The following is a 144,179-nucleotide window of genomic DNA, read 5'->3' on the forward strand; positions in this document are numbered from 1 at the left end:
GCTTTGGGACACTCATCCTGTACTAAGCCCCTCCAAGGGTTCCGTGTATTGGAGATTTAGCACTAATCTGGCCTATTGTTGGCTTATAGGGTTGTTAATAATGGAACTAAATATTTTTTAAGGTGTGTTTTCTATGCTCACCTATAAAATATATACTTTTATTAGTGTTACTCCAGGTGTGCTCATCTATTATGTGTTGTCTTTCTTCTTCTCCCTTGAAGATTGTGAGTTACTTTACTTGGTGTAGCACCCTTAAAATTATTTAGATTAGTCATTGACTGACTGGTGCTCCATTTCCTACATATATATCCAATCCTGTGTAAACAGGACTCGCACTGCAGAGAACTATGGAAGCATATGCATACTGAATGAACTAGTATAGATCCCAAAGTGTGCATCATTTACTTTGGTCTGCCTGTTTAACCAGGCATTTAAACAATTGCTGATCTGTAAACAGATCTATATACATGGACTTTAAAGGCCCCTTTACACACTGAGACTTTCTAGCGATCCCACCAGCGATCCCGACCTGGCCGGAATTGCTGGAAAGTCTCTGGTGAGCTATCAAACAGGCAAACCTGACCAACGACGCAGCAGCGATACGGGCCTGCAGAACAACCTAGCTGGTCGTTGGGGACGTGTCAAAGCAGCTATTTGAATGGGAAGTCGCTAATGAAGTCGTTGTAACGGTGTCAAACAACGAGCTTGCTGCGCAGCGGGAATCAAAGGACCAAAAAATGTTCCTGAGAGATGTGTAGCGATCAGCAACTTCACAGCAGGGGCCAGGTCGCTGATGCGTGTCACACACTGCAATATCGCTGGGGAGGTCGCTTTACGTCACAAAACTGGTGACGTTACAGCGATATCGCTAGCGATGTTGCAGTGTGTAAAGGGGCCTTTAGTCTGTTTGGTTACTAATCTTCACCTAAATGTCAACTTGACACTGCAAAGAGAGTAGAGTTTGGTCACAAAGGTCTGGCAGTACTTAAGGAATGCATGTATCTATATTTTATGCCGCATTAATCAGATTTATGCATATAATTATGTTAAAAAACACTTAGTATATAAAAGGCAACCTTTCACCTGCTTGGTTTGGGCAGCATGCGCCTGGGCCTGATTGTAAGATTGCAGTCAGATACATTTTTCTCTGAAATTCTCCAGTATAATTTAAAGATCCTTTTCCCAGCGCTGCGGAAGGTGATTGACAGGTCTCTCCCATAGCGAGAGGCCTGTCAATAACCTCTAGAAAAGCTGGAAGAAGCTGACTGGCAAAACTTTTAAAGAAAAGAAAAATATATCTGTGTGCAATCAGACTGTTTCATGCTACCCGCAGTGTGGGCAGCATGAGCCCTGTGACAGTTTCCCTTTGAAGATTTTACCCACGATTAGAAGACTATAGGTTGAAATTCCACAAATAGTGCCCCTTTCATTCATGGACTATGTCTGACATTGAAACTTAGTGAGTTTAGATGAGCTGAAATACCAAACACAACCCATTTACAGGAGTGGCACTATTTCTGGAAAAAAAGGTACATGCATATTTATAGTCACAAAAGAAGAAAATATAGTTCAGCTCAACCTGTCAGATGTAACAGTAGCCACAGTGTCTGTGAGACGGAAAACGGAGGCAGGGCAGTGAAGTTGGACCCGTTGAACAATATAGATAGAAAGACTGTTCCAGTTCTCGTTAGACGATCTACATAAAAACATTTATTTATTCCAAAAAACCATCAGTGAGTATTTGGATAATTAAAACAAAAAAAAATACATTTTTGGATGGAGAATTAGGCCTCATTCAGACGCAGAGTTTTTGATTTGAGTCTCATCAGTATTTGGTCAGTCTGTAATTGTTAGGCCGGAGTCACACTTGCTGGTAACTCGCGCGAGTCTCGCATCGCATCACCCGGCACGGCCGCACACTCTCCGGAGGGGAGCATCTCAGCTGCATAGAGATACATGCAACCGACCCGCTCCTGTCAGGAGAATGTGTGGCCATGCCGGGTGATGCGATGCGAGACTCGCGCGAGTTACTAGCAAGTGTGACTCTGGCCTTACCATCAGTTTTTCATCAGATTTCATGAATAAAAAAATTAATAAACAAAGTTCTAAGCTTCTTCTATACACACTGGTGGCATCCATGTGCTGTCCGTGATTTTTACAGACCTAAAGACTTGTATGAGTAATTTTAAGCTGTGACGCGGATCAAAAACAGACATGTTTTTTGCGGACACGTGAAAAATGACTGTAAATGAATAGTGCTTTATCTGTGAAAAACACAGGTAGACCTTGTACATGAAAAACGGACTCCTCAATGAGGTCTTACATGTTTCACAATCCAACTCTTGGGTTTTTAATCATCTCAGAAAGGTTTTTTTTTTTCAATTTTATGCCCTGATGAATTACTTTTAACATTTGTATGTGAATCTTCTGACAAATGCTGGATCACTTTTCATTACATATTTATATCTCAGATAACCCTTATACAATGCTATCATTCTCATACATCCATCTTTGAGGGACTTGTCTTGCTGACCTCCAAGGTTTTTTAGCTCATATATACTGAACCTTCTATTGTTTTCCTGACAGTCTCTGGGACTATTGCTCATCGGCGTATTATCAGGAATGCTAAACTATCAACCTAACAGCTTCTAGATTAAATGAGGTTCACTGTGTTTCCATACTACTAGAAATAGGTCAGAAAGAGGACAGGCTGGTATGAGAAATATGTTTAATGTCAGTCACCAACCTCCAAAGTAAAATAAGGCGTTTCTGGTTTCCTCTCCAGCTGGTGTTTGTAATGGTAATTCCCTTTGACCCACTCCACAGACTCTGCGCTTCCTTGGGGCAACTTCCCACCAAGTTACCAGTAAATGCAGAGAACAAGATATTTCTAAGGCACCAGAGTTGTCGTTTATTTCCTTTATTATCCAAAATGCATCATCATTTAGTAACGTTTCGGCTATCAGGAGGGCCTTTTTCAAGCATAAGCAAATGTCAAATAAAATTCTATTTGCCAATGGTTGAAAAAAGCCCTCCTGATAGCCGAAACGTTACTAAATGATGATGCATTTTGGATAATAAGGGAAATAAACTACAACTCTGGTGCCTTGGAGGTACTTTGTTTTCCTCTCCACAGCTGGTTTTCAGTCATCACAGCCAGTAGCAGAATACAGAGGATGGCAGCTCTCCTGGTATACGTATACAACAGTAGTATCCATCTGCCTTATGTTTGCTACATGTTGGTCTATAACTGTATTTTTTTTAAAAAAAAAAAGCCATCAAATTAACCCTTAAGAATTAGCCACATTCCTACTGTGGTTTACATTGTTATCACACACATCATTTCATACCATTTAGTCCAATATCCACAAATAATGATCAGTTTTTGCATATTTTACATGGGCTAGACAAGAATAAAATAATATTTACAATATACAGGGTGGTCCAAAAGTAGGTGGACAAAAAATAATAACATGGTGTAAAGTGAAACTGACTCAGTTGCCCTTAACAACCAATCAGATTCCACCTTTCATTTTCCAAAGAGTCTGTGAAGAATGAAAAGTGGAATCTGTTTGGTTGCTAAGAGCAACTGAGTCAGTTTCACTTTACACCATGTTACTATTTTCTGTCCACCTACTTTTGGACCACCCTGTATAGATGGCGACCACAGACTCCTTATACATATAAAAGACCACAAGGAGATTGGGTAAGGAAGCTGCACGGTCCAAGTTGTGAGATTAGCTACTCACAGACATTAATAAAAAATATAAGGCTTGTTGACTATATTGCCATGATAAAAAAGGCACTTCTTGTGCCAGAGAAAATGCCCAAGGTCAGGAGAAGTATATATTGCCACTTATTAGTTTTCAGTTTCACATAGGGCAATGCTATTCTGTGAGTGGAAGCATTCTTCAAAGAAATACAGCTGTTAAGACACTAAGGGCACCGCGTTAAGTCATTAAGATTAGCGTTTTGCAATCCAGTCTTAATGGAGTTAGATGCACCAAATTCATGAAAAAGAGCACACGTCTTAAAGAGTTAAGGCCCCTTTACACACTGAGACTTCTAGCGATCCCACCAGCGATCCCAACCTGGCCGGGATCGCTACAAAGTCTCTGGTGAGTCGCTGGTGAGCTGTCAAACAGGCAGACCTGGCCAACGACGCAACAGCGATACGGACCTGCAGAACGACCTAGCTAGTCATTGGGGACGTTGTAAAGCAGCTTTTTGAAAGGGACGTCGCTAACGAAGTCGCTGTAAAGTCCCCTTTACACACTGAGACTTTCTAGCGATCATGCTGCACAGCGGGAAACAAAGGACCAAAGAATGGTCCTGAACGATTTGTAGCGATCAGCAACTTCACAGCAGGGGCCAGGTCGCTGAAGTGTTTCACACACTGCAATGTCGCTGGGGAGGTCGCTATTACGTCACAAAACCGGTGACGTTACAGCGATGTCGTTTGCGATGTTGCAGTGTGTAAAGCCACCTTTAGGCTCATCTTACAACTGGTGTACTCCTCTTCCAGAACGGATACTACATCCAGGGACTTTAGTACATTTCTCTAGAAATTTACACCAGTAAAGTGGCATACATTTTGATTCAATATACAGCCGGCTTCGCAACGGTCTATCCTGGCCGAGCTGCCCTCATTTTGGCAAAGATGGCTGGGACTAGCAAAAAAACGCCAAAAGTCTCTATATTTTTGAACAATGTTGGGTTCAGCAAAGTTTATGTGCTATTTGAAGGTGTTTTGCGCTAGAAAACACCTTCATGATTTGGGCCCTAAGTGGCTACCATTACTGTGTATAGATAGCAGAAGCACTTTAAATACAGCTTTGACATTTCTCATACTGAAGAATGCGGATTTATGTCAGTGATGATTTTTTCAGGAGTGCATGGGTTCATATGCACCAGCAGAAGCTTCTCTTACCCCATAGACTTGTAAATCAGGGCCGCGCCGGCCAGCTTCCTTAGGGGTCGCTGACATGATAAATAGTGCAGACATTCTCTGGTTGTCAGCAGCCCATGACACCCGCTATGTAAACACTTCCTTCAAGTTACATTCCAAGTAGCTCTTAACCTCCAGGAAGGAGCAGAGAGCCTGTGTCTGATGGCACTAATCCTGCGTGTATCTGAGTGAATGGAAGATGTATATTATTATTCCTAATTTCATACAATCTACACAAGGTTAGAAACCTGAGAGTTCAGACTGTATTGTACTTTTTTGTACTTTGGTTGATATTGATTATTATGATGTGTACTGTCTTTTTATGGATTCCGACTGAAGTACGTTGTCGGACTCCAGAGAGGAGAAAACGGTTTATTTGTGAAGTAATAAAAGTCTTTGATTCCATATAGAAGTCTGTGTCCTTGTGTAATAATGGATATAATATTCTGGTATTTGCATATGGGATTACACTGCAAGTTGTGATTGAAGATGTCACCTGATGTCTTAATTTCATGTCAGGTGAAGTCTTCTTCTTAAGATACATGCTCAAGGTCTTCATTACTAAGATTCGTTGGTGGATCCCTCCAAAACGAAAAGTCACTAAACTCCTGACAGAGCAAAGCTGAGATGGACTGAGATGATGGAGGAGGGAACATGACATTCACCAAGTCCCTGAGGGCTGCATACCTGGAATGAAAGGAGATTATGACAAGCAAAGCAGTGAAGGAATGAAAACAAAGACCTCTTGGATGTCATATCCAGGTGCATAAGGTCTATAGCAAAAATCTAAACCAGTTAACCCTTCCCCACTAAACATTTGTTGGAGTGTATCTTACTTGCGTTCCACAACAGAATTTGTTGCCAACAGGCCATAGCTGCTGTACATACACACTGATCATATCTAAAAGGGTAGAGCTTAATCATATTATCCATTCTTTTTTAGATTTCTTGTTCAATGTTTCCATGATCTGACCCTACACTGTAAGATTAAGATGAATGAGCATTTCTAGAAACACTCGTTTCAAGGTAACCTTGCAGTCCAAACAGGCTGGTGCTCATCTGGTGAAAGAGCAAAAAGCTTGTTTGTTAAGTGAAACAACCTTTGGTGCTGCACAAAAGATCATCATTCTTGGCAGTGCATCAACCTATGGGCAGTAAATGATCTACTGATCGTTCAGAGTGCATTATTAAGAGCGGTCTGCCAGTGTAAACAAGGTTTTAAACTACCGCTGATCGGCATACAAGTTGCAGATCGGAGGTCGCAACCAGTCAGTTTGCTACATGAACCTTAAAGGGAATCTGTCAGTGGGATCCACCTCCTAAGCTGTCTATATGGGCATGTAGGTCATAGAGAGTTGAATTAAAAGATATCTTGATATTTGCAATCCAATGTCTTGTTCCAGAAAAACCCACATTTTTTCTTAATATGTAAATGAGATATTAAGCTCTATGGGCAGGACATAGATCTCCCTGGCAATCTTCTCCATAGCTTATTTTAATTAAAAGCGGGAGTTACCAGTATGACACATGTAATGACTGACATTCTGCTCTCCTGATCTACATGTCTCATACTGGTAACGCATGCTTTCATTTAAATTAAGTTCTGGACATTGGGTCGCAGGTATCAAGGTATCATTTTATTCAACCTTCTGTGACCTACATGCTCATATAGATGGCTTAGGAGGGTTGATCTTAATGGGAGATGCTCTTTAACTCCTTTCTTCATGCACACAGATCAACTATGCATAATAAGAGAAAATTATAAAAATAGTGAAAGATCACAAATGGGCATAATATCAGTGCATAACACAACCAGCATCATGCTAACATCTCATAGACTCACGAGGATTTAATGCTTGAGTTCAGCTCCTGAGTCAATTCTCCCCTTGGATTTACAGTAAAGATCCGTGATTCTGGAACCCCCACTTCCCTGTAGGCTCGGACATCCTGCGATGAGTGGGTGATTGGCACAAGTACAGAAGAGCGAGTAGAAGGGTGGGGGTAATTGGAGACAAACAAGGAAATGGAGAAAGGGGAAACAGGAGAAGAGAGCGTTACTTGTTTTTCTGCTTTATTCTCATACATACATCTACATACAATTCGCATACCTCCTCTCTCATCGTATAGAGTTTCAGCATCCCCCGCACTAATTGAGACCCGGATTTCCAGCCTTAAGTTAATGATTCTGTCCTGTTTGTCTTTCACTATTCCTACATTATATGCATCTATGGACGTGGTATTATGCTTATTACAGAAAACTACTTTAACTATTAATTCTAGAATTTATTTAGGTATAGGTGAAAAATTACTCCACATGGAAAGGTAAATTTTGGTTTGGATATCGCATACACCACTTGTAAGTGCTTTGTATCTGCCATCCCTTGTTATCCTAATGCCAGAGCATTATTAGGGAATTCTGTGTTACTAGCAGGTGCTATGTCCAGGACCCTCATCTAAAATCCAGAACTGGTAACAAAGAGCCTCTCTTGTTTTGGAGGACCTATCCTGTTCTGTATTACACTACACCCAATAAACCCATTTGTGATCTATGTATTGTCAAAGGTCATATCAAGAGATTGTCCAAAGCGGAAAATCTTAGAATTTCAACATTTGATGCCAATTTCCAATTTAATCATGTCCTTTCGACAATCCTCATTGTTAAAAGGGTTCCTGGACAATACACAGGTGACAGGGGTTCCCACTTTTTGGACTCAAAGCGAACAGCAAATTGTTGAGTTCCTAGTAGTTGTACCATAACAAAAATATGGCATTGCATAGTGGCCACTGAAATCAACTGGATATCTGTATAATACATGGATGAACAAGCAGGTGTTTATAGCTATTCTCCACAACTCTAGAAGTTCAGCTACAAATGGGTGAATTCCCTCTAAATCAGACAATCTACCTTTCTAAACAGACAACCATCATAATGCCTTAAGGAAGCAACTGATTTTGTCCTTTTGAGCACGTCACATCTTTATCGTTGTATTCTGAAAGCCATAACATTTTATTTTTTTGGACAATGCAGCTGTATGTTTCCTTGCGTTGTTTCCTTGCGGGATGAGTTATAACCTTCAATCTCTCTAATTGCATCATGGGGAAAGGGCAGAGAATTGGATGACAGAGGGAGCTCTCTACCTCTGTCAGCCACTTAGATGACTCGTCAGCCTGTTAAATGCAGAGATTTTTGATACCAGCATTATATGCAGGACGCCAGCTGACAGTAGTCAGTTGGGCACAATTCCAAATCCTCCACAATCACCATAACAAACAATTACATCAGCTCATAGAAGTAAACCCCTTACCATGGCGTAACAGCAAGTCATGTTACATTACGGATTACCAGCCTAGAAAGTTTGTACACTATATTCCACAAGTCAAAAAGTGTCTTCAACTCACATTTGGTCGGTTACCAAAGGCAGCATAGAAGGGATAAGAGCTTGTGAAGAGATGCCGAATGTCAGAGAGGCAAGCAATCTTAAAGCGCTCTGGGGCCTTCTCTATAACCTCCCTGCAGAAAATAAAAACATACATTAGTAAATCGTGGAGAGCTGCAGCCTTCCAGAAACTTTTTCAAATGAAGGTCAACCGGTACAACAATTTTTTAAAACATCTAAACTTGAAAAAGAAGCTACGTTACAACCATTTTTGAATTGGATCCGTCACCAGATTACTAAATCTGAATATTACATTGTATTATAAAGTGGACCTCATAAAACCTGATGAAGCTAAAGAATGCGAGATCTCATGATGAGTCCAAGTATATTCAGTCTCCACTCATCCTCCCAGCCAGACTGACAGCTGCAGCTTGTACTGACTAGTGTGAGTTCTCAACTGCTGGAGATAGGAGGGATACTGAGGAGAGGTCAATCAGGCAAGGTAGGCGATGTTTTTTTCAAACATGATTAAACAGCCATTCTGATATGGATTTTCAAAATAAGTACATCAGCCTCAACTATTCCAAAAGGTTTATTTAATGCTTTAACTGAAAAACTATACAGTGTCATATGTTCTTGCTTACCGTACCTACTAAATGCATGGAACAGTTATAATAGTACAAGTTAGGAAACATACGAATTGGAATTGTTTGAAATAAAGAAGAAACATATTGCATTAATATACAGTAATTACAAAGGGGTAAAATATATGGCTGATCCTGTTATATGTACCTATGAAGGGCTGCAAACAGGCTGCTTGGAGACAGAAGGAGAGGCCCTGGTGGAAGACTAAAGCCGCCTTCACTAACACCTTGTAGGAAGGTCTTCGTAATTTCAGCTAGTCCCACGGAGCGTGCCGAGCAATACACAAACCTATAGTCATTCCTGCCACAATTGAAATAAAAGCATTGATGTAAAGTATGACAAAATTATAGCAGAAGAGGTCAATTTGTGACCAATGCCTGTAGTATATTGCTCATAACACTAACATGTAGATGGAATTGTAGAGCTGCACGATACCAGGTTGTGTCCAGTCTTTTCCGAGCTGTGGCAAAATATGGCCAAGGGCATCCGACCTGGGAAGGGTAGTAGTTAAGAAAATAAAATAAGCAAACAGAGAGAGAATGGAATTGCAAAGTATATACTGAGCTATGGAACAAAGTTAATATATTAAGATGTTTTCTTGTGGTTGAGAATTCCCCAGATGAGGTCTGGCAAGAAAGTATGGAATGACGAACTTCCTGCTAGTGGTGAAATTATATATTTATGAGATCTGCATAAAAGAATATTTCACAGAATTGTAAATAAACAAGGAGGTCTTCGTACTGACCGAGTCACTGTTCCATCGATGTCGCTCACAATGATGTGGTCTGTGCTCTCCCAAAGGTAAATCTGTGCTCGAGTTCGACATGTGCCTTGAAACTTAGTACAGATGCTGAACACCACTTCATTTACTCCACTGTTTAGGTTTAGGCTTTTCTGTTAAGAGAAAACCCAATGGATAGTAGAAACTGAGGAAGCAATGCTGCCCAATCCAAGGTAATATGATGCCTTATACTGTACATGTACATGATAATACACTGTGTGCACAATTACAAGGCAAGTGAATATTTTGCCCATATCATTATTTTTATGTATATTTTGCATCTCCAAGTTGTATAAAATGCTTGTTGGATGAAGCAGATCAGGTGATGTATTTGAGTGATGTGGGTAGGATGGCCTAAAGGCCGCTTTACACGCTGCGATCTCGCTAGTGAGATCGCTAGCGTGTGTACCCGCCCCCATCGTTTGTGCATCACGGGCAAATCACTGCCGGTGGCGCACAAAATCACGCGGACCCGTCACACTACTTACCTGCCTAGCGATGTCGCTGTGAACGGCGAACCGCCTCCATTCTAAGGGGGCGGTTCGTTCGGCGTCACAGCGACGTCACTAAGCGGCCGCCCAATAGAAGAGGAGGGGCAGAGATGAGCGGGACGTAACATCCCGCCCACCTCCTTCCTTCCTCATTGCCAGCGGCCGCAGGTAAGGTGATGTTCCTCGTTCCTGCGGCGTCACACATAGCGATGTATGCTGCCGCAGGAACAACGGACAACATCGTACCTGCAGCAGCAACGATAATTGGGAATACCTGTACGCAACCTCAGATCCTCACAAGATCTCCTTCTCTACTCCTCTCTTATCTCCTCTTCCCACAATCGCGTACAAGATTTCTCCCATGCCTCCCCCATACTCTGGAACGCTCTACCTCAGCATATCAGACAAGAGGAACCTCAAGACCCACCTCTTCCAACAAGCCTACAACCTACAATAGCCCTCAGTCCAGTACCCCACTGCGCAACCAGCTCTGTCCTCACCTATTGTACCATCACCCATTCCCTGTAGACTGTGAGCCCTCGCGGGCAGGGTCCTCTCTCCTCCTATACCAGTCTGTTTTGTACTGTTAATGATTGTTGTACGTATACCCTCTTTCACTTGTAAAGCGCCATGGAATAAATGGCGCTATAATAATAAATAATAATAATAATAATAGGGGGCATGTCACCGATTAGCGATTTTGATAGTTTTTGCGCCGATTCAAAATCGCTCATAGGTGTCACATGCAACGACATCGCTAACGCGGCCGGATGTGCATCACAAATTCCGTGACCCCAACGATATCGCTTTAGCGATGTCATAGTGTGTAAAGCGGCCTTTAGGGTATCATCACCCTTTCTCAAGATGTGCCGAATTCTTAGGCAGTTTGTGTTCCTAGGGCAAAATGGGCCAAAAAAAAAAAGATTTAAAAAAAGCCCTCCAATGAAGTTTTTTTTTTAACTAAACCTGTGTATATGTTTATGTAGTGTCAGTGTATTAATATACTCACCTACCTGTGCCTTCAACAGTATCAGGCTTCGGATTTGATCCGGCAGCCTGCTGCCCAGTCAGGTTCGGTCGCTAACCTGGTTCTGAACACTTTGTTTGTGCGTTCATTATCTTTCTGCCAACAAGTATTTCCAATGCTGTAACTCAGTCTGACCTATCACCCAGTGGGTGTAAAGATTTAAAGCTTCCCTGGGCATCTACTCCCCGTTGGTGATATTTCTGAACGGGACCCTGCTTGGAACTACAGCCTGTTGGCTTAGTGTATCTCCTGGCAGATTATTACTTATGGTTTACCTTATTTTTATTCTGCACCTTCCCCTGGATGCTTAACAAGATAAGTCGAACACTCGATGGCTGCTTAGTAAACAAAGGTCCAAGCGGTCATCTGAGTTATTCAGTTAGGGTTGCTTCAATCTGCGCAGGGGCCTTTAGAGACTCCGCAGCTGGGACCTCTAGTCTGTACAAGAACTGGGTGGGTCAGGTGTTACGAGGGGGACCCGGGGAAGCGTGCCAAGATGGGAAATGGACTGCTTCCGCCGGTCAAGGTCCACTGTGCGGTGTAAGGGACCGCCGCTATGGTGGGTGAAGAGTGAGCGGGTTGCTGCTAGCGATCGTCTGGAATGTCACAGACGATCTATGTACACCGATCTGCCCTAACCCGTGAGGGTTGTATGGCACAGATCTCACGGCTCGGTGTACCTGTTGCACGGGGAAGCACAGAGGTGCCCACGCACGTGTGCCAGTGGAAGTCACGAGAATATGGCACGAGGGTAGCACAGAGGTGCCCACGCACGTGTGCTTTCAATAACCAGGTGAGTCCAATGGAGACTTGAGGAGCTCACCTGGGACAGGAACACGGCCTGTTGACGGGGGTACTGCCGGAGCAGCAAGGCAGGAACACGGCCTGCAAACGAGGTACTGCCGGAGCAGCAAGGGCCAAGCCCACAAGAGACAGTAATGCCTGAGCAGTGGCGTGGCAGCACGCTGCCAGACATCCAAACATAGAAGGACGGTCGCGCGCCGCCATGATGGCAGGGGGAGCTTTTAAGGAGGTGCAGCTCCACCCGAGGGCGGGCGCGAGGCGGAGATGACGGACTTGACCCAATCAGGGTCCACGACGTCCCAGCCTGGCCAGTCAGGATTCACCACGTCACCAGCCTTGTCATCAAGCCGTGTGACGTCAGTGAGCGAATCAGGACCCACCACGCATTGCACATGCTCACCCTCCTGCCTCTGGGAAATAGAGGCGGGAGCCTCGGTCTCACAATGTGCAGAGATAACGGGAATCTCACTGCTTCCCTGAGCAGTAAACCTCTGCACATTGCGCAGCCTCGCAGACCTTCGGGGCCGCTGAGCAGGAGAGTCTGCGGCAGGCCAGGAATGGGAGACCGCTTCACTCCTTGTAACAGGAGAACCACTAGGTGTCACCCTTCTGCTGCCTCTCTGAGAAGGTATCTCCTGCACACTGCGCAGTCTGGCTGACCTTCGGCGCTGCTGAGCAGGAGTGCTCGTGGCAGGCAAGGAATGGGAGACTGCCTCAGTCCTTGCCTCAGGAGAGCCACGAGATGTAACATTACCCCCCCGTCTAGGCCCCCCCCCCTGTCCGTGCTCGAAGGCCGCTATCAAACCCGGGGCAGGGATATGATCCTCCAACTCCCAGGATCTATGCTCCGGACCACGGCCGGCCCACTCCACGAGGTAGTACCTCTTGCCCTGTATGACTTTTGTCTCCACAAGTTTTGCCACCTCAGGGTCGTCGGACGGGGAGTCGGTTTGAGCCGGCAGGGACCCCGAGAATTTATTAAGTCGTACGGGTTTCAGGAGGGACACGTGAAAGGTGTTGGCTATAGCCCAGCGTGGAGGGAGCTGGAGTCGATATGCCACTGGGTTTACCTGCTGTAGTACTTTAAACGGACCCAGATACCTAGGGGCGAATTTGGCTGCCTGTACCCGTAGGTTAACATTCTTAGAGGACAGCCATACTAGGTCACCAGGGGCGAAGGATGGTGCAGGGCGGCGGCGAACATCAGCCGTTGTCACCATCCGGTCTTTAGCCCTTTTAAGAGCCTCTTGGGTGTCATCCCAGATCTCCCGGGCCTTGGTCTCCCAATCCTCCACTCTAGTATCGGGTGACGTAATGGGCATCGGAACCGGGATTCTGGGATGTTGTCCGTTATTGAGTAGGAACGGAGTCTGGCCAGAGGATTCATGGACCGAATTGTTAATGGCAAATTCGGCCCAAGGAAGGAGGTTAGCCCAGTTGTCGTGGTGCGCGGATATAAAATGGCGGAGGTAAGTTACCAAGGTCTGATTAGTCCTCTCCACTAGTCCATTGGTCTCGGGATGGTATGCGGAGGAGATGTTCAGCTCTATCTGCAGGAGCTTACAGAGCTCTCTCCAGAAGCGAGACGCGAACTGGGGACCCCGGTCGCTCACCACCTTGTCAGGCATGCCATGCAACCTAAATACATGCCGAATGAACAAGGTGGCGAGAGCACGTGACGTCGGGAGTCGTGGGAGAGGCACCAAGTGGACCATTTTAGCTCAGTGGTCCGTGATGACCCATACGACCCTGTGCCCTGCTGACTTGGGCAGATCTCCCAGGAAGTCCATCCCTACCACTTCCCAGGGACGATCCGGCACTGGCAGTGGGTGAAGAAGACCTGCCGGTCTCTGCCGGGACGGCTTATTCCGAGCACACGACATACAGGCTCCCACATATTCCTGTATGTCCTGGGGTAGTCTCGGCCACCAATAATGCCTGGTCACCAGGTCTCTGGTCCTTTTGACCCCGAAGTGACCCCCGACCTTGGAGGCATGGGCCCACGATAGCACCTCGTTCCGTAGTTCAGGGGGAACGAGGGTTTTGCCAGGTGGCACCTGGTCCAAAGAAGTGGGAGTGACCATCCTCAAGCTGTCCGGGGGTAGTATAAGACGAGGCTCCTCCTCGTCCTCCTCCAACACAACCATACAACGTGACAAGGCATCGGCCCGTACGTTCTTCTCACCGGCCAGGTGGCGGATAATAAAGCGGAACCGGGAGAAGAATAAAGACCAACGGGCCTGCCTTGGGTTCAGGCGTTGTGCTGTCTGGAGGTATGTGAGGTTTTTGTGGTCAGAAAAAACCTCAAATGGATGCTTCGCACCCTCCAGGAGATGCCGCCATTCCTGGAATGCTAGTTTCATCGCCAGTAACTCCCTATCCCCTATGGAGTAGTTCCTCTCGGCCGGAGAAAAGGTCTTGGAGAAAAAGAAACACGGATGTTTCCTTCCTCGTTCGTTTTTCTGGTACAGGACTGCACCTGCACCGACCGAAGAGGCGTCTACCTCCAGTAGGAAGGGTTTGGAGATGTCTGGACGATGAAGGATGGGAGCTCTGGAGAAGTGAGTTTTGAGAGTGTGAAATGCCTCTACCGTTTCCCGTGTCCATGCTTTGGGATTAGCGCCCTTGCGGGTAAGGGCAATGATGGGTGCTGCCACCGTCGAGAAGTTGGGAATGAACTGGCGATAATAATTGATAAACCCCAAGAATCGCTGGATCGCCTTCAGCGAGCGGAGCTCAGGCCAGTTCATCACTGTCTCCAACTTCCCCGGATCCATTGCTAACCCCTGACTGGACACTATGTACCCCAGGAACGGCAAGGATTCCTGCTCAAAAACGCACTTTTCCAGCTTAGCATATAACGAATGGGTGCGGAGCCTCTTAAGTACTCGGATGACATCCCTCCGATGGGTGGTAAGATCGGGGGAGAAGATAAGAATGTCATCCAGGTATGCAACCACGGAAAGATACAAATCCCGGAAAATGTCATTCACAAAGTCTTGAAATACGGCGGGGGCATTGCAGAGTCCGAAGGGCATTACTAGATACTCGTAGTGACCGTCCCTGGTGTTAAAGGCGGTCTTCCACTCATCGCCCTTTCGGACTCGCACTAGATTATACGCCCCGCGTAGATCCAGCTTTGTGAAGACCTTTGCCCCGCGGAATCGATCAAATAGCTCAGTAATGAGGGTCAAAGGGTATTTGTTCTTGATTGTGATTGCATTTAATCCCCTGTAATCGATACAGGGGCGCAGATCCCCTTCCTTCTTCTGCACAAAAAAGAACCCTGCACCAGCCGGTGAAATAGACTTGCGAATGAACCCCTTCGCCAGGCTGTCCTGAATATATTTGGACATAGCCTCCGTCTCTGGAGCAGAGAGTGGATACACTCTGCCCCTGGGGGGCTCGGAGCCTGGCTTCAGGTCTATTCGGCAATCATATGGCCGGTGGGGAGGAAGAGTATCTGCGGCCCTTTTGGAAAAGACATCCCTGTAGGCCTTATAAGGTGTCGGTAAACCCGGCCCCTCAGTATTCCCTGAGGACCCAACCGACCTAATGGTAGCGGGTGGTTCGGTAGTCACGAGGTGCTCTCTACAGGATCCTGCCCAGGATGAGATCTCCCCTGTTGCCCAGTTGAGTATAGGAGCATGCTGTCTCAACCAGGGAAGGCCCAGTAGGATCTCATCCGTCCCCCCTGGAAGCACCAGGAAGGACACCTGCTCATGGTGTCCCGGTGGTACATCCATCCTGAGAGGGATGGTGATCTGGGTGATAGGATCGAGTAGTATGGACCCGTCGACTACCCGGACCCTGAGTGGCTTGGGCAACAGAACCAGGGGAACTGAGTATCGGGTTGCCAGGGAGGTCGAGATGAAATTGCCTTCAGCGCCTGAGTCCAAGCAAGCCAGGGCAGAGAAGAGAGTAGTGCCGAACTGCAACTGGGCGCTGATAGTCAACCTAGAGGGAGAAGTAGCGTCTAGAGTCCCCCCTCTGATAGAAACTAGACGCTGTCTTTTCCCGACGGTTTGGGACATCGGGTAGCTATGTGTCCCCTCTGCCCACAGGAAAAGCAGATGACACAAGACCGAGAACCTGGGGCAGAGGAGACCACCTTGGACACCTCCATTGACTCCACGGCGTCGCCTACAGGACTGGCTGGGGGACCTGTCTGATGGAAGACGGGAGTCAGACGCTTTTTAGGCCGAGAAGACGTGGGTGCTGAAGAGACCTCGAGCCTTCGCTCCGCCTGGCGGATGTCTATGCGAGAGGCAACCTGAATCAAGGACTCTAAAGTGGCAGGCACCTCACGTGTGGCCAATGCGTCTTTGACAAACCCTGCCAGGCCCTCCCAAAACACAGGGACAAGGACCTTATCCGGCCAGTCCAGCTCTGCGGCCAGTGTCCTAAAGTGTACAGCAAAGTCCCCGACTGAAGCAGACCCTTGCCGAAGTCGTAGGAGGCGCAGCGCGGAATCGTGGGTGACTTGAGGCCCGAGGAACACCATTCTCATGGCCCCAAGATAAGCTGCTAAGTTATTCACCACACGATCTCCGCGCTCCCACAACGGCGTGGACCACTTCAGCGCTCTCCCTGTGAGCAGGGACTGGACGAAGGCTACCTTCGCCTTCTCGGTAGCGTAAAGAGTCGCGGACAGCTCTAAGTAGGTGGTAACCTGGTTTATAAAACCACGGCACTCAGAGCTGTTGCCGCTAAAGCGCTCTGGAAGCGCAAGGCGAGGAGACCTTCCGCCCAATAGCACAGCCTGGGTAGCCGCCTGGGTGGCGACTGTCGTCAGAGTAGTCTTATCGGAGGAAGACTGCTCCACTGCTGCCAATCGTGACTCCAACTGCTGCACATAACGCAGCAACTGCTGCTGCTCTTCAGCCATAGCCAGACCTTTGGCGCGACCGTAATGTTACGAGGGGGACCCGGGGAAGCGTTCCAAGATGGGAAATGGACTGCTTCCGCCGGTCAAGGTCCACTGTGCGGTGTAAGGGACCGCCGCTATGGTGGGTGAAGAGTGAGCGGGTTGCTGCTAGCGATCGTCTGGAATGTCACAGACGATCTATGTACACCGATCTGCCCTAACCCGTGAGGGTTGTATGGCACAGATCTCACGGCTCGGTGTACCTGTTGCACGGGGAAGCACAGAGGTGCCCACGCACATGTGCCAGTGGAAGTCACGAGAATATGGCACGAGGGTAGCACAGAGGTGCCCACGCACGTGTGCTTTCAATAACCAGGTGAGTCCAATGGAGACTTGAGGAGCTCACCTGGGACAGGAACACGGCCTGTTGACGGGGGTACTGCCGGAGCAGCAAGGCAGGAACACGGCCTGCAAACGAGGTACTGCCGGAGCAGCAAGGGCCAAGCCCACAATAGACAGTAATGCCTGAGCAGTGGCGTGGCAGCACGCTGCCAGACATCCAAACATAGAAGGACGGTCGCGCGCCGCCATGATGGCAGGGGGAGCTTTTAAGGAGGTGCAGCTCCACCCGAGGGCGGGCGCGAGGCGGAGATGACGGACTTGACCCAATCAGGGTCCACGACGTCCCAGCCTGGCCAGTCAGGATTCACCACGTCACCAGCCTTGTCATCAAGCCGTGTGACGTCAGTGAGCGAATCAGGACCCACCACGCATTGCACATGCTCACCCTCCTGCCTATGGGAAATAGAGGCGGGATCCTCGGTCTCACAATGTGCAGAGATAACGGGAATCTCACTGCTTCCCTGAGCAGTAAACCTCTGCACATTGCGCAGCCTCGCAGACCTCCGGGGCCGCTGAGCAGGAGAGTCTGCGGCAGGCCAGGAATGGGAGACCGCTTCACTCCTTGTAACAGGAGAACCACTAGGTGTCACCCTTCTGCTGCCTCTCTGAGAAGGTATCTCCTGCACACTGCGCAGTCTGGCAGACCTTCGGCGCTGCTGAGCAGGAGTGCTCATGGCAGGCAAGGAATGGGAGACTGCCTCAGGAGAGCCACGAGATGTAACAGTCAGGTGTAGTAGTTTTAGGTTAGATCTTACTTTATGTTATTTTCCATGTGTGCACATTAGTGCACATAACAAACGGTATCCAGCACCACTCCAGTCATTTTCTGAATGACGTCACTGCTCCAGACTATCCATCTCTCTTTATGCTCTATGCATGGGCCGGAAGTCTCTTTTACAATGTATGCCAATGTAAACTCGTTCTGATGTCCAATAGGCTTAGGCCTTGTTCACACACCGCATTTTTATCCGCTTTTTTTGCATTTTTGCTGCAGGAATTTCTTGAGAAAATGGTTGTAACCTTTCTGCAGACATTCCCCAGCAAAACCTATGGAAAAAAAATAATTGTGCGCACACTGCGTTATTTTCTCATGAATTTCTTGAGAAAAAGAATGTGCATGTCACTTCTTTTCTGCAGGTAGCTGCGTTTTTTGCCATAGATAATGGTAAAAAAACGCAGGGACCAACCTGCGGAAAAAACGCAAAAAAATGCATCAAAAAAGCGGTAAAAATGCATGCGGTTTTTGGTGCGTTTTTTGACCGCAAATGCACTAATCTTTCAGACTCTCAAGAAATTTCTTGAGAAAAATCCTTTTTCTAGTGTGAACAGAGCCTAACACTGTAAAATACCCATAAAGGTCACACAGAACGCAGTGTGACGCGGAGAGTCTAAGGGTAAGTTCACACAGTGCGTTTTTCGCGGCGTTTTTGCGTGTTTTTCGGGTGCGTTTTTGCCCAGAAAACTGCATGACTTTGCTTCCCCTAGCAAAGTCTATGAGTTTTCATTTTTGCTGTCTGCACACAGCGTTTTTTATCAGCTGCGTTTTTGTGGTGACCACAAAAACGCAGCATGTCAATTATTCCCACGTTTTTCACCACGTTTTTCATCCATTGAGTGCAATGGGATGTTGAAAGACGCAATGAGAAACGCAAATTGTTATTATAGCTGCGTTTCGGTGCGTTTCTAAGACCAAAAACGCAGCTATAAACGCAGGAGGTGGGTAGTAAAGTGACATGTACAGGAAGAGGATTCCTTCTGTCAGTAAATACAGAAGCGTGAATCCTCCCGGTACCGTCACCGCCGCTTCCACCTCCAGTCCTGTGCATGTCAGCTCCCTTACGGCGCCATGTTCGGGCGGGAGATGGAGGCAGCTGCGAAATCAAAAGTGAACAGTAGAAAAAAAAAATGTCATACTTACCTGTCTGCAGACTCCCGGTGCCATGCCCGCTACCAGCTCCTCTCCCGGTACCGCCGCTCCGGCTGTGTGCAGACGGCCGGGACACCTCCGATAGCTTGCAGGACCTGGCGATGGATCACCTGATGCAGTCACCTGACGCGTCAGCTGATCGTAAGTCTCGGAGTGACGCCGGCGCCGGCCGGTTTAACCTGTCAGCGGATGCCGTCAGGTGACTTCATCACTGATTACCGGCAGCTCCTGCAGCGATCAGACGGGTCAGACTCCTCCAATCGCTCCAGGAGCTGCCGGTAATCAGCACATAAGTGAGTATTTTTTTTTTTTTTTTGCGCTTTTATACAATCAGCTGATGTGTGATGTGATTCACATCCTTGATCTTGACACATCATCTGATCGCTTTGCCTTCCAGCAAACCGATCAGATGATATTGGATCCGGATTGGACGGCGCGGGACCTTGACCCAGGATTACTGCAGAGGGGGGTTCTTTATTTCAATAAAGATGGAGTCACTAATTGTGTTGTGTTTTATTTCTAATAAAAATATTTTTCTGTGTGTTGTGTTTTTTTTTATCTTTATTAGAAATTCATGGTGGCCATGTCTAATATTGACATGACACCATGAATTTCGGGCTTAGGGCCAGCTGATAATATACAGCTAGCCCTAACCGCATTATTACCCAGAGAGCCACCGTCACCAGGGCAGCTAGAAGAGTTGAGTACAGCGCCAGAAGATGGCGCTTCTATGAAAGCGCCATTTTCTGGGGTGGCTGCGGACTGCAATTCGCAGCGGGGGTGCCCAGAAAGCATGGGCACCCTTCACTGTGGATTCCAATCCCCAGCTGCCTAGTTGTACTTGGCTGGACTCAAAAATTAGGCGAAGCCCACGTCATTTTCTTTTTAATTATTTCATGAAATTCATGAAATAATTAAAAAAAAAAGGGCTTCCCTATATTTTTTGTTCCCATCCGGGTACAAATAGGCAGCTAGGGGTTGGGGGCAGCCCGTACCTGTCTGCTGTACCCGGCTAGCATACAAAAATATGGCGAGGCCCACGTCATTTTTTTTGTTTGGGGGGGCAAAGAAATCCTGCATACAGTCCTGGATGGAGGATGCTGAGCCTTGTAGTTCTGCTCCCCCTGACTCTCCCTCCTGCATACAGTCCTGGATGGAGCATGCTGAGCCTTGTAGTTCTGCAGCTGTCTGCTCTCCTGCATACACTAGTGGAGAATGAAGAACATATGGAAGAACGAAATGACATCAGACCTTTTTTTTTTCCCAACAATCTTTAATGGCAATGTTCACTGATAAAAAAATGCAGAAAAACGCAGTGAGAAAAAACGCAGCAAAACGCAGCCAAAAACGCACCAAAACGCGGTAAAAACGCATGGGTTTTTTTCATGCGTTTTTAAAGACGCTGTGTTTCTGTGCGTTTTTAGCGCTAAAAAACGCACAAAAACGCAGCGTCAAAAAAACGCAGTGTGCGCACATAGCCTAAGGGCAGTGAAATCAGTAAGAGGTGTGGAATGGCGCTAGTCACCAGAGAAGGTAGCCTGTTTTCACCTTCTTGACAGAGCTAATTTTTTTCAATTCTGACTGTGTCATTTTATGATGTAATAACTCTGGAATGCTTCAACAGATCCCAGGGATTCTGTGAATGTTTTTTGGTAACACATTGTACTTCATGTTAGTGGTACATTTTTTAGGTTTATTTGTGAATATATCAAAATTTTGGAAAAAAATTCACAATTTTCAAACTTAGAATGTTTATGCCCTTAAACCAGAGAGTCTTGTCACACAAAATAGTTAATAAATAATATATGCCACATGTCTACTTTAGAAAAACACCATTTGGGGGGAAACTCCCTCTTCTAGCCCCCTACATGCTATGATTGCTATTGATGGCAGCATTTAGGAGGTTAAACAGCCCAGGGATGTGCGGGGACCAGCCCTGGCTGTGAGAGCCGCGTCTTGGCTGTCATGTAAGCCGAGCTCTCAGCGGTGATTGCACAGGCACAGCTCCTGTGCCTGCAAAATCGCCAAAACGTACTGGTACATCCATCTGTGGGAACAAACCGTAATATAGGATGTACCGATATGTCCAATGTCGAAAAAGGGTTAACACACACTATAACTGTGTGTTTTTCTGTGACCACCTGTCGGCGCCAGGGCGTCACACAAACAGGAACCCATAATCCTCCAGTGCTGTCATATTTTAGAACTGCAATCTCCCTTGAGGGTCCAGAAGTAGAAGGTGTTCAGTGCTCAGAGACATGGCTGAGGTAAGGAGGATGAAACTGACCACCACTGGACAAGACACAGAAGTACAAGGTGTTCAGTGCTCAGACATGGCCGAGGTGAGGAGGGCTGAAACCAACCATCACTGAGCAAGATAGAAGGTGAAACATAAAGACTGGGACAAGAAATATCTGAACACAGATTTTTCAAAGGTTTTATGGACTGATGAGATGAGAGTGACTCTTGACAGAGCAGATGGATGAATCCATGACTGTATCAGTAAAGAGAACAGACTTTCTTTTTGACTCAGATACCAGCAAGGTGGAAGTGGAGTACTGCTATGTGATAGTATTATTATAGATATGCTAGTTGGACCTTTTCTGGTTAAAGATGGACTCAAAATCAACACCCAAACCTACTGCCAGTTTTTAGAAGACATTTCTTCAAGCAGTGGTACAGGAAAAAGTCTGCATCTTTCAAGAAAACCATGATTTTTATGCAAGATAATGCTCCATCGCAAACATTGAAGTGCTCCAATTCATGGCCCAGTCTTTATGTTTCACATGCTGTGTTTTGTTCAATGGTGGTTGTTTTCATTCTTCCTTACCTTGACCATGTTTCTGAGCACTGAATCCCTTGTACTACTGGGCACTCTAAGGAGTTTGCATAGTAACATAGTAACATAGTTTCTAAGGCCACGTCTCACTAAGCAACATCGCTAGCAACATCGCTGCTGAGGCACAACTTTTGTGACGCAACAGCGATGTTGCTAGCGATGTTGCTGTGTGTGACATTCAGCAACAACCTGGCCCCTGCTGTGAGGTCGCTGGTTGTTGCTGAATGTCCTGGGCCATTTTTTAGTTGTTGCTCTCCTGCTGTGAAGCACACATCGCTGTGTGTGACAGTGACAGAGCAACAACTGAATGTGGAGGGAGCAGGGAGCCGGCTTCTGCAGACGCTGGTAACAAATGTAAACATCGGGTAACCAAGAAGCCCTTTCCTTGGTTACCCGATATTTACCTTCGTTACCAGCGTCCGCCGCTCTCACGCTGTCAGTGCCGGCTCCCTGCACACATAGCCAGACTACATATTGGGTAATTAATCCGATGTGTACTCTGGCTAGGAGTGCAGGGAGCCAGCGCTAAGCGGTGTGCGCTGGTAACCAAGGTAAATATCGGGTTGGTTACCCAATATTTAACTTAGTTACCAAGCGCAGCATCACTTCCACGCGTCGCTGCTGGCTGGGGGCTGGTCACTGGTTGCTGGTGAGATCTGCCTGTGTGACAGCTCACCAGCAACCCGTGTAGCGACACTCCAGCAATCCCTGCCAGGTCAGGTTGCTGGTGGGATCGCTGGAGCGTCGCTTAGTGTGACGGTACCTTTAGGCTGAAGGAAGACCTTATGTCCATCTAGTTCAGCCTATTTTTAGTGCAGCTGTTCTCCAGTGTTGAACCTGTGGAAGGCAAAAACCCAGAGTAGAAGCCAGTTTTCTTCATAGGGAAAAAAAAATATTTCCCGACTCCTAAGCTGGGTCAACTATCTACCTGTAATATTATGCTATTTATAACCTTTTACACTTTTGCTATCAAGAAAAGCATCCATTCCTCTCTTAAATTCATTCAGTGAGTTGGCCATCACCACTTCCTCAGGAAGAGAGTTCCAGAGCCTCACTGCTCTTACCGTGAAGAACCGTTTGCAGATCTGGAATGTGACAGCACCAGAAAATAATGGGTTCCTGGTCGCTTCACAATTGATTTTCTTCAAATCTTTGGCAGTTAATGTGCGTTTTCTTCTTAACAAGTTTATTGTGACCCTGTTGACTATTTGCAACAAAACTTTTGATGGTTCTGTGATCACACCACAATATCTTAGCAATTTCAATAGTGCTGCACCCTTCTGTAAAGCTGGGTTCACACAAAGCGACAGCGACAACGACGTCACTGTTACGTCACCATTTTCTGTGACGTAACAGCGACCTTGTAAGTCGCTGTTATGATCGCTGCTTAGCTGTCAAACACAGCAGCCGAAGCAGCGATCATAACGACACGCGTCGCTGTGCTGCAACACGTGCAGAGAGCAGGGAGCCGCGCACACTGAGCGCTGGCTCCTTGCTCTCCTAGCTACAGTATACATCGGGTTAATTACCCGATGTTTACTGCAGCTACATGTGCAGAGAGCAGGGAGCCGCGCACACTGCTTAGCGCTGGCTCCCTGCACTCCTAGCTACAGTACACATCGGGTTAATTACCCGATGTGTACTGCAGCCACATGTGCAGAGAGCTGGGAGCCGGCGCTGGCAGCGTGAGAGCGGCGGAGGCTGGTAACTGTGGCGCCCTGGACAAGCCAGGGGCCACAGAGAACAACACCTACACACCCCCAGCAGTTCACAGCAGACATCCCCAGTGAGACCTGGTTTCTTCCTCGGGTTCAGACAGACACACCAGGTGGGCGGAGTCAGGAGATTGAGACGCCCACCGAGGAGTTTGGCTGGCCTGAGGCAGGAAGCAGGTCCAGACAAGTCCAGGCAGAGGAAAAGAGAAGAGGTCTGCAGGGAGACAGAAGCAGACAGGGGCCTAGGTTGGAGCCTAGGACCCTCGGGTAGAGAGTGAGGCAGACGGTAGTGGCCGTCTGTGGGAGCCGGGAAGACAGTTGGTGGAACCGTAGGTAGCCGAGGCTGGGCGGTGGCCCACCGGTACCGAACCGAGGAGCCAGCTGGAAACTGGAGTGCAGGAGGAGCGTGCACGGAGGCGAAAGAAAGGACTTACACTACCAACCAGGGTCAGGGGAAAAACTACCGCAGCCGTCTGTGGGACCCGTCCATCCAGCCGTGTGTTTTACCGAGAACTGTGTCCTCATCATTGGCTGTGTGAGTACCACCGTGCCGTGCGGCACAGCGCTGCCGCTGCGACCCTGCACCTCACCAGGCCCCGTAACCCGCCTGCCATCCATCCCTTCCCCCATCACCGGGCCCCGGGACAACCAACCCCCTACCCACGGAGGGGAGAATTAACAACAAAGCTGCTCCCTGTCACCGCTCCCGGGATCCCCGTCCAGAGCAGCGGTGGTGTCACCAATATCACCACAACCGTGAGTGGCGTCACGGACAATACTCAAATCCACCATCCAACCAATCCCTACCCCTTTTCACTCACGGGCGAGGAACGCCGCTCGAGTCCCCGGGATCCAGCCCACTGCTCAAGCCACCGCCGAGCAGCAGCAGCAGCCGGACCCGAGCAGTGGGAGAGCGCAGCGTCCCCTCCTCCGCCCGCGACATAACGAAGGTAAATATCGGGTAACCACCTTGGCTACCCGATGTTTACCTTGGTTACAGCTTACCGCAGGCTGTCAGACGCCGGCTCCTGCTCACTGCACATTCAGGATTGTTGCTCTCTCGCTGTCACACACAGCGATGTGTGCTTATCAGCGGGAGAGCAACATTAAAAAAACGAACCAGGGCTGTGTGTAACGAGCAGCGATCTCACAGCAGGGGCCAGATCGCTGCTCAGTGTCACACACAGCGAGATCGCTAATGAGGTCACTGCTGCGTCACAAAAACCGTGACTCAGCAGCGATCTCAGCAGCGATCTCGCTGTGTGTGAAGCACCCCTTAGACTTTAAACTGACTCTGAAAAGTCCCAAACTATTACATCTCCTTTTGTCCCATTTTGCCTGAGGAAAACAAGCTGCCTACTAATTCTGTACACCTTGATAAAGGGTGTTGATATCCTCAGGCCGCACTGCCCCTAATTACACAAATACACATCACCTGAAGTTCCAGGGCCCGGGTGCGACTATAACTCCTGTACCCTATATTGTTGCCCTTCTACACAGGGTCTGAATATAAAGATGACAAATGTGTCTACCAACTAATTCCCTCTAGCGCTTTCCAGACACTCACAGCTGCAAGATATCAGTTTATACAGTTTTTCAAACAAGTTTAAAACTTTAAAGGGGTTGTCCAACCTTTAACAATAGATAGCTTATAATAAGGATAATCCATCAATATTAGATTGGGGGAATCCGGTTGTTGGCACCCCCTCAAATCAGTTGTCTGAAGAGACTGCGATATTGCGGTGCTGTTCCATTCACTTCACTGAAATATCACAGCAATATCGTGAATGCTCAGTTACAAAAATACAGTTCAGACAAGTACAATCTGGTCTCCAGCCACTGCATATACTGAAGACCCTATTCACGCAACTTAGCAGAGAGGATGCTTATCCTTAGGATTTGTGGGAGTGTGACTATCAATTTTTTTAGTTGCCTGAGTTTTTATTACAATTTCATAATAGCACTAGAGAATAAGTATAAAACTCTAGATATTAGCATCCATTCTATAATAGTATAGCTTAACAGATTATCCATTAGTAAGGTATGAACTTAACACTGAAGACTCCAAGATCTGAGTTACATTTTAGACAAGGACAGTCACATGGACAGTGACACAAATAAGGGAGAAGGGGTGATAAGTGATAATTCTAGTTCAGCACTGAGTGTTCCAAATACTTCTAGTATTCATGATTATGAACGGTCTCTCTGTATCCAGTAAATGTCCCAAAGGTTCCAAATTGTATCAAAATGATCACCTGTATTAGGCTACTTTCACCGTTGGGGCATCCGTCTGAACCACCCATCCCCCACCCTGGAAAAATGTGTTTCGGACGCATGCGCCAACAGGGTCATTGACTGTAAAGGAGCACATTCCGTTAGCGTATGCTCTGTTTTGAACCATTTTTGCACATATACGTTTTCTGCAGGCGGACACCCGAACGTAGTCGACTACGTTCAGGTGTTCGCCTGCAGAAAACGTATATGCACGAAAATGGTACAAAACAGAGCACACGCTAACGGACTGTGCTCCATTACAGTCAATGGCCCTGTCAACGCATGCCTCCCAAACACGTGTTGCAGGGTGTGAGAGGGGCGGTTCGGACAGATGCCCCAACGGGACCACTGAACGTAAGGCAAAACGCAGTGTGAAAGGGGCCTTATGCTTCGTACATCTTGTATATGTGTATGTAATTCTCTATTTGATGGGGACTGTATTCATCTCCATTTCCATGCTATTAGTCATCTACCAGCAGTGGTCATATGTAATAAAAGCTGCTAGCATTTACGGCTCATCTGGAATGATAGGATGTTGTGTAGGTAAAATTTAGGATCTAGAGGTATCTGAAGGCTCATGAGTTTAAAAATAAGAATTTTAACATTTTCTCAGAAACTATCAATTCTTAAAGTCTGGATAAAGCCTTTAATTCATGGCAGAAAAAGTGCAGCTTTTACTAATAAATATTGTCTATAGCCAGAGCTCTAGTCTACTTTGATTATGAATGAGTAGATGACCAGACACCATACACCTCTGGTAGCACTGAACGACTGGTTGAAATACTAGCCGAGCGTAACCATGGTTCAGAGGATGGCGTCTGAAAATTGGAGTTAAATCCAACCTTGGGTACATCAATGGCCCATAAAATCAATGGACTTTACCGAAGATATTTACAAGGCAGGGAACAACATGGCTGAACACAATTATATGTGGGACTGTGAACTATCAATGACCAGTTTATATCCTATTGTCAGGACAGCAAGATGTATTTGTTCGCTCACTGGTTTTTAACCCACGTCTCTGTAATTCATTTAAAAAAATTCTTTTACACAGGGTGTGGCAGAAAATTGGCTCAAATTCATAGCAAGAAAACAGATCATCAAAACTTATGGTAGCATGGAAACAGCTCGTAAACCAGCCAAGACTCGCCAGTAAGAAGTCAATGAGCAGGCAGGTCAGTACACAAACGACTCTTGATAGTGCTGATGTATGAAGACATGATTGTCTCACTCACTATCTGTTCAGACGTCAAGCGTAGGGTTTTCCGATATGGCCTAGATTGTATGGAGGTTAATGAAGGTTTGCTGTCATTTCCTATATTCTCGTTCAACCTAAATAGAAAAACAAAAAGACAGGAGCCAAAAAATAAATACAGTAAGAAAGAAACAAGCAATGAAAAAGGGAAGCGAGAGATGCAAAGTGACAGCGGAAGTAACTTTAATATAAAGACACACTCACCGCTCAGGGTTGGAATCTTCATTCTGGTGCACATTTTCCTTAGGATTTGGAAGTGGCTGCTTGAGGATGAGGGTGATGGAGAAAGAAAGTATGTGGTAAGAGTAAGCTGGAGAAATTGAGGGGCAGATTAAAGGAAGGAAAATATTAGAAAACCAAGAAGATGACTGTAAGAGTTACCCAGGTGAGGAGGTAGAAGTGTTAGCGTCTCAGTGAGGGTGGGAAGATAGATCAAAGAGGTCCTGGGTCTCTGACTCCCCATTTTGCCAGGATCGATGTACACCCAAAGGCTGATGTGCTCCCATTCTGCTATAAGAGGCAGCTTTATATTTGCAGTTTGGGAGAAGCACAGGGGGGAATGAAGCTAACTGGATTTATGTTTCGGCTAGCTTCAGAGCAGCACAGGCAGGGTGCAAAAACTCCTAGCCAGGCTAGGATTCAAGAGTGGCCGGTAACCTAGGCATTGAGCTGTACACTATAAAAATAGAATGGAGAGGATGTATTGAATAGAAAATATATTGCCCATTAGAAATCTTAGGCTTCTCACCAGTTGGCTAGGCAAGCTTCTTCTCCGCCAAGAAAACCACCATCCTCGACTTCGAGGTGGCATCTTCTGTTGAGAAAGCTGATCAATGACCCCCTTCGAAAGCAAACAAGAGATGGATTAATAAGAGGAATATATAATGAATGTGAGGGGTAGACAGCAGCATTACTACCTGTGGCAGCATCTTGTTGTACACTTGCATGCAGAGAAGAATTGGGGCAGCAGTTGCCCAGTTATAAAACCTGTACAGAAAGCAGAAACATTGCATAGAGAAATAGAAGAAATAGGACAAAATAAAGTCCAGAGAAAACAAATACAAAATTGACCTACTTGTTGTGTATTCGCAACACCAATCGTGGATTTTCTATGAGTGAAGGATTTTGGCTGAAATCTGAGAAGGAGATCCTGTACTTAAGGAACCTGTCTAAATATGGAGACAACAGTTGGTTTTCTGGAGAAAGTCTCAAGGAATCCTGGTGCATAGCGGTATGGGTAATAATGTGATGTTATCTAAGATAAAATTTTTAATACTTATACCTTCAGGGATGTTCCATGTGTCTGTGAGACCCCCACAGAGTGACATTTCCACAGAAAATAATGATTGTTCAATGTTGTCTTCTGGTACCTGTCCTGAGTCCTTGTTATGAAGAGGCGGAGGTGGGGGATGTGGATCACTAAAATTATAGTATGGATGAAAATATATTATTTTTATCATTTCATGTATTTATTTACATCCATCTCTGACTGTATTTTGTATGCTAGGACAATTTGCTGTGGATCTGTACATTTTGGCAATGGGAAAGAAACCTGTCCCTAATGGAAATACACAAACAGAGATAAAATGTGCACACAATGCAAAATTTACTATGGTTGGATCCAAAACCAATGATGGAATGTATCACTGCTAGCCAGTGCTTTCAGACAGTTGCATACAGAAGAGATAGTACAGGTACTAAACCATATTTTTACATTATTAGTAGTGATGGGTGGACATGGACTGTAAAAGTCCAGATCTGCACGGTTTCAAAGGTGCCCGTGTGCCGGACTTGGGCTGGGAAATGAAATAAAATAAGGGAAAATCAAAGAAAATAAGAATGAAGCAAGCACTTCATACTTACGAAGGCTCCGGTGCGGCTGTACATTGCACTCATGTGGCTGTAGGCTCCTTCCAGGCCACGCATTCACTTCCTAGGCAGCTCCTCAATGCTCATCCATATGCACTGCTTTCCCCGCCCACCAGCCGTCCTATCATCTGTGATTGGTTACAGTCAGATGCGCCCCCAGCCTGTGTAACAGTCTGACTCAAACCAATTATAGGTGTCAGGACGGCCAGTGGGCGGGGAAAGCAGCACAGCTGTTAGAATTGCGGTGCAAAAATTAATAAAACAATTGGCATAGGATCCCCCCATATTATAATACCCATCACAGATAAAACATACAGCTACTGACTGCAGCCCCCAGCCCTGCGCTTATCTTGGCTGTGTGTATAAAAACAAGAGGAACTGCATGGGGCTTTTTTTTAAATTAATTATTTAAATAAATAATTTTAAAAAATGGTGTGCGGTCCTCCTCGATTTTTGACAATTTTGATACCCAGTCATGATAAAGCCCAACAGCTGGGGGCTTGTATTCTCAGCCTGGGGGTCCCATAGTTATTGAGAGAACCCAGGCTAAAATAGTAACCTACAGCCACCCCAAGTACATCCCACCGATTAGCTGTTCTCGGTCCTGGCAGCGGCAGCAGGAAAGGCTCAGTTCCGGAACTACTTCATCTTCTGATAGCGGACGTGACCGGGTACTGCATATCCGCCTCCCTTTCAAATCAATATGAGGCGGATGTGCAGTACCCACCCATGGCTTCCAATAGAAGACGGAGCAGCTTTAGAACCGAGCATTTCCGTTATCTGTTGCCACTGCCGGGACCGAGAATAGCTGATCAGCTGTGGTACCGGGTATCAGACCGCTGGAACTGAGCATTTCCGGCCACCTGCTGTTGTCGGCAACATCAAGAACAGCTGATTGGAAGAGGTGCGGGGTGTCAGACCCCGACCGATCAGACATTGATGACCTATCCTAAGGGTGGCTTTGCACGTTGCGACATCGCACGTGCGATGTCGGTGGGGTCAAATTGAAAGTGACGCACATCCGGCGTCACTTTCGACATCGTACTGTGTAAATGCTAGATGATACGATGAACGAGCGCAAAAACGTCGTTATCGTATTATCGTATCATCGTTGCATTCACCGACATTTCCATAATGCCGGTGCCGCGACAGGTACGATGTTGTTCCTCATTCCTGCGGCAGCACACAACGCTGTGTGTGAAGCCGCAGGAGCGAGGAACATCTCCTACCTGCCGCCGGCAGCTATGCGGAAGGACGGAGGTGGGCGGGATGTTTACATCCTGCTCATCTCCGCCCCTCCGCCGCTATTGGCCGCCTGCCGTGTGACGTCGCTATGACGCCGCACGACCCGCCCCCTTAGGAAGGAGGCGGGTCGCCGGCCAGAGCGACGGTCGCAGGGCAGGTGAGTGCATGTGAAGCTGGCGTAGCGATAATTTTCGCTACGCCAGCTATCACATGATATCGTACCTGCGACGGGGGCGGGGACTATCGCGTGCGACATCGCAGCATCGGCATGCGATGTCGCAACGTGCAAAGCGCGCCTAAGGCTAGGTCATCAATGTTAAAATAGTGGCCATCCTCTTTAAATAAAAAGGGAATATTCAGACTTGTTAATGGGGCTTTTCTAAACATGAAAAGGCCTCGTAAAATTCCTTCCTCTTACCTGTTAGGAAAATAAAGTGACACTTCCTGAGAGTCAGGAGACATGACATCATCAGGATGCAATGAAGGAAGTTCAGTGACTGCATCTGCACAGAAAAAATGATAATAAAAGATATTAAAACTAGACTAGCAAAGGCAGAACAACAGGACAAGTGCTGGACAAAAGACTTTTTGGCTTATATTTCTGATGTCTGGCATCCTGGAGGCTGACCTGTTACTCTCATAACACTGTATTGTGCCTGAGCTGCCAGGGGTATACTATATGACACTGTGCTATATTAACCCCATAAGGACAAGCTTCGTGATGGTGCTCAGGACCATAGTTCTTTTTTTATCTTGTGTCGCTGCATTCAGAGCTGTGACTTTTGTTATCTTTCCATCGAAGATGATGTATGTGATTTGCTTTAAGTATAAGGCTATGTCCGCACTTTGCGTTTTTACCTGCGTTTCAGCTGCGTTTTGAACTGCAGCGTTTTCATGTCAAAATGCATGCGTTTTCATTTTCCAGCAAAGTCTACGGGAAATGTGGATTTCTAGTCCGCAGTTTGCTGTTCAAAACGCTGCGTTTAATTTGCATAATTTTGGGCAAAAACTCAGCGTTCAAAGAAGCAGCATGTCAATTGTTTTTGCCATTTGGGCTGCGTTTTGCTAAAATTGAAGTCAATGAGAAGTAGCAAAAAGCAACAAACATCAAAATTCCAGCGTTTTACCTGCTTTTTGGCTGCAGAAAACATGCGTTTTGGACTATATAAACGCATGCGTTTATGACATCAAAATAATGGAATGATATGTCCCTTTGCACACACACACAGTCCGACAATTAAATTAATAAAAAATATTAATTTATTGTTATTTTAGCCATAAATAGTATAAAACCGCTATTATATTATATATTACTCTTTTCGTTTTGATATAAATAATTATATTTTTCTTTTTTTTTCCTTTTTTCATAGTGTTTGTATGTTTAAACTTTATTTAGCAGTGTCTTTATGTTCACAACGCATCTGAGTTTAAGCAATGAAAAAGCATGTAAAAAGCGCTAAAACGCGGCTAAAACGCGATAAATACGCACACGTTTTTATCGCGTTTCTGTGGCCAATAGCAACTTTGGCCAAAGCAATTTCTGCCAGAGGATGCGTTTAGAACTGCAACTACCTCGACGCAAAGTGCGGACACAGCCTTACAGTTCATTGATCAATGGCATAACTCTGGAAAACTTGCGATTTCATGATTAGTTCATATAGATATGTATTATTTATTTGGGGGAGGGGGGTGAGTGTGGTAGAAAATAAGACATAAAAAGTATTGTTTCATTTTTATACAAATGTTTCTATTTTTACACAGTAAAATCACTTTTCATAGAGAAATGTTTTCTAGTGTACCACAAGGGGCCTTAGAGATTTATACAGATTTATTATAATTTTGACTCTGAAAAAAAATACAAATTTAATAATCAGATAATTTATTTGCACTCTTCGTAAACCCTGTCACTGCAAACCTCTATTAAACAAGGAAAACAAAGCTAAATATCTGAAAAATAGAGTCAAATTGTGGTATTTGCCTTGCAAGCCTTGATGACATGGAGGCATGGATGTTTCCTCACATTCTGGGACACTCTGGCCAGCAGCACATCCATCTGTGGGATTAGAAAGCCCCGGATCTGGTGAGGGAAATTCAGGTAGCTCAAGCTCCTTGGTTGGACTTGGTGGAAGAGACTGTGATATTTGAGGAGCAAAATCTGTCCAAGAAACCTGATAAAAAAAAAAAAGAGTTGGACCACATTGAACTAGAAAGGCCTAATGCAGGCGTCACACGGTACGATTTATCGTGCAATCACACGAGCGATCGTACCCGCCCCCGTCTTTTGTGCGTCACGGGCAAATCACTGCCCGTGTCGCACAAAGTCGTTAAACTGTCGTCACATGTAGTTACCTGCTGAGCGACTGTGCTGTGGGCGGCGAACGTCCACTTCCTGAAGGGGGAGAGACGTTTGGCCTCACAGCGACGTCACACAGCCGCCGGCCAATAGAAGCGGAGGGGCGGAGATTAGCGGGACGTAAACATCCCGCCCACCTCCTTCCTTCCGCATAGCCGGCGGGAGCTGCGGGACGCAGGTAAGCTGTGTTCATCGTTCCCGGGGTGTCACACGGAGCGATGTGTGCGGGTACGATGAACAATCGGCGGCATGAAAAATAAACGATTTTTTAAAAATAAGCGACGTGTACGCGACTCACGATTTGTGACCGATTCAGCGTCACTCGGAGGTGTCACACGAAACAACGTCGCAAACGATGCCGGATGTGCGTCACGAAAACCGTGTCCCCGACGATGTATCGCACGATAGCTCGTGTATACAAGGTAATGATTCCTAAGAGTCTTCCTTACCTGTGGGAGTCTTCCCCAGTCCCACTCTATGCAACTTTCAGTGCGAGGTGAGCCAGGGGCCCTTACTTCCAGTTCAGAGTCACTTTTTGGGGAGGGTGAGCGGCTATACAAAACATGAAACGTAAAAAAAAAAAATCCTGTTTAAATGAAATATACACTTATGCTGGATTAGACAGCTCGTTAACGGACATTAAACGACTGCCGATTACCGTATTTTTCGGACTTTAAGGCGCACATAAAAGCCTATGATTTTCTCAGAAATCGAAAGTGCGCCTTATAGTCCGGTACAACGTCTATATGAATACAAGCGAGCATTATGCCTCCTGTTAGGAGACATACTTACTCACCTAAACCGGTTGCTCCGGTGCTGGTTGACCAGATGGGCGGCGCTGTTCTCCGGGACCGGCGCCTCCTCTTTCTGCCATCTTGTTCCTCTGTCTTCTAAAGCCTGTGTGCATGACGCGTCCATGTCATACAGACTCGCCGGCACTGAGGTCCTCCGCAGGCGTACTACAATACCGTACTTTAATCTGCCATGAGTAGGGCGGATCAAAGTGCACCTGCGCAGGACCTCAGTGCCGGTGAGTGTGTATAACGTGGACGCGTCATGCACACAGGCTTCAGAAGACAGAGGAGCAAGATGGCCGAAAGAGGAGGCGCCGGTCTCGGAGAACAGCGTCGCCCATCTGGCCATCCAGCACCGGAGCGACCGATTTAGGTGAGTAAAGTGTTTTTTATGTTCTACAGTGCGGCCTGCGCTCTTATATACAGCATGTTAGAATGCTGTACATAAGAGCAGCGTCGGATTGGCTACCAGAGGAATCTCCAGTAATGCCAGGCCTGGATTCAGGTACCTGCATTGCACTTCGGAGCTCTCACCTGAGCTCTGGTGTGCAGCCTAGACTGTACCGCGAGCGCCGAGTGATTGCTTCCTCGGCAATTGTGGTTCAGTTCATGACAGCTGCAGACATCCCGGGCTGATCTCTGGTGCTCTCACCTGAACTCCGGATTGCACCCCGGCCTGTTCGCAGCTGTCATGAACTTAATGCGCTGCGGCTTATAATCCGATGCGCCTTATGTATGAACCTTGGCGCCTTAGCAGGCACTCATTGCTAATGCGCCTTTTAATCCGGTGCGCCTTATGGTCCGAAAAATACGGTAGCTAAAGCTGATTTAATGGCCTGTGTACACTGGATGAACACACGTCTGCACAACATATGTTACTATGATCACTGTGTGTATGTGTCATGTTATTGGCAGCACATCACCTGTTCATACAGGGAGCACATTAATCGTTTGATGACTGTTTGCCGGCCTTTTGCTCATTTCCAGATCATCAAAAAGTCTAAATAGCCTCAAAATCTACAGTAAAGTATATCTGATCTCTTTGTTTCATACTGTGTGGCTAGGTTACCATACACATAGAATTAGTATGTATATCTCATGGCTATAGTGCCTGTCATGTGGTACCCAGATACGTGAGTTGGGGAAAAAACAAATCTAACGGATTGGATTTTAATCTGCTCAAATGGGTTAACCACTGGTAGGGAAAACCATTCTGATTCCACGTTTTCTTTTGGTAAAATAAAAGATCCTATGCTCGACTGCCGTATCGGTGCCATTCTAGCGGTGTCAAGGATCAGATTCAGAGGGCTCACGTGCCATCACACAAACCCCAAGTCCAATCAGCACCAACTTCTGCCTCCCCGCCTTTAGACACATGAGCAATCAACAGGAAGTGAGCGCAGCCGCAGTCCTCGCTTCCTGTTGATTAACTTGTTTGGTCCGAAGGCAGAGACACAGAAGCTGACACTGATTGGACGTGGGGCTTGCGTTACATCATAACATCATGTGAGCCCTGGGAACGTGAACCGTGGCGCCGCTGGAATGGCACTGGTACGGGAGGTAAGTATCGGATCTTTTATTTTAACTAGGGGAAACATGTGGAATCAGAATCGGTTGTCCTAGGAGTGAACAACCCCTTTAATCCCTCTTCCTCTGCAGATTAGGCAGTGCCACAAGTTGCTGCTTATCTCTTATTACTATTTACACAAATATATACAATATATATTTGGCCAGTTCAAGTGTGCATTTGTTCCAAGAAGTCAGCAGGATTGCAGTCAGTTATCTCATGTATACATCATCCTTAAAGGGTTTGTTTAGTGAAGCTATCCTTAAGCCCCCATCACACAGCTAGCGAGATCGCTGAAACATCACAGGCTTTGTGACGTATCAGCGATCTCGCCAGCGATATCGCTGTGTGTGACAAGCAGCAGCAAGCGGGCCCCTGCTGCGAGGTTGCTGATTGTGACAAAACGATCAGGACCATTTTTTGCTCATTGGTCTCCCGCTATGCAGCACGCATCAGCGTGTTTGATGACGGGAGACCAACGAGCACCGGTCCTGAGTCTGCAGGGAACCGTCGTTACACGGGTCGCTGGTGGCTGATTGCTGTAGAGATCTGTCTGATTGACAGCTCAACAGCGACCATGTAGTGACATACCAGTGATCCTTGCCAGGTCGGATAGCTGGTGGGATCACTGGTACGTCGCTATGTGTAACGGGACCCTTAGAATAGCTGATAAATTACTGATTGATGGGGGTTTTACCACTGCACCGATTAGCAGAATGGGAAATTTTTATCTCTTATGAGGCACTTTTGTTTCCATTACAAGAAGGTGTGGCAGCCCCATAGGGAATGAATGGAGTGATGGTCAGGAATACGCACTGCCACTCCATTCTTACAAGGATAGAAGAGTAGATGGGTGCGGATCCCAGTAGTCGGACCCCCACCGATCAATAAGTTAACACACAGAGGTTATACCGGTCTCTTTTTTTCAAATCCTTTAATGAGCCTTTCATTTTAAAGAAAATAACCCTATAATTTCCATATGTCACCTTGTAGACAGCTGCAAGGCATCCTCTTCAGCAGTGGTGAAGTGATCCTTTGACTGTGATAAAGAATTGTCATCTGGGATCTCAGAGAAAGAGAAGTATATGGAGTCACTAGGTAGAATGAGATGCATAAGAGAAGTCAGTCAGTATGAAAAAGACACAGATAGATTAAAATATATTAATCTTTTCAGGAACAAAAATACAACCATGAACATGCTAAGCAATTAAAAAAAGTTACATCTATTTTTTAAAGATGAAAAATATAAGTCATCTTACTAGGAGTGAACGTCACAGAACACTTTAACTCTTTCCCATTAAAGCTTATGTTTAAGTTCCTAACCAGGAAATATGTTTTCAAAGCTAACCTGTCACTTTATGTAGCAGTAAATCCTTTTACATATCTAGTGATTCCGAGAATGTTTTTATGTTAGGGGTACTTTGCACACTACGACATCGCAAGCCGATTGTAGCGATGCCGAGCGCAATAGTCCCCGCCCCCGTCGCACATGCGATATCTTGTGATAGCTGCCGTAGCGAACATTATTGCTATGGCAGCTTCACATGCACTTACCTGCCCTGGACGTCGCTCTGGCCGGCGAACCGCCTCCTTCCTAAGGGGGCGGGTCGTGCGGCATCACATCGACGTCACACGGCAGGCGGCCAATAGAAGCGGAGGGGCGGAGATGAGTGGGACATAAACATCCCGCCCACCTCCTTACTTCCGCATTGCAGCCGGGATGCAGGTAAGGAGATGTTCCTCGCTCCTGCGGCTTCATACACAGCGATGTGTGCTGCTACAGGAACGAGGAACAACATCGTACCTGTCACTGCAGCGACATTATGGAAATGCCTGACACTACACCGATCATACAATTTCGACACTTTTGCGCTCGTTAATCGTAGTAAAAACGATTCACATACTCCGATGTCAACAACGATGCCGGATGTGCGTCACTTTCGATTTGACCCCACCGACATCGCAGCTGCGATGTCGTAGTGTGCAAAGTGCCCCTTACACGTTGTATTTTATGTTAGTGGTTAATTTGGGTCAGTATATTTTGTGCGTTTTTTTTATGAAAATATCTTACATTTACAGTACAGTTAGTAATTTTCAAACTTTGAAATTTTATGGCCTTAAAACAGCTAGTCGGAGAACACAAAAGAGTTAATAAATAACAATGACCATATGTTTGCTGTAAAGTCATGTTTTTGTTAGGATGTTAGAAGGCCTTCATTTTAGCAGTAATTTTTCATTTTTTCAATGAAATTTACAAAGCATGTTTTTAGAAACTACTTAAAGGGGTATTCCTATCGTAATATGTAGTAGGTCTAATAATAATATTAGCAAATGTCTCCAATTAGAAATCTAGTATAGTTCTTCTGATTCACTATGTTGCTTACCTCAAGTTCAGGGCATTGCAGGACCTTAGGTATCCATGAAAACAGACAATACAATATGTTGTACAATTTCTCCTACGTAAAGAGATACTCCATATGTGGTGGAAAACTACTGTTTTGGTGCAGGGGTCGTAAAGGAAAGGAGCGATATTTGAATTTCGGAGCACAAAATTGGCTGAGAAAGAGAGCAGACACCTTGTCGCATTTTCAGAGCCCTGATGTGCCTAAACAGTGGAGCTCCCCCACAAGTGATCACATTTTGGAAACTACAATCCTCAAGGAATTTATATAGATGTGTTGTGAGCACCTTGAACCCACAGGTGCTTCACAGGATTTTATAAAGTTGAGCCATGAAAATGAAAAAATACATTTTTACCACAAACATGTTGCTTTACCTCCAATTTTTTCATTTTCACAAGGGTAACAGGAGAAAATGCACCATACAATTTGTTGTGCAATTTCTCCTGAGTACAATGATACTCCATATGTGGTGTAAAACCACTGTTTGGCCACACAGCAGGGCTAGGAACGGAAGTGTGAAAAGGAGTGCCATTTGATTTTAGAGTGCTATTTTGGCTGGAATAGATTGCGGACACCATGTCACATTTAAAGGGGCATTCCCATCTCCAAGGTGGTTATGACCACGAGTAACTAACTGTGACTATATGTGTGGTCGTAACCATGGATACCTAAGATCCTGCAATGCCCTTAACATAAGGTAGATAACAGAAAGCAAAGGAGAGAGGTGTTCAATGCCGTGCCAAGAGATCACTTCAGCAGATGTTTAGATCAGTGTCACTTTATTGTTATTCAGGTCGACGCGTTTCTGGAGCCTCTGCCCCCTTCATCAGGACCACCAGGAATAGAAATAGCATCCAATGTTATTTCTATTCCTGGTGGTCCTGATGAAGGGGGCAGAGGCTCCAGAAACGCGTCGACCTGAATAACAATAAAGTGACACTGATCTAAACATCTGCTGAAGTGATCTCTTGGCGCGGCATTGAACACCTCTCTCCTTTGCTTTCTGTTATCTACCGGTTTTGGTGGCTACTGCCTTGGATCTATGATACATGCGATTATAGTGGTTGTGGCTTCTCACAACTACAATTGGTGAGTAATTTGACTCCCCCCTCCCTACCCCTCACATATTGGGGTAAGACCCTATTGCGCTTGTTTTTCCACAGCTTTCTCTCCGTCTTAACATAAGGTAAGCGACAGTGAATCAGGAGAACTATACTAAATTTCTAATTGGAGTTATTTTCTAATTTTATTATTACACCTACTACATATTATGATAAGATCTTCCAGATGGGAATACCCCTTTAAAGATTCCCTGACGGAATTTATAACATTGGGCTGTAAAAATAAAAAAATACAATTTTTCCATTAAAATGTTGCTTTGGCCTCAAAGTTTTATTTTAAAAAGGGTAAAAGGAGAAAATAGAAAATACAATTTGTTGCACAATTTCTCCTGCGTTCAGCATTACCCCATATGTGGTCAAAAACTACTTTTGAGGCACAATGCCTCAGTAGAGAAGGAGCGTCATATTGGAGTTCATATTTAGTTGGAATGGTTTGGGGGTGCAGTGAGAATATTGACACCACAAAGTGGGCCATTTAATTTTATACCATTGGGCAGAGAAGAAAGAATACATTTTTTTTCACTAAAATGTTGTTCTAGCCCCAAGTTTTTAATTTTTATAAAGAATAATAAGGAAAAAATGGACCACCCAGTTTGTTGTGTAAATTTTCCTGAGCGTCCCTCCATCTAATCAGGAATTTCTTTTTAGCTACAGTGCAAAGCTGAGAAGGGAAGAAGGACCATATTGGACTTCAGAATTTCCTGGAATTGTTTGCAGGTGCCAGGACAGCAGAAGGCCCCACAAGTGACCCCATTTTACAAACTGCAAGCCTCAATAAATTCATCCAGGGGTGCAGTAAGCAAATTGACACCACAGGTCTGTCACAAAATGTTATGCTATTGGACAGTAAAGAAAAAATAATTACACTTTTACCACTAAAATGTTGTTTTAGCTCCAGATTCCATTTATTAACAAGTGGAGTACATAAAAAAGCCCCATAATGTGTTACATAATTTCTCCTGAATGTGCCAATACCCCACATGATTGTACAGTACTGTTTGGCAAACTGCAGGGTTCGGGAGCACCATTCGACTTTTGGAACACAGGTTTTCCTACAATAGTTTGCGGACTCCATTTTCAAAGCCCTGAAGTTCCAGAAGAGAAAAAAAACTTGCTCAAGTGACCACATGTTAGAAATTACACCCATCTAGAAATTCATCTATGGGAGTATTAGCAATTTTGTCTCTGGAAAACTTCTGTGGAGTCAAATGCAGTGAGTGTCACAGAATTGCAAATAGGCCCTTGTAATGGCCAGTACATTGTATTGCTCAAACATTGTGCGTTCGTGCTTCTGGAGACACACACCCTGTAAATTAAATGGGTTCTTGTCACTACAGCAATGCCAAAAATGTTGACATTAATTGTGGTTTAGGCTACTTTCACACATCAGGTTTTTTCCATCAGGCACAATCCGGAAAAAAACGGGTAAAACGGATCCAGTACCATATCTGTTTTATCCCCATAGATTTGCACTGTTACCAGATTGTGCCTGATGGCTTTGCGTTGCATCCGTTTTTTTCCGGATGCGGCAAAATTAATTAAAGCGGCGGCCGGAGGCAACGTATCTTGCAACGTTTTTTTGTCCGGCAAAAAAAACGCATCGCGCCGGATTCGGCGCGATACGGCGTGTTTTACAATGGAAGCCTATGGATGCCGGATCCGGCGCAATGCGGCAAAAAACGGATGCGGCTGCTGGATCCGTTTTTGTAAACTGCGCATGCTCCAATGTTTTGAAAAACCGGATCCAGCAAAAAAAAAAACGGACAAAACGGATGCAAAAACGGATGCAAAACGGATCAACCGGATCCGTTTTTTTACGCATCCGGCATAACGGATCCGTTAAAAAACGGATCCGGTGGATACGGTTTTTACATTTTTTTGCCAGATCCGTTGGATCAGGAATAAAAAGGATTGTGCCTGAATCCAGAAAATTGATGTGTGAAAGTAGCCTTAGGCTTATATTGGTGCTCAGAAGGAGGGGTGCATTTGGAATTGAGAGCGCAGATTTTGCTACATTTCTTTTTGGAGGGAGCCATAGCGCTTTTCCAGAGCCTTTGTGCTACCAGTAACTTTGAATTTTGCAATAATTCCATTAACTGATGACAGATGTGAGTGGGGACTTGTTTTTTGGTGAATTGAGTTGAATGCTATTGGTGGCAATTTGAGGTACAGAACATTTTAGATCGGTTCACATTTATCCTGTGCTTTATGCTGAGCACCTACATTACAGTTTCCATCTACATCTTCGATTGAGCTGAAACCTCCGACGGATCTATTCACTAATGAATCAGCAAAGTTACTCCGCACTCTGTTTGGCCTCTGTCCAGCCATGTCACACAGGAGTTTAAAGTGACGCCCTCTGCCTGATTACAGTGACTTTTCCATTGGGAATTTTGTCTGAATCACAATTGTCTGAGATTTACTTCTAAACCCCAATGTACTGTAAGTGCTCGGTGTGGAGCGCAGAATGAAGGTGAGCCACGCCTTAACGTTATCTTTGTTAGGCAAATGAACAAATCAACAGCAGTTGAACAATTGGCTTCATTTACTTAAGGTACTGTCACACATAACGAGATCGCTAGCGAGATCGCAGCTGAGTCACCGTTTTGGTGACGCAGTAGCAATCCCGTTAGCGATCTCGTTATGTGTGACACTTACCAGCGATCAGGCCCCTGCTGTGAGATCTCTAGTCGTTGCTGAATGGTCCAGGTCATTTTCTTCAAAGGCGATGTCCTGCTGGGCAGGACACATCGCTGTGTTTGACGCTGTGTGACAGGGTCCAGTGACTGCTGAGATCGTTATACAGGTCGCTACTGTGACCTGTATTGTTCCTGCATCGCTGGTAAGATCTGACTGTGTGACATCTCACTTGCGACCTCCCAGCGACTTACCTGCGATCCCTATCAGGTCGCATCGTTTTCGGGATCGCTGGTAAGTCGTTGTGTGTGACTGGGCCTTTAGAATTTACACCCTTCACCATGCTGTATAAGTGATAAGGCAGCTTTATTCCTCAGATCAATACAATTACAGAGATAGATTTATATTTTTTTTTAGGTTTGGCTAGTATCACGCTAAAAACTCTTTTTTTTACAAAATAAAGGTTTTGTGCATCACTGAATTTTAAAGGCTATAGTTTTTTTTTAGTTTTCTGTCAACAGAGTCATGTGGGGGATTTTTTTTGCAGGAAGAGTTGGAGTTTTTATTGGTAGCATTTTGGGCCACATAATATTTTTATCAGGTTCTATTCCACTTTTTGTGTGGCAGAATGAAGAAGAAACAGCAATTCAAGAAATGTTTTGTCTTCTTATTTTTACGTTAAACATGTCATAAAATAGCATGACAGTGTTATAGATTGGCTTGTTCCGGGCACGGCAATACCAAATATGTGTAGTTTTTGTTTACTTTTTTTCTTACATAAATATACAGATTTATTGGCATGATATATTTTTCATCTTTCTGTTCTTTATGTTCTGAATTTTCTTTTATATTTAAACATTTTTTTTTACTTTTTTCACTTTTTTACTTAGTCCCTATACAGGACTTAAACTTTAATTAGTCTGATCACTGGTATAATCCATTGTAATGCACAAGCATTGCAATGGATACCTGTCAGTACTGCAGTCACAAAATGCCTATTAGACCATACTGCTGGCATGGTCTAACAGCCCAACAGAGCAAGGTAACCTGGAGGTCATCATTTGACCTTGGGTTACCATGGCAACGACCGGGTCCCCTTGATCATGTCGTGTGGTCCTGATCTCATGGGAGAGGTAGTGCACTCCCTCTCCCAGTTCCCTAAATGCTGCGATAGCTATTGATCATGGCAATTAGGGGGTTAAACAGGAAGGAAAGGTATGAGCACTGTCACTGGCAGTGACAGCCGAAGCTTGGCTATCACTTACGCAGAGCTGCCAGCGACGATGTGCATGGGCATGAGATTTCAGAAAACTCATTGACTTTGCTAGTACTGCAGAGTTTGTTTCCCTTGGAAAACGTCCCCCCAAAAAGAGGCAAAAATGCACTGTGTGAACAAGCCTTGAAGGTAATGCTTATCCATATTCCTATAAAGGCAAATTAAAGTCCGATAGGGGAGTCCTCCAGAAAATATAGCAAAGCAGGCAAGGGTGCAGCTTCACACTATATCACAAAGTCCATAAAGGTAACACTTACCATGTGGGTAGCATTGTGTGTTCAAATTTGTCAGAAGTCTCCTCAGTTCTATTAGCCGTAACTCTCCTGCTCCAGTTTCGCCTTCTAGTTGGGCTATCGATGAAAGGCGATGGAGAATGGAAAGCTGGAGCAGGTTCAGGTATCTCATTGCTGACATAAAGGGGGGGAGTGCCCTGAGGTAGGTGGGGAGAAATGACGGAGGATTCAGGCACCTTTAAAATTAACAAAAAGGAACATTTTAATCACACACTATACCAGATAGTTCCCATCAAATAAAATAAAGCTCAATTGCCTAATAGTAAGCAAATGTAAAATGGGAAGTATTTGTTGCTTGATTGCAGTATTTCACAAAAGTCAGTACACCCCTCATATCTTTTCATGGGACAACACTGAAAATATGACACTTTGACACAATGTAGTCAGTGTACAGCTTGTTTAACTGTAAATTAAGTGTGCCCTCTAAATAACTAACACACAGCCATTAAAGGGAACCTGTCAGGTCTCTTATGCGTTCTAACCTACAAGCAGGGTGATGTGTGGCCTAGTAACCCCTTCCTACGCATCCCTGTGCTGGATTATTGTGTAATATGATTTTATAAAAAAACATTTTATAACGTACATGTTCCCTATGTAAATAGCAGAGGGTCTAGTCCACTGGGCGTTGCATACTTTACGTGGTATCACGCCCATGTGGGTGTGATACGATGGATTAATAGGAGCGATGTTACCGTCAGTTCCTGGAGATCCTGCACATGCGCGCTTGTCGTTCACACAGCCTTGATATCCGGGGGTTTACTCACCGGCTTCACAAGCGCACTGCGCATGATCAGAAGACTCCTGCGGTTTCGGCCATGCGCAGAGCGCGTCTGAAGCTGGCAAGTAAACACCCAGATATGAAGACTGCGCGAATGGCAAGCGCGCATGCGCAGGATCTCCAGGAGCTAACAGTGTAAATCCATGGTGTCACGCCCACAGGGGCCCGATACCGCGGAAAGCTCATGGCTTGCCATTCGCGTAGCCTTCATACCCGGGTGTTCACTTGCCGGCTTCACAAGCGCACGTCGCTAATGTAAATCCATGGTATCACGCCCACAGGGGCGTGATACCACGGAAAGCATGCAAATGCCCAAAGGGCGATGCGATGCCCAGGGGACTAGACCCTCTCCTATTTACATAGGGAACATGTAAGTTATAAAACGTTTTTTTTTTATAAAATCATATTACACAATATTACAACACAGGGTTGGGTAGGAAGGAGTTTCTAGGCCACACAACACCCTGCTTGTAGGTTAGAACGCATATGGGACCTGACAGGTTCTCTTTAATGTCTAAACCACTGGCAACAAAAGTGAGTACACCCCTAAGTGAAAATGGACAAATTGTGCCCAAAGTGTCAATATTTTGTGTGGCCACCTTTATTTTTAAGCTCTGCCTTAACTCTCTTGGGCATGGAATTCACTAGAGCTTTACAGGAGCCACTGGAGTCCTCTTCCTCTCCTCCATAACGACATCACTGAGCTGAGGGATGTTAGAGACCTTGCGCTCCTTCACCTTCCATTTGAGGATGCCCCACAGATACCCAATAGGGTTTAGGTCTGGAGACATGCTTGGTCAGTCTAGCACCTTTATCCTCAGTTTCTTTAGCAAGGCAGCGGTCATCTTGGGGTTGTAATCCTGTTAGAATACTGCCCTGCGGCCCAGTTTCCGAAGGGTGGAAATCATGCCCTGCTTCAGTATATCACAGTACATATAGGCATTCATGGTTCCCTCAATGAACTATAGCTCCCAACAGCCAGCAGCACTCATGCAGCCTTAAACCATGACACTTCCACCAGCATGTTTGACTGTAGGCAAGACACACGTCTTTGTACTCCTCACCTGGTTGCCACCACACATGCTTGACACCATCTGAAGCAATTACATTTATTTTGCTCTCATCAGACCACATGACATGATTTCAGTAATCTATGTCCTTAGTCTATTTGTCTTCAGCAACTGTTTGTGGCTTTTCTTGTGCATCATCTTTAGAAGAGGCTTCCTTCTTGAACAACAGCCATGTACACCAATTTGATGCAGTGTGTGGCGTATGGTCTGAGCACCCTTTAACCTCTTCTGCAATGTTGACAGCACTCATATCTCTATTTTGAAAAGACAACCTCTGAATATGACTCTGAGCACTTGCACATCACTTCTTTAGTTGACCATGGTGAGGCCTGTTCTGAGTGGAACCTGTTTTGTTAAACTGCTGTTTGGTCTTACGTTTCTTTAGCACTCTGAGTGTATAAGGGTGCCCGTTGGTTACTGGGCTATGTGTCAGACAATTTTTTTAACGCTAAATGTACATAGCACCTGCAAACCGCTATTAACCTGCAGATATGGGGTTAATCTGCAGGTTAATAGCACTCTGAATCTGCTCAGCGACTGCATATTGAACCCTGCTGTCAGGAAGAAATTAACTGTATTCCTCCTGGCATAATTCAGGTCTTAGTCAGAGGGGTGGGCGGCACAGGCTCAGTAACTGCCTTGTGCATGGAGAGTGGTGGCTGTAACCCCCCCCCCCCCTCCCGCACTGACTTGCAGCCTCCTCTAATGCTGAGCAGGCTGTCAAGCAGTGCACGAGGCGCGGTTACAGCCACCACTCACTATACAGAAACCCGAATGCTGCCGGGAGAAATAAAGTTAATTTCCTTCTGGCAGTGGGTTCAATGTACAGGAGTTGGGAGGATTTCAAATGCTATTAACCTGCAGATTAACAACATATCTGCACGTTAATAGCTTTTTTACACTTGATAGGTTCCCTTTAACAGTGGCGATTTGCATACCAGTTTTAATGCACGTGACTGCTGGGGTAACATATGCCAAATTCATTAAGAGGTGCACACTACTTAAAGAATTAGGTGCATCTTACAACTGGCATACACCAATGCCAGAAATGTAACTCCAGTCAGAGACTGCAGTAACATTTCAGGTGTAAGTTTCTACCCTAAAGTGGTGTAAATTTTGATGAATTTGATGTGTAGGTCTCATCAAGTTCTGCAGTCTCCTCACTTCCTTGTTGTTGGGGGGAGGGAGTCACTCCTCCTTCAATGACAGTTCTGGTCAGTTGCTTTCTGTTGAGCTTATGCTACTATGACAGATTTATTATCAGTGCTTGTTCTGAAGTGTTCACTGTTATCGCTATATTTGCATATGACAATAACAGAGCAATTAGTGTGGGATTCAAATTAAAGCTGCCATGAGGATTATGATTTTGCAGGACTGATAGGTCAGCAGCCGTCAGTGAGAGGGAGGTAAGCACAGCTAATTGCTGTTTAGAAATTAATGGGCTGGAAAGAGGAGGCTGGTAACCTAGCCTTTAATGTTGCATCTGCACACACTGGGCCAGGCTCTGATGGTTGATGTTAGTCACAACAAGCTGTACACTATGTAAGAGAAAGGCTCTAATTGTAGGGAATCAAAAGCAGATAGAACAAGGAAGTCAGTTACAAACTTGCTTATTTTTATCCTGTCTTACTAATTATACCAATTTCATAACGCGAGAACGCCCCTTTAAATAGGTTAAGTGTTTAGTAAGTACAAATGGATATTAAGCAGCCTCTATCATAAACTTACATCATCATCCTCCACATCTTGGATGAAGAAAGCTTCCCCATTTTCTCCAAGTCTCATTGGTAAATCTACTGTCTCGCCATTCACTTCTATGTCCACCTACAATGATTAAGAAAAAAAAATCAAATCATAGTTGGTTGCTACTGGAAAATCAAAAGATAGGTCTATCTGCTTTTCAGGCTTATATACTGTTTATATATTTTAGTGTTATTTGCTTTTTAGTTCTGCTCTATTAGGGCACAGCCACATCCAATTACTGCAACTACATTATCTACTTGGAATCTAAAGGCCACGTCTCAGTAAGCAACATCGCTAGCAACATCGCTGCTGAGGCACGATTTTTGTGATGTAACAGTGATCTTGCTAGCGATGTTGCTGTGTGTGACATCCAGCAACAACCTGGCCCCTGCTGTGAGGTCGCTGGTTGTTGCTGAATGTCCTGGGCCATTTTTTAGTTGTTGCTCTCCCGCTGTGAAGCACAGATCGCTGTGTGTGACAGCGAGACAGCAACAACTAAATGTGCAGGCAGCAGGAGCCGGCTTCTGCGGACGCTGGTAACCACAGTAAACATCGGGTAACCAAGAAGCCCTTTCCTTGGTTACCCGATATTTACCTTCGTTACCAGCGTCCGCCGCTCTCACGCTGTCAGTGCCGGCTCCCTGCACACATAGCCAGACTACACATCGGGTAATTAACCTGATTTGTACTCTGGCTAGGAGTGCAGGGAGCCAGCGCTAAGCGGTGTGCGCTGGTAACCAAGGTAAATATTGGGTTGGTTACCCGATATTTACCTTAGTTACCAAGCGCAGCATGCTTCCACGCGTCGCTGCTGGCTGGGGGCTGGTCACTGGTTGCTGGCGAGATCTGCCTGTGTGACAGCTCACCAGCAACCCGTGTAGCGATGCTCCGGCGATCCCTGCCAGGTCAGGTTGCTGGTGGGATCGCTGGAGCGTCGCTTAGTGTGACGGTACCTTAAAGCTACTTTACTATGTTGCATTTCTGCTGATGATCTCCTTTAGCAAAAATATTGCATTAGGATATGCAAATTTAAATACCGCTATGGATATTATTACAAAAAGAGGACAGTTTAGCCATATAGTTTTAAAAGTCTGCATTGCGAGCGGTGCTAAATTCTACTTCCGCCCCTTCCGCAGACTCAACAGGTCTGTGCATGCGCCCTAGAGACATTTCATATCTGTGCCGAGTGTTCACATAGAAAGGAAGAGCTATTGGTACATGGAGAATAATGCAGAGCTGATGTGTGGGCTTGTTAACGTGGCCACATCTCAGAGTAAATTTGATGAAATATTCTATAAGTCAACTAGGATTTTCTGTAAATACATATTATGTGTTCCCTCTACACTTACAGTCATCTCCGTTGAACGTAGTATGCCAAGTTTTCCAAATCGCACATGGAAAGGTGAAGATCGAAAAGAGCCATCTGGTTGTCGGACCACCACCACATCAATGGAACCGGATAATGTTGCTGGATTTACACCATTATAGAGGTCTCGCACTCTGCCCAGTACAGAGCCTGCTAGCTGCCCAACGTAGTTCATCTCCTTAAGACTGATGAAGAGAATATAATACATTTCTGTCAAGTTACAAGAAAGGTTTGAAGTGCAACTTACGTTTTAAAGATTTGTCACATGTTCTGCATGTACATGAACATTGGTGTACAATATATACCACCACTGTCATTCGTGGGGAGGATGATCACATTTTATTTAAAACAAACAAAAAAAAGATCTTTTATTCATGAACCTTTCAATGAAAACTTGGTTCCATTGGCTCAGAGAGCAGCACCAAGTCTCTCGGGGGCTTGGGGGAGCCCCTTAGGGGACTCTGTATGGCATGGGCAACCCTTTGATCTGAATATGAAATGTATGGTGCTTGCAATGCAGAGAAATTGAATACTTGAAGCCAAGTTCATCCACAGATTACAACTTTTATGGCAGAGGACATCTTGTCCTATTTTCTCATCTTAGAGAAATCTACGTCAGATGTGTATTCTATTGATTTATATTGGAACTGTATAATGTTTAATTTCTTCTCTGGAGGCACTGCAAACAAATCGAACAGTTGCAACGAAGTTTAACCACAGATTGCACCCTTTTAAGGGGAACCGGTAATGTAATAAAATGCAATTAACCTTCAAATATGGGGTTAATCTACAGATTGATAGCGTTCGAAAGTTACTCGGCTGTTGCACTAAAAGTCCAGCTGCTGAAAGGAGATGAACTTTATTCCTCCCAGCAGACTCAGAGTTTCAGTCACAGAGACAAGGCAGGTGCGGCTTCAATCACCACTCTGAACATAATGAGCGGCGGCTGTAACCACACCCCACCACTAATTGACAGCCGACTCTGTATTGATATACTGCTGAGCTGGCTCTCAGTCATTGCCGATGCGGAATTACAGCTGCTGCTCACTATATATTGAGTGGTGACTGAAACTGCTCCAACAGTAGCTCTATGATTGGAAGCCCGAGGCAGCCAGGTTAGCCAGTCTTTCAGTGTGGCAGCTGGGCAACTTTAGAACTTTATAAACCTGCAGATAACCCCATATCTGCAGGTTGATAGCGTACTTTGACAGCTGACACTACACAGCCGACATCAATCCCACAAACCATTTCCCTGATTGCAACCGCACCAGGGCAATCGGAAAGAGCAGGGCAAAGCGTCTCTTCTGAGGCAGCTGCGGGTTGCTATTTTTAGGCTGGGAAGAACCAAATAACTATGGGTTTTCCCAGCCTGATAATACCAGCCCGCAGCTGTCTGCTTTACCTTTGCTGGTTATGAAAAATAAGGGAGACACCACATCATTTAATTATTTATTTATTTGGTTAAATAGCTGCAAAAGCTATCTATTGCCAGAATCTATCTATCTATCTTTGCACATTTTCAACACATAAAAAAACATTTCATTTCAGTGTCATGCGTTTTATTCTGGTGCATGTCACACGGAAGTCACACGGATGAAACATGAATGAAACATGGATGTCACACACGTACATATGGATGGCCATACAGATTGACAATACGGACAGTGCAACACATGTATAATTGCAACTGATGGATAAAGGTGGCCTATCAGCCAGCTACTAACCTCTTAAATGCCACTGTCAATATCTGACAGCGGTATTTGACATGCGATGGCAGGAGGCTGTGCTGTTATGAGCACTTATTGGCGCCCCCAACTCAATTGCGGGACACTGAAGAGTTGTCATGACAGGCAGGGGTCGGCTGATGACCCCTGTGTCTGTCATCACAATAATCCTGTGAAAGCCAGCCTGTGGCTGGCATTCATAGGAGACTGTGATTTCAGACTATTGCAAGTTCAAGACTGTGATTCTCAGACTATTGTTGGTTCAGGTCCCCTAAGGGAGCTATTAAATGCTGTTCAAAGTAGAAAAAAAATGTGCGCTGAGCAGTAAATGAAAACATATGTACCAGCTGCATCTCTAGGACTGAAAACCTGAGCTGTTGGGAGGAAGAAATATAATTTCCTCCCAGCAGCAAGGCTTTCAGTGCAGCGGCTATATGGCATCAAAATGCTGTTAAGCTGCAGATTAACCCTATATCTGCGGGTTAATGGTGTTTTTTTTACATGACAGGTTCCCTTTAACAGTTAAAGGGAGGGGAGCATGCTGCTTCATGGGTCACTGTTTGAAAATAAGAGATTTTAATGGATGGATACAATGGAACACACAAGGTCACTTAGATTCAACTGCCAACATTTAAAAATAATTTTCAAGAAAACATTTTGGATAGAAAGGTGCATCAGACGTAAAGAGCTGTACGATCTCAATGCCTTCGCATTCATACTTATTCCATAAAGGTAGGTCTGGAGAAATATGGCTCCTACATGTTTTGCCATTTTCAATTACAGAGCTCTAACATCCAGTGGTTCTAAAATCCAGCCATCCAGTATCTATGGAAAATAATTTATGTTCATATGAAAGTTTTACGTTCCAAGCTCAAAAGTGAGGGAACACATCATGCAGGATTCTTTACTCTGGAGACATGTGATTGACTTCATAGGACATATAATAATGCTCAGTGCTCTAATTGACCTATTTTATTTTAGACCTTTTCCCTATTATTCAGCAAACAATGAATAAAACATTGTAAAGCTCAGAAAACAAATGCCACGCTGCTCATTATTGGGCGATAGAAATATACTAAAAGGAACATGCCAGCTGAAGCATGCTGCCCAAACCATGGGCAACATGTATCTGACACTGGCTGCATGATTTCAGACTCTTCCTGCCCACTACTTTTGGATGACAGGTCTCTTTCTGCATACGTGGATAGGGAGAGACCTGTCACTCCAGGACAGTGGGCGGGGAGAAGCTGCCAGGGTCCTGCCTGGGCAACTAGCCTCCTGTGTGGCTCGGTCCCCAGCAGCTTGTAAAGCATGTTTTTCTCTGAAATGCCGCAGCATATAGAATGAAACATTCCTGGCTGACATTGTGCGGCTGGTGTCTGATACACGCTGCCCGTGGATCTGGTAGCATGTATCAGCTGTCCGGTTCCATTTAAGAAACAGAGTATCAAACTCAATACCATGTTACTGCCTTCACTTTATTTCTTTATTCAAAATATTTTCTGTAATTTGTAATCACATTTTGTAGAAATATGCAGCAAAGTCCACAGATAAAACTTCTCCTGTGAGCATATCGTTAGTTTGTTTACACTAGACATTTCCACAGCGGAAATTTACTGTGTGTGAGGGAGGACTATGGAAGGCATCATAGTGTGCTTTGGGTGCATCATACTATGTGGAGGAAACTTTGGGAAGCACCATACTTTATGGGGGGACTGTTGGTGGCATCATATAGTGTATGTGTGGCGCCCCTGAGTATATCAGGGTGCCAAAGGGTATTGCACCCCCTAGGGTGCACGGCCTACCCCCCATGATTCCAGGTTCTTAACAAACCGGTGTCACTCACATCAGCACAAATCCCAATCAAACCTCACATCCTGTCCTGTCAGACACACCAGTGGGTTGGATAAACGGAATAAGGCCACCCACCTAGGGGTCAGGCAAACTGGTGGGAGGGAAGGAAGTCAGTTTCAGTTAGTGTTGAGTAAAGGTTGGAGTGAGAGACCTCAAGGAGTGAGGAGCTGGGAGTAGTAGCTCCCGGGGAGCTAGACTGAGGTTGGGTCACAGACGGTAGTCCAGGACCAGAGGAGTTGGGGACCGGTGGCAGCGACATTGGAAGGGTGCAACAGACATAGTCTATGAGGACTGTCGGCATCTGACATCCAAAATAACTGACCGGTACTGAGGACGACGGGGTACAGGACCCTAGATCAGAAACCAGTTCATCGTCCTGATAATTAACCTGGGAGGGAGAGTCTCTTTTTGAACTTCCCTAAGAGCTCAAAGAATGAAGGCGACAGCACACCACGGGGGATAGGGCTTTCCAGTAACGCGGCCCACTAAAATCCAAAGTGACAGCCATCAAGAGCACAGCTACACTAACAATATAGTGAGCGGGGCCCCAACAGCTTCAAGCCAAGAGGCCACACAGTGAACTAACTTGTGCACGGAGGCAGCTCTGGATTACCCAGTGACACCGGTGGGAGCGGACACCTGGACGGGCTCCCACCATAGAGGCTGTTATGCATAGAGATTTTAGTTTATCTTCAGTGTGAGTGTCTGCTTTATAATTCTCATCCTGCACCACGACTACCCTCAGTGAGTAACCTGGCTCCCGTGCACCCTGCGCTCCAAAACATTTCACCAATAACCCCAGAGGCCAGGGCCCTTCCATACCTGCGGAGGGACTGACACCTTGCTGCTTCCCACCATCTGCCCCGATACTCCTTCCAGCAGCAGCGGTACTCCCAGTGACACCGGTGGGAGCGGACACCTGGACGGGCTCCCACCATAGAGGCTGTTATGCATAGAGATTTTAGTTTATCTTCAGTGTGAGTGTCTGCTTTATAATTCTCATCCTGCACCACGACTACCCTCAGTGAGTAACCTGGCTCCCGTGCACCCTGCGCTCCCAAACATTTCACCAATAACCCCAGAGGCCAGGGCCCTTCCATACCTGCGGAGGGACTGACACCTTGCTGCTTCCCACCATCTGCCCCGGTACTCCTTCCAGCAGCAGCGGTACTCCATTATCACAACCCGCAGGTGGCGTCACGAACTTCACCCCTGTAAATAATCCCCTTTCAAGCAACTGAGTGTCTGCCGAGCCCGAGTCCGGACCCCTTGAGCAACGACCACCTCGGATCCGAGCACCCCGGTCTGCGCCGGGGCGGCACACATGGACTACAGACTGTAGGGGCAACATAACGTGTGTGGTGACTGTGAGGGGTATCATACGGTGTATGGGGGGAAATGTAGGGTGCATCATACTGTGTGTGGTGTGCTTGATATTGTGTAGCGAGGACTGTGAAAGGCATCATACAGTGTGGGCAGAATTGTCAGCGGCATCATGCTGTGTGGGGGAAATACACTGCAGGGGAAATCATACTGTGTTTAGGGAGGGACTATGGGAGCATCATACTGTGCGGGAGTTACTGTGTAGAGTATCATACAGTGTGGGTGAGGTGACTGTGGGGGTACATTACTCTGTGTAAGAAGGACTGTGAGGGGCATCATACTATGTTTGGAGGACTGTGCGGGCATCATGCTGTGTATGGGGGACTGTGGAGGCATTATAGTATGTGTGTAAGGACAGTGGCAGGCATCATACTTTGTGGGAGGACTGTGGGGGCACCATACTACATGGAAGTGACTAGTATGGCATCATAATCTATGTAAGAGATTGATAGGCTCATCATAGTATATTTAAGAGGTCTCATACTGCATGATGGAGACTGTGTGAGGCATTACAGTGAGTGGGGGACTGTTGGTGCATTCTACTGTGTGAGGCAATAGGATGTCTACGGAAAGGTGGCCTCATACTATGTCTTTGTGGAATGTGGGACAATTATATTGTGTAGGGGAGACATTTTGGGGGAACATTAGATTGTGAAGCATCATACCATGTGGAGGGAAGACTGTGAGTTGGATCATACTATGTGTGTGGGGAGGGGGGCTGTTGGGTACATCATAATGTGGGGAATTCTAGGTGCTGCCCAAGTAGATAAGTATTCGTAGTTATGGTGCTGTAATTGATACTGAAGGACCAGCAACCATTAGTATGACATTCCATGTGGATTGTCTTACAAATAAATCAAGCTATCAGGAAAAAGTGACTCTCTGTGGTTTATACACAAGCATTTGTCATAAGACTAGAAGAAGTAAACAAGTGTGTCAGACAAACAAGAGGCATGAACTGAAGTGGCAGGAAATAAAATTGCAAATTAGAGAACTGGTCGGAGCAGATGTCACATACACCCAACGCTGACCTAACAACTGTGGAGGCTGAAGCCATCTGTTGGCACACACAACACATCACAATTTCTGAAGCACAAAAATATTTTCACATCGGAGCTTTAGAAAACACCACATTATAGTTAATTATAATATAATGATAAATGTTCAGATCAACAAGTGCTCTCAGCACATTTAGACACATTTTACTCTTATTTTTTTCCCTTTTAAACTTCTATAACCCAACTCACTCCCTGCATGAGATGGAATCAATTACATTAGAGAGCAAATGTCTCATGGACAAGTAAAAAAAGTGCCTGTAATAAAAAAAAACCCAACCAAAATAGTGCAGCTATTCAACAAGATATTCGGAAACCCCTGCCCACCACACGTGATTTGATTTCGGCCTCATGTCATGTCTCTCTATGTGTTCTAAACCCTAAAACCAATGACAGAAGAAATGAATAAGATTTAAAGGGGTTGTACTAAGTTTGGAAATGATTCCTATCCATTAGGTAATGGATAGCTTCCCAATAGCTTGGGGTCCGACTCCTGAGACTCCCACAGATCAAGAGAGCAGAGTCCACTCATTCATAATGGGAGTGCCATAGACCATCTAAGCAAAGTTCTCTTCTTCCGCTGGTTCCATTGAGAATGAATGGAGCAGAGGTATACATGCTTGACCTCTATTCCATTCACAAGGGGCTCTTCAGTACTCCATTCTCAGGATCAGTTGTGAACCCAGCGGTTATCCTCTTATAAATAAAGGAAATCTTCCAAAACTGGTAAAACCTATTCATTTATTTTGTAACTAGGGCATTTGTCAATTGGTGTGATGTATGAGGCCGCAAATGAACCAACAGTTCTTGAAGTTCATATGCTGGAAGCAGAAAAATGGGAAGGTGTAAGCATCTAAGCGACTTTTATAAGGTCCAAATTGGATGGACTACTTGGACTACTATAGATGTCTTGATGGATCAAAGAATCTCCAACTTGGCAAATCTTGTTGGCTGTTCCAGTAAGCAGCTATTAGTATATTAGTATCTACTAGAAGTTGTCCAAGTAAAGGTCATGGGTGCCTAAATGTTATTGGTGCATGAAGGATAGCCATCTGGTGCAATCCTGTAGAAAAGCTTCTGTAGCAAAATATTTCTATTAAAGTTAAGGCTGACTATAAGAGAAAGGTGTCAGAACACATAGGCCCCGAATCACCAAGACCAGCATTGTTCATGTTGTTCTTGATGAGGGGGAGTGGTGGAGTAATTGGCACCTAATTCATGAAATGGCGCATGCCCCTTAATGAATTTGATGCATTTGAAAAATGGTGGGCCTCACCAAAAATCTTACTCCAGTCATGGAATAAAGTAAGATTTCTGGAGTTTTGGTACGACACAGCTCATCATGAATAAGACGTACTATATCGTCACATCCTGTCCTGCTACAGCTGCATCCATTTCAGTGAATCTGGATGAAGCTGGCATTGCAGAGAAATTTTGCGACTTATCAAAGTGTTTTATGCCACACCTTAATGTATTACAATTTTCTGGGAAAAGGTAAGCAACATCAGAGAACTGTCATTGTGCCCAGCTGACCACTCTACACCATTGAAAGGGCCTACATCATGCTTGTCACAGTCAGAAGTGGACTTTGAAGAAATGGAAAATGTTCAGGTTTGATGCATGACATTTTCTCTGACAACATATAAGCTGCCAGGTGCATGTGTGTGTCGCGGGCGGCTGCCGCGCAGCGGCAAAGGGGCTGCTCGGGGCGCTCGGATCTGGGATCGTGTCTGGTCTTGAGTGGTGACCGGACCCGGGACTCGTGCAGCCGCCCGTCCTCGCAACAGTGAAAGGGGGTATTTACAGGGGAGATCGTTTTTGTCTGTGACGCCACCCGTGGGTTGCGGTGATGGGATGGTAGCACTGCCGCTGCCTCTTGTGCAAGTGCTCGGGACCGATGGTGTTGGGCAGCAAGATGGTATCCCCTCCACGGGTAGGGGAGGTGTAGTCCCGGGGCCCAGGTGTAGGTGGGGAGCAGTGCTGGGGCGCCGTCGGCAGGTTAGACCGGATGATACCGGTGTACTCATGATTAGGAATAATCCACACAGAGTCTGTACTGTAAACCAAGGCCGGATGCCGGTTGCCGTTGGAGAGGTGTGCTGGTCCCGCATACGGGTTATTAAGGTACGGACCCTTCCTCCAGCACTTGTGTCTTGCTGTGTGTTGATTTAACCCGCTTGGAGCGGGAGAAATCCGCTCCCCTGTGGCTTTGTACACAGAGGGAGCCGTTGCCCGCAAAATCTGACCCTTGGGACTTCAGTGGGTTCTGGCAGACACCCTATCCCCTGCGTTGGGCTTCAGTTTCGCTCTATGGGCTTCTCCAGGACAAGGCCTGTAACCTTGTTCCTGACTGGTGAATTAGCAAGGGGCTTGCAACCTTCCTCATCCTAGGGTTCAGGTATCCCGCCTGTGCACGGCCTGCGGACCGGATTCCCGCTGTCGGTACTGGCGGGCTACAACCCTGCCCCGGTCCACTTCAGGTCTCCCGCAACCGGATCTCCGTCGCCTGTGGCCCTACACTGCCGTCTGCCACCTAGTCGGTTCTCCCGTGGTCCAAGGGCTCCGACCCTTGACCACTCTGCTACTTCAGCTCCTCACTTCAAACTTCAAACTACAACTTCACTCAACTCCCTCCTCAACTCTTCTGTTGTGTTCCCTCCCATGACACTTCAAGACCCCTAGGTGGGCGTTCCCATCCACCTGGTCCCGCCCACTGGTGTGTCCCTGTTGTCATGGGGGGGTGACTAGGCTTTGTGGCTGGTGTTCCTTTGTGTGGGATGTGGTGTTGAATCCCAAGGAGGAGGCGATTCCTGTACCCTTGGTGGGAGGTACAGTCATCTATGACTACCTGGTTTTGCCAGTGCGTCGCAATCCCCCTTGCTAAAACACAGCCCATCCGCGAACTGTCCGGCACCGGTATTTATTTTTCAGGAACTGGAAAAAAGGTAAAAAACATTTAAAACATTAAAACATTTTACATTTCTTCCCTTTATGGGAGGCACATGGCTTAAATGTTACTTAATGTTTGACATCACCCTTTTCCTTTTGTCCCGCCACCCAAAACACCTGAACTCACCCTCGGTGCCACCGCTAGTCATAGGTGATACACCGTCCCGTGTTCCTGTGGGTGTCTTTGTTAGTGTCCGGGTAAAAGTTCCGCACCCTGTGTCACCCCAAAGGGTCCCTTGGACCGGAACCCTTTAGCCTGGAGGGTAGTCACAGGTTTCTGTGGTGACTGGGCCTCGGCCGACTCCACCGCAGGCCCTTCCTCCAACCAAACTCTCTAGCGGGTGCCGCCTCCTGGCAGTGGGGTAACAAGAAGGTAGATGGGGGGTTATTTACAAGACCCAAGAAAGTTTTTGGGGTGGTTTCGCCAGTCCTGAAACCATGGTCCATGTTTTTAACTGTTAACCGGGTAAACATCAAGACAACTTTAGACTCACTACCTCACTTCTTGTCATGAAGGTGACGGTGGGAGACGAGGCATGGTGTTTCATCAACCACGACCCACTTTTTGACATCTAGGGTGAACCACCCCCACTCTCCGCAATGCCGGGTGTAGCTCACCATATCCCCGGGTTCCAGATCTCGGTCTGGGTGGTCGGTTGGTAGGTGAGGGGCCACATCCCTCCGGGACACAAATATTTCGGAATCCAGTCCCAGCTCGTAGATGAAACCCCATCCTTTTTGGGGGTCGAAGTATTGGACCTGTCCTCTGTATGTCGGCCCCCGTACCCGGAAGGTAGCCTGCCGCAGGTAATCCTTCTCTTTGTAAGCGCGGGCAAGCACATCCGCCTTACGCTTCTCTCTGGCAGCGATCTCCCTGTGTAGCTGCTGTTGTTGCCGCTCCCAGTACGGGGCACGGGTTCCGTGCTCCGCCTCCTGCTCAGGAGCCAGGCCCACTCGGATGCCCTCTGCGCCGGCTACGACGGGCCTCTCATACTGCCGTGGGCCCCAGTGCTCAACGGCCTGCTCCGCCTCTCTGCAGGTGCACTCCGGCTGCCCCACAGCTGGGACGGGATGCTTGGGAGCGGCTGGTGTTGTGAATGTTAGTTATGTCTTGGCTGCTGGGAGGCTCCCTCTGGTGGCCAGGAAGGGTTTGGACAGAGACCAGGTGTGTTGTGCAGTGGGTGTTTCCTTTCCTAACTCCCTGCTTATTTAAGTCTTGGTCTGATTGCAGGCTGTTGCCGGATGTCAGTTGTTCTTTGTATCTCTAGCCTGCTTAATCCTGCTCTACACCACATCCACTCCAGATAAGTTCTTGCTCTTTATTTATTGTCTGGTTCTTTGCTTATCTGGGTTTGTCATTTGTTGTGGTTGGTTTCAGTTTATTTCCTTCCAGGGATTTTCCCCCTCAGTGGATTGTTGAGGAACTCCCTGCAGTTCTGTGTGGAGTATAGCTCCTTTGGGTCCAGGTGTTTGTGGCTTGTTGAATTTGTTATAATTCTTGTTTTCTGTTCATTGGTATGGCAAGGGCACCTGGTATAGGACGGAGTTCAGATCGAGCGATCTGAGGGCCTTTTTGTACTATCAGGAAGTTGGTATTTTGCAGGGTTTTTCTCTGGCTACCATCAGTCCCTTTCCTGTCCTTTCCTATTTTAGTCAGTGGGGGCCTCACCTTTTGCTAATCCTGTCATCTACCTGTGTATTGTGTTTTTCCTATATCACCGCAGTCTTTGAATGTGGGGGGCTTGCTATTCTTGTCTATTTTTTGAGGCAGAGAGTTATTCATCTTTCCTACCTTTAGGATAGTTAGTTCTCCGGCTGGGTTCGCGGTGCACAGGATGTTAGTTCACTCCTCGGCTACTTCTAGTTGTGTTGGTTAGTAAGGGGATGGCGGCCAGATTAGTTGCCAATGCTCTTGTCCCCTTTTTGTCAATGATTTGTGGTGGTCTTCCATGGTTCCGGATCATAACAGGCTGGCTCTGCCGCCGAGCTAGACTCTAAAGGCTGCTTTACACGGTACGACCGATTGTGCAATTTCACAATCGATCGTACCCGCCCCCGTCCTTTTTGCGTCACGGGCAAATCGCTGCCCATTTCGCACAAAGTCAGTAACCCCCGTCACACATACTTACCTCTCGTGCGACCTCGCTGTGGGCGGCGAACGTCCACTTCCTGGAGTGGGAGGGACGTTCGGCGTCATAGCGACGTCACACGGCCACCGGCCAATGGAAGCGGAGGGGCGGAGATGAGCGGGACGTAAACATACCGCCCACCTCCTTCCTTCACATAGCCGGCGGCGGCCGCGTGACGCAGGTGAGCTGCTGTTCATCGTTCCCGGGGTGTCACACGGAGCGGCGTGTGCTACCCCGGAAACGATGAACAACTAAATTAAACGATATTATGGAACCTAGCGAGCAGTACACGACTCACGATTTGTGAGCGATACTGCGTCGCTAGGAGGTGTCACACAGGCCGGCATCACCAGCAATGCCGGATGTGCGTCACAAAAACCGTGACCCCGACGATCTATCGCACGATACATTGTCTGGTGTAAAGCAGCCTTTAGTCTGGTGCCGCCTCCATTGCGGCCGGGTGGACTGTCGGGGCCGACGTCATCACTGTTGCGGCCGGGCGGACTGTCGAAACCGACGTCATCACTGTTGCGGCCGGGCGGACTACCGGGGCCGGTGAAGACGTCATCGATGTTGCGGCCTGGTTCTGGGCTGGATGGGATGTCGTCAGGGTTGCGGCCAGGCTTGGGGCCGAGACGAGTGCCGGATCGATGGTGCAAGCGAGGTCTAAGGTCCTTGTTATTGGGTCCTCCTTCGTAGATAAGATGGGTTTTGCTACCATTGGCTGGGGTAGCGGGTCAATCGGGGTACTGACCACGGACACGGGTGGCGAGGGAGATGACGTGGCGAACGGGGGCAGGCCGGACCCCTCAGCCGGGACGGCCGGTTCCTGGGGAACATAGCCGCTCCTCCGAGGTCACCTCCATCTCGCGCGCCCGGACAGCTGCAGTCAGATCCTTCATCTCGGTCGTCCACCTCGTCAGGATGAAGTGGGCTTGGGCCCGGATCCTGCGGCACATCTTTTCTGTCTGCTCCTCAAACCAGTCGGCGGTTCCGGGAACGGGACCCTCCACACGCTGGTTGTCGGATCTCTGAGACATCCTGCCGCTTGTGTGTCCAGGAACGGAATTGTGCAGAGTTCTGGTGTCCCTGTCCTTTATCCTCTCGGATCACATGATGCTCCCCCTTGGTTTTCAACAGCAGTCTCGCGGGACCCACTGTCCTCTGCAACTTCCTGCTTTTGGAGTCACCGGGTTGCACCTGCGTTCTTAGGGGCGGGGCTTCGGATTAGCGCCTTTTTCGGGGAAGAATATGATGGTGTTGTTGTTTTGGCGCCAAAGATGGCGGGCAAGATGGCGGCAGTTCAAGATTTTTGAGCATTTCACGAAATTCAAAGCAAGGCGCATGTCATCCAGGTCATGGATGGGGTAAGAATCCTGTTTGTGACGCCAGGTTTTTGTTGTCGCGGACGGGTGCCGCGCCGCGGCAAAGGGGCTGCTTGGGGCGCTCGGATCCGGGATCGTGTCTGGGGCTCGAGTGGTGACCGGTCCCAGGGTTCGTGCAACCGCCTGTCCTCGCAACAGTGAAAGGGGGTATTTACAGGGGAGATAGTTTTTGTGTGTGACGCCACCCGTGGGTTGCGGTGATGGGATGGTGGCACCGCCGCTGCCTCTTGTGCAAGTGCCCGGTACAAATGGTGTTGGGCAGCAAGATGGTATTCCCTCCACGGGTAGGTGTAGGTGGGGAGCAGTGCTGGGGCGCCGTCGGCAGGTTGGACCGAATGATACCGGTGTACTCACAATTAGGAATAATCCACACAGAGTCTGTACTGTAAACCAAGGCCGGATGCCAGTTGCCGTTGGAGAGGTGTGCTGGTCCCGCACACGGGTTAGCAAGGTAGGGACCCTTCGCTCCTGCACTTGTGTCTTGCTGTGTGTTGATTTAACCCGCTTGGAACGGGAGAAATCCGCCCCCCTTTGGCTTTGTATACAGAGGGAGCCGTTGCCCGCAAAATCGGACCTTTGGGATTTCAATGGGTTCTGGCAGACACCCTATCCCCCCGCGTTGGGCTTCAGTTTCACTCTCTGGGCTTCTCCAGGACAAGGCCTGTAACCTTGTTTCTGACTGGTGAATTAACAAGGGGCTTGCAACCTTCCTCATCCTAGGGTCCAGGTACCGCGCCTGTGCACGGCCTCCGGACCGGATTTCTGCTGTCGGTACCGGCGGGCTACAACCCTGCCCCAGTCCACTTCAGGTCTCCCGCGACCGGATCTCCGTCGCCTGTGGCCCTACACTGCCGTCTGTCACCTAGTCGGTTCTCCCGTGGTCCAAGGGCTCCGACCCTTGACCACTCTGCCACTTCAGCTCCTCACTTCAAACTACAACTTCACTCAACTCCCTCTTCAACTCTTCTGTTGTGTTCCCTCCCCTGACACTTCAAGACCCCTAGGTGGGCATTCCCATCCGCCTGGTCCCGCCCACTGGTGTGTCCCTGTTGTCATGGGGGGATGACTAGGCTTTGTAGCTGGTGTGCCTGTGTGGGATGTGGTGTTGAATCCCAAGGAGGAGGCGATTCCTGTACCCTTGGTGGGGGGTACAGTCATCTGTGACTACCTGGTTTTGCCAGGGCGTCACATGTGTCTCTTACCCTAATTAGTAGGAAAGAAGGACGGTTAGTGATTCTACTGCGCTGCCAGCCAAAGATTATTCAAAATCGTGGTTTAAACTTGTTTTGAAACTGCCTCGCTTCATTACGACCTGAGAAAGAAGGAGAAGCTATTTCCATTGCCCCATCTGTGCCCACCAACACATTCCAATGGACAGCCGAGGGCCTAAGAAAGCTGCGCTAGTATGGTTACCCCCTGCAGAGTTGCACACTACAACCACTAACCATCCTTCTCTCCTACTCATCAGTTTTCTGAGCCTGTGGATTTGCAGCTGTGGTCATTTACATTCCCATTTCATCCACTGAGTTGAGCATGTATGATTATCCTCGTCCCCTTTTTTCTCAGATAAAACCCATTGCGCTGTTTCTCCCTCATAGCATTGTCTCTTACGGTACCGTCACACTTTAGCGACGCTCCAGCGATCCCACCAGCGATCTGACCTGGTCAGGATAGCTGTTGCGATGCTACATGGTCGCTGGTGAGCTGTCAATCAGGCAGATCTCACCAGCGACCAGTGACCAGCCCCCAGCCAGCTAGGTAACTAAGGTAAATATCGGGTAACCAAGCGCTTGGTTACCCGTTAGTTACCTTGGTTACCAGCGCACACCGCTATGCGCTGGCTCTCTGCACTCCTAGCCAGAGTACACATTGGGTTAATAAGCAAACCACTTTGTTATTTACCCGATGTGTACTCTGGCTACTTGTGCAGGAAGCCGACACTGGCAGCCAGAGAGCGGCGGACGCTAGTAACCAAGGTAAATAACGGGTAACCAAGCAAAGGGCTTTGCTTGGTTACCCGATATTTACCTTGGTTACAGCTTACCGCAGGCTGCCAGATGCCGGCTCCCTGCTCCTGCACATTCAGATCGTTGCTCTCTCGCTGTCAAACACAGCGATGTGTGCTTCACAGCGGGAGAGCAACGTCCAAAAAATTAACCAGCACTGTGTGTAACGAGCAGCGATCTCACAGCAGGGGCCAGATCGCTGCTCAGTGTCACACACAGCGAGATCGCTAATGAGGTCACTGGTGCGTCACAAAAACCGTGACTCAACAGCAATCTCGCTAGCGATCTCGCTCTGTAAGAAGTACCCCTTACCCTGGAAAGAGATAACACCAGGATACGATACTATGATAAGAAGGCATCTATAGGTCAGAGATGTTCTTGTGACATGAGGGGGACGTACACAATATTCGACAGCTGGTTTACGGATGACCAGTAAGTGCATATTTCTTTATCATTCTGGATTTCCAAAATGGAGCATGACAGTTTAATAGATCTCTAGGCCATCCATAAAAATCAGAGCCCATACTGCTTCCTTCTCTCCATACCTCTGATTTTATATAAACATATAGTATGATTTAGTATTCAGAATAAAAAAAAACTATGGAGTCACATGCCATGGTAGGGATGTAGCCTTGTCTAGGAACATTGCTTCAATGAGAGAAGATAGTGTTTGACAGGAGTACCATGAATCGGTACATTCTGGGACATGGTCTAATGGAACACTTTATGTCGTAGGTTAGAAACGAGATAAGATGCTTACTAGCAATGTAAGAAACTACTAAATTTACACAAACCACAGCCCAAAGCTTGCTTATAGGTTTACAAGTTAAGGGATTGGACTTATTACTATCTGTTTCCCCTCATGTTTACAAGTTGCAGCCACATGAATTTTTTGGGAAAAATCATAACAAAAAATTACAGGATTGTGAATGTGGCCTAAAGGAAACAAAATTGGCAAAAATTAAGAGACCACTGCAAAATTGTCAGTTTTTCAGATTTTTCTCTTTATACGTCTATTTTTGAGTAAAATATAAATTGTTCTTTTATTCTATAAACTACTGACAACATGTCTCTGATTTTCCAAGCAATACATTTTGTATTTATTTTCTGAAAATGAGAAATGATCAAAATAACAAAAAAATGCATTGCTTTCAGACCTCAAATAATGCAAAGAAAAGAAGTTCATAATCATTTCGAAACAACAATACTGATGTTTTAACTTAGGTAGAGTTCAGAAATCAATATTATGTGGAACAACCATGATTTTTAATCACAGCTTTCATGCGTCTTGGCATGCTTTCCACCAGTTTTTTTTCACACTGCTTTTGGGTGACCTTATACCACTCCTGGTGCAAAAATTTAAGCAGTTCTTCTTAGTTTGATGGCTTGGGACTATCTTCCTCCTGATTATATTCCAGAGGTTTTCAATGGGGTTCAGGTCTGGAGATTGGGCTGGCCATGACAGGGCATAGCGCATTGTCCTGCTGGAAAAAACAGTCCTAAGAGTTGGGGAACATTGCCTGAGCAGAAGGAAGCAACTGTTTTTTCCAAGATAACCTTGTATGTGGCTTGATTCATACGTCCTTCTAAAAGTTTAATCTGCCCAATTTCTAGAGTAAAGGGTGCTTTACACCAGACAATCTATCGTGCGATAGATCGTCGGGGTCACGGTTTTTGTGACGCACATCCGGCATCGCTGGCGATGCCGGCCTGTGTGACACCTCCTAGCGATGCAGTATCGGTCACAAATCGTGAGTCGGGTACTGCTCGTTAGGTTCCATAATATCGTTTGATTTAGTTGACCATCGTTTCCGTGGTAGCACACGCCGCTCCGTGTGACACCACGGGAACGATGAGCAGCTCACCTGCCTCCCGCGGCCGCCGCCGGCTCTATGTGGAAGGAAGGAGGTGGGCGGGATGTTTACGTCCCGCTCATCTCCGCCCCTCCGCTTCTATTGGCCGGCGGCCGTGTGACGTCGCTGTGACGCCGAACGTCCCTCCCACTCCAGGAAGTGGACGTTCGCCGTCCACAGCGAGGTCGCACGAGAGGTAAGTATGTGTGACGGGGGTTACTAACTTTGTGCGACACGGGCAGCGATTTGCCCGTGACGCAAAAAGGCCGGGGGCGGGTACGATCGATTGTGAAATCGCACAATCGGTCGTACCGTGTAAAGCAGGCTTAAGGTAATCTTCTCTGATGAGTCTAATTTTCAGCTTTGCCCAACACCTGGTCGCCTAATGGTTAGACGGAGACATGGAGAGGCGTACAAGCCCCAAGTGTCTTGCATCCACTGTGAAATTTGGTGAAGGACCGGTTATGATCTGGGAATGCTTCAGCAAGGCTGGAGTTGGGCAGATTGAACTTTGCGAAGCTGTGATTACAAATCATGGTTATTCCACAAATTATTGATTTCTAAACTCTTCCTGAGTTAAAACATCATTAGTATTGTTGTTTCTCAATGATTATGAACTTGTTTTCTTTGCATTATTTGAGGTCTGAAAGTAATGCATTTTTTTGTTATTTTGACCATTTCTCATTTTCAGAAAATAAATGCAAAATTTATTGCTTGGAAATTCAGAGACATGTTGTCAGTAGTTTATAGAATGAAAAAACAATTTACATTTTACTCAACTATATACCTATAAGGAGAAATATCAGAAAAACTGAAAATGTTGCAGTGGTCGCTTAATTTTTGCCAGAGTTGTATATATAGATAATCTGGGCAATTTGTTATTTTTGTGTAGTCGCCCTTTAATTTAAAAGGAGTCGACCTAGTCTATAGTTCCTAAAGCTTTGATACCAATCCATGAAGAATACTAAGCAGCCCATTCCTGCCTATATTCCACTAAACTGGCACCGTGCTTTGTGCAACAAGTTACTCAGCAATGACCTATACCCAGGAAGGGTAAATCACTCTGCCGGCCACAAAGAAGCCCTGTTCCTGGTTCATCCTGTTATGTTCCAACACTGCTGGCTTCTTCCACCGCTTCTTGCTCTGCAGAGTACAGAAACTTACAGGGTGTGAGAATACATTGTGGGATTAATCTGTTTCCGGTTTAGTGTCCAAATTTTATAGACTTCAATTAAATTCATGTGTTTTACAGTAAGAACAGCCAGCTGTAGAAATACGATTATAACCGCTGCTATTATGGCTAAGGAAGATCCGTATATAAATGAGTTATGGGGAGAAAACCAAGCAAGGTCACCAAATAACAGGCGCAGAAAATGAAAGATTTAAAGACACTAATACATAATTTCCCATGGTATCCAAACATGCCAGTGTATACAAATGACCCCACCACCCAGATTACAGAATTGTTTATAATCCTATAATCATTGCCGTAAGGTAATGACCTAATTACAATAAGGTCATAATAAATAAATATGTCAGCTCTTCCACCATAGAACAAAGCTATATGATGTAACCCAAAGCACAAAGAATATGTTTCTTTTGGTAAAATAAGGGTTAATTGGCTGTCATTTGCAAATTCATGGAGATATTCTCTGCCAGCTATACGTCTTTGGGAGAAAACTTCAAAACATACAGTGCCTTGCAAAAATATTTGGCTCCCTTGAATGTTTAAACCTTTTCCCATATTTCTGGCTTCAAACATAAAAATAAAAATTTTAATGTTATGGTGAAGAATCAACAACAAGTGGGACACAATTGTGAAGATGAATGAAATTTATTGCTTATTTTAACCTTTTTAAAAAAATAAATAACTGAAAATGGGGGCGTGAAATATTATTTGTCCCCTTTAAGTTAATACTTTGTAGCGTCATCTTTTGCTGTGATTACAGCTGCAAGTCGCTTGGGGTCTATCAGTTTTGCACATCGAGAGACTGAATTTCTTGCCCATTCTTCCTTTGCAGCTGGAGCTGAGTGAGGTTGGATGGAGAGTGTTTGTGAACAGCAGTTTTCAGCTCTTTCCACAGGTTCTCGATTGGATTCAGGTCTGGACTGTGACTTGGCCATTCTAATACCTGGATACGTTTATTTGTGAACCATTCCATTGTAGAGTTTGCTTTATGTTTGGGATCATTGTCTTGCTGAAAGACAAATCTCCGTCCCAGTCTCAGGTCTTTTGCAGACTCCATAGAGGGGAGGGGGGCGGCTGCTTAGCAAAACACTTGCACACTAGTAAAATATGTTAGAATCCGTGATATGGATTGCGAGCTTCCATAGTTTGGACCAAATTATCAACTAATATCTCACAATTGTGGTATGGCACATTTTATCCATTTTTTTCAGGATGTGTATGGACCTTTTGATTTTAGGTAGTATATTGGTGAGCCTGTCATGTGTGATGCATGTATATAGTGCTAACTGACCCGCCTGGCCTAGTGTTTTGAGTCATTTATAGGCCACAATTCAGACACTGGGCATCTCGCTTATCTGTGTGAGATGCACTTGTATAGTGATGATTAGCAAGCCTGACCTAGGTTTCTGGCATTATCTATAAGTCACAGTTCAGACACTGTGCATCACACCTATCTATATGATGGGCTCCCAGTGCAAGCCTTATTAGTGTGCAAGTTTTTTGCTAAGCAGCCGCCCCCCTCCCCTCTAGGTTGAATGGGTTGTGTGGCTGTGACATCAGGATCTTGCACCTGGGCTGCGGCCGCCTTCAAGAGGAAGGTTTACTACATTCTGTTTGTGCATACATCATCTGGTCTGGCACCTCTGGTAGGTTTTTCTTTTTTGATATAGTTCTATGTGGTTTTTCTTTTTCAGACTCCAACAGGTTTTCTTCAAAAATGGTCCTGTATTTGGCTCCATCTATCTTCCCATTAATTTGAACCATCTTCCCTGTCCCTGCTGAAGAAAAGCAGGCCCAAACCATAATGCTGCCACCACCATGTTTGACAGTGGGGATGGTGTGTTCAGGGTGATGAGCTGTGTTGCTTTTTCACCAAACACATCCTTTGGCATTGTCCCCAAATAGTTCGATCTTGGTTTCATCTGACCAGAGCATCTTCTTCCACATGTATGGTGTGTCTCCCAGGTGGCTTGTGGCAACCTTTAAACAACACTTTTTATGATATATCTTTGAGAAATGGCTTTCTCCTTGCCACTCTTCCATAAAGGCCAGATTTGTGCAGTGTATGACTGATTGTTATCCTATGGACAGACTCTCCCACCTCAGCTGTAGATCTCTGCAGTTCATCCAGAGTGATCAAGGGCCTCTTGGCTGCATCTCTGATCCGTCTTCTCCTTGGTTGAGATGAAAGTTTGGATGGACGGCCGGGTCTTGGTAGATTTGCAGTGGTATGATACTCCTTCCATTTCAATATGATCGCTTGCACAGTGCTCCTTGGGATATTTAAAGTTTTGGAATTCTTTTTGTAACCAAATCCGGCTTTAAACTTCTCCACAATAGTATCACAGACCTGCCTGTTGTGTTCCTTGGTCTTCATGATGCTATCTGCGCTTTAAACAGAACACTGAGACTATCACAGAGCAGGTGCATTTATACGGAGACTTGATTACACTCAGGTGGATTATATTTCACATCATCAGTCATTTAGGACAACATTGGATCATTTAGAGATCCTCAATGAACTTCTGGAGTGAGTTTGCTGCACTGAAAGTAAAGGGGACAAATAATATTGCACGCCCCAATTTTCAGTTATTTATTTTTTAAAAAAGTTTAAAATAAGCAATAAATATCATTCAACTTCACAATTCTGTCCCACTTGTTGATTCTTCACCATAAAATTAACATTTTTATCTTTAAGTCTGAAGCCTGAAATGTGGGAAAAGGTTGAAAAATTCAAGGGAGCTGAAAACTTTCGCAAGGCACTGTAGCTATATACATGAACCCCAAGGAATATACAGTATAACTGATATGCAATGCTTTATTATTAGTGAAGGGCGAATAGTAACTATTTGTGTTTGGATTATTCGTAACGAATCCCAAAGTATTATTCTGGTATTCATCATGAATACCAAACCTAATGTAAGTCAAAGGGGAACTCGAGCATTATTCTTGTCGCGATGAATAGTGGGACTAGTACTCGGTATTCAGTAAGCATTATCCGAACACACATAGCTACTAAATCGCCCATCACTACTTATTATATGATGTTGCTATCAACCCTCTGTTTGCGTATGTATTCTGGTAAATTGTTGATTCATAGCCTATGCTTTCTATTCATCTAGAATGAGGTCTTTCAGACATCCGTGATCATCAGTTGGAGCTCGTATCGAAATTCACTGACTGACCACGCATCTCATGAATTGAGTGTGACAGTCTCATAGAAATATATGAAGCGGTCACGCTTGAGTCAGGAGATATGTGACCAGTCCGTGTGTTCAATGCATTGCAATCCAAGATTAGACAGATGATCATGGACGTCTGAAAGAGCCCTTACTTTGCTCTGTGTGTGCTCTCAGCCATGAGCTGTGCACTCCTGTTGCCTGAACAGCGTACCCCTCAATTTGGGTGATCGTTCAGGAGCCAGAAGATCGTTGATCTGCTTGCACTTAAAAAGGTACTGAAATATAAAAAATTATAAAAGTTTTGCTACTCTTAAAAGTCTATCAGATTGCCATTTCTGATGCCAGTAGAGTATGGTAACATCTGGACATAACATTTTTTGTGTGGTCACCATAGCTGCCAATGCTGTGAAAAAAACATGGAGCTGGAGGAGTGCTTATATCATACAGTTACTTGAATCTTCAAAGTACAACTGCATTTTTTGGCCGAATGTAAGCTTTTCCTGAGGTAAGATTATTCTACTCAACCACAATTTTGCAAAGTCTTATTAAATTTGGCCACCCATATGTGGTATAATGGAAAGAGATCCTGAACATCAGCAGTTAGTCAATTTAAATCATTAAACATGTAGGATAATGAAGATACATCCACTCTGTCCAGAATGGGGCTACACTTTTTAGTTGAAAATACTCAGACATAACATTAAGCCTTTTATGAAGAAATGCTAATGTATCCAATATAGCTGGCATCTGGGATAGTAAAGATCTGTTCAGTCCTCATAACTAAAACACATACGGGAAAACATAGCCTACCAGTTTGGAAGTAATTTATTCCATTGTGAAATAAAAATACCCCCTCTACTTACCTATAGTGTCAATGCTTTTGCAGCGACTTCGGCACATGATCTCACGTTCATTGTGGTCATGTGTAGTTGTGTAACTAGAGGTCAATGGGCCCCGAAGCAAAATTTGGACCTGCCCCCTCCTCCCACGTGGTGGTTAGATGTATGTGTATGTATGTATACATTTGGCGTTCTAAATCCTATAACAACATACAAGTTGCCCTCCCCCCATTATGTAGTAATGTTCCCTATCCTGTTCTAATCTACCCCATCCTGGGCTCCTTCCTGGTAAATATGTCCCTATCCTGGTATATATGCCCCCATCCTGGTATAATGCCCCCCATCCTGGTATATATGTCTCCATCCTGATATATACGTCCCCCATCCTAGAATATATGTTCTCTATTCCAGGCCACATCCATGGGATATATAACCCTGTCCTGGTAAAAAGTTCCCTATTCTGGTAAGTAGGTCCCCCATCCTAGTATATATGTCCTCCATCCTGGTATATATGTCCCCATCCTAGTATATATGCCCCCATCCTGGGCCTAACAATGGTATATACCGTCCACATCCTGGTATCTACTGCCCCCATCCTGGTGCCTTCCTGGTATCAACTGTCCTACTACTGGTATCTACTGTCCTTCTGCTAGGGCCCTCCTGGTATATACTGCCCCCTCCGGGTATATACTGTCCCCTTCCTAGTATCTACTGTCTCCCTCCTGGTATATACTGGCCCCTCCTGGGATTCTCCTGGTATATACTGTCCCCCTTCTGGGCTCCCCCTGCTATATACTATTCCCCCTGGTATATACTGTCCCCCTCCTGGTATATATGTCACCATCCTGGTAAATATGTCTCCTTTCTGTCTAACGCAAAAAAAACCAAACATTGTAGTCACTCTCCCTGGCTCCCATGTTGCTCGGCTATCTCCTGTGTAGCCTGCGCACAGTGGCTGGCAAGTTTAATTGGCGTTGGTGCTATGGCAATGCATAACGTCATTGTCATGCGCAGCCTTCAGTCACTGGGACACAGATGAAAGCTGCCGGCTTCTGATCGGCTGGCAGCGTATATTTCAGTACAGGGACCGACATGACTGTGCCGCGATGCATTTCAGCTGGATGCGCGCCATTTACATGGGGGAATATAGTAATTAAGAAGGGGTTATCTGAGAAGTGGACAACCCATTTCAATTAGAAATGTAGTATAGTTCTCCTGATATAACCATGTCTCTTACCTCATGTGCTTCGAATTGCAGGTTGGTTATCAATAGTTACAACCACAAGCATCTATCACTATATGAGTGGACATAACAACATAGCTATATCAGGAGACATATACTACATTTCTAATTGGAGGTATTTGCTAATATTATTATTATTACATCTACTACATATTGGGATAGGATATTGGAGATGGGAATACTCCTTTAAGTTTCCATGTTTAAAAGGTTTGTCCACTACTATGACAACCCCTTCTCAATATGAGTGTTTGCTACTATTAAAATAATAATACTTATACTCACCTCTGGTGCTGGCGCGTTCCACTTACTCTCTCGCGATTCAGGTGAGGTTGTTATTATGTCACGTGAGCCCTATGCCCAATCAGCATCAGCTTCCCTGTCCTCGTCTTCGGACAATTCAAACATCAAGAGAACATCAGAGCTGTGACTGCTCTCTCACCTCCTAATGTTGTTTGATATATCAATGATTGCGTGAAGGGCTCGTGTGATGTAGCAACTTCACGTGAGCCCCGGGAGACCAAGTACAGTCACTGCTGGAACCGCGTCAACACTGGAGGCAAGTATAAGGCCGTGTGCACACGTTGAGTATTTGTAAGGGAAATCCAGGTGTAGAACAATCAGAAGAAAAGTAATAATAGAAACACAGCACCACTTCTGTATTTTTTACCTACTCCTCATTTTGTCTTACAAATACTGAGGTAAAAACTTACCAAATACTCAATGTGTGCACATGGCTTAAGTGTTTTTACTTGAATGGGGACAAACACTATGATTGAGAAGTGGTTGTCCTAGTAGTGGTCAATCCCTTTAAAGATCTCTGTAAATCACAATTAGAACCCCATTGATTAGATACATCTAGATATGAGCACCATCATGGTTGTTTACCACGCAAAGCTGCATTCGCCATTAGAAAACATCTTGTTCTATAAACACAATCCTTTCTTTTCTTGTTAAATCAGTGCGGCTTGTGACATTTTGTACATGTTCACAAACAGTAGGGTGTGAGACTACATCATGGGATTATTCAGATTTCCGACTTTTAACCAGAAGTCTTCAATTAAATCCATGTGCTTTATTGTAAGTAATGGCAGCTGTTGTGAAAACTCTAATAGCAGTTATATTACTACGTGGGCAAATGCAAACGATACTGTGTGCCATACTAAAAGGGTAAAAAGAGGACCGCACACGCACTAAAGCACGAAAAAAACCAGCATTCCTTCTCTGAGTAATGTAACCAACCACAAAACGCCTACTTAAGTGACACTAAGCCTAAAGTATAAAGCTTAGGAGTGCATCTCGTAAGAATATTATACAAGAGATGTTAATAACCCTGGTCTTTAAATTTTCAAAAATTATCTGTTTTAGAAATTAAATGTCCAATTTCTTAATGATTTTAATGTGCTGAATTTACACATAACAGGAACGTGGTCAAAGATGCACGTAGCGGAAAGGTGAATACCAGCAAATATATCACAATTAATGTAACTGACATAACCTCTAATGTATCAGTATATGTAAAGACCATCAAATGTCCAGATTGTGGAATTAATGAAAGATAAACACGTCTCTATTTTTAGCAGGCACTGGTGGGTCCACCTTGCGGATGCATTTGTTGCAGGGTACCACATTTCATCCTTGGTGTGAGGCCAGATCTGTCTTCTTTTCTGCATGGTATAGACAATTACTTCCCCATGGTCAAAAATGCCAGTTAAAATGCAATAGTACTCCTGCGCATCATAGCGAATAACAACAACATCCCCATCCTTCACAGAAGCAATAGAAACTGATGCATCTGTGGAACCTCAACACATCTTTTTTTTATGGCATTTTGGTTAAATACGAAAGGAATGATGTAACACATTTCAAAACTATCAACATTCTACACTCATCCTAAAGTAATGCTTGTCATAGAGTTGTGGTATGGGAGCAACATTTCCCCTTGTCCACAGGTCTTTCCTGCTTTTTTTCTTCGTCCACACTTTCTTTGGACACGTAAACCAAAGAGAATGTGTTGGATGCAGAACAATCAACAACGTAAAAGTCAGTTGGTGAGTTTACTACTACGGTACTACTCTTTTTGCAGAATGTGCCTCCAAACGGCTCTCTTGATAATTCCAACCTGAACCGTCAACTGGACCTTTTCAATGGGTAATTGAACATCTGTGCAGTCTATGTCACACATGGAAAGAAGGGCCAACAGGGACTATTAGACACGGAAGTAGCTGCCGAGTGGTGATGTGGCTATTCTGCAATGTTGTTCAGTTTGGGTTCACGGTGCTCCTACCCAGTTCCTTGGTCTCCAGACCCGTTCTCAGGGTACATCTAGTTGATTTAGAGTTAGGTAGTAAGGAAGAAGGCAGACCAGACCTTGTATGAACAGTTCAAATGGTTTACTGGATCACAGATCAATAATTCATAGTTTTCAGCATTTAACCTTAAAACTGGATTTACATACAGATTTCCGCTGGATGGCAACTGGACTGACACACTTAGGTGTACTTTGCACACTACGACATCGCAAGCCGATGCTTGAGATGCCGAGCGCGATAGTCCCCGCCACCGTCGCAGCTGCGATATCATGGTGATAGCTGGCGTAGCGAACATTATCGCTACGGCAGCTTCACATGCACTCACCTGGCGTGCGACGTCGCTCTGGCCAGCGAACCGCCTCCTTACTAAGGGGGTGGGTCGTGCGGCGTCACAGTGACGTCACACGGCAGGCGGCCAATAGAAGCGGAGGGGCGGAGATGAGCGGGACGTAAACATCCCGCCCACCTCCGTCCTTCCGCATAGCCGGCGTGAGCCGCGGTGATGCGGGTGGGAGATGTTCCTCGCTCCTGTGGCTTCTCACACAGCGATGTGTTCTGCCGCAGGAACGAGGAACAACATCGTACCGTCGCTGCAGCTACATTATAGAAATGTCGTACACTACACCGATGATACAATTACGATGCTTTTGCGCTCATTAATTGTATCATAAAGGATTTACATACTACGATATCGAGAGCGACGCCGGATGTGCGTCACTTTCGAATTGACCCCACCGACATCGCACCTGCGATATCGTAGTGTGCAAAGTACCCCTTAGGCCTTCTTCACACGTCCGTATCTTCGGTACCTGTTTGGTCCATTTCCTCATGTGGCGGAGACACGGGCACACGTAGACCCATTAAAATCAATGGGTCTGCGCACACGTGCGTGTTTTGCTATGGACTGTGTGTACGTGTGGAGCATACGTGTGCCTGTGTGCTCCATGCGTAGACATGTCCGTTTTTCTCCAGCATCATGGGTGTCACACGGCCCGCACACGAACCGCACGGATGTGATCCGTGTGACATGCACCGGAGAAAACACACATGTTTGTAAAGAAAAAAAAAATTCTATATTCACCTTCTCCAGCTCTGCTGTCTCTGCTGCTGCTGTCACTTGCTTCCGTCCCCCGCTCATTATGCTCATTGAATATTCACTCCACTGCGGGAAGCAGCAGCTGCGGGGAGTCGGCAGGACTGGAGATCGAAGATCAGCACCACGGACAGCAACGCCAAGGACAGGTGAGCAGAAAGTTTCCGTTCTCCGTGTGTTTTCACGGATAACACACGGAGAACACACATTGTGCCATAAAAACGGCACAAGGACGACAATACGCACCTTTGACATGTCTGTGAAAAACGTGCGTGATTTTCACGGACGTGTGAAGGGGGCCTTACATTGCAAATCTATAACTGAGGGTTGGTCTTGCAGCAATGCGCTCTGTAGCTTTATGGGTTTCTAGGGTTATACCCTCGCTCTCTAGTACTACGTACTATAGTTGACAGTACACAGAGTGCCACTCGCCAGAGTCCAGACCTGTCTGGATTCTGTATATAGATTCCGTGCAAAAGGCATGAACATAAAAATGTATAGAAATCCTAACGGACGTAAAAAGTGGATAACAGAATTTTGATAATTGCCAAATTCTCTATTTTTTTGTGTTTTATAAGCATACTAAAGTTAAGAACACATATCTATCATTGTACATTCATGTATTGTACTGTACTTCACTTGCACGTTTTGTACTGATGGCACCTAAAAATAGATCAAATTCCTTCACACCCGTATACATGTGCACACAAAGTCCAAGATGGCTGTCTGATCATGTAATTTGGAGTTGCCAACTGCAAGATGTAGAGGCAGAGAGCCTGATTCCAGCAATGTGTCAGACGCACGTTGAAGAGGGAAAAGAATTCCAATATGAGTCCCAGGAGATCAGAAGACAATGGCACAATCCATTCGATATCCAAAACATGCTGTATTTAATCCAAGAAGTGCATTAAAAAGTGGGGAGAGAGTCGGGTGCAGGCCCCCAGGGGACGACGGCCGTTTCGCAACTCCTAGTGCTTCTACGGGTCCACTCAACTCGTGGAAGCACTACAAGGTGCGAAACGGCCGTCGTCCCCTGGGGGCCTACACCCGGCTCTCTCCCCGCTTTTTAATGCACTTCTTGGATTAAATACAGCACGTTTTGGATATCGAATGGATTGTGCCGTTGTCTTCTGATCTCCTGGGACTCATATTCAATTAAATCAATGTTTTATCAGCAAGAGATGATCATTAGAGGACTAGTTGTCTTGGGTCCTCAAGTTGCGCCCATCCGAGCATCCAACTGCTCTTAATGGGTACAGAGCACCCAAACATGGTAGTGCTCGCTCATCAATACTGTTGACAGTTCCCATTTAAGAGCAGTTTAATATGTAGTGTTCATTTTCCACCACACATGGCGTTTTGTATTTAGTCCAAAAAGTTCTAGTTTGGTCTCATCGTACCAGAAAACCTTCTTCCACAAGCTAACTGTATCCTTTACATGGATTTTTGCAAATTACAAACAGGACTTCTTATGGCTTGCTTTCAAAAATGACTTTCTTCTTGCCATTCTTCCATAAAGAGCAGATTTGTGGGTATACAACTAACGGCTTGCTAACACAAAGCTATGATACTGCCTAGTGCTAGCCAATGTTATTATATTATGGGACTGTGTTGAACAGTGCTTTGTTTTTCATGCCGATTTGTTATCCGAGTGCAGTTTGATATAAGCCAACACTGACAATGGAAAAAATGGAGAAATCAGATCAGAGTTTGATCCAAATGTCATTAACATAATTGGGCTGATTCTCTTGCATGAGAAAATACACTGGAGATCAAAATTAGAGAACAACTCAGAATTTCCTAAATGTTAAGGTCCTATGAGATTATATCAAAACATGAGTAAACTATCAGTATTTTAAACTTATTTCATCAATTGAATTTTTTTCAAAAGCACATAAAAACAATGTAAAGGAGATAAATGTAAGAAAACAGTGATCAAAATTAGAGAACACTTTCAGATACCTGCAAGTTATTGGTGTTAATCTGGCACCTGGTGCTAATTTTCTTAATTATCCAACAGACCCTATTTAACTGGCAGCCTAACTTTCCAGATTGCACTGACTTCGCAAAAATGGTGTGCCTTTCCAAAGTGACTGAAACCCTTTGGCAGCAGGTTGTCCAGATGAAGGCCAAAGGCGTGACCCTATCAGCCATAGCAAGAAAAGGTGGTTGTTCCAAGTCTGTGATTTTGAGAATATTTCATCTTTACAACATTACAAACTTTTTCAAGTCCCCCAAGAAGGCTGTTGCCCTTGAAAGACAAATGCAAGAGAGGACAGGATAATGTGGAAAATCTCCATGGGTAATTGTTTCAACACTGCAGCTGGAAGTGCTCGCCAGTTTAGCACTGAACAGTGTAAGGATCTGTCTCGTCATACAGTGTCACGATGTTTAAGAGCATTTGGACTGAAAGCAGAAAGAATCAAAAGGCTAGTCTCACTTTTGGTGAGGAGCATGTTGTGTAAATAGAGAAGTGGTTCACAGTTCATTTTAGTGATGAAGGAAAGTTAAATTTTTTTAGGTCGGACGGGAAACATGTGCGTCAACAAACTGAGGAAAGACTGAACCCAAAGTGTGTTAAAGGGACAGTATCGCGTTTTTTTATTTTTGTATTAAAAATAGTGATTCTGAAATCAAGTATTTCTAATACAAAATGAAAATCGTAGCTTATTTACTTTTTCTGTTATTCTAATTTTACTGTATGCACTGGGGGCTATGTTGGAATTGCTGTGTGTGAAACGACAGTTACACACTCCTTTATGGCAGCCCCTGTGCATAGAGAATAGTGGTCTCTATCCGACCCTATGTTTAACGTTACAGTGGGCGTATGCTGTGACCTGGACGCGCCCCCTGGGCTGTCCAGATCACAGCAGAGGGAGGAGTTCAGCGCCATCATCGTGGAGCTCACAGCGTATGCTGTTTGCTCCACTTCACCCCTGTCAACCGCCGGGATGTGTGAGTACAGGCCATCTCCCCTCCCCTGCCCCCGTTACCGATGACACCGCCTCCCTCCGCTCTCCCCAGCCCCCGCTACTGCTACCGCTAGTGCCGCCCCTCGCCGTTCCCGTCTCCGCTGACACCCCATCCCTTCGCTCTCCTTAGCCCCCGCTAGTGCCGCCCCTCCCCCTCGCCGTTCCCGTCTCCGCTGACACCCCATCCCTTCGCTCTCCTCAGCCCCCGCTAGTGCCACCCCTCCCCCTCGATGTTACCGTCTCGGCTGACACCCCATCCCTCCGCTCTCCCCAGCCCCCGTTACTGCTACCGCCGCCCCTCCCCCCGCCGTTACCGTCTCCGATGACACTTCCTCCCTCCGCTCTCCCCAGCCACCGCTCTGCTCGCCGCTGCTGTGTATGTGTGTGCCCGTGCCCCACTGCATGCGAGTACCGCCGCTGATGCTGTCTGCACGGCTGTGTATTATCCTCTCCTGTTTGATACTATCTGCTGAGCCGTGTATCTAATCCTCTCTTGGGTGATACACAGCTCAGCAGACAGCGTCACCCAGGACAGGATTAGATACACAGCTCATCAGACAGTATCTAATCCTGTCCTGGGTGATACTGTCTGCTGAGCTGTGTATCTAATCCTGTCCTGGGTGATGCTGTGTGCATGGCCGTGTATCTAATCCTCTCCTGTGTGATGCGGTCTGCACGGCCGTGTATCTAATCCTGTCCTGGGTGATGCTGTCTGCATGGCCGTGTATCTAATCCTGTCCTGGGTGATGCGGTCTGCATGGCCGTGTATCTAATCCTGTCCTGGGTGATGCAGTCTGCACGGCCGTGTATCTAATCCTGTCCTGGGTGATGCGGTCTGCACGGCCGTGTATCTAATCCTAGCCTGTGTGATACTGTCTGCTGAGCCGTGTATCTAATCCTAGCCTGTGTGATACTGTCTGCTGAGCCGTGTATCTAATCCTAGCCTGGGTGATACTGTCTGCTGAGTTGTGTATCTAATCCTAGCCTGGGTGATACTGTCTGCTGAGTTGTGTGTCTAATCCTCTCCTGTGTGATACTGTCTGCAGAGCCTTGTATCTAATCCTGTCCTGTGTGATACTGTCTGCAGAGCCGTGTATCTAATCCTGTCCTGTGTGATACTCCTGCTGTCCTTGGTGACACTTTAGACATTTCTGGTCACCAACAAAATGGCTGTGCACTGTGTCCCTACATGTCATTCTCTGTTATCCTTTGTAAACACTCAGATTGGGAGGTGGAGGCGACATCACACACAGGAGAGCAGACTCCGCCCACTTTACTGCAAGCTGTAACATGAGCTTTTTCCTACAGTGGGATTTCTGTAGGATTTCAGAAGCTGCTCCCCCTAGTGTTTAACAGTAGAAACAGTGGAAAATATTAAACTTTTTATTTTTTTTTTTACATTTTGCTCAATTAAAAAAGAAAATAATATTTAAACAACATTAAAATAATATTACTTTACATTTTTTCAGGTATTTAATTTTTTTTTTTTTCTGACGATACATTCCCTTTAAGAAGTCAGTGAAAGGTGATGGAGGAAGTGTCATGGTTTGGGGTATGTTTTCTGCAGGAGCAGTTGGACCTCTCATACAGCTTCATGGCAGAGACAACGCAAGTGTGTATCAGAACCTTCTTCAACAACACGTGGTTCCTTATTTCCGTTCATCACTCAATCAGCCAGCAATTCTCATCAATACCCCCTGTCACACAGCAAAATGGGTGAAACAATGAATTGGCCAGCCCAGAGTCCTGATCCAAATACAGTAGAAAACCTCTGGAAAATCCTTGGTGACAAAGTTAGGCCAAGAAACCCTCAAGAGTCAAAGAACTGTAGAAGAGACTGGAATAAGGCAGGCTATGCACGTTGCGACATCGCAAGCCAATGCTGCGATGTCGCACGTGATAGTCCCCACCCCCGTCGCAGCAACGATATCTTGTGATTCCTGGCGTAGCGAACATTATCGCTACGCCAGCTTCACATGCACTCACCTGTCCTGCAACGTTGCTCTGGCCGGCGTCCCGCCTCCTTCCTAAGGGAATGGGTCGTACAACATCAGAGCGACGTCCCACGGCAGACGGCCAATCAAAGTGGAGGGGCGGAGATGAGCAGGATGTAAACATCCCGCCCACCTTCTTCCTTCTGTATAGCCTCCGGCGGCAGGTAAGGTGATGTTCCTCGCTCCTGCGGCTTCATACACAGCGATGTGTGCTGCCGCAGGAACGAGGAACAACATCGTACCTGTCGCGGCAGCGTAATTGTGAAAAAGTCGAAGCCTGCAGCGATGATACGATAACGACGCTTTTGCGCTCGCTAATCGTATCATCTAGGATTTACACACTATGATGTCGAAAGTGACGCTGGATGTGCGTCACTTTCGATTTGACCCCACCGACATCGCAAGTGCGATGTTGCAACGTGCAAAGCCACCCTAAGAGTGGACCAAAATCACACCAGGGCAGTGTGAGAGACTAGTGATGTACTGTGGCCGCAGATGTGCTGAAGTCATTCAAAGTAAAGGCCTTTACACTTCCTACTGATTGGGGACTGTTGTTACTTTCTGAAAATTTGGTTATAATCTTTCTCTGTGCTACAATTATTGCTGTTCTCTAATTATGATCATCACATTTTGGGCAAAATAAAGGGTTTATGTTGATAAACTTTGGATCTTTTGTAAAACACTGTTCTAGTGGCATGGTGTTACAAAAAAAAAACCCCTTCAAATGTTGATCAATATAGATTACATTATTTAGTAAAAAAAGCAAGTGATCATACATTGTTCTCTAATTTTGATCTCCATATGCCCATTAGAGCGAGCCCTAATAGCTGTCCTGTGGATAAATTCTCCAATCTGAGCTGTGGATCTCTGCAGCTTCTCCAGTGTGACCATGGGCCTCTTGGCTGCTTCTCATTAGTGCTCTCTTTGCTTGGGATGTCAGTTTAGGTGGACGGTCATGTCTTGGTAGGTTTGCAGTTGTGCCATATGCCTTCCATTTTTAGTGAATGGATTGGAGAGTTCTCTGTGAAATGTTCCGAACTTGGGATATTTTTTTTTCTATAACTTATCTATGCTTTCTCTTCTCCAGAACTTTATGTCTGACCTGTCTGATGTGTTTTCATGTGCTTTTTGATAATTAATGTTCTCAAACCTCTGAGGCTGTCATAGAACAGTGATAGTTAGGCAGGAGTCACACTTGCGTGTGATTCACGTGAGAATTGCGTAGCATAACCTGGCACGGCCTGCCATTCTCCGGACAGGAGTGCGCCGCTGCATGTATTTCTGTGCAGCCGCATGCTCCTGTCCAGAGAGCGGCAGGCCGTGCTGGGTGATGCGACTCGATTCTCGTGCGAGTCACCCACAAGTGTGATACTGGCCTTATACTGAGAATACGTTACACACAAGTGGACTCAACTCCCTGATTAGGTGACTTTTGGAGGCAATTGGTTACTCACTATTTTATTTAGGGGTATCAGAATACAGTGGGCTGAATACAAATGCACATCACAATTTTCAGATTACTTTTTTTACACTTCACAAATAGCTGCTACTTTGACTTGGTAATCACATAAAATTCCAATAAAATATATTTAAGTTTGTGGGTGCAATGTGAACAAAACGTGGATGATCACAGGGTATGAATAATTTTTCACAGCACTGTAAGTGGTCTCCAGAATAACGGCCTACTTTCTCTTGCAATGTCTAATGATCCATACTCCACTTGTATGTACTTGGAGTATGGATTCTAGCTCTGGGGGCATGGCACCATAGCAGCGGTCGCGCTCCCGTGCCTGGTACTGCGGTTATGTGATAAACTCCACAACTCTTAGGGTAAGTGTGTACCAGGAGAAGAAGATGGCGCGAATAGCAGAGTGATCTGGAGAAATCACATGACAACAGGACCTAGCTCAAGAGCTAAGGTTTTGTCCCTTCACCCACCAGAATGTATACTCCAAGTACATACAGAGTAGAGGCAAGAGTCAATACAGGAAAAGGCAACCAATTACAGCATGGAAACGCAGGGGTTTGAAAGCCATTTTGTTGTCATTTTTCAACAGAAATTAAAGGGTTATTCCCATCTCCAAGATCCTATCCCAATATGTAATAGGTGTTATAATAATGATATTAGCAAATACCTCCAATTAGAAATATAGTATAGTTCTTCAGATTCACTATGTCGCTTACCTCATGTTCATGGCATTGTAGGACGTTCAGTATTCAGGTTTACGACCACTAGCAACTAACTAACTGTGACTATAAGCATGGTCATAACTATGGATATCTAAGGTACTAAGAGCCATGTGCCCGAAACGCGTCTGGTGAGCAGTTTAAAGAACCTTTGGATTTTTCCTGACTCAGAGATGGTATACTCTTGTGGCTTATCTTTATTACAAGAAAAATATTCTTTGTATTTTAAAAAAGTTTTTCATTAAAGCTGTGTTTTTATGGAAACGTGAAGCTGGATCATTCCTTTGTTCACCTATACCTAGGGTACTGAAATGCCCTGAACATGCGGGAAGCGACATAGCGAATCAGGAGAACTATACTACATTTCTAACTAGAGGTATTTGCTAATATTATTATTATTATTACACATGCTACATATTAGGATAGGACCTTGGAGATGGGAATACGCCTTTAACCAAAATTACCCAATGGAATGCATTGAAAGTATCGGAACGCTCGATGCTGGACAGTTAAAAAACAAATTGTGAGTTATTTTTTAAGTGTGCTCTCCATAATTTTGTTGAACAATGTATCTGTCTGTTGCCATTTACAAAAGTTGAAAAGGTGAAATAAAAAAAGTTTTATTCTGCTCTGCAGCCATTAATACATCCTGTATCGAGTTCAACGACAAAACTTTGGTGAAAGGTTTTCTTTAATATGTATGGCCAGCTGTCTTACAAATGATTCAGGGTGACCTCTTGTGGTGGATGTGTATAAACATCCCAAAAACACATCAACGTCCTCCATCCTGCATCCACTTTTTAAAGCACAATGTGGTTGTGATGCGGTATTGATGTGATTTTTGCCAGGAGATGCAGATTTGGTGCAGGAATATGGTGTATAAATTTCACCACCAAATCTGCATTGCTTGGCAAAAAAACGCACAAAAACAGTTTTGATACCAATTGGTGCGGTTTTCTGCCCGGTGATGCAAAGTTGGTGCTGAAATGTATGTACCAGATTACTGCACCAAATTTGCATCTCCTGGCAGAAAAACAGGATTTGTGCACGGATCCTAGGATACTGAGTTTTACAGTCCGGGTTTGCCTACCACTAATAACGGTGGTAAGGCAATAAAATGTGTCATTTTAAAAAACCTATCCACCACAACAAAAGTGACCATATTACCAGCAGAGGAAGGTAGATTCATAATGAAGTCCATGGAAATGTCTGTCCAGGGTTGACTAAGAACACTCAAGGGCTGTAGACAACCTGACAGATGAGAGTGAGATACCTTAGAGAGATGACAGGTGGCACACGCAGACACATAGGATACCACATCCCTCCGGATTCTGGGTCGCCAAAAGCGACGCAATATGAGATCCAGAGTACCTATCATCCCCCGGGTGACCAGCCAGAACAGAATCCTGATGCTCACCCAGAACCCTAAGATGAATATTCAGGGTGAACAAATGACTTGCTATCTAGAACCCCAGACGGCAACTCACCTTGAGCCTCAGCAATCTCAGCTTCAAAGTCGCTACTGAGCGCTGAAAGCATCACTCCCTTCTGAAGGATCCACCCTGGAAAACTCCTGGACAATGCATTGGCTTTAATGTTCTTAGACCCTGAACGATAAGTTACAAAAAAATGAAACCTATTGAAAAATAACGACCATAGAGCTTGTCTCGATGTAAGGCGCTTAGCAGACTCAAGGTAGAAGAGATTTTTACTTTCAGCAATTATTGTAACAGTATGGATAGCACCTTCCAGAAAATCTCACCATTCCTCAAATGCTAATTTAATCACAAGTAATTCCCTATTACATATATCGTAATTACGTTCAGCCGGAGATAGCTTCTTAGAAAAGAAGGGGCATGGATGCAGTTTACCAACAGGCGGACCCTGAGACAATACAGCTCCCAAACCCACTTCTGACGCATCAACCTCCATGTTAAAGGGTTGGAAAACATCAGGCTGTATTAATATGGGTGCAAACAAGAAGCATTTTTGTAGACAATCAAATACGTACAAAGCACACCCAGACCATTTAGAAAAGTCTGTACTTTTTTAGTCATGTCAGTCAGGATCTTGCTATGGCAGAGAAATTCTCAATAAACTTCCTGTAATAATTTGAAAAACCCAAAATACGTTGCAGAGCTTTAAAATTCTTAGGACGGCCCCACTTAAATATAGCCTGCAATTTAGTGGGATCCATCCTAGAACCAGAAGTGAATATTATGTAACCCAAAAACAGAAGTTCCTGAATGGCGAAGACACACTTTTCCAATTTTGCGTACAACTTATTCCCTGAGAATTTGCCATACCTGTCTAACATGTTTCATATGAGACTCCAAATCCTGTTAATATATGAGAATGTCATCGACGTCAATAATAACAAATTTCCCTAACAGGTGAGCAAACACATCATTAACAAAGTGCTGAAAGACCACAGGTGCGTTGTTCAGACCGAACGACATTACCAAATTTTCTAAGTATCCCTCTGGCGTATTGAACGCCATCTACCACTCATTCCCCCAGTCTGACCCGAATCAGAGTATAGGCCCCCTAAGGTCGAAATTAGAGAACCGTTTAGCACAGTTTATCTGATGAAACAGGTCTGGAATTAAAATAATAGGAAAAAGAAACCCGCAGTCACAGGAGACGAGGCTAGCCTAATATGTCCATTAGCCAAGCTCTACGTAATATACTCTTTAAGGCCCCCTTCACACGTCCGTTAAAATCACGCACGTGTTTCACGGTCCGTTTTTCATGTCCGTTGTCCGTTTTTTCATCCGTATTCTTGTTCCGTGTAACATCCGTGTTGTCTCCGTATGTCCGTATGATTCATCCGTTTGTCCGTTTTTAGAGTCCGTGTGTGATCCGTGTCACTAGCGTTTGCCATCCGTTTTTCAAGAACGTTTTTCTGTGGATTGTCATCACATTAATGATTCAATGTGTTGATGCTGGTGTTAATTAACATTTTCCAACTTAATGAGCCACTAATCCGGATTTGGTTTTTTTGGTGTGCTTCCATACTGGGTCTTGTTGAGTTTTTCAAGCACTAAACCAAAAACAAGCTGAACAAACGCTCAAATGAAGCCTCACACTCCTTCCTTAATGCCTGCAGGCTGCAAAATGACATTAAATACAGCTCAAAGTAAATTGAAGACACCTGGCAATAAAGAGATACATTAATTACAAGCAAAGTTGAAAAAACGGACACGGACCACACGTAGATGCATCCGTGTCACGTACGTGTTTTCACGCACCCATAGACTATCATTGGATGCGCGTGTGCGTGTTCCGTGCCAAAAACGGACAAGCATCCGTGAGGCACGGATACACATACGTGTCACGCACACGGACATACGGAGCGTATGGAAAAACGTACGTGTATACACAGACATTGAATAACAATGGTCCACGTTTGTCCGTGTCTCTGGTACATACGGACACGGACCAAACACGCACGTGTTTCACGGACGTGTGAAGGGGGCCTAAGAGATAGCCTCTCAGGGCCTGATGGGTTATACAGTCTGTACTTGGGAACTTTGCCCCTGGCTTTAATCTTATGGTACAGGCATAAGGTCTATGTGGTCGTAACTCAAGACAACCCTTCTAAGAGAAGACATCACCAAAATCTGAGAGAGGATCTGGAAGATTAGTGGTAATCACCGAAATACAGGTTCCTAGACAGTGTTCCTTACAATACGAGCTCCATTTAATTATGTTCTGGGTTTTCCAGTCAATAATGGGGTTATGTAATGCGATTTGTGCAGGGTGGTCTTTAAGTACATAACACAATATACGATCCGAATGTAGTACCCTAATTCAGAGTTCCAGCCCCTGTACACTCTAAAAAAAAACCTTGAGAGAGAAGTGACAAGTCTATGGCACAACCAGTGTGCTGCCAGATTCACATGATGCTAAGGTATCCATCAGATTCCTTAGCATCATGTGAATCTGGCAACACACTGGCTGTCACAGGTATATCGTACCACAACAGATGGATATCGACCTCCTGATGAACCATGAAATGGGGAAACGCGTTGAGGCAGCATAAGCTAAGTTGCATGTCCCTGCTATAACTGAGATTCTCATTGAGAAAGGATTGCGGCCTCATCTTTTGAGGTTGATTGTGAGCTCCATATTGGCACAGTATCACTTTATGGTTTCGCACTGCACTTTATATATGCGCACTGCACCTTATCTTTTTGGCTAGGGGCTCATAGGGTCATAGCAGGGACAGTCGTCGAGGAGTGGGGGCGCCACTACGTATCTCTAGGCTATGTGCGCACGTGTGAAAAGGTGCGCTTCAGAGCGCAGCTGAAAAGCTCCGTTCTGAAGCGCATGGTGCCGGCAGAGAACGTGCGCTCTGCCTTCAGCTCCTGCCATAGACAGAGCAGGGGCTGCCGGCATAGCGCACGGAAGAAGTGACATGTCACTTCTTAGAATGCGCGCTTCGGGCAGCAGCCGAAGCGCTGCGCTCTAAGGCCTAAGCCACACGGCGAGAAAATCGGTGCGAGTGGAGTGCGATAAAACATCGCATTCCACTCGGACCAATTCTAGCCTGTGTGACAGCACACATGGGCGATTATTTTCTCAGCCCTAATCGGACCGAGAAAACAATCGCAGCATGCTGCGATTGTAATCAGAGACTCTTTCTCTCGCACCCATTCAAGTGAATGGGGCGAGAGAAAAATCGCACTGCACTCGCGGTACATCGGTGTACCGTGCGTGCAGAGCGAGAATGTCTATAGCCGGCTACACAGGCGAGAGGGAGAGAAATCCCTCCCTCCCCTCCTGAGTGCCGGCCCGCCCCCTGCAGCTGAGGTCTGCTCGCACGAACGGACCTCAGTTGCAAGGACACAAGCATGAGACTCGGCTCTGCTGTACTGCCAGCACGAGCCGAGTCTCATGCAAGGGGATCGCAGTAGTCCCCGTGTGGCCCCAGCCTTAGACGCCACGTGCGCACGACTCCTGCACAATCTCCATAGATTGTGCAGGGGACGCAGGACGCATGCAGTTACGCTGCGCTACAAAGCGCAGCGTAACTGCATGAATTACGCACACGTGCGCACATAGCCTTAGGGTGCCAACCTCCACGGCTAGGTAGAGCACAGGAGGGAGTGGACATTGTATGGATTTATTTTCCCTCTCTCTTCTGTGCACTAAATCACTTTATTCACACAATTGTCGTATTGTACCTTATAGAATTAAATTAAGATTAAATGTTAAGTTTTAGATAGGGTTTTATGGAAATTCTAAATCTCTAATCAGTCTTCTCCTTGTTTGAGATGAAAGTTTGGATAGACGGCCGGGTCTTGCTAGATTTGCAGTAGTATGATACTCCTTCCATTTCAATATGATCACTTGCACAGTGCTCCTTCGGAGGTTTAAAGTTTTGGAAATCTTTTTGTCCAAAGACACATATATGGCAATCTTTAGTATAAATTTATTTTAATTCACTGTCAATCACAGGGTACAGTGAGGGACAGCCGACGCAGAACGGGGGCGCCCGAAAAGTTACAGTGTCATACCCTCCGTTGTCAGGCAGGAGTAAGATCCCATATATTTAGCTCCCTCATACTGTCACTGTTCACTAGCATTGGGTGTAATAAACAATTCTCTTTTAAACATTTTAAATAAAGATTGTAATTTTATTATGATTTTGAGGTTAATTTGTATATGACATCTTTTTGTAACCAAATCCGGCTTTAAACTTTTCCACAACAGTATCACGGACCTGCCTGTTGTGTTCCTTGGTCTTCATGATGCTATCTGCGCTTTAAACAGAACACTAGACTATACTAACACGAGACTATCACAGAGCAGGTGCATTTATACGGAGACTTGATTACACACAGGTGGCTTATATTTATCATCATCAGTCATTTAGGACAACATTGGATCATTCAGAGATCCTCAATGAACTTCTGGAGTGAGTTTGCTGCACTGAAAGTAAAGGACATGAATAATATTGCACGCCCCACTTTTAAGTTATTTATTTTTTTAAAAAGTTTAAAATAAGCAATACATTTCGTTCAACTTCACAATTGTGTCCCACTTTTTGATTCTTCACCCTAACATTAAAATTTTTATCTTCATGTTTGAAGCTTGAAATGTGGGAAAAGGTTAAAAAACCCAAAGGAGCCGAATACTTTCGCAAGGCACGCATATATAATATTTTTTTTGTTCACATTTGCTACTGAGCTGTGTATATACTCATACTTTACATTGTACTTTGGAATAATTTCAGATCCACCATTTTTCCCGCACCCTGGTCTCTTTTATGTATATACTGCTCTTTATTTTTTTGTTATTGTATTTTTGATTAATAAAATTATTTTTAATTATTAGAAATGGATTCTGACTCAATGTTTTTTGTTTTTTGGATGCATACTATAGTAACTAGTATAGAACGCTCAGGTCGCATACATATTATACTAACTAGTATAGATTGTTCAGGGAGCATAGTATAGTAACTAGTATAGATCGCTCAGGGCTCATAATATAGTAACTAGTATACATGCAATGGGGGAAAAAAAGTATTTAGTCAGCCACCAATTGTGCAGGTTCTCCCACTTAGGCTGCTTTCACACATCCGGTAGGTGCAGAGCTGGCCAGTCCGGCTCTAAAACCTATGCAATGGATGCGGCGAAAAAGCCGCATCCTTTGCATACGTTTTTTAAATGCGGCCCGTCCGGTTTTTGCCGCTTGCGGCATGCTACTGAGCATGCGCAGTGCAAAAACCGCATGCGGCGGCCGGATGCAGTTTTTGCCGCATCACGCCGCATCCGGCGTCCAGAAGCATGCATTGAAAAATGCGCCGCATCGATGCGGTTTTTTTTTTGCCAGGCAACGTTCTATCCGGCCGCCGCATCGGCTAAATGTGCCGCATGCGGCAAAAAACGGACGGAACGCAAGCCTATGCGGCACAATGCAGCACTAATTAAAGTCTATGCAGGAAAACGCAACCGGCAGCAAAAAAAAAAGGTTGCGTTTTTCCTGCAAAGTGCCAGATTGTGCCGCACAGGAAAAAACGGAGGTGTGAAAGCAGCCTTAAAAAGATGAGAGGCCTGTAATTGACATCATAGGTAGACGACTACAACTATGAGAGACAAAATGAGAAAGCAAATCCAGAAAATCACCTTGTCTGATTTGGCAAGATTTTTTTTGCAAATTATGGTGGAAAATAAGTATTTGGTCAATAGCAAAAGTTCATCTCAATATTTTCTTAAATATCCTTTGTTGGCAATGACAGATGTCAAACATTTTCTATAACTCTTCACAAGGTTGGCACACACTGTTGGTGGTATGTTGGCCCACTCCTCCATGCAGATCTCCACTAGAGCAGTGTTGTTTTCGGCCTGTCACTGGGCAACATGGACTTTCAACTCCCTCCAAAGGTTTTCAATGGGGTTGAGATCTGGAGACTGGCTAGGCCACTCCAGGACCTTCATATGCTTCTTACGAAACCACTCCTTCGTTGCCCTGGCGGTGTGCTTGGGATTATTATCATGCTGAAAGACCCAGCAATGCCCTTGCTGATGGAAGGAGGTTTGCACTCAAAATGTCACAATACATGGCCCCATTTATTCTTTTATGTACACGGATCAGTCATCCTGGTCCCATTGCAGAGAAACAGACCCAACGCATGATGTTTCCACCCCCATGCTTCACAGTAGGTATGGTGTTCTTTGGATGCAACTCAGCATTCTGCCTTCTCCAAACAAGACGAGTTGTGGTTCTACCAAACAGTTCTACTTTGGTTTCATCAGACCATATGACATTTTCCCAATACTCTTCTGGATAATCCAAATGCTCTCTAGCAAACTTCAGACGGCCTGGACATGTACTGGCTTAAGCAAGGGAACACGTCTGGCACTGCAGGATCTGAGTCCATGGTGGCATAGTGTGTTACTGATGGTAGCCTTTGTTATTGTGATCCCAGCTCTATACAAGTCATTCACTAGGTCCCCCTGTGTGGTTCTGAGATTTTTGCTCACCGTTCTTGTGATCATTTTGACCCAACGGGAGGAGATCTTGCGTGGAGCCCCAGATTGAGGGAGATTATCAGTGGCCTTGTTTGTCTTCCATTTTCTTATTATTGCTCCCACAGTTGATTTCATCTCACCAAGCTGATTGCCTATTGCAGATTCAGTCTTCCCAGCCTGGTGCAGGGCTACAATTTTATTTCTGGTGTCCTTCGACAGCTCTTTGGTCTTCACCATAGTGAAGTTTGGAGTGTGACCGTTTGAGGTTGTGAACAGATATCTTTTATACTGATAACAAGTTCAAACAGGAGCCACTACTACAGGTAATGAGTGGAGGACAAAGGAGCCTCTAAAAGGAGTTACAAGTGTGTGAGAGCCAGAAATCTTGCATGTTTTTAGATGACTAAATACTTATTTTCCATCATAATTTTCAAAAAGAATCTTGCCAAATCAGACAAGGTGATTTTCTGGATTTGTTTTCTCATTTTGTCTCTCATAGTTGTGGTCTACATATGATGTCAATTACAGGCCTCTCTCATCTTTTTAAGTGGGAGAACTTGCACAATTGGTGGCTGACTAAATATTTTTTTTGCCTACTGTAGCTCAGGGCACAAACTATAGTAACCAGTATATATCGTTCACTGCACATACTCTAGTAACTATTATGAATCGCTCAGAATGCGTAGTATAGTAACAAGTATATATCGCTCAGGGCGCATACTACAGTGACTAGTATAGATCGCTCAGGGTGCATACTATAGTGACTAGTATAGATTGCTCAGGGCGCATACTACAGTAACTAGTATAGATCCTTCAGTGTGCATTCTATAGTAACTAGTATAGATCGCTCAGGGCATATACTATACTAACTACTATATATCGCTTACTGCGCATGTGACGCCCTGGACTAGCCAGGCAGTAACAGGTAGGCCCTTGCACAAACACCCGTCCCCTAACAAGGTAACAGCAGCCAACCTGAAAACCCTGAGTCACTCCTCTCAGGTCTTGACGTTCACACGAGGGGGCAGAGCCAGGCAGTTGGCCACGCCCACCGAGGAGTTCGGATAGCCTGAGGCGGGAAAACACAACAGATGAGATTAGTTTTGGAGGTGAAGGAGAGTAGTAGCAGAGAGTAAACGTCTATCAGGGATCTGGGTCGTAGCCCGTGTACCCTGTGACCAGAAGGCAGACGGTGGTTGCCGCCTGCAGGAGCCGGGAAGACGGCTGGTGGAACCGTAAGGGACCAGGGCAGGGTAGTGGCCCGCCGGTACCGAACCGGGGAACCAACTGGAAACCGGAGGGGTGCTCAGACCCAGAACGAGGTCCAGAAGCCTCTGGACCACGTCAAATTCACTGATTAAGGTCTGGACCTTAGGTCCTTTCCTGTCCCAAGACCCGAAAGACGGCAACAGCTCACAGAGAGGGATAGAAAGCCACCGCACAGGCAGAGAGATCCCACGGGCCAGTGCCTGCGGGCAACCGGGTTCTCCGACACACATAAAGCCGGGGAGCGGACTACCGTTGCTGAAGCATAGGCAGTCAAGTTCTACAAAAAGAGGTGCAGGAGAAAGGCGGGAACCACCGAACCGGGTGGGGGACCAAGCGCAGCCGGCTGCGGGCACCGACCACCATCCTTTTGGTTTATCAGAGACTCCAGTGTATCTGTCATAGTGAGTACAACAGTGCCCTCGGGCTGCGCACCGCACCAACACGCCCACACCTTGCAACCACCGGGCCCGGGGACCATCACCAGGCTGCACAACACCGTCCCCGGGAGCCGAGTTAACGGCAGCGGTGGTGTCCACACTCACCACAACCTGTGGGTGGCGTCACGAACTTACATCCCTAAACACCATGGCCTCGGCCGTGAACCTCCCCACCAAAATCCCTACACGTAGCGCCAGCTTCCCTTCAGAGCGACGTGACCCCCGGGTCCGGAGGCGCTCGAGCCACCCACCAAAACGAGCCCGGATCCGAGCGGCTCGGCCGGTAACCGAGCGCGGGGCGGTACACGCATACTATAGTAACTAGTATAGATCGCTCATGGCGCATATTATAGAAACAAGTATAGATTGCAAAGTGTGCATATTATAGTAAGTAGTATAGATCGTTCAGGGCGCATACTATAGTAACTAGTATAGATCACTCACTGCGCATGCTATAGTGACTAGTATAGATCAATCAGGCCGGATACCATAGTAAATAGTATAGATCACTGAGGCCACATACCATTGTAACCAGTATAGATCACTCAGGCCGCATACCATAGTAACCAGTATAGATCACCCAGGAAGTACCATGGTAAGTAATATATATATATATATAGTGTAGATCACTAAGGGTGCATACTATATTAACTAGTATTTATCGCTCAGTGTGCATACGGTACTTTAGTAACTAGTATAGATCACTCAGAGCACAAACCATAGTAACTTGTATAAATGATGCAGTAGTCAAACAGCTGCTGAATAGTAAAGGTTTACTGATTGGCGGTCATATTGTGTCGCTGGTTATCTGCGTAAATGGTCCTAGCTTGGTTGGGTGTTGGCCAGGGAACAGACCGAAGTCCTCCTAAGCTTTGATTAATGCATCCGCTGGTCTTCCGCATATGTGGGCTTTTCTGGCTTAGGTTGGAGAGCTAACATGGCCTTTACAATTTCACAGAGTTGTAGCTATCAGCTATTCATAAAGTGCACTGTTGCTGCAGTTAGCATTTATTTTCCTTGGCCAAAACAGGAACTGGATTTTCACAAGTAGTGAAAATGAACGCTTTCCAGCTTAATAATCCAGGTTTTGGTTCTAAACATCATTGAAACCTGTATAGAATCTGCAGTGAGCAAACACAGCCATAATAACACTGGTATATTACCTCTTTTCAGCAGTTAGCCCCTCACTTCTGAAACTATTGTCGCTGCTCTCATTTCACTTCCTATTCAGCCATCACCAGTTTGTGGGATTCATCGCCCTCTGCTGGTTATTACAGCCACTTGTCAGTAGAGGGCGATATTGCACAGCAGTAATTCTTTACTTTTCCTGTAATCTCAGAAACCAGAACTGAAGTTTGGGGATGGAGCAAATATTTCTGAGATTAGGGGTAATTCATTTGTAATTCAGCCTGAAGAAGAAGCCTCGATGCTCTGAAAGCTTGCTAATATAATTTTTCTGGTTAGCCTATAAAAGTATCACTCCTAAAATACTTTTGTCATTCTTGGGACATAGTATTTCAATTGATTTTTCTGGCTAACACGGTACCACAATATTACCCTGTATTATACATTGTGAGATTAGGGGTAGAAGAAATGCGAAATGTAGGTTATCCGATATATGTATTACTGACCAATCTAACTGAATAACCGTTCATTTTAGCATATAATGTACTGGGGAAAAAAAGAGGCTACAAATGGAAAAAATAGGTGGAATAAAAAGGAAAACAGCAATTTTTCAGGTGTTTTTTAGGCTTTGTTTTTAAGTCTTTGTGGTACAAATTATACCTGGTAACTTAATTTTATATGTTTGACTGGGTCTGGAGATTTATATTAATATTTATTTTACTATTTAAAAGAAAATTGTCTTCAGTCACCATTGTTCGTGCTACAAGCTTTTTTTAAAAAAAAAAAAAAAAAAAAACATTTATTTTGACCAAAAAAGATGTGGAGTTTTTTGTTGTTAAGTAAGCTGGAGTTTTATTGGTACCACTTTGGAGTCCGACAACATTTTGATGCCTCTATTCCAATTTTTATATTGGTGTCTTCGCAAAAAAGGAAATTGTGCTCTACCACTTTGATCTTTTTAGTTTCAACATTCACCATATGGGATAAATATTTAGACATTTTATCAGTTTGGCAATATCCATATGGTAATGACAAACATGTTATTTTTAGTTTTTATTGTCTACATTTTTCTAATTCTACTTTAAGAAAAAAATGAGTTATTTAAAACATTATATATTTTTTGTACATTTTTAATGTATTACCTTGAACGCTTTAATTTAATAATTAATACTATATTATGACAGTATAGTATTGCAGTGTATTGTGAATGTGAACATCTTCTGTGATGCCCGGCCACAGAATGGGCTTTATAAGAGTTCTAACATGGAAGACATGGAGTTCTTCAGTAGTTCCCTGGATGCCATGCTCCTCATGACTGCATCATGAAGGGTTACGAGTTGGCCGTCAAAAATGACAAGTGTCATCTTGGAGCTTTATAAATGCTGTCACATTTGACAGCTGCATTTAAGAGGTTAAACTTTTGCAATCAGAGCTTGCAACAATTATTGCTACACAGTTGGCACACGTTGTGTATTGACCGGATCCAGCTCCTGTGTCTGCTCCATACAAGCAGTGAGAATATCTACAATTCTAAATATTTCACAGGATATGCCACACTTGCTTTATAGCTGGGGTCCTCCATTCAGCATTAGGCAACTTTCACACATCCGGCTTGAGCCCTGCGGCTCAATCCGGCTGTGCAAGCTATGCAACGGATGCGGTGAAAACACCGCATCCTTTGCATAAGTTTTTACCCTGCGGCCCGCCCGGTTTTTGCCGCTTGCGTCATGCTACTGAGCATGCGCAGTGGCAAAAACCGCATGCGGCGGCCGGATGCGGTATTTGCCGCATCGCGCCGCATCCGGCCGCCATAGGCATGCATTGAGAGATGCGCCGCATCGGACGAATGCGGCGCGATGCGCTTTTTTTTGCCGCACGAAAAAACGTGCCAGGCAACGTTCCATCCGGCCACCGCATCGGCTAAATCTGCCGCATGCGGCAAAAACCGGATGGAACGCAAGGCCATGCGGCACAATGCGGCACTAATTAAAGTCTATGCAGGAAAATCGCAACCGGCAGCAAAAAAAACCGGTTGCGATTTTCCTGCAAAGTGCCGGATTGTGCCGCAGAAGATAAACCGGAGGTGTGAAAGTACCCTTACCCAACAGCTACTTGTCCAGTAGAAGTCAATGAAGAGATGATGCATGACCATGCCTCTCTCCAATGACTTCAATGCGAATTATAGAAAGAATCTGGGGATATGTAAGAAATGGTTACTATACTAACACAATTGTAAATATACATGTGAGTGTGCAATCCAGAGATCTAATATGTTATGTATAGTATAATGATTAGAGTAGAGTAGAAAAGTCTGGAGAAACGACTCGATGTGACTGCAGATTGCAAAATCATGACTGTGTGTGATGCGAATTCTGTCCCTATTCCCCATGCAAATGTGGGGTCACATGTACGCAATTTGAAAACTAGCGGTCATGTGACAACTAGACTCTCCTCTGCTAGAACTTTGAGAGAAGACAAGTAAAGTCTAGTGGGCACCTAACTGCAAGTGTGCAAATCGCATACATACGGTCACGAGATCCCACTCGCATGACACATTGTCAGGATTTGGCACTGTGCACTTCTCAGCCCAGACAACCCCTTTAAGTAACACGTACACAAACTATTTGTATATGATATATTTGTATGTAGAGATTCATTGTCCCTTTGGCAAACATTGCAGTGAATTGTAGGTTGTATTGCAGCTAAGCAAAATAAACCATCTCTAAAAGCATTGAAATGGTGAGGGATTGAGATTGTGATTTATTTAATGTGGAATTTGTTTGAAGTGTGTGACTTGAGATTCAGTGACCTTTGATTCAGGGACTTTAGCAGAGCCTATTTTGACCAGGTCACATTTTAGAACTCTGACCGGTATCAGTTTATGAAGTAAACTGTGGAGAGAAAAAGCGCAATAGGGTCTTACCCGGTATCTCTAGATATGTTGTTTTTGTGCTGTATGTCCTGATGAAGGGAGCAGAGCTCCTGAAACGCGTAGACACAAGCTACAATAAAGGAACATTGATCATCTCTCTGTTCTCCTTCCTGATGAATAGCGCGGCATAAACCCCTTCTCTATTGTTCTCCGGTATCAGTTTATGAGATACAAGTCATCTCAATAAATTAGAATATCGTCAAAAAGTAAATTTATTTCAGTAATTCAATACAAAAAAAGGGAAACGCATATATTATATAGAGTCATTACACACAGAGCTGTAAGCCATAATCATCAACATTAACAGAAATAAACACTTGAAATAGATCACTCTGTGTGTAATGACTCTATATAATATATGCGTTTCCCTTTTTGTATCGAATTACTGATATAAATTTGCTTTTTGATGAAATTCTAATTTATTGAGATGAGCTTGTAATAACTCTGGAACGCTACAATGGATCCCAGTGAGTCTGATATTGTTTTTTCATGACATGTGCTTCACGATAGTGGTAAATTTAGGACTATATTTTTTGTGTTTATTTGTGAAAAAATCTGACATTTTGAGAAAATTTTGAATTTTTTTTATGCCTTTAAAACAGAAAATGATGTCACAAATAGTTAATAAATAACATTTCCCACATGTCTACTTGTCTACTTTACATTAGTGCAATTTTTGAAACAATTGCTTTTGTCAAGAAGTTAGAAGAGTTCAAAGTTCATCAGCAATTTCTAATTTTTCCAACAAAATTTATATAACCATGTTTTAAGGACCACATCACATTTGAAGTGACTTTGAGAGGTCTTGGTGACAGAAAATACCCAAGTGACTCTATCCTAAAACCTGCACCCCTCACACTGCTCAAAAAGAGTTCCAAGAAGTTGATTAAGCCTTTAGGTGCTTCACAGGAAAGAATGCAAAGTAGAATGGAATAAAACAAAAATTACATTTTACCTAAAAATGTTGCTTTAGCCCCAATTTATACACTTTTACAAGAAATAACAGGACAAAATAGACACCAAAATGTATTACTCAGTTTCTTTTGAGAGTATTGATACCAAACACGTGGTCAGAAATCTCTGTTTGGACAAATGCCCAGGCTCAAAAGGGAAGGAGTGTCACTTGAATTTTGGAAGACAAATTTGTCTGAAATAGATTGCGGGTACCATGTTGCATTTACATGGCCCCTAAGGGGCCTAAACAGCTTTTTTATGTTTTGCTTCTATCACACAATAAAAATGGTTTTTTTTTTAATAATAAATATATATTTCCGATGCAATATTCTGAGAGATGTAACTCTTTTATATTTTGGTAAACAGATCTGTACAAGGGCTTATTTTTTTGTGCAACAGGTTGAAGATTTTCTTGGTGCCATTGTGGGGCACATAACATTTTTTTGATTGCTTGTTATTCAGATTTTTCAGATTTAAGAAAACACAGCAATTCACTTATATATACCAGTCACTTATATCACTTATAAAAACCAGCAATTCACACATTATTTATATATATATATATATATATATATATATATATATATATATATACTAGCTATAGTACCCGGGCGTTGCCCGGGATAGTAACTGTCTCTCTGTCTCTCTCCCAGTCTCTGTCTGTGTGTTGCTGTCTCTGTCTGTCTCTTTCATTGTCTGTCTGTGTCTATGTCTCTGTCTGTAATTGTATCAGTCTATCTGTCTCCATCTCTGTGTCTGTCTGTCTCTCTCTATCTCTGTCTGTCTCTGTGTGTGTCTGTGTGTCTCTCTCTTTCCCCGTCTGTCTCATTACCCGTCTGTCTTTGTCTCTTTCCAGGTCTGTCTCTTTCCAGGTCTGTCTCTTTCACGGGCTGTCTCTTTCACGGGCTGTCTCTTTCCCGGGCTGTCTCTTTCCCGGGCTGTCTCTTTCCAGGGCTGTCTCTTTTCAGGGCTGTCTCTTTGCCCGTTTGTCTCTTTCCAGGTCTGTCTTTTTCCAGGTCTGTCTCTTTCCAGGTCTCTCTCTTTCCAGGTCTCTCTCTTTGCCCATCTCTCTCTTTGCCCGTCTCTCTCTTTGCCTGTCTCTCTCTTTCCAGGGCTGTCTCTTTCCCGGGCTGTCTCTTTGCCCGTCTGTCTCTGTTTCTTTCCACGTCTATCTCTGTCTGTCTCTATCTCTTATATGAAAATAGAAAAACGGGTTTTAGCCGCGCTAAAAAACCACTGGTGCAGAATTAATGAAGAAGTTTCTTTTTTATTATAGCATTTCCAACGCGTTTCAGAGACTGGAACCGTCTCCTTCCTCAGGGAAAAAAGAAATCATGCAGCTGTCTAACAGTCAAGTGTTATAAAGGACGATAAAGACTGCCACGTTGACAGCCATGACGTCATCCACCCACTCTGTTTGCAGGGCAATGACTCATATGCACGTGGAGAACATACAAAAAATCACAATTAAATACAACAAATTATTGTAAAACACAAATTACTGCATGCGATAAAAATAAACATTAATAAAAGGTTTTTTTAAAACAAGTTTTTCGTGGTCCATTTTTGACAAATAGAATTTTTAAGATTTACAGGGAAAATTCATAAAACAGGGGGTTAAAATGAAAATGGAGAGGTACGAACCTATGGACAAATACTAGTATGCACAGGGATTAAACCACCAAACCATTCCTCCAAATGCATCTGGTGGGCTTGGTGGAAAAAGGGATGGAATATCATGAAATAGCACAAAGAGATCAGTTAATAAAGGCAGACGCCCTTAAAAAATGTGAAAATTTAATGAATTTCTATGTAAATATGAACTGTAGAATTGTGCAAGTACAAAAACGTGATAAATGTTAGATCCATTTACTGTATCAAGCTTTCCTGCTTGCAAGGGTCAAAGTGAAGAATTTGAAACATAGAGGGGCTGATGTGAAAGAATCTGACATAAAATGGAAAGAAACCGCATCTATAGCAGGAAGCAAGTGCCAGTGGTGACGGGGTGAAATGAGTTCAGACCGTGGGAAAGAAACAAACTGCGCAAGCGCATGGAAAGGATATAACCTTGCCGGGGTGACGAAAGTTCAGACCGCAAGGAAATGTGTTCAGTGGCACAGAGTGGAGGGTGAATATACAAGTGAAAGTGCACTGTGCAAGGATGAAGGGTGTTCGTGGCTAATAATTAAACTAATACAGTTGTCGGGATGACTGATGGAAACCAAATAGGGGTGAAATACTTGTGAAATTAAAACACTCCAAAGAAAGGGTATTACACCAAGCTAATGAAAAAAAAATGGATATCATACGGGGATGAGAAGTACATGGAGCTAGCGGTAATTCCGGCATTTCTATAAAGGAGAGAAACCAGGAGGGCCAAATGTGTTAATAAATGTTAAAAAATATATTAAGAATAATAAAATGTACTAAATATAAAGATAATAATAAGGCATCTATTAATACCAATTATTATTATCTTTTGGATTTATTGGAAAGGGAAAGTATACAATATTAGTAGATTAATACTTTAAAATTGTAGTGAAAACACGCTGGAAAAAATGAAACTAGCGAATCGTAAACATGTGTTGAAAATGTAAAAATTACAAATAACGTGCCAAAGCACTGTAAAGGATAAAGTCCCCTTTACTCATGGGAAAGGATGTCTATCTCTTTTTACATTATAACATAGCTATTCACAAAACTGCACCATAACAAATTTTTTAAAAAAATATAAAAGATCCTACCCGTAGGTATGAATTACAAATACCTAGGGGCGGCTTGCATTGCCAGGGCTTTAAAAAGACTAAAATAGACCATAAAACACTGATTTTAAAATAGGCTAGAGGACACTAACAATGGACATAAAAGTATTGAACAGCACATTGACATAGAAATGAATTAATAAAATAAATCGGAGACTTCATTAAGTCCAAAAGGTTTCAGGGTATTTAATTTATAAATCCAGAAAGTCTCTTTCCTGCTGAGGGTTTCAGCCCTATTGTGTACAGCAGGGTCAATCTGTTCAATTGGTGTAATTTTAAAATCAGGATTTTTATTATGCTGTAAAACACAATGTTTAGAAAGGCCATGTAGAAGGAAGCCCGTTTTTATATTGTGGCGATGCGAATTTAATCTGTTATGCAGTGCTTGGCTCGTTCTACCCACATACTGTTTGCCGCATATACAATCAACTAGATAAATAACAAAATTTGATTGGCATGTCAAATGATTCTTTATCTTAAAAAATTCCTTCCCATTGAATGCACAAAAAGAAGTTCTCCCATGGTAAATGGTTTTACAACACAAGCAATTCCTAGAGCCACATCTAAATACACCCACTGGGGCTGGAAAAAAGTTTTTTGTGGTGGGTTTAGTCCTTAGTTTGCTGGGTGCTAATATATTTTTGATAGTGGGTGCTCGTCTGAATGTCACACCCGGGGAGGGAGGAAGTATAGGACTCAGGATGGGGTCATTCTGTAGGATCTCCCAATGTTTGGCCAGGATATTTTTAATCGACATATTGTCACTACTAAAGGTAGTGATAAGGTTCAGGCTGAAATCCTGCTTGGCTTTTTTTCTAACACAATCATTGGTGAGAGTGTTTTTATCATTTCTTTGCTCAATGGGGGGCAAACTTGAACGGGTCTTAATGAGGTCTATTTGTTTTAGTTTAGATGATTCTTGATAAGCCCTCCGAATAAGAGGTTTGGGGTATCCTTTTTCCTCAAAACGTTGTTTCAATATAACCACCTGATCATTAAAATCATTGTCCTGAGTACAGTTCCTCCTGATTCTTTTATACTGGTTTAGGGGGATATTCTGCAGCCATTTATTGTAATGCTCACTATTGTAGTCAATGTAGCTATTAGCGTCAACCTTTTTGAAATGGGTCTTAGTGACAATCTTGTGGTCCTGGTGGAAAATGACCAAATCTAAAAAGTGTATGCTATCATGGCATACTGATGAAGTGAAGTTAAGACCCCAATCGTTGCTGTTAAGGTCATCAAGGAGAACTGTGATGTTAGAATAGCTGCTGTCCCAGATGATAAACAGGTCGTCTATGAACCTTTTATAAAGGACAATCCCCTCTTTATGTCGGCCACCCGTGATGTAAATCAACTCAAAAATCCCCATAAATAAATTTGCATAGGAACATGCAGCCTTTGATCCCATGGCCGTTCCGAGTCGCTGATGGTATATTATATTATTGAAAGTAAAATAATTATTGTGAAGGATAAAATTCATGCCTTCCAGAATAAACCTCCTTTGTATAAGGGGAATATTAACATCATTTTCTAGGAATTGGGAAATACAGAACAAGCCAAGGTGATGCTGTATATTCGAGTATAAAGAAGCCACATCTATGGTTACAAACACGTAAGAATCTTTCCATACAATATCACTAATATTCTCTATGAGATGAGCAGAGTCCCTGATGTGGCTATTTAATCTTAACACATATGGTTGCAGGAATAGATCCATATAGTTAGCAAGATTGGAAGTCAAAGAGTCAATACCCGCAATTATAGGTCTACCTGGGGGGTTATGGATATCTTTGTGAATCTTGGGAAGATGATAAAAAAATGCCATTATTGGATTTTTAATTTGCAGGAATCTCTTTTCAGTGGGATTTAAGATGTTATTTCCAATTGCTTTCTGGATGAGCATATTATAGGCAGCAATAGCCTGGTCATATTCCACTCTATCTGCAGTTCTATAGTAGACCGGGTCTGACAGAATCCGATGGGCCTCTTTTAGGTAGTCAGTACGGTTTTGGATTACAATTCCACCCCCTTTATCGGCTGCTCTAATGACTATAGTGCCATTATTTTTTAAGGCTGACAGGGCTTCCCTTTCACGAAAGGATAGGTTATATTTAGTTTTCCTTTTTTGATTAATGGCTTCTTTGAGATCTGACAACACCAAATCACAGAACGTTTTTAAAAAATGTCCTTTACTTTGTGTTGGATAGAACCTGGACTTTGGTTTGACTGCCACATGAAGAAATGGGGTATTCTCAGCAATAGTGGTGGAAGGGATATTGTCACCCTTGAGTAAGAAATGCCTTTTTAGTGTCAGCCTCCTAATGAAGCTTTGAGAGCCCGACTGGAGTCAGAGTCCCCCCTACCGCTGGCTGACAAAAACCAGGAGATCGACTTCATTGATCTTCTGAACCTGTCCATTCATGAGGATCAAATTCCCCCTTCGCAGGTTTCCAATATTACACCTGTCACTTCTCTGGGCACAGAGAAAATTATTATAGACAACACCAAAATGACCGCTCCACTTGTCCCTTTCCTCCCATCGGCCAAATTTCCAAAAACTAATCTAATAACGGATTTTTTAACCCCAAAACCATCCACCAAGAAAAGAAAAAGTACCATAGAGGAACAAGAGCAGGGCTCAAGTCTAAACAAAAAAGAAAAAAGGGCCACTTAAATACTACTATTATTAAAGGTGACCTAAACACCAACGCCGTACTATCTGCTGATCATTACAATAATTCTACTAGGGACACCAATAATATTTTTAACCTTTCTAATTACACTCTCAGTGAAGCAGAAAATAGGGTACTTAATAAAGGTCTATCGTTTTGCCCCTCATTTAGATCAAAAGATTTTGATACTTTTTTGGATGTTCAAAGCTTCATTAGGAGGCTGACACTAAAAAGGCATTTCTTACTCAAGGGTGACAATATCCCTTCCACCACTATTGCTGAGAATACCCCATTTCTTCATGTGGCAGTCAAACCAAAGTCCAGGTTCTATCCAACACAAAGTAAAGGACATTTTTTAAAAACGTTCTGTGATTTGGTGTTGTCAGATCTCAAAGAAGCCATTAATCAAAAAAGGAAAACTAAATATAACCTATCCTTTCGTGAAAGGGAAGCCCTGTCAGCCTTAAAAAATAATGGCACTATAGTCATTAGAGCAGCCGATAAAGGGGGTGGAATTGTAATCCAAAACCGTACTGACTACCTAAAAGAGGCCCATCGGATTCTGTCAGACCCGGTCTACTATAGAACTGCAGATAGAGTGGAATATGACCAGGCTATTGCTGCCTATAATATGCTCATCCAGAAAGCAATTGGAAATAACATCTTAAATCCCACTGAAAAGAGATTCCTGCAAATTAAAAATCCAATAATGGCATTTTTTTATCATCTTCCCAAGATTCACAAAGATATCCATAACCCCCCAGGTAGACCTATAATTGCGGGTATTGACTCTTTGACTTCCAATCTTGCTAACTATATGGATCTATTCCTGCAACCATATGTGTTAAGATTAAATAGCCACATCAGGGACTCTGCTCATCTCATAGAGAATATTAGTGATATTGTATGGAAAGATTCTTACGTGTTTGTAACCATAGATGTGGCTTCTTTATACTCGAATATACAGCATCACCTTGGCTTGTTCTGTATTTCCCAATTCCTAGAAAATGATGTTAATATTCCACTTATACAAAGGAGGTTTATTCTGGAAGGCATGAATTTTATCCTTCACAATAATTATTTTACTTTCAATAATATAATATACCATCAGCGACTCGGAACGGCCATGGGATCGAAGGCTGCATGTTCCTATGCAAATTTATTTATGGGGATTTTTGAGATGATTTACATCACGGGTGGCCGACATAAAGAGGGGATTGTCCTTTATAAAAGGTTCATAGACGACCTGTTTATCATCTGGGACAGCAGCTATTCTAACATCACAGTTCTCCTTGATGACCTTAACAGCAACGATTGGGGTCTTAACTTCACTTCATCAGTATGCCATGATAGCATACACTTTTTAGATTTGGTCATTTTCCACCAGGACCACAAGATTGTCACTAAGACCCATTTCAAAAAGGTTGACGCTAATAGCTACATTGACTACAATAGTGAGCATTACAATAAATGGCTGCAGAATATCCCCCTAAACCAGTATAAAAGAATCAGGAGGAACTGTACTCAGGACAATGATTTTAATGATCAGGTGGTTATATTGAAACAACGTTTTGAGGAAAAAGGATACCCCAAACCTCTTATTCGGAGGGCTTATCAAGAATCATCTAAACTAAAACAAATAGACCTCATTAAGACCCGTTCAAGTTTGCCCCCCATTGAGCAAAGAAATGATAAAAACACTCTCACCAATGATTGTGTTAGAAAAAAAGCCAAGCAGGATTTCAGCCTGAACCTTATCACTACCTTTAGTAGTGACAATATGTCGATTAAAAATATCCTGGCCAAACATTGGGAGATCCTACAGAATGACCCCATCCTGAGTCCTATACTTCCTCCCTCCCCGGGTGTGACATTCAGACGAGCACCCACTATCAAAAATATATTAGCACCCAGCAAACTAAGGACTAAACCCACCACAAAAAACTTTTTTCCAGCCCCAGTGGGTGTATTTAGATGTGGCTCTAGGAATTGCTTGTGTTGTAAAACCATTTACCATGGGAGAACTTCTTTTTGTGCATTCAATGGGAAGGAATTTTTTAAGATAAAGAATCATTTGACATGCCAATCAAATTTTGTTATTTATCTAGTTGATTGTATATGCGGCAAACAGTATGTGGGTAGAACGAGCCAAGCACTGCATAACAGATTAAATTCGCATCGCCACAATATAAAAACGGGCTTCCTTCTACATGGCCTTTCTAAACATTGTGTTTTACAGCATAATAAAAATCCTGATTTTAAAATTACACCAATTGAACAGATTGACCCTGCTGTACACAATAGGGCTGAAACCCTCAGCAGGAAAGAGACTTTCTGGATTTATAAATTAAATACCCTGAAACCTTTTGGACTTAATGAAGTCTCCGATTTATTTTATTAATTCATTTCTATGTCAATGTGCTGTTCAATACTTTTATGTCCGTTGTTAGTGTCCTCTAGCCTATTTTAAAATCAGTGTTTTATGGTCTATTTTAGTCTTTTTAAAGCCCTGGCAATGCAAGCCGCCCCTAGGTATTTGTAATTCATACCTACGGGTAGGATCTTTTATATTTTTTTAAAAAATTTGTTATGGTGCAGTTTTGTGAATAGCTATGTTATAATGTAAAAAGAGATAGACATCCTTTCCCATGAGTAAAGGGGACTTTATCCTTTACAGTGCTTTGGCACGTTATTTGTAATTTTTACATTTTCAACACATGTTTACGATTCGCTAGTTTCATTTTTTCCAGCGTGTTTTCACTACAATTTTAAAGTATTAATCTACTAATATTGTATACTTTCCCTTTCCAATAAATCCAAAAGATAATAATAATTGGTATTAATAGATGCCTTATTATTATCTTTATATTTAGTACATTTTATTATTCTTAATATATTTTTTAACATTTATTAACACATTTGGCCCTCCTGGTTTCTCTCCTTTATAGAAATGCCGGAATTACCGCTAGCTCCATGTACTTCTCATCCCCGTATGATATCCATTTTTTTTTCATTAGCTTGGTGTAATACCCTTTCTTTGGAGTGTTTTAATTTCACAAGTATTTCACCCCTATTTGGTTTCCATCAGTCATCCCGACAACTGTATTAGTTTAATTATTAGCCACGAACACCCTTCATCCTTGCACAGTGCACTTTCACTTGTATATTCACCCTCCACTCTGTGCCACTGAACACATTTCCTTGCGGTCTGAACTTTCGTCACCCCGGCAAGGTTATATCCTTTCCATGCGCTTGCGCAGTTTGTTTCTTTCCCACGGTCTGAACTCATTTCACCCCGTCACCACTGGCACTTGCTTCCTGCTATAGATGCGGTTTCTTTCCATTTTATGTCAGATTCTTTCACATCAGCCCCTCTATGTTTCAAATTCTTCACTTTGACCCTTGCAAGCAGGAAAGCTTGATACAGTAAATGGATCTAACATTTATCACGTTTTTGTACTTGCACAATTCTACAGTTCATATTTACATAGAAATTCATTAAATTTTCACATTTTTTAAGGGCGTCTGCCTTTATTAACTGATCTCTTTGTGCTATTTCATGATATTCCATCCCTTTTTCCACCAAGCCCACCAGATGCATTTGGAGGAATGGTTTGGTGGTTTAATCCCTGTGCATACTAGTATTTGTCCATAGGTTCGTACCTCTCCATTTTCATTTTAACCCCCTGTTTTATGAATTTTCCCTGTAAATCTTAAAAATTCTATTTGTCAAAAATGGACCACGAAAAACTTGTTTTAAAAAAACCTTTTATTAATGTTTATTTTTATCGCATGCAGTAATTTGTGTTTTACAATAATTTGTTGTATTTAATTGTGATTTTTTGTATGTTCTCCACGTGCATATGAGTCATTGCCCTGCAAACAGAGTGGGTGGATGACGTCATGGCTGTCAACGTGGCAGTCTTTATCCTCCTTTATAACACTTGACTGTTAGACAGCTGCATGATTTCTTTTTTCCCTGAGGAAGGAGACGGTTCCAGTCTCTGAAACGCGTTGGAAATGCTATAATAAAAAAGAAACTTCTTCATTAATTCTGCACCAGTGGTTTTTTAGCGCGGCTAAAACCCGTTTTTCTATTTTCATATATGATTTTTGCTGTTTCACGGGGCCGCTGCTTTCTAACCAAGCTGACACTCACATGCGATTTCAGGAGTTGTGACTGGCACAACCTGATCAGGTGAGTGTTACCATACCTTTCCGTCATTTCTGGTTTACCGGATAAGACCCTATTTGCGCCTTTTGTCTCCCCACCTCCAGCATCTGTCTCTATCTCTCTCTCTTTTCCCGTCTGTCTCTGTCTGTGTCTCTGTCTGTCTGTCTCTGTCTGTGCTTATGTCTCTCTTTCTGTCTCTCTCTCTATCCATCACCCCAGCTACATTATATTACCTCACACATAAGCTTCTTATACTAACAGTTTATTTTGTTCCTATAGTAACCTGTGCAAATACACACACTTTTTTGTGCAGTTCCCTGTACAGTAAAAGTGATAAGGCCGCTATATTCTTCGGGTTAATACGATTACCGCAATACCAGACATATCACTTTTTTATGCTTTGCTACTTTTACACACTAAAATCTTTACTACAAATAATTGTTTTTTGCATCTTTATATTCTGAGAACTAACTTTTTTTTCCTTTTCAGAATGAGCCATTTAAGGGCTTGTTTGGAGGATGATTTGGCGTTATAATAATTTCTACCATTTTTTTACATATGACTTTTCATTTTTTCACTTTTTTTGTGTGTCAGTCTAATGAAAGAATGCCATTTTTGGTGCGTTTTTTATTTTTTCGGTATTTGCCATACGGACTAAGTAACGTGACATTTTTATAGATCGGGTCGTTTCGGAAGCAGCAAAACCAAGTATTGGTGTGTTTCTTTGTTTATTTTTGTTTGAACACAAAACTGCTTTTTTAGTGGCGAAATGGGTTTTTATGATTTGTGGGTTGTTTATTTTTGTTTGTTTTTTTTACACATTTTAACTTTTTTATTTTTTCACTTAGTGTCACTGTGGGACATGATTTTTTTTTCAGTTTCATCACTGATCTCAGAAGCAGCACATGCGATCTGTCAGTCTCAGTGATACAGCCTGTAAGACACTGCTTATAGTTGTATCTTACCGGCCACTATACCCTCAGGTCATCAGATGACCCTACGGTACAATGCCAACGATCGGCAAATGCTATTATAATCGCGAGGTCTGATCCTGGGGGCTTTTGTAACCACAGCCTAACCACTTAGATAATGCTGCCACTATTGACAGTAGTATTTAAGGGGTTAATCGGCCATGATTGGCTCCAAAACCGGTCAGGGCCAATGCCCATGGATATCAGCTGTCACCCACAGGATTTTCACTAGCGAGTCAGCGGTATTCACTTATACCTCAGCACTGTTAAAAAGCGGAGGCTAATGCTGCCATGACAATCGGTGAAGTTTGTGTAGATCTCCGTGTTACACATATACTTTTCCCCTGATTGTTCCACTCCTGGTTTTGGCTTACAAATAAAAATTCATCAAATACTCAACATGTGCACGTGACCTCAGGGGGAAAATAGGAGTGGAGGGCAGGCCAGACAGGTACTGGTAGCGGGGGATGCCATTACCATTCCATTATAGAATGGGGGAATGTGTTAGAACAGTCAATACAAAGTTGAGGAAGAGGGATACAGAAAATACAAAAAGTGCATGTACACTAATGCCAGAAGCCTCGCCAACAAAATTGATGAATTAAAATGAATAATAATACTGGAAGACAATTATGAAATCATGGGAATAATGGAGACATGGCTGAAGGAGAACTATAATTGGACTGCTAACTTACACAGCTATAGTCTCTTCAGTGAGGGGGAGGTGTGTGTTTATGTGGCACCCCTGGGCTTCAGATGTCACAGGGTATTACACCACTTTTCAGGGGTAGTATCTATCCGAGTCAGGAGGGGGTTAACCTGCCGGTGCCTTCACAAAACACACACGAACAACAGCAGGTGCTTACTCACAGAGGGTTGGACTAGGGCAGACAGGGTAGCCAGCCATCATGAAGCATGGGACTTCCTCAGTTGCTAGGACAACCACCGGGGGCGGGCACCACATGGGGTAGAAGTAGGAGCAACCAACACACTTAGAGGAGAACCTTCCTGGGAACAGCTTGGGAGAACACCTAGCACTGGCAACTGAAGACGAGTGTTTCTCTTCGTGGGCCCGTGGCTTGGAGCAGGAGGCTCAGTCCGGGTTCCGGACAGCAACCCAGGGTCACTTCACTAAAAATCTTCATGGGCACCGGCGGTGACCGCCAAGAGATCCGGGAGCATCTGGCGCTCATCGTGGCAGAGAACGGTAATATGCATGGTGTGCAAGGCAAAGTGTCAATGCTGTGAGTGCAGCACTGACATATAATCCACTGCAATGATCGTGCATTGCAGTGGATTATATCAGTGATCAGAGTAATAAAATGTACTGTCCCATAAAATAAAGAGCAAAAAGAAATGCCATCTACCAGGATGATGAAGATGAAATGAGGGTGAACATTTAAATAAGACAATGATCCCAAACAAACAGCCATTGAATCTCTCAATTAGTTTCAGAGAAAGAAAATAAAGCTGCTAAAATGGCTCAGCCAATCACCAAACCTGAATTCAATAGAAAATATACAGAAGGAACTAAAGCTCAGAGTTCATGGAAGGAGCACATGGAACCTTCAGATGTGAAGAGTGTTTGTGTGAAAGAAAATCACACTTGAGCAATGTATTCGACTAGTTTCTCCATAAAGGAGGTGTTTTGAAGCTGTCATCTCCAATCAAAGGGGTTTCCTGAGGAACAAGTGTAATCATTTTTAAATAAACCATCCTTCTCTGTACTAAGTGTATTGGCTCTTTCATTGTTTCTCCACCAGTGCAGAGGTCTCCACGTTGTTTACTCCCAGTTCCTTTACACATTTCTCATTATTACACATAGCTTCATTTATGGCCATCTATGTTTTGGTTTATTTGCCTGTGTAAATTGAAGGGGTTGTTACCGATATCTGGTGATAAATTCAAGTCAATAGCATCTTTAGAAAATTATTTACTTAGAATATTGGTGACGTGTTCAATACTTATTTCACCTGTATATAATATTTCAGGTTATGGGTACTCTATTTTTTGATGGGACGTTCATCTAGAGAACCAGTTTGATTTTTTTAGAGTCAGGAAAGAATTTGTCCCTTAATAAGCAGCTTGTTCAAGGAGTTTTTGCCTACCTCTGGACCAACATGTTAGGTTATAGGATTAACTCGATAGACTTAGGGTACCTTCACACTTAGCGATGCAGCAGCGATCCGACCAGCGATCTGACCTGGTCAGGATCGCTGCTGCATCGCTACATGGTCGCTGGTGAGCTGTCAAACAGGCAGATCTCACCAGCGACCAGTGAACAGCCCCCAGCCAGCAGCGACGTGCAAGCGACGCTGCGCTTGCACGGAGCTGCCGTCTGGAAGCTGCGGAGACTGGTAACTAAGGTAAACATCGGGTATGGTTACCCGATGTTTACATTAGTTACCAGTGTGAGCAGGGAGCAGGGAGCCGCGCACACTGAGCGCTGGCTCCTTGCTCTCCTAGCTACAGTACACATCGGGTTAATTAACCCGATGTGTAATGCAGCTACATGTGCAGAGAGCAGGGAGCCGCGCACACTGCTTAGCGCTGGCTCCTTGCTCTCCTAGCTGCTGTACACATCGGGTTAATTAACCCGATGTGTACAGCAGCTACATGTGCAGAGAGCCGGAGCCGGCAGCACAGGCAGCGTGAGAGCTGCAGAGGCTGGTAACTAAGGTAAATATCGGGTAACCACCTTGGTTACCCGATGTTTATCTTGGATACAGCTTACCTCAGCTGTCAGACGCCGGCTCCTGCTCCCTGCTCGCTTCATTTGTCGCTCTCTTGCTGTCACACACAGCGATCTGTGTGTCACAGCAGGAGAGCGGCTTTGAAGAAAACGAACCAGGGCTGTGTGTAACGAGCAGCGATCTCGCAGCAGGGGCCAGATCGCTGCTCAGTGTCACACACAGCGAGATCGCTAATGAGGTCACTGCTGCGTCACAAAAAGCGTGACTCAGCAGCGATCTCGGCAGTGAGCTCGCTGTGTGTGAAGCACCCCTTATACATACTTTCAACCTTAAAAACAAATAAACTATCTGGTGACCTCCTTGACTCATTTTACTGTCTTGTCTTGCTTTGGAAAACCATTTTCGCAGATTTGCCCTCTACCCTGTACTTTGCTCTGCATTGAGCCAGTGTTAGCAATGTCTAAAATTATGCGTTAACATATAATCCAGTTAACAGACAAAAGACATATGGTGCTCCATATTACACATGGTTTGATTATTGGGATGTGCTAAAACTGCCCCAAATTGCATAGTTTTAGTGCTTGTGCTAACAGATTTCTTAGTGCTTAAACTTAATATCCAGTTTACAAAACTTTTGACACGTCATAGTAATATAGCAGAAGTTTTGATTGAAATGGGACTGTTAGGACACATTAACATAATGCGTATGTGTAAAGGCCCTTTTACACACTGAGACTTTCTAGTGATCCCGACCTGGCCGGGATCGCTGGAAAGTCGCTGGTGAGCTATCAAACAGGAAGATCTGACCAATGACACAGCAGCGATACGGACCTGCAGAACGACCTCGCTGGTCGTTGGGGACGTGTCACACAGCAGGGAACGCTATAGCACGCTGGGCTCTAAGTCGCTAACGATGTCATTGTAATGGTGTCAAACACACCGATACATGCTGCGCAGCAGGAAACAATGGACCACAAAATGGTCCTGAGAGATGTGTAGCGATCAGCGACCTCACAGCGGGGGCCAGGTCGCTGATACGTGTCACACACTGCAATGTCGCTGGGGAGGTCGCTATTACATCACAAAGCATACTGGGTCCTGTGCTGTTCGTTCCCTTGAAGGCACCAATCGTGTTATTGTTGTATAGTGTAATGTGAATTGTGTCCTGCATCTTTTGTAAATAATGTTTCATGTGAACTGTGATGTATCATAAGGCCCTGTATGCACGCTGCATTTTTTGCCGCATTTTTGCCCGTTTTTTGGGTGCAGATTTGCTCTTAAAACTGCATGTATTTTCCTCCCAAGCAAAGTCTATGAGATTAAATTTCTGCTGTGCGCACGTTGCAGCTTTTTTTTGGCTGCGTCTTTGTGGTGACCACAAAGATGCAGCATGTCAATTCTTTCTGTGTTTTTGCCAGTATTTTTGAGCCCTTCCAGTCAATAGATTTGACTTAAAAAACGCACTGAGCAGAAACACTGTAAAATACGCAGTAAAACGCGGCAAAAAATGCTTGCCGAGGTAGCGTTTTTTTGGATCAAAAACGTGTATCTTTGTGGTCACCACAAAAATGCAGTCTGCGCACATAACCTAAGTGTTTCTGTATAATGTACCAAATTTGGTAATGTTTCATGTATATTGCATTGCATAGCACTTGTATATAAAGTTGCCAGACTGTAGGGTCAGAATTACTTAAAGTTGAGACTAGCTCACAATGGGAAGGGTTAGCTGATAGGGTAAGAGATGGTTCCTTCTAGAAATTTAGTGAAGATCTAATGTGTGATAGTTATGAACGAACAGCCTGTAGGTCAAGAAGGTTGCAAACAGTGGGTGACGTGTGGCAGTAAAATAAAAAAGGAAAATGAAGATAGCGTAATCCTTAAGTACTGACTGAGGCACTAAACGTGGGAAAACACCGAGGCTAGACCGGCCTACATACAAAGTGGCTCCAGATAAAAGAGACCGGAAAACGTGACTTTAGTGACTAGTCTAAAAGGTAACGGGTTGGAAAGGAATGAGATGTGTGCAGAGATGGCTTTCCTGTGTGAAGTCTTCCAAGCGTCCAAGAGTGCAAGGCTCTTCTTTGGCACTACTGGCTATCCCTTACCTCCCTCCTCTATGTGGTATGAGGAAAAGATATGGATATGGAAGCATCTGGGAGCAAAAGGCTCTGTCATGAAATGGACTGTAGAGATAGGCTGGTTTGCACTGGGACGCACCGGACTAATAAGAATGGAAACAAACCAGCGGGAACTGCAAATGTGTCTGATTATGCTCTGTACAACTGAAACATGCTCGAAGATGTGTGCCCGCTATCACATGTGTAAAGTTGGTTAAAATGAACTGTTAAGTAAAGAGTTGTGGTTTAAACTGAACTGGTGGTCTCCTTGTTGAAGCATGTCATCATATGGTCCTGGGCAGCTGATGCCGACGGCAACATGCAGCCTACTGTGCACACGACTCAAGTCCACAGACCCAGCTAGGACCATGTCTATCATGTAGCATGCCGGGGCATTCAAAGTCAATTCCTCACCCACAACTATCGCCCCGCGACACCCTACATATGGGGAGTTTTAGCATTTGTAAGGCGGGCCAAGAATAGCTGAATACAGCCAAAGGGGCATAATGATCAGCTCCACGATCAGTGGAGGGTTCACACTGTGTGGACTTCTTGTAGATTTTGTTGAAGATAGTTCCGCAAATGTCCTGTTAACATGAAACAATCCTATCAAAATCAACTGAACTTTTTTTCAGTCACAAAAATTTCTGCAATAAAATCTTCAGCGTGGGAATTCACCCTATATCAAAGTGTTTCTGAAACTGGAGGTATACACATAGTGTAAACGCACTAGGTAAAGCTTACTTTTATAGATGGGAAGAAATAACTATTTAATTGACCATAATGTGCAGGACAATCTATAAAACGCAGCTCGGACTATAGTGAGGCATTATATTATGTAAGAAGAGTTCACAGTGTAATCTATTGTAAACATCACTGTGAGACCCAGTTCTCCTCCTCCTGACCTCTCCCCCTCAGATTCCAGACATTCCTTCTGTCCACTGTCCGCCATGTCTGCGCCTGCCGCTATTATCTGACATGCAGAAACTCACTCTGATAAAGTGTCTAGGACTCTGAACCTGTTCTGTTCACACATAACAGGAAAGTTACGTTACAGATGCTTAAAATGCGCACTTTTCCTTAAAAAGGACCTTTGACTGGATTTTTTTAAATTCCAACTTAATACCTCTTCAAAAGCCCCACTGTTTCTTTAATAATTATTTTTTCTTCTGTGCCTCTCTGTTGCAGAGTTATGCCCTGCAATAGGGTGCAAATATCCATTCAACCAACGGGGGCTAAAGAACTTCTTTGTTGGCATTTGCTTTTCTCCTCTAACACTGGTCAATCAAAAACACAACCACACCGAGAGAGAAGTTCTATATCGCTATATTACAGTATGTGCCTACGATCCACACACGCTGCGTCCTAGATGCAGCATGTCTTCTCCTGCGGAGACGTCAGTGTTGTCCACAGGGGAAAGCAGCTACCCGTGCTGACAATCAGGATTCTGAGCTCTGTGTTCTCCCCGATGAGAACACTCGCATCTCCGCAGGCATAAATTGACATGCTGCAGCTCGGAAAACCACACCACAGGTCAGTTCATGCTGTAGAAAAGAGAAGAAAAGTTGGAATGGGATTTCAATAAATCTATAAATCCCATCCACTGTGCTTCTACTGTACATTGCAGCGGTTTGGAAGAAGCTAAACACACTGTGTCCAAAACGCCGCTATTCCTGATCGTTGGCACGTACCCTTAGAGGGCACTGTGGCAGCATTCTACTGTGTATCAGTGTGTAGCTATATTCCAAAAGAATTTCACTCAAAAGAACTGAGAGTCCTCAGTGGTTGATACCTTTTAATGGCTAACTGAAAAGATGGTAATAATAGCAAGCTTTCGAGACTACTCAGGTCTCTTTATCAGGCATGGTATAACTCAAAATCTGAAGAATCACATATTTATGTCCTGTTGTGTATAAATATGTGATTCTTCAGATTTTGTGTTAGGCTCTGTGCGCACTAGAAAAGTGATTTTTCTCAAGAAAATTTCTTGAGAAACTTCTGGGAGTTGAAGATTTCCGCACCTGCGGAAAAATCCGCGGAAAAAAAGGCATGCGGATTTGCCGGGGATTTGCCGTGGATTTACCGCAGGTTGGTCCCTGCGGTTTTGCAATAAATAATATAGATAATCGATAGACAGATAATGGATAGAGTGAAAGATGGATAGATGAATAGATAGATAGATAGATAGATGAGAAAGACCTATATAATGTCCCACCTCCCTGCATTTTCTAAGCTGGCACCCTTTAGTGACTTTCATGTGGCACTAAAGGGTGCTTAGCCTTGTATTTAGCCATAAAATAAATAAAAAATTAAAAAAAAAACGACGTGAGGTCCCCCCATCTTTTGTAGCCAGCTAGGGTAAAGCAGACGGCTGCAGCCTGCAAACCACAGCTGGCAGCTTCACCTTGGCTGGTAATCCAAAATAGAGGGCACCCCACGCTGTTATTTTACATTACATAAATAATTTAAAACAAAAAACGTGGGCTCCCCCCCAAATTGGATCACCAGCCAAGGTAAAGCAGACAGCTGTGGTCTGGTATTCTCAGACTAGGGAGGTCCACTGTTATTGGACACTCCCCAGCCTAAAAATAGCAGGTCGCAGCCGCCCCAGAAGTGGTGCATCCATTAGACGTGCCAATCCTGGCGCTTCGCCCCCAACTCATCCCGTTGCCCTGGTGCGTTGGCAAACGAGGTAATATATAGGGTTGATGCCAGATGTGTAATGTCACCTGGCATCAAACCCTGGGGTTGGTGAGGTCAGGCGTCTATCAGATACCCGACATCACCAACCCAGTCAGTAAGAAATAAAAAATAGACAACAAAAAAAGTTTTATTTGAAAAAACACTCCCCAAAACATTCCCTCTTTAACCAATTTATTGAAAAGAACAATCAATTCCACGTCCGGCGTAATCCAATAAGGGGGGGGGGGGCACAGCGATCCATACCATAGTCGCTGTCCCAGTCAATGAAGAACAGGATGTTCCCCATTGGCTGGGAGAGCAATGCAGTGACCTGAGCTAACATCAATAGCCCAGGTCACTGCAGGGGATACTGAGCGCTGCCATCAGGAGCATAGATGAAATCATTACCTGCTGTGATCATCTCCTGTACTGCTGACGTCAGCGCTGTCACTGACTTCTATGCCCGCCGCGTTGTCAGAAGTATTGCGAGAGCCCGTGACGTCACCGCTAGTGACAGTCTCGGGCCGCCCGCGAGACAGGCATAGACAGCAGTGACAGCGGTGACGTCAGGAGGCAGGAGATCGTCACAGCAGGTAATGATCTCACCTCCTGACAGCAGCGATCGTCATCCCCGCGGCTGCCAGCACTGCAGGGTGTCAGTGTCTGGCTGCGCTGCCGCGTGACTAGCTGCTAATACTGCGGGCAGACACTGATACCCTGCAGTGCAGTGTCAGTGTCTGCCTGTGTCAGTGTCTGCCTGCGCTGCAGCGTGACAAGCTGCCGATACTGCGGGCACACACTGACACTGCAGGGTGACAAGCTGCTGACACTGCGGGCAGACACTGACACACTGCAGTGCAGGCAGCCGCGAGGCTGGAGCGGGACACAGACTGCACGGGCACCTGGAGGTCGCACGGAAGTGCTTCTGTGCGGCATCCAGGGAGTGTGACGTCTGTGTTTACTCTGCTCCGCTTCCTCTTCCTGGCATAATGACATCGCTTCCTGCAAAACCGCAGGCAGCGATGAGCATTACCACAGGTAAATCGCGGCTATACCAGGGGTATACCGCACATCATTTGCTACCTGCGGTATATCCCCGGAATTTCGTGATTACATTACAGTGAATGGAGTGAAATTCCGGGGTTATTCCACAGGTACCTGCGGAAAATAATGGACATGCTCATTTTCTCAAGAAAGTTTCTCAAGAAAATTTTCTCAAGAAATTTCCGCAGCAAATCCGCGGGCAAAACGGCCTAGTGCGCATAGAGCCTAATACTGAGCCTCATGAAAAGACCTGAGTAGTCTGGAAAGCTTGCTATTATTACCATCTTTTCAGTTAGCCATTAAAAGGTATCAACCACTGAGGACTTCAGGTCTTTTAAACAATTTTTTAGTGAAAATTTTGTAATTTACAAAAATTTATTTTTATATGCTTAAACCAATTAGTCGTGCTGTACAAATGAATTAATAAATAGCATTTCCCATATGTCTACTTTACATTTGCATCAATCAAGACATTTACAAAACTTGTTTCTTTAAGAACCTATTCAGATTTAAATTGATTTTTAGGGGCCTATAAACAGTACTAGTAACTTCCAAAAAGTGATACTATTTTAAGTACCACACCCCTGAAGTACTTCAAAACTACTGTCAGGAAATCTTTTAACTCTTCAGGTGCTACATAGGAATTAATGAAAAGTGGAATAATAGGAGAAAATGGAAAGGACAATTTATGCACTTTTAGCGAACGTAGCTGTACCCTATATGTTGTTGTAACACTACTGTTTGAGCACATACAGTTAGGTCCAGAAATATTTGGACAGTGACACAATTTTCGCGAGTTGGGCTCTGCATGCCACCACATTGGATTTGAAATGAAACCTCTACAACAGAATTCAAGTGCAGATTGTAACGTTTAATTTGAAGGTTTGAACAAAAATATCTGATAGAAATTGTAGGAATTGTGCACATTTCTTTACAAACACTCCACATTTTAGGAGGTCAAAAGTAATTGGACAAATAAACCAAACCCAAACAAAATATTTTTATTTTCAATATTTTGTTGCGAATCCTTTGGAGGCAATCACTGCCTTAAGTCTGGAACCCATGGACATCACCAAACGCTGGGTTTCCTCCTTCTTAAAGCTTTGCCAGGCCTTCACAGCCACAGCCTTCAGGTCTTGCTTGTTTGTGGGTCTTTCCGTCTTAAGTCTGGATTTGAGCAAGTGAAATGCATGCTCAATTGGGTTAAGATCTGGTGATTGACTTGGCCATTGCAGAATGTTCCACTTTTTTGCACTCATGAACTCCTGGGTAGCTTTGGCTGTATGCTTGGGGTCATTGTCCATCTGTACTATGAAGCGCCGTCCGATCAACTTTGCGGCATTTGGCTGAATCTGGGCTGAAAGTATATCCCGGTACACTACAGAATTCATCCGGCTACTCTTGTCTGCTGTTATGTCATCAATAAACACAAGTGACCCAGTGCCATTGAAAGCCATGCATGCCCATGCCATCATGTTGCCGCCACCATGTTTTACAGAGGATGTGGTGTGCCTTGGATCATGTGCCGTTCCCTTTCTTCTCCAAACTTTTTTCTTCCCATCATTCTGGTACAGGTTGATCTTTGTCTCATCTGTCCATAGAATACTTTTCCTGAACTGCGCTGGCTTCATGAGGTGTTTTTCAGCAAATTTAACTCTGGCCTGTCTATTTTTGGAATTTATGAATGGTTTGCATCTAGATGTGAACCCTTTGTATTTACTTTCATGGAGTCTTCTCTTTACTGTTGACTTAGAGACAGATACACCTACTTCACTGAGAGTGTTCTGGACTTCAGTTGATGTTGTGAACGGGTTCTTCTTCACCAAAGAAAGTATGCGGCGATCAACCACCACTGTTGTCATCCGTGGACGCCCAGGCCTTTTTGAGTTCCCAAGCTCACCAGTCAATTCCTTTTTTCTCAGAATGTACCTGACTGTTGATTTTGCTACTCCAAGCATGTCTGCTATCTCTCTGATGGATTTTTTCTTTTTTTTCAGCCTCAGGATGTTCTGCTTCACCTCAATTGAGAGTTCCTTAGACCGCATGTTGTCTGGTCACAGCAACAGCTTCCAAATGCAAAACCACACACCTGTAATCAACCCCAGACCTTTTAACTAGTTCATTGATTACAGGTTAACGAGGGAGACGCCTTCAGAGTTAATTGCAGCCCTTAGAGTCCCTTGTCCAATTACTTTTGGTCCCTTGAAAAAGAGGAGGCTATGCATTACAGAGCTATGATTCCTAAACCCTTTCTCCAATTTGGATGTGAAAACTCTCATATTGCAGCTGGGAGTGTGCACTTTCAGCCCACATTATATATATAATTGTATTTCTGAACATGTTTTTGTAAACAGCTAAAATAACAAATCTTGTGTCACTGTCCAAATATTTCTGGACCTAACTGTAGAGGGGATTGGATGGGAAGGACCGCTACTTGGCTTTTAGAACCCAAATTCCATTTGAATAGGTTGTGAACCCCTAATACCAGAACAGCAGAAACTTCCACAAGTGACCCCTATATTGGAAACTTCACTGCTTAATGAATTTATCTAGGGGTGTAGTAAGTATTTTGAACCCATCCGGTGCCTCACTGAATTTTATAACATTGGGACATGGTAATATAACATTTTAGTGGTATTTTTTTTTTTTTTTTTTATAAGCTGCAAATTTGTCAGTTAGGCCGGAGTCACACTTACGAGAGACTCGCGCGAGTCTCACATCGCATCCCCCGGCATGGCCACACACTCTCCTGACAGGAGCGGGTCAGCTGCATGGATTTTTATGCAGCGGAGATGCTCCTGTCAGGAGAGATGCATGCCATTTCGGGTGATGTGATGCAAGACTTGCACGAGTCTCTCACAAGTGTGACTCCGGCCTTACACAAAGGTTAATAGGTGAAACTAAACCCCACAATTTATTGCAGGGCTGAGAAGGAAGGAGCGCTATTTGGCTTTTGGTGCGCAGATTTTGCTACAATGGTTTCAGACAACATTTGCAGAACCCCTAAGGTGTCAAAGCAGCATAAAAACCCTAAAGTGATCCCATTGTAGAAATTGCACCTCTAAATGAATTAATCTACGGATGCAGTGACTATTCTGTATAGTCCACACCATGCCCTTTTTTTTCTGGAAAATCGCAATCATGCCACCATAGTGCCCATACATTATGCCCAACTTGAGATTCTGGAAATACGGATGCCATAAATTGTTAATTGGGATCTCCCCACTATAATAATGAGACCAACATGGTTGCTTACTGTGATTTACACACAGTGGGGCTTAGAAGTAGAGGGACATTTAGATTTGGGAGTGCAGATTTCACTGTTTTTGTTCTACCAGTAGTGTGGAAAACTCCTATATGTCCAGTGACAGATGACGGACCTGGGTGGAGGCTGGCTTTGTGGAGGATAAGTTAGGATTTTTATTGGTAACATTTTTGGGAACATAACATTTTTTGATCGCTTTCAGGATAAGACTGGGATCACATTCTTGTGTTCTGCGCTGAGCACTTCCCTGGGGTTTTCCATGTAAATCCACCAAAGAGGCGATTCAGATGGAACCACACACTATAATGAAGCAGATGGAGACACTTTGGACTTTGGGATCTTTTCCAGTGATAACCATATTTCTAGGTCGTCCTTACATGACAGCACCACCGGAGGGTGCGCCCCTATCCTCTATAGGGACAGGAAACACGCAAGAGGTTAAAATTCCTCCCATCCCCAACCTACTCAGTGTTTTTTCTGTCCCTACACAGGACAGGGGCATGCAAGACGTCGCGTGGCTGGACGCGCGGCTTACCAGATCCAGGGAGAGGGGGGCACAGGCCTCTTGTTCCCCGTTCAAGCGGATCCTCCGGCGGACGAAACCGATGCACTGGTCCCTCAGCCGCGCTGGTTGAGCGGGAGATCCCAGCTTGGACCGCATCTCCCAACACGGGAGCTCTGGGTCCCCTGCTTTAGCGTGCGGTGAGTTCCGGGTTGCGAACGGCCGCACTGCACGTCATTCTCCTTCCGGGTTCACGTCACTTCCGGGAGCGGCGACGTGAGCGGGAGATTTGAACGCTGCAGTGGCAGGGTCGGACCAGGGATGCCGAGGATGTGGTATAGTATAAAGGGGGGGATCCGGGTGCATTGTGGATTCTGTGTTGTTCTCTGCGGCCATGGATGTTGTAACCCGGCCTGACGCCCCCGGGGTCTCCCATGGTCCATGAAAGGCTGATTGACTAGCCGGATTGTCAGTTCTGTGTGACCACTGGCCTTATCCTCCCTTATGTGTATTTTAGGGCAGGGACGTCTCACCTGTGCCAACGCAAAAGAGGTCGGCTGGCCTGAAGGTGGCCTCTAAGTCACGACGCTACCTTGCCTGTCATGTGAAACTGGCAGACTCCTCTGTTATAGAATTATGCCCTGCCTGTATTTCTGCCATAGTGAGTGAGGAACAGTCCTCCCTTCTGGCATGTGGCGCCCCTGACCTGGTCAGGCACCACTGAGTACTGCACCCATGCTGGGGACAGTACAATACAGGTAATCCAGAAGGCTGACCGGGGTGTGGAACACAGGCGCATAGTGATCAGGTCTCACACATGTACCCATGAGAGGACCCCTGGGGATCCCAGGAGGGGGAAAAGCCTTCACCTTCACTGGAATAGTGGAGGGGGCCAAAAGCCTCCATCTCCTCTCAAGGGGTGTGGTAAGAGAATCTGGTTGCTAGGTGGCGTAGGCAGGCACAAAAGGGAAAAGAGAAGGAGGAGTAAACAGTCTAGAGTCTGCAGCAGAGTGTGGAGGAGTGAGGAGCAGGAAAGTGAAGCTCTGACAGGAGCAGCAGTGAAGGTCCCAGATGTGAGCCGGTTCAGAGCAGAGTCCAGGGAGCTCCGAGGAGAGCTGACCCCTTCCCCTGGGCTGCTGGAGTCTGACAGCGTCCGCGCAGTGGCTACCGACGGGGGAGAACGGTCAACTAGGAGTGCTACCCGAAACCCATCTCAGCTAGAGAGAAGAGCACGGAGTGGGAAGTAAGGAGACTGCTGGAGAGTACCAGGCCCAAACGGGCGGCAGATCCCGAAGCGGAGATAGATCCAGCTTTCTTTTGCTAAACCTGCCGGTGTGGGGCTCTCAAAGCCCACGCCACAACACCACAAAAGCCGCAGCCACGTAACCGCAAGATTGGGCCCATAGGTCACAGGAGGCAAGAGGCTGGAGTGGCCTGGTCCGGGGAACAAGCACACGGCGAAACAAGAAGGGGAGAGAGGCTTGGAGCATCTTCCCTGGGTGACCCCCATAGGGACTCAAAGTCGGGGTTACCCCAAACCACCAAGGGCTAAGGAAGGCGAGTTAGTAGTCACCCTCACAAGTCAGCCTGAAGGACACCTGGTTCCCACTTGGTTCATCCCAGCTACGCCCGGGTCACTCACCCTGCCATCAACTGTGAGTAAAAACCCTGAAAGACATCCTGCCTGTGTTGAGTCATTCTGCGCCTTGTGGTACTACGCACCTACACAGGGCCCTGGGGCTTGCCTCACTCTCAGGAGGCTATTCCAACTAACTGCACTCACCATCAGCCCCAGGCGTCCCTCAACCTGCAGTGGCGGTCCCTACTGGCCGCAATACTGAGAGTGGCGTCACGACAAGAAGAAGATCTCCTACCTGTGACCAGATCCAGCTGAGTGGAGTCCCTGAAGGTAATGCACCGACACAACACCTGTGGGGCTTCACATCTGGCGTCACGAACAGGATAAGGACTAGACCTGTCCAGACAGGTGACCATGTGCCTGGGCGGTCCGCTTGGAAAATTGGAAGCGCCGCCATATTGCCACCATGAAAAGCGCGCTGAAAAACAACAGCAGCCCGCGCTGGAAGAAGTTACCGCCCACGAAGAGGTGTGGCTACCCAGAGATCCCCTGCAGAGTTCTGACCTCGCTTGTGAAGAGAGCGGAAGCGTCCAGAGACGTCGGGACAGAAAGGGAGCCAGAAGCCTGCTGCTGGGAGAGGAGCTGCTGAAAGAGGCAGAGCGGAAACTGAACAGCTTGCTACTAGAGGCAACGACGAGTCCACTGCTGGGAAATCGTGCAGAAGACGGCGCAGAAGAAATGGCGTCTGACCGCAGAAACCCAGAACCGGGCTCCGCTGCCTGGTGGTATCGGGAGCTGGCCCAGTTCTGCGACCGACTGGAGACCCGGGTCGTGGAGCAGATCCGAGAAGAACGCATGGAACTTCTGGAGATGGCTGCCGCGGTTCAGGCCTATGAGAGGGGAACCGCACGACGAGTGCCAGACCGGACGGCGACGACTCAGACCCCGATGCTGCCACCGATGGGTGAGTCCAGTATTACCCCTGCCGGCCCGGATGCCCCGACCCCTGCTGCCACGCCCGCGGTCCCTGAAGAGGCGCCCGGCGCGGCGACGCTGAGCCAGGCCGCAGCCACGCCAGGTGCGGCCCGCCAAGCCCAGGCCGCCGCAGCGATGCCCTGCTCGGCCCGCCAAGCCCCGGCCGCCGCAGCGATGCCCTGCTCGGCCCGTCAAGCCCCGGCCGCCGCAGCGATGCCCTGCTCGGCCCGCCAAGCCCCGGCCGCCGCAGCGATGCCCTGCTCGGCCCGTCAAGCCCCGGCCGCCGCAGCGATGCCCTGCTCGGCCCGCCAAGCCCCGGCCGCCGCAGCGATGCCCTGCTCGGCCCGTCAAGCCCCGGCCGCCGCAGCGATGCCCTGCTCGGCCCGCCAAGCCCCGGCAGCGATGCCCTGCTCGGCCCACCAAGACCCGGTCCCTGCAGCGACGCCCAGCCCAGCCTGCACAGATCCCATCGCAGCTGCGACGCCGATCCAGGCCGCCGCCATACAGGGCGCGGCCCGCCAAGACCAGGCCGCCGCCATACAGGGCGCGGCCCGCCAAGACCAGGCCGCCGCCATACAGGGCGCGGCCCGCCAAGACCAGGCCGCCGCCATACAGGGCGCGGCCCGCCAAGAGATTGCATCACCATTTTCCCCGGCCTGCAAGGCCAGAGCAGACACCGCTCCCCAGTCCAAAGAGGTCCCTGCTGGAAAGCCCACGCTGGGGGAGGACCCCGAATACTGGAAGCTGAAGGCTGATCTAGAGGCCCAGTTCCCACAAGAGATGGTGGATCGGTATCTGCTCCCTCCGCACACCCCCAAGAGGATTCCGGCAACCCCTGCAACAACCACGCCAAAGAGTCCCCCGCCTGGGCCTGCTGAAGAAAGCCCATCCCCAGCACTGCCACCAAAGGAGTGCCAAGAAGAACTAAGGGGGAGAGGAGGCCAGGAAGCTGAGGAGCTGACTCAGGAGCCACCAGCAGTGGATTCATATCCCGAGCCGGAGATGTTGCCCTATTCCCGCTGGGATGAGGAAGACCTGACACCTTCTGCTGAGGAAGATCTGCCCCAAAGCCTCACCTGGGAGCTTGTAAGCTGCACTTCGCAGAATCCAGCCCGCAAGACACAGCGCCGCAGTAGAACCCAGTCTTTCCCTGCACCGCCATCCCCAGAGCAGAGAGAAGTCACGGCCAGAGACCTACAAGAAAAACGGTTCCTGAGAAGGTCCAAAGCCCAGGTCAGAGGACCCCTTTGTAAAGGAGTAGTGGAGGACTTCAGCCTAAAGTCAGGATACGGGTTCATTGTTGCACCTGGTATCAAAGAAGGTATCTTCGTCAATAGAAGAGATGTGAGAGCTCATCTGCCCAGAGGACACCCTGGCAGAAACTTAAAAATGGGAGACTCCGTACAGTTTACCCTGCATCGAGGCGAAAGAGGCTGGTATGCCCTAGATGTAGTACCATGTCCCAAAGAAGAAAGGAAAGACAGTAATAAAGAAAGAAAAGACCAAAGACCTAATGATGAGACCACTACAGATGAGGAAAAAGGTCAAGAAACCAACAGGTGCCGCAGCCCTACAGGCCCAAGCCCTGGTGAAGAGGAGTCTGCATAAGTTCAAGTAAAGTACAGCAAGTTTTGACCAGTTTGGAAAGTTTGTTTTGCAACGTTTTAAAGTTCAAGAATGTGCCCACATAAACTATTGTGAGAAATAAACCTTAAGGCTATGAACTGGCTATAGCCACAAACTCTCGCAGTGTAAATAGTTACACCAAAAGGGCACCACCACCACCAGAGTCAGCCTGTTTAGGGGCTTGGCTCGTCTGCAACCAGGAGGAGCCCGTCCGTATATAGGGCCTTGGCTCGCCTGCGACCAGAGAGCATGCCTGTTTATGGGGCCTGGCTCTCCACCACAAAGAGGGTACCTGGTCAGCACCAACTGTGGAGGCCGCCTCTACATCCTGCCAGAAGAGGCTGAAGGCGCGGCTCCACCAGGCCAGGTATACCCTGAAGACCACCAGACCATGAAAGCCGCCTCTACATCCTGCCAGAAGTGGCTGAAGTCGCGGCCAACGTGAAAGGGTTTTGGGTGGGTTAACGGACTTGTGGGTGGAGGGTGGTGATGTATGGTACCTGGTGCTTTTAAAATGTTTTACATGTTTTAATGTTTTATGCATTTTAAAATGTTGTCTTGCAGCCCGAGGACGTGCTGGTGATAACTAAGGGGGAATGTGGCGCCCCTGACCTGGTCAGGCACCACTGAGTACTGCACCCATGCTGGGGACAGTACAATACAGGTAATCCAGAAGGCTGACCGGGGTGTGGAACACAGGCGCATAGTGATCAGGTCTCACACATGTACCCATGAGAGGACCCCTGGGGATCCCAGGAGGGGGAAAAGCCTTCACCTTCACTGGAATAGTGGAGGGGGCCAAAAGCCTCCATCTCCTCTCAAGGGGTGTGGTAAGAGAATCTGGTTGCTAGGTGGCATAGGCAGGCACAAAAGGGAAAAGAGAAGGAGGAGTAAACAGTCTAGAGTCTGCAGCAGAGTGTGGAGGAGTGAGGAGCAGGAAAGTGAAGCTCTGACAGGAGCAGCAGTGAAGGTCCCAGATGTGAGCCGGTTCAGAGCAGAGTCCAGGGAGCTCCGAGGAGAGCTGACCCCTTCCCCTGGGCTGCTGGAGTCTGACAGCGTCCGCGCAGTGGCTACCGACGGGGGAGAACGGTCAACTAGGAGTGCTAGCCGAAACCCATCTCAGCTAGAGAGAAGAGCACGGAGTGGGAAGTAAGGAGACTGCTGGAGAGTACCAGGCCCAAACGGGCGGCAGATCCCGAAGCGGAGATAGATCCAGCTTTCTTTTGCTAAACCTGCCGGTGTGGGGCTCTCAAAGCCCACGCCACAACACCACAAAAGCCGCAGCCACGTAGCCACAGTTAGGGCCCATAGGTCACAGGAGGCAAGCAGCTGGAGTGGCCTGGCCCAGGCGACAAGCACACGGCAAACGAAGGGGAGAGAGGCTTCAGCATCTTCCCTGGGTGACCCCCATAGGGACTCAAAGTCGGGGTTACCCCAAACCACCAAGGGCTAAGGAAGGCGAGTTAGTAGTCACCCTCACAAGTCAGCCTGAAGGACACCTGGTTCCCACTTGGTTCATCCCAGCTACGCCCGGGTCACTCACCCTGCCATCAACTGTGAGTAAAAACCCTGAAAGACATCCTGCCTGTGTTGAGTCATTCTGCGCCTTGTGGTACTACGCACCTACACAGGGCCCTGGGGCTTGCCTCACTCTCAGGAGGCTATTCCAACTAACTGCACTCACCATCAGCCCCAGGCGTCCCTCAACCTGCAGTGGCGGTCCCTACTGGCCGCAATACTGAGAGTGGCGTCACGACAAGAAGAAGATCTCCTACCTGTGACCAGATCCAGCTGAGTGGAGTCCCTGAAGGTAATGCACCGACACAACACCTGTGGGGCTTCACAGGCACATATGAGAAGCATGATTCGGGAGGAAGTTCAGGCTTCCGTGGTTTCCCTGGCCTCCTCTTCATCCGCCTCCCAGGGGAAACATAAAAGGCCTCGATGGGAGTTGAACTTATCTTCCGACGAGGAGGGCTCTTGCTCGTTTTCGTCCTCTGATGACGGCGGCGAACGCTCTTCGTCCCCCACAGTGGACCGGAAGAGATATGTCTTCAATTTCGGGGATTCGGATATGCTACTTAAATGGTCAGGAGCACTATGCAGGTGGATGAGCCTGAAGAAGTCGCGTCAATGCATGATAAAATGTTTGCAGGACTTTGGTCCCGACGCTCTATGGTTTTCCCGGTCAACTCTCAGCTCAAAGAGATGATTCTGGAGGAATGGGAGAACACTGAGCATAGTCTCCTCATCCCTCGAGACTTTAAATCCTGTCTTCCCTTTAATCCTGAGGACGTAGCCTTGTGGGATATGTGGCACCCTGGACTAGCCAGGTCGTCACAGGTACTGCAGAACACACCCCCCACCCCGAGACAGGCACATCAGCCAGACACAAAATCCTTGTTGCCTCCCTCCAGGGGCTGATGTCCACACCAGGTGGGGTGGAGCCAGGTGGTTGGCCCCACCCACTGAGGAGTTCACAGTCCTGGAGGCGGGAAAAAGGAAGTCAGTTCAGTTAGGGAAGTGCAAGTGTGAGGAATGGAGAGTAGTGGAGGAGTAAACTGACGGTGTCTGGGTGTGTGGCCTGGGCACTAAGAGCAAGGTTGGCAGACGGTGGTGGCCGTCTGCAGGAGAGGCGAATCAACGCGGAACCGTAGGGCCGGGGTCGGGTGGTGGCCCGCCGGTACCGAACCGGGGAGCGAAGTGAAGCCAGCACACACAGGCAGGGCCTGCGGACCCCGACCAGGCTTGGAGTCGCCGTTAAAGGTCAAATCCATCAGTGACCGGAACCCCAGGGGTTTCCTAGCAGCCAAGACCCGATAGAAGGCAACCGTCCGACCAGTAGAAGGAAATACAGCTACCGCCACAGCTAGAGTTCCGAGGGCCAGAGCCTGCGGGCAAAAGGGCTCCTCCGGCACATATATATGCTGGGGAGCGGGTTACCGGTGAGAAGCCATCAGAGCCGAACATACACAAAGGTGCAGGGAAAGGCAGCCACCACCAACCGTCCGGGAGAAGCCACAGCAGCCGGCTGCGGGACCCGTCCATCCAGCCGCGTGGTTTACCAGAGACTTTGCGTACATATGTAGCTAAGTACAACCGTGCCATCCGGCACCGCACTGCGCAGTCCAGGCGACCCTGCACCTTGCCAACCCTGCCTCCCCGTCACCTCACCGGGCCCCCGGGACCACCAACCCGTACCCACTGAGGGGGGAAAACAACATCCCAGCAGCTCCCTACCATCGCTCCCGGGATCCCCGTCACCAGGAGCGGTGGTGCCCAACCTCACCACAACCCGTGGGTGGCGTCACTGACCAAATCCCCAAACCAAACGACCCCCCCCCTCCTTTCACTTACGGGCGAGGAGCGCTGCTTGAGTCCCCGGATCCGGTCCACCGCTCGAGCCACCGAGCAGCAGCGCCGGACCCGAGCGTTAGCGAGCGCAGTGCCCCGCCGCCCGCGACAGATACGGTGCCTAGGATTGATGTGTCGATCGTCAAGATTGCTAAGAAGACCTTGATTCCTTTCGAGGATTCTTCTGGGCTTAAAGATGCCATGGACCGCAAGGCCGACACGTTGCTGAAAAAGTCCTGGGAAGCACCCACCGCTACCATTAAGACCAATATTGCGGCCACTTCGGTCGCCAGATCAATGGGCTTCTGGCTCAATGATTTGAAGTGTAACGGGGTGCCAGGGGTGCCTCCGGCCTTGTAGTCGTGGCCATTGCTGACAGGCTTACCCCTGGCGTCGCTGTCACTGGGGGGACAGGAGGTGCCTTGGTGGGGCAGAGTGTGGTGGTGCAGGTGTTGTCCGGCGCACAAATACTCTTCAGGCGTGGATCAATGCAAACAATAAACATCTTTTATTCTCAGCAGTTCTTCACACTTGGCAGTACACAGCACAATGCTATGGCGCTTCCTTCAGCTGAGGGGGAGTCTACTATAGCGTTCCCTCAAGTGGGCGACGTGCCTGACTACTTCAATTCGCCCGGCTCCCACTTCTGGCTACCCACAGCCCGGACCCACACCGGACTGCTTCACCCTACGAGGTTCCGCCCGCTCCTGTCTTCTCCGGCTCCCCTGTACTTCAGCTGCCACACTCTGCCCCTGGCTGTTCCTTCTTCTTTCCTGTCCCAGAGACTACTGCCGGCAGCACACACTTCCTTTCCCCCTAAGCTGCCGGCTCCTCCTCCCTCCTCTACAGTTTCTATGGGGACAGCATTAACCACTTCAGAGAAAACCTGTGCTTCCTTGTAAGGGGTCTGTCCACCCCTTACATACCTCCCCTCTTTAACCTGAGCCTCCCGGCCAGGCTCCAATCTAAAATTACAACTGTTAAAACCACATAAAACATGTTTAATCAACTGCGAACCTGTCCAGCGCCCGGAGGCTTAGCAGCGCTCCCGGTCTTTGGTGTGCCCGGAGGCTTAGCAGCACTCCCGGTCTTTGGTGTGCCCGGAGGCTTTGCAGCGCTCCCGGTCTTTGGTGGTCAACGCAGGAACACGGAATCTTCTCTCTCCATAACGCGGAGGAGCCCCCGGCTCAGTCCAGCAAGCAGGCTCACTCCGGAATATGCAACTTAAACATAAAACTTTCTCCGGCTTAAATACGCCGGCTTCAAACAAAACAGGCCCGCCATCTTCCGGTCTTGATACTCATTCCGGGTGGAAGGCCCGTTGCCACTCAGCCCTCTGAGCTTGGATGTATTCCGATAGGGACTGCCTGGGTAGTCGGCGCAGCCGCCGGAAAGGCTCTTGACTGATGAGCTGCTCCGCTGCTGCAGCCCCCGGCTTGGGCTCCTCTGCCTCTGACGGAGGTGAGGGGGTCGCGGCACGGGACGGTGGCGGGCTGCCCATAACAATCGTCGGGTGAGTAATAATGTTCTGGTTAATCGCCAGTACCGGCGAGGTTCCCTTCTCTGGGTCGGTACTTTGCACGGGCATGACTGCCGGAGCTACAGCTACGGTATGTCGGGGTCGGGAGGCTTCAGCCAGCACCGGTCTTCGTTGTACTTGTCGCCGGGCCTGGTGCTCTTCCCATTCTACCTCCTGCTGCCATTGGGCAGCCTCCTGTTCGGTAGGCGTACGGTGCACCCCCACCGCAAACAAGCCCCGGCAACCCACTTCCCTCAGGAATCGTACCTTTTCCCCGGGGTATAGGGTATGCAGCCGCTGCGGGAGGCCTTCTGTATCCAGGTTGACGCGATTATAAAAGTAATCGTCGCCGGTTTCGCCATCCCGGATGAAGCCGTACCCTTCTTTCTGATTGAACTTGACGACCACTCCGGTGGTATACTGACGCTCAAGCTCTTCGCCGTGGGGACCCGCCATGATCTCCCGGGCGACGGTTTCAACGAGCAGCCGCTCTTGCACTGGGTCCGGCTCAGGTGACGGGGATCTTCGGGTCGGTAGGGGAGACGGCAGCACCGGATCCCAGTAAAAACCCCAGTCGTCTCTCTCCAATTTCCGGGCGTATGTCTCCGCCGGAGTCTGGATTTGACCAGGCGTTTCAGACCCTACCGCGGCTGGCGGGGGTCTCTCTGGGCAGGGATATGGAGCTCCCAGCATCCGGCTCCCCGACGGTAGTTGGGCGGCGTAGGTCGCCCGGACCTCTGTTGTGGTCGCACCGGTCTCCGCGTCCCACGTAGTGAGCCAAGTCACCCTACTGGCTTGCCCCGGTCCTCCGGGTACAGCCGGCAAGTAGGTAGGGAATCCCTCCGCAGACACCACCTGCTTCTGACGGCTCTCGTCCAAATTCTCCATTTTCTCGGCAACACTAGCTCTCAGTAATGGCGTCAGGGTCAGTGGCGAGACTAGAGGAAGTGGAGGCGGGCTCACTTTTCCCGCTCTTGAGGATACTCCACCCTTAGCCTCGCACCACAGATCGACCCCTCCGCGGCGGCACTTCTTTCTTCTTACAACACCGCCCACTGTACATGTCTGTGTTCGTGCCCTGGGACCGGCACCTCCCCTCTTTGGGCGGAGTACTCCGAACTTCTTTTTCGGCACCGGCCAGCCCCAGGCTCTTCTTTTGGCGCCGATTCTTCGCGCGCTTTCTGTTTCTTCACAGACGACGGCCACCTTGCCGCCATCTTGTGCCCGGTCCAGCGCCTCAGGCACTGCTTCCTCTTCCCACCATGGGACTGGAAATCTTCGCTGAGAGTCCGGATCAGGGGCCCTGGGCACTACTTGGTCTCCATCTTCTTGGAGCGGGTCCCCTTGCATACGATCCGGATCCTGCCGACTACGCCAATTGTAACGGGGTGCCAGGGGTGCCTCCGGCCTTGTAGTCGTGGCCATTGCTGACAGGCTTACCCCTGGCGTCGCCGTCACTGGGGGGACAGGAGGTGCCTTGGTGGGGCAGAGTGTGGTGGTGCAGGTGTTGTCCGGCGCACAAATACTCTTCAGGCGTGGATCAATGCAAACAATAAACATCTTTTATTCTCAGCAGTTCTTCACACTTGGCAGTACACAGCACAATGCTATGGCGCTTCCTTCAGCTGAGGGGGAGTCTACTATAGCGTTCCCTCAAGTGGGCGACGTGCCTGACTACTTCACTTCGCCCGGCTCCCACTTCTGGCTACCCACAGCCCGGACCCACACCGGACTGCTTCACCCTACGAGGTTCCGCCCGCTCCTGTCTTCTCCGGCTCCCCTGTACTTCAGCTGCCACACTCTGCCCCTGGCTGTTCCTTCTTCTTTCCTGTCCCAGAGACTACTGCCTGCAGCACACACTTCCTTTCCCCCTAAGCTGCCGGCTCCTCCTCCCTCCTCTACAGTTTCTATGGGGACAGCATTAACCACTTCAGAGAAAACCTGTGCTTCCTTGTAAGGGGTCTGCCCACCCCTTACAGAAGGACCATCTTAGGCAGGGTACTCCTACTGAAAGCATCATTGAGGCATTACCACTGTTAAAAAATGCTACTTCATTCTTGGCTGATGCGTCGGCCGAATCGGTTAGATTCCAAGCTAAGAACAGCGTCCTCTCTAACACGGCCAGAAGATCCCTCTGGCTAAGATCTTGGTCAGGTGACCTTGCGTCTAAGCAAAAGTTGTGTTCTATTCCCTTCTCAGGATTGCGGGTTTTTGGGCCAGCATTAGATGAGATACTGGAGAAAGCCTCTGACAAAAAGAAGGGGTTCCCTGAGGAAAAGCGCAGGTTTTTGCCCCATAATAAGCCCTCCTCTTCCCGTCGGCAGTCCTTTCGAGGCAGAAAGGGGTTTACTTCCTGGTCCGACAGGGGCCCAAGACATTCAAAACCCAATCCTGATTACCGGCCCAAGTCCAAACAGCCCTGACGGTTTTCCAGTGGGGGGACGGTTATCCCATTGTCTAGACGGGTGGAAGGGAGTAACCAGCAATCCGTGGGTTCTCTCACAAATAGCTCAGGGTCACAGCATAGAATTCTCCCACCCTCCCTCATGTTGTTTCACGGTTACACGGGGGTCCACCTCCTCCATGGTTCGTCCTTGGGCAGATGTTGCGGACCTTTTACTGAAAGGTGCAATTTCTCCGGACCCTCACACCGAAAAGTTTCAGGGTCACTATTCCCGTCTGTTTTCGGTCAAAAAACCTTCTGTGCAGTACCGAACGATATTGGAAGCCCCTCAACCGTTGGGTCACTTACAAGAGGTTTCGCATGGAATCCATCCGTTCCACGGCCCCTCGGATATCCCCAGGCTCATTGATGTGCACCATAGACTTGCGTGATGCTTACTATCACCTTCCCATCCATCCTGCAAGTCAAAAATATTTATGGTTTGCCCTTCAGAAAGGAAGGGAGATGTTCCATTTCCAGTTCTGTTGCCTCCCTTTCGGCCCCTCTTCAGCTCCACGCATTTTTTCAAAGGTCGAGGTGGAAATGGTGGCTTACCTTCGGCTGAAGACCGTACCCCTGGTCCCGTATCTGGACGATTTCCTTCTGGTGGCAGATTCCATCCAGTCCATGGAGCATCATCTTCGGCTCATTACACAAACCCTGCACTATTTAGGTTGGATAATCAATCTAGAGAAATCAGAATTGCACCCTCAGCCGAGGCGGATCTTTCTGGGAACTGTCCTGGACTCTACCAGTCAGTCTTCATTTCTTCCTGCAGAAAAGGTGTCTTCAATCAGTCAGGAGATCGGAAGATTCGCACTGCGGCACAGGACCTCTGTGAGGCAGGCTATGCGGATACTGGGTCTCATGACCTCCTGCATACACTGCGTGCAATGGAGTCAGTACCATTCCAGGGCACTACAAAGGAACATTCTGGCTGTCTCAGTCGGTCACCAGCGGGACTTGGACCTGTGATTTTCCTTAACAGACGAAGCCCGAGGGTCTCTGAACTGGTGGTGCGATGCAAGCAATCTCCTCCGGGGAGTCCAGTGGGTGTTGTCACCGTGCGTCCTGATCACCACAAACGCGAGTCGTTCCAGTTGGGGAGCCAAGGTGAACCAGTCTTACCTGCAGGGACCGTGGCCCTCTCAGATGTCATTCCGATCCTCGAATTTCTGAGAACTGCGGGCTATCCTAGAGGCTCTCAAACGGAGTCGACGGTCGATCCAGAACAAACATGTGAAAATCCTTTCCGACAACACTACAGCAGTGTCATTTGTCCGACATCAGGGAGGAGCACGGCACCCACCTCTACAGCAGCTGGCAGACGAGATCTTCCAGTTCTTGGAGACGTTGGTCCTTTCGGTGTCTGCAGTCCACTTGAAGGGGGCAGAGAACACCGAAGCGGACTATCTCAGCAGTCACCAGGTTCATCCTTCCGAATGGTGTCTGAACACAGCGGTCTTTCAGAGTCTCACCCGGAGGTGGGGACACCCAAAGATAGATCTGTTTGCTACCCGGTGGAATTCCAAGCTGCCTCTCTTCTTCTCCCTCAAACCGGCGGACAGACCGTTGGCGGTTGATGCTCTTTCTCAATTCTGGGGGACTGGTCTGCATTACGCCTTCCCTCCAATTCCTCTCATCCCCAGGATCTTACGGAAGATTCAGGAAGACTAAGCACACGTGATCATAGTGGTCTCCTTCTGGCCAAAGCGGAGTTGGTTCTCCCTTCTGCAGATTCTGGCCCAGGACGCCCCGGTGGTTCTCCCTCTCCAGAGGGTCCTCTGCAGCATCAGAACCTTCAACAGCTTCAGTTGTCGGCTTGGATCCTGATTAGCGAGTCTTGCAGTCTTGGGGACTTTCGGATCCAGTCATAGCTACGATGATGCGCAGCAGGAAGCCGGTCATGAATGACATTTATAGGAAGGTGTGGATGACATTTTGTGCCCATCAAGATGCCAGTCTCTTGCCCACGGGGCGAAGTCTGTATTGCCAAAGTGCTGGAATTTCTTCAAGCAGGATTCAGTAAATGCCTGAAGTCTAGTACCCTGAAGGTGCAAGTGTCTGCGCTCGGTGTCTTCCTGGACACGCACTTGGCGGTTCATCCCTGGGTCACTCGTTTTCTTAAGGCGACACAACGCCTTAGACCTACGATTCAGGTTTCCTCGCCTCCTTGGGACTTGACTCTAGTTCTGCAATTCTTATGTTCCCCACCATACCAGTCGGGAGATGCATTATCCATCAAGAATCTCACCTACAAAGCAGTATTCATGGTTGCCATAACTACTGCCAAATGGATTGGCGAGATCCAGGCACTGTCAAAATCGGAGCCTTATTTCCAGGTACGAGATGACTGCATCATTCTGAAGTTGGATCCTGGTTTTTCTCCAAAAGTTGTGTCAACGGCTACTCTCAATCAGGAAATTGTTCTTCCATCTTTTTGCACCACTCCTGCCACTCCTAGAGAACTGGAGCTTAGTTGCTTGGATGTGCGCAGAGTATTGTTGGCCTATCTGGAGGCAACTAAAGTGGGCTTTACACGCTACGATATATCAAACGATATATCGTCGGGGTCACGTCGTTAGTGATGCACATCTGGCCTCGTTTGACATATCGTAGCGTGTAACACAAATGAGCGACTCTGAACGAGCAAAAATACTCACCTTATCATTCATCGTTGACACCTCGCTCATTTTCAAATCGAACGTCCTTCTGTGCTCCGGTTGTTCATCGTTCCCGAGGCAGCACACGTCGCTCCGTGTGACACCCCGGGAACGATGAACTGCAGCTTACCTGCGGCCGCCGGCAATGCGGAAGGAAGGAGGTGGGCGGGATGTTTACGTCCCACTCATCTCTGCCCCTTCGCTTCTCTTTGCCGGCCGCTGAGTGACGTCGCTGTGACGCCGAACATCCCTCCCCCTTCAGGAAGTGGATGTTCGCCACCCACAGCGAGGTCGTTCGGGAGGTAAGTACATGTGATGGGGGTTACCGACTTTGTGCGACACGGGCAACAAATTGCCCGTATTGCACAAACGATGAGGGCGGGTGCGATGGCAAATGCAATTGCACAACATATCGACACGTGTAAAGCAGGCTTAAGAGCTGGAGATTGGACAACTGTCTGTTCGTTCAATTTGGGGGTACTAACGGGCAGAAAGGCTTCCAAAGCTACTCTGGCTAGGTGGGTTAACACTTTGATCTCATCAGCCTATTCCGGGGTGGGTCGGGACCCTCCCTCTTCCATTAGGGCCCATTCTACCCGGGCTATTGCCACTTCTTGGGCTTCTAGAGCAGGTGCTACCTTAGAGCAGGTCTGTGACGCAGCTACTTGGTTTGGTCCCAGTACCTTCTGTAAACACTACAGACTAGATCTGTCGGCTAACGAGCGTCTAGTTTTTGGTAGTGCTTCAGGCAGTGCTTCAGGCAGTCGATCTCCCCTAATCCGATTCCTTTGGTACTCTCCGGTGGTGCTGTCATGTAAGGACGACCTGGAAAATAAGAATTAGACCTACTGGTAATGATGTTTCCAGGAGTCTGTCATGACAGCACCCTTATATCCCTCCCTGTTTTGCCTGTTTTCCATTATACTGCTGTCTTGTTTTTGCTCAGTTTTTTGTTCCTATTTGGTTCCAATAAAATAGCGTTGTACCCATCCTGTTGTGGTAATTGGAAAGTCACTGAGTAGGTTGGGGATGGTAGGGGTTTTAACCTCTTGCGTGTTTCCTGCCCCTATAGAGGATAGGGGAGCAACCTCCGGTGGTGCTGTCATGACGTACTCCTTGAAACATCATTACCGGTAGGTCTAATTCTTATTTTTTTGATGTGCACAGAACTGTGGTCATTCACTTGTGTGCTAAAAAAGACACCTAAACTGACGAGACCCCGCCAGAAAAGAGACGGACTCCAAAATGGCTCCATTTGCCTCATCTTTGTGACTATACGTGCTCAGAATGGAGCATAGGATGAAAGTGAACTGAGCCTAATTCCAATTCTTAGGAGGTAGAATAGACAAATAGACAGCAGAACAAGAATAGTTCTCATTTTTATTTATGCGCAGTTCACCAAGCAGTATTAGTATTAAGATGGTTTCATTCTTCAGGTCGGTGCAATTACAGCAATACCAGCTTTATATCGTTTTATATATGTTTTCTTAAAATCACACAATAAAAATACTGTATATAATGTTATTATTTTTTCGGTGAATAGAGCTGAATGAGGGCTTATGTTTTTGAGTGATGCGTTGAAGATGTTTTGGGTACCATTTTGGGGTACATAATATTTTTTTTATCACTTTTCATTCAGATTTTTCAGATGCAGAATGAATAAAACCAGCAATTATTGTTTTTTATATATCTTTTCCTCGGTTCACCTTACGATAAAAAGAAAAGACTGATTTATTCTTCACGTGAGTGCTATTATAGCAATATCAGTTTTATAACATTTTATTATGCTTTGCTACTTTCACACTTTAAAAACAATATTTTACAAAAATTAATTTGTTTTCTCATCTCCATATTCTAAGAGCTGTATCTTTTTTATAATTTTGTTGAATGAGCGTTGTTAGCCTTGTTATTTCAGAATAGTTTGGCATTTTCTTTATAATATTTTTTTACATTTTTTTTATCTCTTTATTACATTTTTTGTGTGTTAAGGCTGCTTTACACGCAGCAACATCGCTGTGTGTAAAGCACAACGGAATCCTGGTCTGCACGACGGACTAATAACAGGTATGGTTTGCACCCACAAAGTCCACACACGCAGGCAGGATCACCACAACCAATCCCTTCCCTCTTGCTCTGTGGAGATGATGAAAAAGCACATTTTTGCATGTTTTTATGATTATTTTAGCCACATGAAAATCTTATAGATCGGGTCATTCTGGAAGCAGTAATACCAATTATGTGTACATTTGCATTTTAAGAGAAAGGCTGCTTTTTTTGTGCAAAACGGGTTTTTGTGATTTTTCTGCATTTTTTTCTGTGTATTTTTTTTACATTTTTGCATATTTGAATTATTTTTCCACTTAAGGCCACTTTACACGCTGCGATATCGGTACCGATATCGCTAGCGTGGGTACCCGCCTCCATCTGTTGTGTGACACGGGCAAATCGCTGCCCGTGCCGCACATCGCCCAGACCCGTCACACTACTTACCTGCCCGGCGACGTCGCTGTGACCGGCAAAACGCCTCCTTTCTAAGGGGGCGGTTCGTTTAGCATCACAGCTGCGTCACTGAACCGCCGCCCAATAGAAGCGGAGGGGCGGAGATGAGCGGGACATAACATCCCGCCCACCTCCTTCCTTCCGTATAGCGTCCGGGAGGCAGGTAAGGAGAGCTTCCTCGTTCTTGCGGCATCACACGGAGCGATGTGTGCTGCCGCAGGAACGAGGAACAACTTCGTTACTGCTGCAGTAACGATTTTTGAGAATAGACCCCCATGTCACCGATGAGCGATTTTGCACGTTTTTGCAACGATGCAAAATTGTTCATAGGTGTCACACGCAACGGCATCGCTAATGCGGCCGGATGTGCGTCACCAATTCCGTGACCCCAACGAGTTCGCATTAGCGATGTCGTAGTGTGTAAAGCCCCCTTTAGTTCCATTGCGTGACATGAATATTTTTTTACTTTGATCGCTGGTCTCATGCATTACAGTACTATTGCTCTGCAGTGCAGGAAACCTGCCAGAGACTCACTGACACAGCCTGGTAGACACTGCATATAGTAGGAGCTAACAGGCCACCGTACCCTGGTGGGGTCATCAGATGGATGACTTGGATCTTGTGAATGCTGCCAGCTCTCACATACATCTGTCTGTATACAGCAGAGTGTATATACCGTATGTACACACACTGCTGTTGTTTGTTTGTTTTTAACCCTGTTTACTATATGGTAAAACTGACCCTGGAAATATGATTGCCCAAGTCAGGTCGAGTTTGTACCAAACCTGTATAGTTTTATTTTTATTTAAATGACGAAAAAAATTTCAGAAATTTGCAAAGAAAAAGAAAAAAAAAATTACGCCTTTGTTGCCATTTTTTGAGATCCGTAGCATTTTCATTTTTAGGGATCTGGGTCTCCGTGATGGCTTATTTTTTTTGTCTTGAGCTGATGTTTTAATTATATAATTACTGTGGAACCTTGGTTAATGAGAACAATCCGTTCTGGGAGTGTGCTTGTTAACCAAGTTACTCATTCAGCAAAGCAAGATTTCCCATAGGAAATCATTGCAATGCAGACAATTCCTTCCACTACTTGTTAAATGTCCCATCCTGGTCCCCTATTGTGCCATTCCTCACATGCACAAACACGTACAAAAACTCACAAACACGTACAAACACACACAAACACGCACAAACACACACATATTATGCTCACCTTACCTTCCGTTCCATAGCCGGCCTCCTGGTTCTTGCAGTTCGCCGGTACAGGATATGTATCGGGTAAATATTGCGACCGATGCCGGAACTTCCGCTACCAGAGAGCTGACGTCACAGGCAGGAGCCGTTTGCCTCTGTTTGGTCAGCATGCTGCCTTTGAGTAGTGGCCGACAGCGAAAGTTCCTCTCTTGTCGCGATGGCTACCGATACACATACTGTAGCAGCGAACTACAAGAACCATGAGGCCAGCGATGGAACGGAAGGTAATATGAGCATAATATATGTGTGTGTGTTTGTGCGTGTTTGTGTGTGTTTGTGCGGACTGTAAAAGCGGGTCAGAGCGCGGTGGATTTACAGAACCGGAAGTGTGTGCGGTGAGTATTTTGCTCATACGGCAAAGCTTGCTCATAAATTGAGATACAGATTTACAGCAAGCTTTGCTCGTTAAGCGAAATACTCGCTAACTCGTTAACCGAGATTCTACTGTATATAATTTTATTGACCAACACAATATAATTCTGGAGTTTTGATTTTTTTTTCTCATTATGCCCTTTCTCATCAGATTATTTTATATTTTGATAGATTGGGCATGTCTCAAAATGGCTATACAAAATATGTGTTGTTGGTTTTTTTTTTAATTGTTTTATTTTCAATGGGGTGGGGGCAAAAGGGGATGATTTGAACTTTTGTATTTTTTTTTCTTCATATTTGTAAAACCTTTTTTTTTACATTTTTTATTGATTTTACTAGTAGCGGATACCCTCCGATCGCTTGTGCTCTACAGAGGCATCAGCACCGCTCTGTACGGCAGAAATGCTGATCTCCTGTGAATGCCAGCGCTCAACCGGCGTTCACAGGAAGTTCGTCATGACATTGATAGGGGTCATCAGCCGACACCCAGCGCGCGATAAGTCCCGCTTTAAGAGATTGACAGTAGGATTTAACTAGTTAACAGGAATAGGTGGATCTCCAACATGCGTGATCCCGTATTAAAGGGAAAGATATCACCTTAGACGTATCGGCATGTCCAAGGTCGTGAAGGGGTTAATGCAGTGGGGTTGTGTGTGTTGATACTGTAAAACTGTGTGTGTAAATTGATGCTATAGAGCTGTGTTGTCATGGTGAGTGGAGAAAGGGCAGAAGACAGGTGCTCCTAGACTGGTCCTCAAGCTAGTGGTCCCTAGCTATCCCTTAACTCAGAGTTAGCTCTGAAGGTGAAGACATCTGAGCCGCCACCTTGGCTCAGCTCCTGACCAGCCCTGGTCTTATACCCCCCTTCACCAACCCCAGGGGAGGGCCGGGACAGGAGTGTGATAACACCAACAGAAACAGACAAACAGCGGAATCTGAAACTCTATTTCACAGCACTCTCACACAGTGGTATCAGACAATAAGAGCATTAGAGGAAAATAAGAGCAGGGAGGAAACAAGACAACGGCTTTCTCCACAATACCAAAAGCAAAGCAACACAATCAACAGCACACAGACTAACACAATATAAGACTATAGTTGGCATGAGAAGACAGATGCCACCATCTTAAAAAGGCGGAGCGAGGATTAACTGTGATAGGTTTACAACAACACATGATGCCAAAGGTAGCAAGCAGGCTAGCAGATTTTAACTCTTGCTAGCCTGACCATTAATGAGCCACAGCTGTTTGACGCCCGAGCTTGCCTTTGTAACTCAGAAACACAAGAGAAACCATACTGTGGAGTGTCATAATCTGTAGTGTGAACAGCATCTGAAGCCGCTATGACATTCAGCAAGTTTTGAGCAAAACTCCGTGTGACATATCTGTGTGCTGATGTTGCAGAGCTGTTTGTGTTGATGCGATTGTATATATAGTAGAGCTGTGTGTGTTGATGATGCAGTGTTGTGCGATTGTTGATGTAGTAGAGCTGTGTGTGTGTTTTGGGGGGCATTATGCTGTGTCTAGGGCTCAATGGGAGGGATCTGTAAAAACATAAGATAGTGTGGGGGAACCTACTGTGGGAACAATATACTCTGTGTGGTGGGCCTTACACTGTGGGTCAGGGAATGTGCTGTGGGAACATCATACTGTGAGTGGTGTGGGGGGCGAGGTATTGTAAAGGCATCAAACTGTGTGTGGTGGAGTATACAGTGGAGGTATTATATTGTACGAGGGCAGCATGGGACTCATGAAAGGGTTACTATAATGTGTAGGAATATGAATGGTCTTCACTAGGAGCATTATGCGGGCATATACACAGAACTGGCAGAACTTAGGGTAATGGCTTAGTATAAAACAAAAATTGTCATGGCAGAGTGTATCCCATCTTAGCATAGTTGAGAGGTACAATAACAGTGCCAGTCACAAAAATCCGTTACAGCGATCCAGTGACAGTAACCACGCTTGCTAGAGAGTACCTGAGGCGCCCTGAGGCTTCAGTCGCCACAGGATATTGTGTGACACCCTGGCCTATCAGGTCGTCACAGGATATTGTGCAATCTGCCCTTCTGTATAGTATCCACCTCCTCCTTGGTTATGGGTCCCTGACCTTTGGTGTTGCCAAGAACAGGCTAATCAAAATCCTAGGAACACTCTGCACCACACCCACAAGACACACCAGTGGCCGACCTGAGTGGAATAGGGTCGCCCACTTGGGGGGTTGGTTAAGGGGAGGTCAGGAGTGTTAGGAGACAGATAGTTGAGTGGTGACTCTCGAGAAGAGAGGTCAGGAGCTGGGCTCCTTGAGACTACTAGGTGTCAGACATTGGTCTGGGCCTGGTCGGAGCTGGAACCCAGTCGCAGGGAATCATGACAAGGGGCACGGACTGTCGAGGAGGACAGCTGGCAGCCTTATGCCATCACCAGGCAGGGCCCAGGGCACGATGGGGTACGTGGAACCTAGTTCAGGAAGGAGCTTCAGGCGTCCTGACAATTTACCCGACGAGGACGGGGCCTTCAAGATCCGTTCTCCACCCGCTCCAAAATCGGGGTACTAGCGCAATGAGGGGGATAGGACTTTCCCACTACACGGTCCAGAAAATCTCAAGCGTGAACCCTGAAAGCAAGCTCACCCAGTTAGCCATACTGGTGAGCGGGACCTGATTAGTTTTACACTAAAGGGACCAACCAGAAGACTAGGTGCCAAGGCAAAGGTCAGAGACTAAAGGGTGCTTTAGACGCTATGACATCGCTAGCGATAGCTAGCGGTGTTGTGCGCGATAGCATCCACCCACGTCGCTATTTTGCCATGGGGGTGATCGCTGCCATAGCAAACAATATCGCTACGGCAGCGTCACACGCACATAACTGCTTAGCGACATCTCTGGAGACACCGAACAACCTCTCCTTTAAGGGGACGGTTCGTTCGGCGTCACAGAGGCGTCACTAAGCAGCCGCCCAATAGCAGAGGAGGGGCCGAGATGAGCGGCCGGAACATGCCGCCCACCTCCTTCTTTCCTCATTGCCGGTGGACGCAGGTAAGGAGATGTTCGTCGTTCCTGCGGTGTTACACATAGCGATGTGTGATGCAGCAGGAATGACAAACAACCAGCGGCATGCACCACCAACGATATTATGAAAAGGAGCGACGTGTCAACGATGAACGACTTTGACGTTTTTGCGATCGTTGATCGTCGCTCCTTTTAGCCACACACAATATCGCTAACGGCGCCAGATGTGCGGCACGAACACCGTGACCCTGATGATATATCGTTAGCGATATCGTTGTGTGTAAAGTACCCTTTACAGGCAACACCAACAGGGACGGGATCCAGGCGTGCGCCCGCTCAGCGGTAGCGGTGTCCAGAACTTTGGTTTACCACAGTTGTCGGTGTCAGCGTTATTGGACTGAGTGAGTACAAAAGTAACCCTTAAGGCCCATTTACACGCAACAACATCGCTAACGAGATGTCGTTGGGGTCACAGAATTCGTGACGCACATCCGGCCTCGTTAGCAAGGTTGTTGCGTGTGACACGACGAGCGACCACCAACGATCAAAAATACTCACCTTATCGTTGATCTTTGACACGTCGTTCATTTTCATAATATCGTTGCTCGTTGTGGACGCAGGTTGTTCGTCGTTCCTGAGGAAGCACACATCGCTATGTGTGACACCCCAGGAATGACGAACAACACCGTACCTACATCCTCCGGCAACGAGGTGGGCGTGTCTTTCCTTCGGCTGCTCTCCGCCCCTCCGCTTGTATTGGCCGCCTGCCGTGTGACGTCGCTGTGACGCCGCACGAACCGCCCCCTGAGAAAAGAGGCAGTTTGCCGGCCACAGCGACGTCGCTAGGAGTATGTGTGACGGGGACTAACGATATTGTGCACCACAGGCAGCAATTTGCCTGTGACACACAAATGACGGGGGCGGGTACGCTCGCTAGCGATATCACTAGCGATATCGTAGCGTGTAAATGGGTCTTTACCGTCCCAACGGCAACTCCTCGTCACCATCACCGAGTCCCGGGGCATCCCCCCTACACGTGGAGGGGTTAAACACCTAGCTGCCCACACCATCGCCACTGGGTACTCCCAATCAAAGCGGTGGTACTCCATCTTACGACGCACCACGGGTGGCGTCACGAACTTTAACCTTACCATCCAATGTAAATACTCCCCCTTTTATCCGAGTGGCTGCGCGACCCCAACCCCCGGGTCCGGAGACCCCTCGAGCCACTGCGGATCCGGATTCGAGCAGCCTGGCTGCTGACGTGGGGGTGGCACAATTCAATCTCACTTAAGGTGCAGTACTCATCCCGGGTAAGGAAGAGGTTAATCGCTGGTGTTTCTCACATTCACAAACCACACGCAGTTAGGTGCTTTCCCACTGGGATTGGCCTAGGGTAGACAGGGGGGTGGCCATCATGAGGCATGGAACTTTACCGCGGTCACTAGGACAACCACCTGGGGGGAGGGCACCATTTGGAGAAAAGAAAGGAGCATCTAGATACTTGGGCAATTACCCCCGGGCACAGCTTGGGGTGAGGAGCACAGTCAGGACCTCAGTCCAGGCATCATGTTACACTTTTGCGAGCGCCACAAGACCCGCGGCTTGGAGCAGGCAGCGCAGCCTGGGCTCTCTGCAGCTACAGGGGATTCCAGGGTCTGTGGAGAAGGCAGGAAACACCCAAAGCCCATTCCATATTCCATACTATGGATTGGAGGGATCCCGACTACAAAGGACACACAGCGTGAACACTGGTGGTGACCCCCGAATTATCTGGGATTGGCTGGGGTCCATCACGGCAGAAACCGGCACTCCGTGGGCGGCTAGCAGACAGTGAGTAAAGAACTTGAACCACAACCACTGTGTCAGCCCATCCTTGGCGGCGCTGTCGCCCCGTGCTTCGGCGCCAATGACCACTACCATCACCATCATCTTCCCCTGGGGCCTCGCTCTACCTGTGGAGAGCTGAACCATCCGAGCTGCGACACCATCCGCCCCAGAGGACAGCACCCGCAGTGTCAGCTTATCCCTGGCCGCATATCACAGGAGGCGTCATGAGACAACTTCTCCTCAACTCCTTCATCCTCATCATCCCACCATCCTTCATCCCTACGTTGACACCTCAGGGTCACGAAACCGGGCAGCCACCCGTGATATCTCCTGACCCTCACCGGCCCGGTGACGAGTATTCCCAAGACCCCGTGGGGTGCTTCATACCCATAACAGCAGAAGCTCATCTGGCACACTGGCTCAAGTTCTTCCTGGAAAAAGGAATCTATTGGATGTCACTTCTCATAATGGTTGTATAGTGCTGACAACAGTTTACAGATCTCCAAAACTCGGCCCATCGCTAGTATAGCTGGCACTGAAAACATTGGGACTTTGTCATGGACTGGTTCCCAAAGCTTTACTTACACACTACGCTTATATAGGACTGTGTCTTTCAGTTGTTCTTTAGCAATCAAGCTGGCTGAAATTATTCCAGTAAAGCAAGACTAGCACTATACTGCCATCCAAGAACAGCAAATGCTGCAATTGGCAGCAATGAAGCCATTAAATATTCCTGTCTATTTAAGGCTCAGGTCACCGGTGTGCTGCCCTTGCTTTCGTAATTACCAAAACTGTGCACACTCTGCTTGTTGGCATAAAGTGATTTAAAGCCTTGTAAGCAGCCTTCCTGCATGACTGTAACAGAGACAATTACTACGTGCAGTGGCTGAAAAGTGACACAATGCCACGTCACCAGACTAATTAATGCAAGTTATGAAGTCAGCCATGCACCGATTGGCACTGCCTCACAGATGTGCCAAAAATGTGATGCTAACTTATTTTCAATTAGTGAAATCAAATTTGCCATTCAATTGTTTTAATTAAATTTTGATTTTGTTTTGGATAACATTGCTCCTTATATATACAGTGCCTTGCGAAAGTATTCGGCCCCCTTGCATTTTTCAACCTTTTCCCACATTTCAGGCTTCAAATATAAAAATAAAAATTTAAAGGGAACCTTTCACCACTTTCTATAAGCTGCGGCCACCACCACCGGGCTCTTATATATAGCATTCTAACATGCTGTATATAAGAGCCCAGGCCGGGAGTATAATAAAAAACACTTTATAATACTTACCAAACGGTCGCGCTGTGGGCCTTATGGGCTTCTCCATTGTCCGATGCCGGTGCCGCCTCTTTTGGAATCTTTGTGCTCCTTCTTCTTTAGCCACGGTGCATGACGGGTCCAATGTCATACACACTCGCCGGCATTCAGGTCCTGAGCAGGCACACTTTGATCTGCTCTGAGCAGGGCAGATCAAAGTATTGTAGGGCGCATGCGCAGGACCGGCGAGTGTGTAGACACGTCATGCACACAGGCTTCAGAATGAGGGCGAAGATGGCCGGAAGAGGAGGCGCTGACAACGGACAACGGAGATGCCCATAAGGCCCACAGCGCGACCGTTAGGTAAGTATTGTAAAGTGTTTTTTATGTTATACCCCCGGCCTGGGCTCTTATATACAGCATGTTAGAATGCTGTATATAAGAGCCCGGTGGTGGTGGCCGCAGCTTATAACCAAAAAAGTAGTGACAGGTTCCCTTTAATGTTATGGTGAAGAATCAACAACAAGTGGGACACAATTGTGAACTTGAACGAAATTTATTGCTTATGTTAAACTTTTTAAAAAATAAATAACTGAAAAGTGGGGTGTGCAATATTATTCATCCCCTTTAAGTAAATACTTTGTAGCGCCACCTTTTGCTGCAATTACAACTGCAAGTCACTTGGGGTATGTCTCTATCAGTTTTGCACATCGAGAGACTGAAATTCTTGCCCATTCTTCCTTTGCAAACAGCTTGAGCTGAGTGAGGTTGGATGGAGAGCATTTGTGAACAGCAGTTTTCAGCTCTTTCCACAGATTCTCGATTGGATTCAGGTCTGGACTTTGACTTGGCCATTCTAACATCTGGATACGTTTATTTGTGAACCATTCCATTGTAGATTTTGCTTTATGTTTGGGATCATTGTCTTCTTAGAAGACAAATCTTTGTCCCAGTGTCAGGTCTTTCGCAGACTCCAACAGGTTTTCTTCAAGAAT

The 144,179-nt window shown here is 46.0% G+C and overlaps 1 protein-coding gene across 1 annotated transcript; it reads right to left on the reverse strand.

Annotated features, from left to right (window-relative positions):
* Nucleotides 1-3,620: 3,620 nt before the first annotated feature.
* Nucleotides 3,621-92,130, reverse strand: LOC142311419 (phosphatidate phosphatase LPIN3-like). The gene is made up of 20 exons (XM_075349819.1): nt 92,061-92,130; nt 47,850-48,051; nt 46,486-46,581; nt 42,874-43,085; nt 36,167-36,274; nt 33,269-33,371; nt 32,454-32,634; nt 30,885-30,969; nt 28,635-28,771; nt 28,428-28,521; nt 28,270-28,339; nt 28,101-28,193; nt 27,557-27,615; nt 27,333-27,429; nt 9,716-9,864; nt 9,375-9,461; nt 9,118-9,270; nt 8,348-8,459; nt 6,792-6,895; nt 3,621-5,635 (listed from the first exon to the last, which is right to left on the reverse strand). Exons 2-20 carry the CDS (start codon nt 48,039-48,041, stop codon nt 5,482-5,484), a joined length of 2,286 nt encoding a protein of 761 aa, XP_075205934.1. The 5' UTR covers nt 48,042-48,051; nt 92,061-92,130; the 3' UTR covers nt 3,621-5,481.
* Between the last annotated feature and the right edge of the window lie 52,049 nt (nt 92,131-144,179).

Source organism: Anomaloglossus baeobatrachus, chromosome 5 (assembly GCF_048569485.1).
Source record: "Anomaloglossus baeobatrachus isolate aAnoBae1 chromosome 5, aAnoBae1.hap1, whole genome shotgun sequence".
In the NCBI taxonomy this organism is placed as follows: Eukaryota; Metazoa; Chordata; class Amphibia; order Anura; family Aromobatidae; genus Anomaloglossus; species Anomaloglossus baeobatrachus.

Excerpts from the sequence above, each read along its gene's own strand:
- LOC142311419 (XM_075349819.1), bottom strand. The coding sequence starts at position 48,041 with ATGAACTACGTTGGGCAGCTAGCAGGCTCTGTACTGGGCAGAGTGCGA. Across the intron at positions 28,522-28,634 it reads CACATGGAACATCCCTGAAG|ACAGGTTCCTTAAGTACAGG; the intron begins GTATAAGTATTA and ends CTCCATATTTAG. Across the intron at positions 9,271-9,374 it reads CTCTACAATTCCATCTACAT|GAATGACTATAGGTTTGTGT; the intron begins GTTAGTGTTATG and ends CAATTGTGGCAG.